The sequence below is a fragment of the Sminthopsis crassicaudata genome, chromosome 1, assembly GCF_048593235.1.
Source record: "Sminthopsis crassicaudata isolate SCR6 chromosome 1, ASM4859323v1, whole genome shotgun sequence".
In the NCBI taxonomy this organism is placed as follows: Eukaryota; Metazoa; Chordata; class Mammalia; order Dasyuromorphia; family Dasyuridae; genus Sminthopsis; species Sminthopsis crassicaudata.
In genome coordinates this window covers 282,204,552-282,330,356 of record NC_133617.1, presented here as the reverse complement: position 1 = coordinate 282,330,356, position 125,805 = coordinate 282,204,552, and the positions used below count along the sequence as shown (strand labels likewise).

General features: G+C 34.3%; 1 protein-coding gene across 1 annotated transcript; it reads left to right on the top strand.

Annotated features, from left to right (window-relative positions):
• Positions 1 to 41,175: 41,175 nt before the first annotated feature.
• On the top strand, positions 41,176 to 124,906 carry UBE2W (ubiquitin conjugating enzyme E2 W). Its single transcript, XM_074278890.1, has 6 exons — positions 41,176 to 41,478; positions 79,560 to 79,651; positions 82,534 to 82,636; positions 103,297 to 103,452; positions 113,942 to 114,017; positions 121,336 to 124,906. Exons 1-6 carry the CDS (start codon positions 41,464 to 41,466, stop codon positions 121,347 to 121,349), a joined length of 456 nt encoding a protein of 151 aa, XP_074134991.1. The 5' UTR covers positions 41,176 to 41,463; the 3' UTR covers positions 121,350 to 124,906.
• The last annotated feature ends 899 nt before the right edge of the window (positions 124,907 to 125,805 follow it).

The window sequence follows — 125,805 nt, the reverse complement described above, 5'->3', positions numbered from 1 at the left end:
TCTTCTCAGACCTTTAAAAAACAAACCTTTACAATCACTGCAAGCTATTACATACACATAAAGTTAACTACTTCCAATTACATTTTTAATTTAACTTTTTTTTTTTTTTAATTGTGAGTTCCATAAGCCCAAAGAGCTATAAGACCTTTGATCCAGCAGTGTCATTACAGGGTCTGTGTCCCAAAGAAATTATGAGAGAAAAAATGGCCCATATGTGCAAAAATGTAGTAGCAAGAAATTGGAAATTGGATGCTCATAATTGAGGAAAGCCTGAATAAATCATGGTATATAAATGTAATTGAATATTACTGTTCTACAAGAAATGAACAACTGACTGATTCTGAAGACACGAACTGATGCTGAGTGAAGTAAGCAGAACCAGGAGAAGATTGACACAGTAATAGCAAGATTATGTGATGATGGACTATGATAGACTTAGCCCTTCTCAGCAATGTAGTAATCCAAAACAATTTAAATAGACTTGAATGGAAAATGCCATCCAATGTATGGGATTGCCTGTCATCGTGGGGAGGGAATAGAGGGAGGGGGGGGATAATTTGGAAAAATGAATACAAGGGATAATAAAAAAAAAAAAAAAAAAAAAGAAAATGCCATCCACATCCAGACAAGGAACTATGGAGACTGAATGTGTATTGAAGCATAGTATTTTTGCTACCACACTTTGTTTGCTTTTTCTTTCACTTGGTGTTTTACTTTTTGATCTTATTTTTCTTGTACAACATAACAAATATGGAAATGTGTTTAAAATTATTGTGCTTCTCTAACCTATATCAAATTTCTTGGTGTCTTGAGAAGGGGGAAGTTGAGGGAGAGAGAAAAAAAATGGAGTGCAAAATCTTACAAAATGAATGTTGAAAACTATAATGTATTTGAAAAAACAAAATACTATACAGAAGAGAAAAAAAAATTGAATTCCAAATTCTCTCCCTCCCACTCCTCTCACTCTTTGAAAAAACATATTGATTATATACATATGAAGTTGTTATGCAAAACATTTCCATATTAGCCAGGTAGCAAACACATACACACAAAGGACTGGTGATAGGGACTTTTTAAAATTATTTAAGTGATGGTTTTTGAGTGCTATATATGGTGGTAATCACTAGAAAGCAGGATGGCTCATCAAGAACAAGCCATAACAAACTAACCTCATTTTTTTCTTTAATACAGTAACTAGATTGGCAAATCATTTTGTAAAGGAACATATATACAATTGTGTAGACATAATATTCCTAGAAGTCTGAAAAATATTTGACAAAGTAGTTCATGCAATTATTCTATTGGAAAAGATGGAAGGCTAAAATAATAGAGTGAATGATGGAACCCACAGAATAATCATTAATGAAAATCAACTTGAGAAGTCTGGGATAGAGTACTCTGGAAATCAGTCCTTAGCTCGGGGCTATTTAATTATTATCAATTGAATGAAGCCATAGAATCTGCCAATAACACCAAGTTAGTAGGGATGTCACATATTAAATGACAGGTCAAGTTCCAAAAATATAGCAACAGACTAGAACAGTTTGAACTCAATAAGATGAATTTCAATAGTGGTGAATGCAAATTCCAAACTGGAGTCCAATGAATCAATTGCATAATTATAAGGGGGATCTTGGCTAGATTAAAAGTTTCTGGGGAAAATACCTGAAGATCTTAGTGAATTTAAAGCTCAAAATGAGTCAGTGCCTATATGGCAGTCCAAGGTTACATTAGTATACAGAATAAAAGAAGTGAGAGTCTCACTACATGTAAGGGGCCTTTAAATGGGTGCCACAGCTCATCGGGAGATTGAGGCCTGGAAGTAATTTCTGTGGATATTAGGACTGCCCTTGGGCGGGATCCTGGCCATATTGAGATAGCTTCATAATGGGTGACTCTCTCACTGATTGGCTGTGTGTGTGACCTCACAGGCCCTATGTAAGCCCACTGCAGGCAGCAATCGCCCTCTTTAATCTGACGCTCTTCACCCTGGCTTCCTAGCCTGGGTGGCCAAGCCAAGATGGATAGCCAAAAGAGGTAAGGGTTTTGGTAGTGAACACGTGGGTCTTCTGACCAGGTGTTCACTCGGGAACCAACAAGTCAGGGCATCAGTTAGGGCATTATGTGAGTAGGTATAATAAAGGCTTTTAAGATTACACGTGGTTGTTCTTGAGTGCGCTACCAGTTATTAAGCTAGTAATTGTAACTGCCAGGAGAGCACATTACAACTACACTCTTGCTCTTGTCAGATAATGTCTGGAATAACATTTTCAATTCTGGGCATCACATTGCATGCAACACCTTTCTTTTACTGTCCCCTCCAACTATTGTCATCCCCTGAATCAGCCAGCATGAGGTGAAAGCAGTCAAGGCAAAGGGAGAAAAAGCTAAGGGAGAAATGAAGAACAAAGAGAAAGAATATCTAATATCAGAGATTAAAGTCATCAGACTAGTGCTAACTTTGATTAAAGTGAGAGGGGACACACAGAGAGAGAATCAATCATCAGGGATATCACTGGTTATGATTGGCTCTTAAGATAATTTCTTATTAGCAAGATCACCTTCCTCTTGGGACAAAAGTCAGATCATGGGTAAGCAGTGAATACAGCCAGGGATAAACTAAGCAGACATGGAAATGGAAACAGAGTTATTCTGAGGAAGACATTAGCCATTGATCCAGATTCCATATTGCCCATTGTCTAGAACCTAGAACTCAAAAGATATATTGACAACCTGAGTTTTTGAGCTGTCTCCACTGGCTTGGGGAACTTTTGATATATTTGCTATAAATCCCAGTGTTAATGCTGGCTAGTTCCCTGAAGGAGTATCTAGGAAGGAAATGAGCTCTTGAGTTTTGACTTGTCTATAGAGAACCTGGTTTTTTGATTTACTGGTCTGGAAAGGAAGTGTGGGCTCCCAGATGACAATTGCTTCATTGTATTTGACTTTTATCCTTGACCTTATTATTTCCATTAAAGAACTGTATACAGCCATTCCATGCTTTTGTGAATAAACTCTCCATTAAAAGAAAGGTGGAATAATTTTTCCCACTGTGGATGAAAATTGACAACCATGAAGGGACAAAGCCAGAATAGAGAGAGGTAGCCAGTTTTCTAAAGTGGGATTGGCATTATCCCCAGGAAGCGCTCTCTCTCTCTCTCTCTCTCTCTCTCTCTCTCTCTCCGGTCTCTCTACTCTCACTTCCTCACTCTCTCTCTCTCTCTCTCTCTTCTCTCTCTCTCTCTTTCTCTTTATTAAAGGTTCTTATTTTTCAAAACATATGCATGGACAATTCTTCAACATTAGCCCTTGCAAAACCCTGTGTTCTAATTCACCCCCTTTCCCCCTCCTCCTCTCCCTTAGATGGCAAGTCGTCCAATATGTTAAACCTGGTAGAGATATGTCAACTCCAATATATGTGTACATATTTATACAATGCTTTTATCTGATGTGGTTGAAAGAGTCACTCAAAAATCCTTGGAAATATCAATTTTTGCTAAACAAGAGGCACCCACAGCAGTCCTTCATCAAGGAGGCAATGTGATAGAATGGGTGACCCTCCCAGCACAACCAGACCAAAGCCTTATTCCTTACCTAGTGCTTGTGGCTAGAATTTTATTAAAGGTCATTAAGCAAGCAGTACAATTATCTGAGACAAAACCTGACAAGATATACACCTTTTATACTAATGCACAAATTAATGTTTGCTGTGAAACCATCCCAGAGTAGCAAATTTTATTAGACATGGCTCCAAAATTTACACATAGGTCTTCATTAAAGATAACCCAACTATTACATAATTGGTGATGGATTCTTGAAGAAAAGGTTTCTAAAATTCCTCTTAAAGGACCAACTATCTTTACAGATGCATCCAAACATAATATTTGCTCTGTATATTCTCATGACTTAACTATAGAGTAATCAGAATTCCTTTTCAGTCCACTCAGCAGAATGAATTGTATGCAATTATTCTAGCTCTTACTTATTATCCAGGAGATATAAATATAATATCTGATTTGGCCTATTCAGTAGGTGTGGTACAAAGAATTGCCACAGCCCAAATAAAATTTGTAGCCTCCAATATATATCAGCTCTTTAAGGAACTTCAAGAGCAAATGAGAAAGCATCCAGGTAAGATTTATATCTTGCATGTCCACTCTCATAGTGGACTTCCAGGTCCTATTTTTGATGATAATTCAAAGGCAGATAGCCTTCTATCTATGTTGGCCAATACTCCTTTATTTCAAGAAGCCCCAAAATCTCATTTTAAATATCATCAGGCTGCTCGAGCTTTACATTTATAATTTGGAATAAAAAGAGAGGAAGCTAGGAGCATAGTAAAAGTCTGTCCAGCTTGCCTTCCTTTCCACGCTCCTACACCCCCTCCAGGGAAGAACCCTCGTGGTTTGAGACCCAATGAAATTTGGCAAATGGATGTGACTCATTATAAATCTTTTGGTCGTCTGTCTTTTATCCATGTTGTGGTAGACACCTTTTCAGAATTCACTTTTGCAATACCTGCAGCAAAAGAGACAGCCTGAGTGGCCACTGAATTCCTTATACAAGCATTTGCAAATATGAGTATGCCACAAGCAATAAAAACAGACAATGGACCTGCATATACTTCTCAACATTTTGCACACTTTTGTGCACAGTATAAGATTTTACACACTACTGGCATATTCTTTAATCCTTAAGGACAGGCAATAGTAGAGAAACAGAGACATTAAGACACTCCTCCAAAAACAAAAGAAAGGGGGAGCCACAGGCAACCCTAGAAAACTTCTAAATTTAGCTCTTTATACTATTCTTGATTTTTGACAAAGATGCACTGGCTCCATCTGACAGTTTTTATAACCTACCAGAAGAGTAATGTCCAGTGTGAGCAGCTCCACTATCTTTAGATAATCGCCAAATGATATGGAGAGACCCAGAAAGTGGTGAATGGAAGGGACCAGATAGGTTAATTGCTTGAGGGAGAGGGTTTGCTTGTATCTCTATAGATGGAGAAGGAATCAGATGGGTGCCAACGAGCCATATTTGCCTTGTCCATTGAATAGAGATGGAGCAGATCCTTGAAATGAAGGAGAAGACCAAGAAACATTGGCTGGTTCCTTTGCTGACTGTGCCCACCACTGAAAGAGCCTGGCAGTTATGGGATTTGACTCACAGACATCAAAAATTGTTGCACTTCAAAACCCTCAGGAATCATTGGAATCCCTGAGACATGAAAAGATTGTTGTAGGACATGAAAACCCTCAGGAATCATTGGAATCCCTGAGATATGATAAGATTATTGTAGGACTTCAAAACCCTCAGGAATCATTGGATTCTCTGAGACATGATAAGACTGATTTGAAAACCCTTAGGAATCATTGGATTTTCTGAGAAATGATAAGATTATTGCAGGACTTCAAAATCTGCAGGAATCATTGGATTCCCTAACACATAAAAAGATTGTTGCAGGACTTCAGAAACTTGTGGGGATCATTGGATCCCCTGACACATGGTGCAATGGACAATAGATTGATTTTGGACTATCTCTTGACTGCTGAAGGAGGTGTATGTATCTTTCTAGGACTTCTGGAAATCTTTTACAACACCATCTTGATTTATACTGTTTGTTATATCACTACTTGCATGTACAATTCAGGTTTGTTGCACTACATTGAATCTGCACTGGCTGTGAGGGAGCCATCACTAATAGCCTTTGCTTTATTGCTATGTGTTTGTGTAATACCTCCCATGCTGATGGGTTTGTGCATACCTGTTTCTAGTAAGACCGTTTAGCCCAGAAACCCGCTAGCAATATCTGGCTTGACTCCTCACTTCCCTTTGGTGCTTTTCATCTCCCTTTCTGAGAAGTCAGGGAGGGTGTGATCATCTCCTTTTTAGTGCTTTTACCTCGTGATCACCTCCTTTTTGGGGTTCTCACCTCCTTTCCTGAGAAGTCAGGGATGGCATGACCACCTGTGTTCTAAAACAAACAAAAAAAAAGCAGGAGATATAAAGGGCTGAAATTCTGAGTTGATGCACTGGAATCAGACAACGGAGCACTTAAGGCTAATTACTGATTGGACAATATTAGCATATGCTTGGAAAATGGCCCTTCTCACTATTCTGTACTGGCTGGATCTTTTGGTGTATACAGATAATTTTAGGAGGGATTAGAGTGTGGAGTAAGACAAGCCAGGGTTACTTTGGCTGTGGATGAGGATAAGGGAGGTTGTGGAGATCCTGTGTCCATCCAATTCACTTTTACCCCTAAAGACCAAGAATAAAGACCAAGGACTTTTGCTTATCCTGACTCTGGTTGATTCTAAGGTATCCAGGATACTAACTGGGTATTCACATGACCTAGAAAAAGATCTAGCAAAGGAGCCTAAAAAGTGGTCAGACAAATAGAATGAGAATGAGAAATAAGCAGTATCACAAAAACTTAAAGAGAAAAGACTATCTAGGAAAAGCAGGTGATCGGCACTATCAAAAGCTATAGAAAAATCAAGAAAAGGCTATTAGATTTGGCAGTTAAGCAATTGCTGTGTAACCTTAAAGAAAGCCATTTCAGTTGAATGCAAAATTGGAAAATAGACTGCAAAATTTGGAGTCACGAAGTTATCATCCAATATTTAAAACTTTCTTTGCATGTATTTTGAAAATAAAAATCTATTATAAAAAAAAAGGGCAGTGAGTACTTTCAGAGTGAATAGTATAACAGCCCTTATATGTGTATCTCAGAATATATTCTTTGTGCTTATATGTCTATCTCAGGATGTATTCTTTGTGAATTATCAGGGCTGGAAAATTCATGGTCTCTTCCATCTTAGGACAACTCCTGTGAGTCAATTGTTAAGTATTTATTCCATCCTCCTTCATTAAATGGCAAATATTATAAATTTTGTTTATTATTTTGTTAATTTTGCGACAAGACCACAATGGAGAAAATGTCAATTAATAATGAAGAAAAAACTTTTAAAAATAGTTATCACCCAGAAAAACAGAAAAAGATTTGGGTTGCTGATGAATAAAAGTGCAAGTTAACAGAAAACATTAGTATTCACATAATGTTAAAGAAGTGTAGAGAAGGCCTAAAGTATTGCTGCCTGAAGTATCCCTCTTGAGGAATTATAAGAAAACATTGGCAAGAATTGCATGGAATGAGAAAGTATGGGTACATTTTAATATATTCTAATGGAGAAAGGACCAAAGGCAATGATATGGAAGATTGTAGAAGTATCTGTTTTATAGATCATCATAGCCAAGGAATTCATCACTTCATGGTTAATCTCCTAGTGTTTTAACTACTCAGGACTTTGTGATGTGGTTTGTGGATGAGTCCATAGATGATGCCTTTCCAGTTTGATAAGACTTACCTGATCCCGTGTTCTGATGGCAGAACCTTCATAGTCCCTTTTCCACAATGAGGCAGTGCAAAAGGATTGTTAAGAAAATGCATTATATAAACTTTAAAGATATATCAGACAAATTGTTGAGATCCAAATAGAAAGATAGGGAATCATGGAAGGCTTAATGGAGGAGAATAGGATATGAGATATGAGTTGGGTTTTTTTACTTTTATTTTTTAAATATTATTTTATTTTTCCAAATACATGCAAAATAGTTTTCAATATTCACCTTTGCAAAAACTTGTGTTCCAAATTTTTCTTCCTCCCTCACTTGCCTCACCCCTAGAGAGAAAGCAATCTTATATAGGTTAAACTTTGCAATTCTTCTAAACATATTTCTATATTCATCATGATATGCAAGAAGTATCAAGTCAAAAGGGGGAAAACCATTGGGAAAGAAAAAAAATCAAACAACAACCACCAAAAAAATGTGAAAATACTATGTTGTGATTTACATTTAATCCCCATAGTCCTCTTTCTGGTTTCAGATGACTCTCTCCATTACAAGTCTATTGGAATTGACCTGAATCCCTCCATTATTGAATAGAACGCCAAATGCATCAGAGTTGATTATCATCTAATCTTGTTGTTGCTATATATAAAATGTTCTCTTGATTCTACTCATTTCACTCAGCATCAGTAAGTTTCTCCAGGCCTCTCTGAAATCATTCTGCTGATCATTTCTTATAGAACAATACTATTCCATTTATATTCATATATCATAATTTATTCATTCATTCCCCAACTGATGGATATCTATTCAGTTTCCACTTCTTTGCCTCTACAAAAAGAGCTGCTATAAACATTTTTGCATTTGTGAGTCCTTTTCCTTCTCTTGTGATCTTTTTGGAATACAGACCCAGTACAGGCACTACTGGATCAAAGGATATGCACAATTTTATATTCTGTGGGCAAAATTCCAAATTGCTTTCCACTAACAATGCATCAGTATTCCAGTTCTCCTACTTCTTCAACACTTATCATTATCTTTTCCTGTCATTTTAGCTAATCTGATAGGTCTGAGGTGATACCTCAGAATTGTCTTAATTTGTATTTCTCTAATCAATAGTGATTTAAAACATTTTTTCATATGATTAGAAATGATTTTAATTTCTTTATCTAAAAATTGTCTTTTATATCCTTTGACCATTTATAAATTAGGGAATGGTTTGTATTCTTATAAATTTGAGCCAATTCTCTATACATTTTAGAAATGAGCCTTTTTTCAGAAACACTGGCTATAAAAAAATTCCTCAGCTTTCTGCTTCCCTTCTAATATTAGCTACCATGGTCTGTTTATACAAAACTTTTTGATTTAATGTAATCAAAATTATTAATTTCGCATTTCATAATGTTCTTTAGTTCTTCTTTGGTCATAAATTCCTCCCTTCTCCCTTGATCAGAGAGGTAAACTATGCCTTTGTTTATATTATCACCCTTTATGTCTACACTATGATCCCATTTTGACTTCATTTTTGTATGGGGTGTGAGATGTTGGTCTATGCTGAGTTTCTGCCATACTATTTTCAGTTTTCCCAGCAATTTTTGTCAAATAGTGACTTCTTGTCCCAGAAGCTAGAGCTTTTGAATTTATCAAACACTAGATTTCTATAGTCATTGACTATTGTGTCTTGTGAACCTAACCTATTCCACTGATTCACTACTCTGTTTTTTTAGCCAGTACCAAATGATTTGATGACCATCACTTTATAATATAGCTTTAGGTCTAATACAACTAGGTCACCTTCCTTTGCATTTTTTTTTCATTAATCCCCTTGAAATTCTTGACCTTTGTTCTCCCAGATGAATTTTGTTATTTTTTGTAGCTTTATAAAGTAATTTCTTATCTGTTTGATTGCATGGCACTAAAATAAATAGATTAATTTAGATAGAATTCTCATTTTTATTATATTAGCTTGGCCTATCCATAAGCACTTGATATTCTTTCATTTGTTTAAATCTAACTTTATTTGTGTGAAAAGCATTTTGTAATTCTATTCATATAGTTCTTGGGTTTGTCTTGGCAGGTAGATAAATATTTTAAATTATCTACAGTTATTTTTTTTTTCTGAGGCAATTGGGGTTAAGTGACTTGCCTCAGGTCCTCCTGACTTCAGGGCTGGTGCTTTATTCATTGATTGCACTACCTAGCTGTCCCTTCTACAGTTATCTTAAATGGGACCACTCTATTGCCCAATGCTGGATCTTACTGGCAACATACAGAAATGTGGGTTCACTCTATATCCTGCAACTTTACTCAAGTTGTTAATTATTTCCAATAGTTTTTTAAATGATTCTCTAGTATTCTCTAAATTTGTATCATTGTATCATTGTATCATCTTTAAAGAATGATAGTTTTGTTTCCTCATTATCTCCTTTAATTCCTTCAATTTCTTTTTCTTCTCTTATTGCTAAAGCTAACATTTCTAGTACAGTATTGAATAGTAGTGATAATAAGCAATCTTATTTCACCTCTGATTTTATTGGGAATCCTTCTAACTTCTCTCCATTATATATAATGTTTGCTGATAGTTTTAGATAAATGTTACTTATTTTAAGAAGACTCTACTTATTCCTATGCTCTATGAGTTGTGTTTTAAATGAGGATAGGAATTCAGTCAGCAAGAACGAGGATATACCAGATGTAGAAAATGGTGTAAGGAAAGATATAGAGGAAGGGATAATGATGATAATTGACTGACATTTATATAGTACTTTATATAGCACAATTATATAGAATTTTGAAATTTACCAAATACTTTCCTTTTCTTTCCTTTACACTATCTATTATACAACTGATAAAAGTACTTTGTCCCCATTTTATACAGAAGGTAATTGAGGCTCCTGGATTAAGTGACTTTCTTAAGATCATCCAGCTATTCAGTGTCTGTATACAAGTATTTATTAAGCACCTCTTTTGTGCATAGATAAGTACTAAGGAGATACATAGTTTAGACAAGATCTACAGATATCTAAAACACCTAAACAGCTATAATATACAATATTATACAATAATAATAAACTCTCCAAGGGTAACAATAAGATTTTAATTCCTAGATCTGTTTGTCTTTTCTCAATACTTTTTCTATTTGACCTCTCTGTGGCTTTTGATACATATGAATACCATCTCTTCCTGGACATTCTCCCTTATCTTGGCTTTTATAACACTGTTCTTTCCTGGCTTTCTTCCTATCGTTAGACTGATCTTTTCCAGCCTAGCTTCCTTTGCTAGATCATCATCTATATTCTACTTTTTGTATAAGTCACTCCCAGGGATCCTTCAAAGGCTCTCTTATATTTCCTCTTGAAATCTACTCCCCCTTTAGAGATCTTATCATATACTACTATGGGTTCAAATATTATCTCTATGCAGCAGACTCCCAAATCTACATATATAGCCTTAACCATTCTCCTCAACCCCATCCTGCATCACCAAACTGACTATTGAACATTTCCAACAATATATCCAACCAGATCTCAAATTCAACATGTCCAAAATTAAATGAATTCACCTTTCCCCTAAAACTACAATTCCTCCAAATTTTTATTTGCTCTTCTTCATTGGCTCTTCTTCACTCTATCTTTCATCCAATCATTTGCCAAGTCTTATGAAATCTATTTCTGCAAACAACTTCTCATGCCCATTCTCTTTTCTCCACATGGCCATCACCATCCTTGTTCAGATCCTCACCACCTTTTGCCCAGACAATTACAATAGTTTGCTCTTCTCTATGCTCAGTACTCCACAAAACTGCCAAAATCATCTCTAATGCAGAGGTTCAATTGTGTCATTCCACTGCTCCCTTTTTCATCTGTGTTAAAATACCAAACCCTTATCCTGGCATGTAAGTTATTCTCCAACATGACTCCAATCTGTCTATTCATTATCTCCTGAATGTGCCATCTGTCAATTTGTCCATGACAGTACTAATTATCTTCCCCTGTAAAACTTTCCACTCCCCAAATTTCCCTAATTCAATTGAAAACTTCCAACTAAATAGATATTTGAGGCTTTTTTGGGAGGGGGCTTTTATTATAGGTATTTTTCTTGGATTTTGTCTTCTGGGTGTCCTCGATAGTTTTTCTTCTATGTTTTATCTACTGTCTATAGTAATACCAGTGGTTTCCAAATTCTTTTTAATGATAGACTCCTATTAAGAAAAATGTTTGAGAATGTACTCCCATATTAATATTTTTAATTAAAGCTTTTTATTTTCAAAAAATATATTGGGATAATTTTCAACATTCATCTTTCCCTCCCTTACTCCCAACCCCTCTACAAGATGGCAAGTAATTCAATATATACATATTAAACATATACAATTCTTCTATAAATATTTCCACAAATATCATTCTGCACAAGAAAAATTAGATCAAAAAGGGAAAAAAATGAGAAAGAAAACAAAATACAAGTAAACAACTGTTAGGATTACAAGGTGAGAACTCAGGTTGTCCTTGTAATCCTAACAAACAACAATAAAAAGAGTGAAAATACTATGTTGTGGTCCATATTCAGTTCCCATTGTCCTCTCTCTGGGTGTAGATGATTTTCTTTATCACAAGGCTATTAGAATTGGTCTAAATCATCTGTTGTTGATAAGAGCCATGGCCATTAGAATTAATTGATCAACATATAATCTTCCTGTTGCCATGTATAATGATCTCCTAGTTCTGCTCATTTCACTTAGCATTAGTTCATGTAAGTCTCTTCAGGCCTCTCTGAAATCATCCTGCTGAACATTTATTATAGAATAATAATATTCCATAACATTCATATAACTTATAAGTATATATTTTTTAAAATAACAAATATGTTCTACTGAAATAACATATTATGGGCATTATAAAGCATATGCAAAATAAAAATTAAAATGAGATGAAATAAAATGAAATAAATATTTTAAAACTTTATTCACATGACAAACATATTTTGTTCTCTTTAACAAATATAATAAGTTACTGACAATCTTTATGTTGAGAGCAATATGATTGTATATAACTCATTATTTTCTTTGCACACATCCTTGATGACAGTCTTATGAATAATAATTATATATTTAATTATCTGATATTAATTCAATTCAGGTTGCAAACTTGAATGACTGGAAGAAAAATAATGTCCTTGGCAAAGATAGGGAAGTTTGAATGAAGGGTGAGTATGTCAAGGGAGAGAAGGAAACATACCAAATCCTAAACTTTCTCAGGGATAATGTTTCTAGAAAACTGGAGCTAAAGTCATAACAAATTCAAACGCTGATACATTGAATCTGTGAGAAGTAGGAGGTTTGATTTCCTCAACCACCAAAAACTGAGATGTTTTGCTAGAGATTGCTAAAACATACTTTTTCTGCATACAATTCTTTATAACAAAATATGCATTCTGATAATATGCACATAGTAACCATGAAATAATCTATAAAGAGCAGGAGAAAGGTGAGGAGAGGCAAAGCTGGATGTAATTGGAAGGAGTAGGGACAATGATGGCAGAAGATTCACTAATACTCATGAATTCTTTCCTTGTTTTTTTTTTTTTTTTTTTTTCCCCAGATATAACGAATAGTCTATTCATTAACTCCAAACTCACAGCCCCCCAAACTTTATCGAAAGTCTTTGTTTTCTCACAAAATAGCATAATTGGCTTTTCAGGTTTGGACTTGCATTAAGTGGCTTTCAGGGCATAATTGGAAGACAAAATTTGAGTTTTAAAAGCAAGCAATGAAAACTTGCAACGAATGCATGAGAGCTCTAATGAACAAGACCAGTGTGTGGAATAGGGAGATAAGGTGAAGAAATTACAGGAATATGTGAACTCTTTTTCTGTATTTTATTTTCACTATTTCTGTGTTTCCCCTATGACCTGTATAATATGTGCAGGCCCATATTTAATTTGAGCCTTGGCCAAGTATAAACATATTTACTTAACCTGAGCTGATAACATTTATCCATATTTAGTCTATTACCTTGACCAATGTCTGGTTAATTATCTGAAGCCTGAAGGCCTGATTTTCTGTTTCCTAGAAATCAGGTGATTTTAGGGAAACAGAAACCTTCCATTTCAATCTCTCTGAATAGCAACAACCAATTAGATGCCTTCCTCCCTCCTCACTGCTCTCTTACTTGTGATGTAATCTCTTGTATAAAAGCTGTGTATCTTTATTACTTCTTTAGTCCTCCTACCATGAGCTTTCTCTTTCCCTTATCTCATGATGGGATGGCTCATCCTCCAGAGGTTTAATAACCAACCTTTCTACTTTCTATTTTGAATGATCTCTGAGTAGTTATTTTGGGCAAGGGTCTTCTCCATCCCACACACCAGTAAAAGTATATAAGCAGGATACTAGCCACTCCACAAACTTGTGGCATCAAGTCTCTCATTTTTTTCCTCTACTGATCATAGCAGCAAAAATATTCCGGAGTTACCAACCTAAAAGTGAAAACAAGACTACTAATAAAAATCACAGAATATTTGAAGTTGCAAAGTTAAACACATGATACAAATTGCAACATATTCATATCTATTTATTCTATGCAATTTATTCTGATTCTTCCTTCCCCCAAATGAGGAGGAGTAGTTAGGGGTGGAAAGCTTATTCATTGATCAGCTCTTTGGAAGTGCAGGAACCCCCCCCTTTGAGGGGTGCCTGCCCCAGCCACTTTGGGTATTCCAATTATGTTAAAATTGTTCTGAGGGGCTGAAGCCCATTATCGGAAGTAGAGAGGGCAATGTTTTTATTTGTTATGGCCAAACTTTTATTTCTGTAATGGTCAAATGACTGTTTTCTATGTACAGAATGCAAGCTGTCCTTCCTCCTGAAAGAGAAGGAAAAGGGTCTTAGAAAACACCTTTTCACTTTCCCAGATTATTATGAAGAATAAAATAATTTCTTTAAATAATTTAAAGAAAGGCATCAAAGTGACAACCAAGAGGAAAGGAGAATAGTAGAGACAGGAGAATGGCTGAGCTATATCAATCGAGCTATATCAATCTCACACAAAGGAGAAAATGAAGGACAACTGAACTCTTGGAAATAAAACTAAGGTTAGGCTTTTTCTGAAGAGGAAGCAAAGTGCTCTGAAAAGGAAGCAGGTTGTTCTACAAGGAATGGTGATATCCATCTCCAGGTGCAAATATTGGAAGTGGGAGAAAGGTTAAAAGAAAAAAGATGAATAGGGTGATTGGTGACTGTCCTCTAAAGCAGCTATTTGTTGTCCTGCTAACAAGAATTGAAGGGTCTACTGTCTTCTAGTGACTGGTATCCAGTCATGAAGGAAAATCCTAGCTCTGTCAAAGATTCATGTAGCCATACAAAGAGTGCAAAACATGCTTAAAGATTCTCTAGGTCTGGGAAAAAAGATCTTTAGAAAGATGGGAATTTTTTTTAATCATTGGTGCTTATGGAAGGCAAGATCTGTAGATGCAAAAGGCAGATTTGGGAAATGAAGAACTGGTTAACAAGTTGGTAGGGCAGCCAGGTGGCACAGTGAATAGAGTATTGGGCCTGGAGATAAGAAGATTAATCTTTCTGAGTTCAAATATAGCCTCAAATGTTTACTAATTGTGTGACTCTGGGCAAGGCACTTAACTCTGTTTGCCTCAGTTTCCTCATTTGTCAAAAGAACTGGAAAAGAAAAAGGCAGATCACTTCAATATCTTTGCCCCTGAAAACCCCAAATGGGACTCACTAAGAGTTGGAAACAAGTGAACAATATGTGAATGGGATTTAGATTTCTGGATGATTAAAATATAAGAATGATAGGTTCTGGGCACTAGTTGGTACAGTGGATAGAGCACCAGCCCTGAAATCAGGAAGATCTGAGTTCAAATTTGACCTCAGACACTTAACACTTTCTAGCTGTATGACCCTGGGCAAATCACTTAATTCCTATTGCCTCAGCGAAGAAGAAGAAGAAGAAGAAGAAGAAGAAGAAGAAGAAGAAGAAGAAGAAGAAGAAGAAGAAGAAGAAGAAGAAGAAGAAGAAGAAGAAGAAGAAGAAGAAGAAGAAGAAGAAGAAGAAGAAGAAGAAGAAGAAGAAGAAGAAGAAGAAGAAGAAGAAGAAGGAAGAAGAAGAAAGAAGAAGAAAGAAGAAGAAGAAGAAGAAGAATCACAACTATCTTTCAGTTATGATCCATAATTTTCCCTCTTATTCCTCCTTTTTCTGTGAAAATTCCCCCTCCTCTTCCATACTATAGAATTTTGATATAGAAGGTAGGAGACATCCACATGTCCAGAATTCTGATATACTAGACTGGAAAGAATTTTATCTTGAAATTTCATATGACTGGTCATTCTCTTTTTGTGTCTGCTATCAATGAGAGTTAATAATAGCAACCAAATCACAGACTCAGAACCAGTAATAGTATGAATTCCTCATTTCACTGGCCTTTTCTATATATTTCCTAAAAGTTCTGCATTACTGAAGCTCTCAGCCATACTCATAATTGCTGAGGGACACTTCCTCTCCTCCAAGACAAATTTCAAACTTATTACTTTAGCTTCTAATCTTTTCACTCATCACCTATGCTGATTTTTTTTAACTCTCTATTCTCCCTGGAAATGCAGACTTCTCTGGCAGATATAGGGTTTCCCAAACCAACACAACATACACCAGTCCAGAAACTACTGCTTGACACTCCCATAAAACAGCAAGAACCCATATACACCAAATAGCAGCCAACACATCTGCTTGAAATTTTGAGGAAATGTTCCATGAAGGGCACACTAGTGTTTCTCCTTTCCATAAGTTTTCATGCTCCTAAGAAGCAGCGGCAGGAATAGAGGAAAAAGGGATAAACAAGCATTCATTAAGCACCTACCATGTGCTGGACTAAGCACTTTAGAAATAAATATCTCATTTAATTCATACAACCACCATGGGAAGTATGTACTATTATAATCTTCATTTAAAGTTGAGGAGACAGGTTATGTAACTTGCCCAGGGTCACATAGCTAAAAAAAGCCCCTGAGGCCAGTTGAACTCAGATTTTTAAACTCAGACTTTTTGACTCCAGAACAGTTGCTATTCCACCTACTTGAAATAGAGAGAGAGAGATTGTGTTTGTTTTTATATAGTAGAAAATGTTATATACAGAGCAGGCTACTGAATATAGTTGAAATAATTCTAGTTTGTTTTGGCAACATTAAATACTGGCCTTCTTCCCCTCCATCAGGCTAGCTCAGTGTGCTGACCTTGGTGACAATGATGTCATATACTTCTTTAAAACCTGCTTGGTCTGGTATTTGTTGATCTTCATATCCAAAATAAATATCAAGTTATCAGTTATCTCTATAGAAACTCAATGGTCAAAAAAAATTTGATCATGATAATGACTTCAAAATCAAGAATGTTCCTCCCAGGGATGCTTATAGCTTTCTTTGAAATTGAACATAGAGAACATAGGAGACATTTGGATTTTTACCCTTTTGTGACTAAGTATACCCTTGACTATTACTTTCTTGGCCTTCAAGGTTCTTAACTAAATGCTATCTTGTACAAAACACTTCTAAGGCTTCTAAGCAATTTAATATTTGATAAACCCCAAACTCCAGTTTCTGTAATAAGAACTCACTATTTGACAAAAATTTCTAGGAAAACTGGAAAACAATGTCAGAAACTCAGCATAGACCTACATCTCACACCCCATACCAAAATAAGGTCAAAATGAATACATGATTTGGGCATAAAGGATGATGCCGTAAACAAATTAGGAGAACAAGGGATAATTTACCTATCAGATCTTTTGAGAAGGGAGGAATTTATGACCAAAGAACTAGTGAACATTATGAAAGGTACATTGGACAACTTTAATTACATTAAATTAAAAAGATTTTGCACAAACAAAACCAACAGAAACAAGATTCAAAGGAAAGTACAAAGCTGGGGAAAAAAATCTTTGCAACTCGTATTTCTAATAAAGATCTCATTTCTAAAATATATAAAGAACTGTGTCAAATGCTTGTGTCAAATTTATAAGAATACAAGTCACTCCCCAATTGATAAATGGTCAAAGGATATAAACAGATAATTTTCAAATGATGGAATTAAGGCCATTTATAGTTATATTTAAAAAATCTCTAAATCACTATTAATTAGAGAAATGCAAATTAAAACAACTCTGAGGTACCACCTCATACCTTTCAGATTGACTAGGATGACAGGAAAAGATAATGATAAATGTTGGAGGGCATACATGAAAACTAGGACACTAATGCATTGTTGGTGGAGTGGTAAAATGATTCAACCATTCTGGAGAGCAATCTGGAACTGTGCTCAAAGGACTATAAAACTGTACATACCCTTTGATCTAACAGTGTCATTACTGGGTCTGTATCCAAAGGAAATCATAAAGGAGGGAAAAAGACCCACATGTGCAAAAAATGTTTATAGCAGTTCTTTTTGTGGTAACAAAGAAATGGAAAAGGATTGAATGCCCATCAATTGGGAAATGGCTGAACAAATTGTGCTACATGAAGATAATGGAATATTATTGTTCTATAAAAAATGATGAATAAGCTGATTTTAGAAAGGACTGGAAAAGATTTATATGGACTGATGCTGAATGAAACAAGCAGAACCAGGAATACATTGTACACAATAACAGCATGTGATGATCAACTATGAACAGCTTAGCTCTTCTCAGCAGTTCAGTGATTTTAAAGCAATCCCAATAGACTTTGGATAGAAAATGCCATCTGCATCCAGAAAAAAGAACTAAGAAGACTGAATGTAAATTAACATATCCTATGTTCACTTCTCTTTTTTATCTCGGGGTTTTTTCCTCTTTGCTCTGATTTTTCTCTCCCAACATGATTCATAACGCAATGTATATTAAAAAATGCTTACTACAATAAAAAAAACTATATAAAAAACTAAATGCTACTTGGAGGAACAACTTCCTTTTGAGCTTTGATACCATCTTAAAGGAATAGTTTTGATTAACTTCACAGATCTGAAACCAACAGGACATAGGAACTCATTAAGAAATGAGACCTACACGCCTCTCAGATTGACTAAAATAACAGGAAAAGATAATGACAAATGTTGGAGGGGATGTGGGAAAACAAGTACATTAATATCTTGTTAGTGGACATGTGAACTGATTCAGCTATTCTGGAGAACACTATGGAAGTGTGCCCAAAGGGCTATCAAAATGTGCATACTCTTTGACCCAGCAGTGTTTCTACTGGGCTTATAATCCAAAGAGATCTTGAAGGAGGGAAAGGGACCTACATGTGCAAAAATGTTTGTGGCAGCCATTTTTGTAGTGGCTAAAAACTGGAAACTGAGTGGACACCCATCAGTTGGAGAATGGCTGAATAAGTTAAGGTATATAAATGTTATGGAATATTATTGTTCTATAAGAAATGACCAACAGGATGATTTCAGAAAGGCCTGGAGAGATTTCCAAAAACTGATGCTAAGTGAAATGACAGAACCAGAAGGTCATTATACACGACAAGAAGATTGTCTGATGATTAATTCTGATGGACGTGGCTCTTTAATAACAACAATAAAATGATTGAGGCTAGTTCCAATGATCTTGTGATGAAGAGAGCCATCTACACCCAGAGAAAGGATTGTAAAAACTGAGTGTAAAACACAACATAGCATTTTCGCTCTTTTTTGTTGTTTGCTTGTATTTTGTTTTCTTTATCATTTTTCCCCTTTTTGATCTGTTTTTTCTTGTGCAGCAAGATAATTGTATAAATATATATACATATATTGTATTTAACATATTTAAAATGTTTAACATATATTGGATTGTTTGCCAGGGCGGGGAAGAAAAGGAGGAAATTTGGAACACAAGGTTTTGCAAGAATCAATGCTGAAAAATTATCCATACATATGTTTTGAAAATAAAAAAGCTTTAATAAAAATAAAAGAAAAAGAAATGAATGAGAGAAGAGAACCAAAGATATCTTCTAGATTACAAACTTGGAATACAGATAAAAATAATGAAGGCAGAGCAAGGGAAAGATAATATGCCATATAATAGCATGTAATGGAAGTGCTTTGGAGAAGCATTGAACATGTGTAGACCCTTTTAAGTGGTTCTAGCCTTCTAAACATGGTGATTAGGAGATGCCTTTTTGATTGACTGGGATGCTGAAATGCTATTGTCTTTTAAAATAGCTGAGTTGGACTCATCCATTTTTCTTTGCCATTTTGTAAGTTGTTTAATCTTTTTGTTTTTCTTTGAGTGTTTTGTTCCTGGCATTTGGTAAGAGATAGTTATAAAAGTAGAGGCTTTGAGCTTTTTTCTGTTTAAGTTAATGTACCTCTGTAAACATAGATTTTGATTCATTTCCTACTTGTCATTTGTCATTTTTTGTCTCAGATAATGAACAGAGACATCCCAACACCCAGGTTTTGCAGCCTGCTCAGAAATGATACCCCAATATGCAAGGAATGATATTTTAGAGTCAGCCAAGCAGTAAATGAATTTGTTGGGGTCAATGTTATTAAGGAACTAAGGTAAATTTGAGCCCATCTCTTCAGAGAATGAAGTAGATAGGGGAGATATGCCCTTAAAGTATTAGGAGAATTGTTTGTAATTTCATTATTATTATATCTTCAAAGTAAAATGGTTCATTTAGACATTTCAATCATGTCCAACTCTTCATGACCCCATTTGGATTTTTTGTGGCAAATATAGTGGAGTAGTTTGCCATTTTTTCCCCAGATGAAGAATGGAGAAAGACAAGGTTTAGCAACTTCCCTGGATCACAAAGCTAAGTGTCTGGGACCAGATTTGAACTCAGGAAGAGAAGTCTTCCCAACTCTGAGCCTGCCCCTCTGTATAGCTGATCCCAGAAGAAATATGCTCTTGTAAAATCTAATTGTTGCTAAATTATTGAATAGTACCCAGGAGCCAGTTACTGTAACATGGGATGGGGATAATACCATTCATCCCACAGGATTGTTGTGAGGATCAAATGAGATAATATTGGAAAGTGCTATATAGGAGCTATATAAATGCTTACTCCCCTCCCTTCTCTCCAGAAATGATAATAAAAATCATGGAAATAAAGGAGAATGACATAGATTATGGGGTTATATCACGGTGAAGAAAAGGGTCAAGGACAAGCTCTGGGAGTATATCTCATTAAAGGATCATGAAGAGAATATGAAGCCAGAAGAAACAGAGAAGGAGCAATTAGAAAGGTAAAAGGGGAGCCCAGAATTCAGTGTTCCAAATTTACAGGAAAAGAGACTTTTCAAAGAGGGCAGTGGCAAAAGGTACAGGAAAGTCAGGAATAATGACCGAAGAAAGGACACTGTATCTAAAAATTTAAAAAGAAATTAGAATGTAAGTCCAATGTCAAGTAAGGAGAGTGTAGATGGAAGCTCAGAGTAAAGATATTTTTTTAAAAATTTTTTGTTGTTTTCAAAACATATGCATAGATAGTTTTCAAAATTAATCCTTACAAAACCTGTGTTCCAAATTTTTTTCTCCCTCCCTGCCCCCTCTGCCCTCCCCTGGATGATAAATAATCCAACATATGTTAAACATGTAATTCTTTTATACATATTTCCATAATTATCATTCTGTATAAGAAAAATCAGATCTAAAAGAAAACAAAATGTAAGCAAATAACAAAAAAGTGAAAATACTATGTTGTGATCCACACTCGGTCCCCACAGTCCTTTCTCTGGATGCAGATGGCTCTCTCCATCACAAGACCTAGCCTGAATCACCTCGTTATTGAAAAGACCCATGTCCATCAGAATTGATCATCGTATAATAGTCTTGTTTCTGTGTTTAATGTTCTCTTGGTTCTTCTCACTTCACTTAGCACCAGTTCATATAAGTCTCTCCAGGCCTCTCTGAAATCATCCTGCTGATGTTTCTTATAGAACAATAATATTCCATAACATTCTTATACCATAACTTATATAGCCGTTCTCCAATTGATAAGCAACCACTTAGTTTCCAGTTTCTTGCCACTACAAAAAGGGCTGCTACAAACATTTTTGCACATGTGGCTCCTTTTCCCTTTTTTATGATCTCTTTGGGATACAGGCTCAGTAGAGACAGTGCAGAATCAAAGGGTGTGAACAGTTTGATAGACCATTGGGTATACTTCCATAGTTCTCTCCAGAATGGTTGGATCAGTTCACAACTCTACTAATAATGTATCAGTATCCCAATTTTCCCATATCACTTCCAACATTCATCATTATCTTTTCTTGTCATCTTAGCCAATCTGAGAGTCGTCTTAATTTGCATTTCTCTGATCAATAATGACAGAGCATTTTTTTGTATGACTAAAATTGGTTTTAATTTCTTTATATGAAAATTAGATGCAGTTTTTTCAAGGCTTTTTGAACAGTGCATGAATGGAGGAGAAAATAATAAAATACTGAAGGGAAGAGAATGAAGTAATAAAATAAATAATGAAAGGGTGTAATGAAGGAAGTAATGAAATAATGAATGAAGAAGAAAGAAGAGACATTTGTTATGAAATAGGATGAAAAGAAGGTATTTGGGGAGACCTGAGCATATTTTTGGACTGATGGGAAGTAACCAGAGGGTAGTAAAAAAAACAAAAACAAAAAAAAAAAAAAAAAAACTGAGGATATGTGAAAGGGAACAACTGCAAGAACCATGTCCAGGGGGAGAGAAAAAGGATAGGATCAAATTTGGGACTCTAGGAAAAAAAAGAGATCATAAATATGCTGAATTTTTTTTTTTTTTTAATGAGGCAGGGAACTGAACAAGGCTTCATATAATGGTCTCATTATATGAAACTAGATAATTTGCACTAGGTATGGGAAGGTAGAGTACCACTGGTGGCAAAAGGAGAAAAAGGTTTGAACACTTTATACAAATAGAATTTAAAAGTATTATCAGACCCCAGATGAAGTTAGGTACTATGGATTTTTAGTAAGTGAAAGCAGTTGGATTTAATTTCTCCTCCCAATAATGCTTAGCAGCTTGGGGAAAAACAGATGATAAGATATCAGCATTCAAAGATTAGGAAAGCAAAAAGTCTCAGGGGCAAGGGATTCTATAAAGACAGCTAGGAATATAGTCTCTCTTCATTCCAAGTCCAGACATGTTTCCACATTAAAAGTGCTAACTTCCTTAAGGGCACAGAGCATGTTTGGCTTGTATTCAGAAGGTAGTGCAGTTTGACTGGAATGTGGAATCCAGAGAAGAGAGTAATATATGATTAAGCTAGAAAGATAAGATAGTGCTAGTTTGGAGAGTTTGGGAGTAGGACTCAAAAGAGTTTAAATATCACACATGTAACACTTGTGTTAGAGGGCCTAATACATGAAAGATTTACATGAGGAGGAATTTCTTACTTCTTTGGCTTGGAATCCCCACCCAGAAAATTTATTAAAAAAATCACCATCTGATGTCATCTCAATATGCTAACACCAACTCCTTTTGTGAGTAAGCAATTTATATGTATTTTTATCTTATCTTCTCAAAATACATTTTATTTTAATTTACATGGATAAGTATAAATATTTAAATATCTAAATAATAGGAAATTCATCACATTCTTTGGACTGTCTTTTCACTTCCACTTAGATGATACTTAAAAGGTTTTTTTTTTTGTTTTGTTTTGTTTTTGTTTTTTGCTAAGGCAATTGGGTTTAAGTGACTTGCCCAGAGTCACACAGCTAGGAAGTATTAAGTGTCTAGGACCAGATTTGAACTCAGGTCCTCCTGACTTCAGGACTGGTGCTTTATCCACTGTGCCACCTAGCTGCCCCAAAAAGGGGCTTTTAAAACACTTTCTGTAAGATGCTTAGGAGGTAATGATAGCAGGGTGACAATGCTAGGTGGCGGATTAGAGGCTGAACCTGGAGTCAAATTTAACTTCAGATACTTATAAATATGAATTCCTGGGTAAATTAGTTAATCTCTTATAGCCTTAGTTTCATTATCTATAACAGTACCCACTTACTAGGGTGATTATAAAGATTAATTAAGTGAGATTAATAAAATTTGTAAAGTGTTTTGTATATCTTAAAGCACTTTGTAAATGTTAGTACTATTTATTATATTTTTTCTCTCCTCTCTACAGAGTAGAAATCTGACCAGCCTTGACTCCAATTTCTGTTAAGGAAAGTAAATTCTTACCTCTTAATCACTTTAGAGAATAAGCAGTGTCCCTACTGTCCCTAATTATACTATACCTGTAGCTGAATTTTTCTGAAATGGAAATGAAAAGATTTACCCTTTTGGTTGTTCTTTCTCTCTGTTTCTTTCTATTCTGTTTCTTTCTACTTTTTACTTAGCCCTGCCAAGCCAAAATTGTCCTGAAGTTTTGATTCGCTTCAAAGAGACAAAATACTATTAAAAAGAGGCAGAAGTAGTGAGCCACCTCTTGCATTCTTGCTGTCATAGCATATTTCTTGTCATGCTTATGCTACCTCCCCAGTTAAAATTTATAGTCTATATAAATTAGCAGATGTATAAGTATAATTTGTAGTTACATGTTAAGCCACGTACTAATTTGTACAGAGATATTACATAATATGTATGTAATATGAAATATCAAACAATATGGCAAATTACATACATGCAACTATGCATCACAAAATTGCAAACAGTGGACCAGAAAGGTTACATGAAAATTTATCACATATATTCTACTGATGTTGTCTATGTGAAGGGATGAATAGGAAAGCATTCACAAAATGCTATGTGCTGTGTGCTAGAAATACAGATACAAATGCAAAAACAGTTCCTGTCTGCAAGAAACTTATATTCTAATGGGGAAACAATACACATAGGGAAATGATGGCCAAGAAGGTGTTCTTTGGTCCAGAAATGCACAGGAATGGCGAATTGGGTAATTTAAAAATAAATTGTAATGTTTATTGTATATAATGCTTATTGACTTGACTTAATTGACATATCACATTCAGGAACAATGATTGACTTAATTTTGTTGTTTTTCATGATTCTAAAACTGGAGTGGGAATGGGAAGGGGAAAATATTTGCACTAGGTGAAACTATTGTGAATTTGTGGAAGAGGTAGCAGAAGAAAAGGTAAGGAAGGAAAATTCAGCCTAGTCTTTTTTGAAATAATGTTCTAGAGGAGAACAGAGCCCTAAGATGGACTTGCTGATGACATGGAACTTCTCTTACCCAAAAGCATTATATATGCCAGCCTGATCATAGACTGGATAAATCCTGAACTGCTTCATATGTTTGCTGTCAGTTCCATTCTATACACTTGGGATCCTCAAGCTCAGTGGCCTATTGCGTCCATCTTGAGCTCTTAGATGCCTTAGGCTAACTATCACTGTGTCCAGACTATAATGAAATTGGTTCTGCACATGGCTCCATGGCCCCTATGGCTGTAATATCAAGAAGGAAAGGGTCAGAATGAGTCGTCTGGGTCTTCCCAACTCCTGAAGAAACACCACCAGTTTCCCTTCAATCTGAAATTTCCCTTCTGGATTCCCCCTTATTTTGGCAATCACTTGGTGTTCTGTCCATTTGCATTTTCTAGATCAGATGAAATCATTTGTCTTGTCCTCCTTACTGTCAGAGAATGTGACTAATTCTTCTATAGGCAGGAGTAGTTTGTGTCTTTGCAAAGACCTTCTGCCAAACTCAGTGTCATCCTCTAGTGCTTTTTCTCAGGCTATATATTAGAATTCTCTTGTTCCCATTGCTTAAGAGCTTCATCTCTGTCTCGTCCTCACTACTGCACAGTCCACTTTCTATCCTGTGACTTGCTCTGTCACTCACTATCTCTCTGTCAGACAGTTCTGCTCTGACCAAGAGAGATCAGAAGTTTGTAGAGTATATAGAAGTTTCATACTCATATATCATGAATATTTCCTGGTTTTTTTTTTTTTTTCAGGAAGAGAGAAGAGGCCTTGGACATACTGGAGACCAAATAATAGTACAAAAAATAAAACCGACTATCAATTTCCTTATAGAGTGGAAAAAATTTGTTATCCACGTGTGAAACATTTCCAAGTCAATTGTCCATATAGTTATATCATTGACTTGTTAGAACAAAGATCAAAATTGATACCAAGAAAGGAATAAAACTGAGAAAATATGATATATAATAATAATTGTCATTTAAACAGTAACTTTGAAATTTCCAAAGAACTTTATCTGATCTGAGCTTCAAAATATTCCTGCGAGGTAGGTATTACTATCCTTATTTTACACATAAAGAAACTGGAACTCAAAGGTTTTAAGGGATTTTCTCTTAGTCACATGACTAGTGATATTGGAAAAAAGGATTTGAGATCATTTCCCAAAAATCCAAGACCAGCTTTCTCTCCACTATGCCATGCTTTTCTTCAATATGACATACTAAATGTGTTAATGCCAAAAAATGTGAGAAATAGATAAAATGATAATAATCTACACAGACTATTACTCTTTCCTAAGAAAATGAAAATGAATTACTACAGTGAGTAAACAAAAAACAACCTTGTCCCGGAGACCAATTCAGGTGATAAACACTCAGTTTCTTCAATAGGCAGATATTGAAGATAAGGAAAATATCATTTAACAATAATTTGTTAGAGAACACTTATAAAAGGAAAATAAAAGAAATCATCAGAGGTGTATAAGAGGAAGAGGAGATAGGTCAATCACATATCAAGAGTGAGATATTACTACTGGACAGTTGACACACCCCAATAATATCCATGCAATGTCAAGAGATATAAAAGTGTTCATCATGTTGGATGAATTTCCTGCAAAGGATTTAAGGTAAGAATGTGGATATGAACACAAGAAGATATGGATGGTTTGTAATCTTATCCAATAGAGGAGATATTCACATCCATGAATACAAAGATTTGTTACAGCAATAGAGTACAGAAATATTATTTGTTAATCCTACTATTTTGGTGAAGATTTTTATAGCAAAACAGTTTTGCATAACTTGCATAATTTAATTTAGAGTGAAAAAGTCCTAAATTTGTCAATTACTAGGTGTATGACCATACACAAGAAATATAATCTCTGTCTCCATTTTTAATCTATAAAGTGAAGAGAGTAATAATTGTAACTTCCTAGTTTTTTACAAGTTCAAAATATATATAAAGTAAGTTGAGGGTTATGTGATTATTAGTAATTATCTTGAATAAATTTGGTTCTCTCTTGCTGAATCAAATATTCTTCCTAAGATCTGACTGATATTGCTACAGAGGGAAGTTACACAAATATTTGAGAATATGAATTATTCTCCAATGGGTAAGTGATATAAATGCACAAAATCTCTATGTTCTATTCCCACCTCTATCCATCTAATTGGATTTCTTCCTTTTAGACCCTCCCCATTCTAGTTCATGCTTCATTAGCCTCCAAGGTAATAAACCAAAGGTCTGACAAGATCACTTCCACTCATGAAACTTCAGTTGTTTTCTATTGCCATTAGGTAAAAATAAAAACACCTGTTCAGTATTTTAAGTCCTTCATAATTTGACTGCTTTCTATCTTATTGCATGTTAGACTTAATGTTACTTTCCTTTTTGTATTCTGTAGTTCGGTCATCTGACCTGTTTACTTTTCCTCATGTACATTAAATCTCTAATCTCCTTGTACAAACTGTCACCCATTACTCTCTCTTTACTTCTACCTCTTATAATCCTTACCTACCTTTAAAATTAATCTCAAATGCCACATCTTTCAGAAGCTTATGCTGATCTCTTCATTGTTAGTTAATCTTTCTTTATACCCTAGAACCTAGCATAATGCCTGCCTTTTTGATTGGTTTTCTACAATTCCATTGCCACCAAAAGCTGAATAGATGAAAAAAAATTCTTACTCTTCCAATAATAATTTCATACTTCAAAGGTGAAAGAATCAACACGCATGCTTTTTTATTTTGAATTTAGAAAGAATTTGAGTATGGAGTTAGCAATGGAGGGACTTTTGGGGGGGGTGTTTTGTTTTGATTTTTGAGGAAAAACCTAACTAAGTTTTAAAGGTCTCATCACCAGACTGACTACAAGATGATGAATTTTGTAGTCACAACTCTGAGACTATTTATCAAAAGGTCAAAGGATTGTAATCTGTATTAAGAGAAGGTAATACCCACTGGACAATACCATAGATCCTTCAAAGTATTGAAGTAGAAAGTTGTTCTAGAAAGAGGGAGGTGATACTACATAGTGAGACTACATAGAAAATAGTGTTCAGATTGTGATAGAGCCATTCACTTCCAGAAAGAGAACTATGGAGGCTGAATGTGGATCAAAGCATAGTATTTTCACCTTTTTTCATTGTTATCATTGTTTACTTGCTTAGTTTTTTTCTTATGTTTATTTTTCCCTTTTGATCTGATTTTTCCTGCATAACATGATGAATATGGAAATATGTTTAGAAGAATTGCACATGTTCAACCTATATTATATTGCTTGCTGTCTCAGGTGGGGGGAGAGAAAAATTAGGAACACAAGGTTTTTCAAAGGTGAATGTTGAAAACTATCTTTGCATGTATTTGGAAAAATGAAATACTAATTAAAAAATACTGTGTTCATTTCTAGATAGCACATTTTAGGGAGGATAGTGATCAAGGCCTTTTCTACTCCTTTGGTATATCCCTATCCTTAAGATACACTGCATATCTATCTGTCATTGTTGGATCATCTCCAGCATGGATCTTCTTTTTTCCTACTGCATCCAAATCTAGCTGTTTTTCCCATTTTTATTCTAATTGGTGCTATTTCTACCTCTTTCAAAAGCCTCTTGAGGACTGTGAGTTAGGATCCAAATGTAGTGAGTTCATAATCCTTCATGAAGAAGACAGTTTGTCAAAATGCATTTTGCAATTTTTTCCACTTTTTCTTTCTGTTTTTAGTAATGCTATTTTCATTCTTGAATGACCCTGGGATGACTTGGCTTAGTTGGTTGTCTTACTATGCTTTCTTCAGACTGGTTTTACTTTCCTCTGCTCCCTTTTGTTTTATGATCTGTTACCATTTGCAATCATCATTCTTTCTTAAGATTTAACATGTGTCTATACTCTAGTTCAGTGTTGCCATCTCCTTTATTTTGGCAAATAAGTCATATGTGTGCTGATTGAGGTGTTTTTTGAGCTATTTTAATCTCCATATCAAGGTATTTAATTTATATAAGCTTTTAAAATGTGGTATAAGAATGATTAAAATGTTGTATAGCCTTCCTTTGAATAGTATGTTAATCTCAGGAAGCATAGCACTAAATGTTTTGGAGAGGAACTGTTGGAGGCTATGTATGAAGGATAAAGCTCTTCACCTATCCATATTAACAATTCTTTTGTAATTTATAGTCTTGAAGATTTTTTGAGGGCACTTTTGGTATCTAAGTCTTTCTCACTCCCAATGTCTATCCTCTTTGCCCTCCATTATGTTGCCTTTTAAATTAACCCTACAAATTTTTACTTTAACTAAGTTGTGCTACCAAGTTGAATTGCATTAGTTATTTATATTAAGATTAAAAATTAATATAATGCTTTAATCCAAAAATTATAGAAATCCAATTTAGCTAGCTATTCAATGAAGTAAGAATACTGTACTAGCTTTTAAGTGTAGTTGAACAGTACCATAAAAGAAAAGAAGTAATTGGAATCCATTCCTAAGCTCTTAGTCACCCTCCAACATTAACCTCCATATTTTCCAGTTACTACTTCTCATATCTCCCTCAGTCAAGTTTACTTCAGAGTAGTCAGGAATTTTCAAGTCCGAGAAGGTGTTTTTTAATTATATATAAAATAGATTTCAATTTGGATTTGCTTCTTGTTTGATTTTATTTTCAATACAATAAAAAATTATACTTGACATGATTTTTATCCAACTTATTAATTGTGCTTTTCTAAAATTAATTCTCTTACTCATTTTTTCCACATATAACATATTTGATCCATGTTTCCATACAAATCTCCAATTCTCTTCTAATATAAATTCTCTAATGGTTTTTTGTTTCATATTGGATATATTTTATCCAGGTTTCCATATGAATCCCTCCTTGTCTCCATTTTGAGGAGCTATAGTGTTAATAATGCATAAGTCACTTTGCTGAAAGTAGTCACTCTTAGATTTCCAAGTTGTCCTTGTCCAACCTGTTCTGATGTTATCAAGTTACAGTACCCATAACATTTAAGATTGCTTGATAGATTAGCTATTTCAAAAAGTCATTTTTTTCCCTTATTCTTAATAATACTTGGAGATTGACTTAACAGATATTTCTTTCAGAGGCCTTCGTGGTTTTGGATATCAATTTCCAAAAATTGCTCTATTGCTCATGAAAATTTGGAACAAACCAGGCAAAGATCAGTCTGCCATTCTGAAACATCTGTAGTAAGATTAACACATAGTTTTAATATTCTTAACCTGTTTCAGGTTACCTACTCTACAAAGCACTAGTCTAGGTTTCAGGGAGAAACTGGGGAAAAAAAGAGAATCATTATCAAAGATATCTTTAAAATACTATTGTTTAAATCCTAGGTCTAGCTGAAGCTCCAAATTAATTTAACAAGTGTTAATTAAATCCCTTCTAGCAGTGGATATGGTAGGTGCTGATATAATGACAAAAATGAAATAATTCCTGCCCTCAAGGAGCTTACATTTTATTGTGAGGAAACACATACAAACAAACATAAATTTAATGAAAACTTTTTTTTTTTGGACCAGGGAGGGCATTAAACATTTGTCTGAAACCTCACAAATGTAAGGTTTCTTGTTACTGAAACCCAGAGGAGTTTAATGAGATGCCTATTATCATGTACTTTTTGAAGAGGGGCAGAAATACTAGCTTACAATGTCGAATCCCATAATTTATCACTTTTAGCAGCCATTGCAGGGTAAAGGGACTTCTCAGGAAAAATACCTCAGCTGTTGATCATGAAAAACAGACTCACTACTCTGGCAGAGTTTTAAATATCATTTACATACTATTTGGTGGGCAGGGGATTCGTAGATGTTTCCTACCTGTCTAGAAAAGGCTGAAGGCATTGTCCAGTGCTGAAACTATCAGCCTAAACCTTACCCATTCCCCTAGTTGTCCATGAGCTAGTTTTCTCTTAATTCACAGAAACAAAAGACCTTAACTGGTACTCTGCAGACACTCTGATGAAGCCAGGAAAAGATTTTTATTCATAATCTTGCAAGAATGGGTATCCACAAATAAACACACCCTTAATACCAAAACATAACTTTTTATTCCCTGTCCTGAGACACAAGTCCCTCTCCTAATTCCCCATTGACTGGATACTACAGAAGTTACAGTCTCTCCTGAGTGCCTAATTCCCCTACATATGAGTCTCTAACCCTAAATGTAACTGTAGGCATAAATAAACATATTGGCAAAAACCAGTTACATGTTCTTTGTAACATTAGCATTTAGCAGTGTGTTGTCATGTAAGTATCCTCAACCTGATGCAGAGGCAACATCTTTAATCATATTTTCTATAATCCCTTCTTTTCTTTTTATTTATACTTTGTTGCACCTGTATCTTATTTCATTATGTCATAAGAAGATTTTGGTCTTGATAACATTATTTCATCAAACAGTTCATGTGGCAAACTCCTCTTGCTCTTTTGGAAATGGTTGTTCGATCCTCATTTTCTTTTTCAAATGCCAGAATAAAAGGAATAGACATTTGAACCAGGTTACAGGTGAGTGTGTCTCCTCTATAATACCACCAAAGGTCAACTCAAGGTATGTTTATCCCTGAGAAATTGCCAGAGTTATCCTCAGTTACATTCCAACTTTGAATGCATGACGACAAAGTCCCTAGGTTTTGGAATCCTTCACCCTTTTGTGAGAGACAAGTTGAGTGATTTCCCAAACCTAGATGAGAAGCTGGTATAACCTTAGTCCTTCATTTCTTTACAGAAGGGAATAGAAAGGACAAAGCACTGCAATTTTCTCCAAATGTATTGTTTTGGAACAGGATGACCATGTACTTGAATTCACTCTCATGTCTTTTCATGACTAAGGGGAAATGTACTATATGGGTGTTGAAATGAACAGTGGCACAGGCATTGCGATCATTTTTCTTCAAATTCTTTACAATATACTTTACCAATTCTAGCTAGGCATTGGTGGCTCCATAACCACCTATTGTAAGGCATAAGTTATATTCCTTTAAGAAAACTGGTTACACCAAAATTTTCTTCTTCAAACCACACTGAAGATGTTTTAGCTTTAGTTTCAGTAATTAATAAAATAACATCAGGGTCCCACAAACAACTGTATAAATTATTCTTAAATCGTTTTAAAACTTTCAAAGATTCTATTTCATACAAGTATATCTTTCTAGTAAGATATATATCTAATAGCAGGCATATGGCAAGGCCAAATATTCATTTACCTGATGATTACACATTTTTAGAATGAAAACAAGATCTTACATCCTTGAATCGTGTTGGCATCTACTGACCACTTGCTCTGAATATAGAAATTTGCTATAAGAAGAAAAATCAAGGTTATGATTATGATAGAAAGTGTCTTTACCTCTATTTGATTTTAGGTATGAATTCCAGATGACAACCAAACATGCAGTCATTCTTCTGGCATAGTGTGTTTACTGACTTCATTCATAGCTGAATTCAAACTTAAAACATTAACAGTTAGAATTCCAAAAGATTTTATCTTAAATAGTTTCATAAAGCACAAATAGTTTCACAAAGCAAAGTTTCACAAATAGCAAGTAATCATAGCTTTAGGTAGATTCAACTCTCAAAATTCACAAATCCTAAATAATAACTATTGCATTGATGTAGTAATATATTCATCACAGAAAATTCACAATTTATCTTGATATCTTAGAAAATTATTTTAAGTACATGATCTTACTTTTAATTGATCAATAACCAATAACAAAAGACTCAGAATGTAGAAATATTGTCTATAGTAAAACACGTTCTTTAAGGTGCCTTTAATATATCCAACTAAATTAGCTTTATCACAATAACAAAGTTCACCAAATCTCACATATATAAATCTCACTTAACATCTTTCAATTGTTTTTCTTTCTTTTCATTATTGAATTTAGCCCTATCTTGGTATAAATCATTTCTATGTAACATTAGAAATAATTTCTATGTAACAAGTTTATAGATTCCCAGTAAACCCATTCCTTGTTTGAAAACTATATAATCCAAATAAGCTTTTGCTCAAAGCTGTTGTGCTTGCTCACAAGATGGTTTTAAGAAACCTGGAAAGCTTATAAATTAAGGGGAGTCTACAGGGACCATAGAGAAGGGGCTGAGCCTGCTTCTCCTGTCTGTTCATCCCAGCTATCCTTGTGGGATTTGTTCTTTGACATCTCCCCCCACATTCTTTGAAGGGGGAAGGGAACTATAAACCCTCAGATCCCTAGGTAAACAACTCTAAAATGCAAAACTAATCCAGATAAAGTTTTCACTTCTTCCTCACCTTTCCATGTACAATAATTACCAATTTTAGGCTTTATCATTAATAATCTTTCAACTTTTATAAGTGATAGCCAAATTGTTTTAGTGAAACTTCTTTTCAATTCACAAGCAAAGGTAAAAATATTCAATTCTCTAAATGGTAGAGAGAAAACTTTATACAAAATAACATAGCTGGTTTTAAACATATTTTTCACAATATGGAAAAACATATTTTCCACGATACTGTCTAGAAGCCACATCCAATTCCAAGACATAGTTCACACAATTTTACAATTTACAAATTGCACAACATGTAATTTAGAAGGCAGCATAACACCTTAAATAAATTACATCTAATTAAAGGAGATACAAACATGTGACCTTGTTAGTGGTGAGTAAGTTACCAATAAAGATCTTTAAGTAAAGATTTAAATTTCTAGTAAAAATACTTCAATATTAAAGATTAATTAATATACTTTTCTAAAATCTTATGCACAGATAAATGACCAAGTTCATAATTTTAGTACACACTAATTAAAAGTGATTATATCTCATACAATTTAGAATCAGATTTCCAATTTAAATGCACACAAATTTAACGTCAAATTTTTGGAAGAAAACTCTTTCTTCCTTTTATGAATCAAGAGAAATATTAAATATGCCAGTTTTTATATTCAAAAAGTTCAGTTCTTCACCCCTTGAAACTCTCTGACATTCAAAATCCTTCTCTTGGGATTTTAAGGTGGCAAATTTTTAAGGTGGCAGTGAACTTTTTGAGACATGAGATGATACCTGGGAGCTGAGAGACACAGGCTTGCAGATTTTTCGAGGTGTTGCCTGAGGTCAAAATGGCAGTGGCTGGGATCTCCTCCAGAGTATATCTAAAATTAAAAAAAAAAATTTTGGGAAGAAAAGAGATCTTAACTGTATTCAGGGACTCAAGCACTCCTGCTAGATAAGCCACCCAGATCTTCTTAAATCATATAGAAGATAGTATCCCATCTATGGGGTGGTGATGTGGTGATGGAGACTGCTTAGATCTCTCTCTCTCTCTCTCTCTGGTCAACAGGATAGAAATTTGAGGCTTCTAACCCTACCCTGATGCAGAAGCAACCACATTTTCTATGTACAGGAAAAAAAATGAACAAGCATTTAATGAAGCAGCCAAAAAAATCTAAAGGGATCTTAAGCAGCATTAATACTAGTACACGCAAGAAAACAAGAAAGGTAATGGTCCTATTCTTTAGTACAGTCTTTTGGATGGAAAGCTCCATCAGGATAGGGATTTATCTTATCTTCACAGAATCTCTGAGCTAACAAAGGATCTAAGAGGTCATGTATTCTAATCTTTTTTTTTTTTCCTGTACAGGATCTACCCCAATGACTGTGAATTTGAGACATTCTAAGAAGTGATTTTTTTTTTAATTAAAGCTTTTTATTTTCAAAATATATGCATGGGTAATTTTTTGACATTAACCCTTGCAAAACCTTGTGTTCCAAATTTCTCCCACCTTCCTCTCACCCTCTCTCCTAGATGGCAAGTACTCTAATATATATTAAACATGTTAAAATATGTTAAATCCAATATATGTATTACATATTTATATAATTATGCTGCATAAGAAAAATCAGAACAAAAGGGGGAAAATGATAAAACAAAATGTAAGCAAACAACAATAAAAAGAATGAAAATACTATGTTGTGACCCACACTCAGTTCCCAAGTGGACTCTCTCTGGGTGTAGATGACTCTCTTCACAAGATCATTGGAAATGACCTGAATCATCTCATTGTGGAAAAGAGCCATGTCCATCAGAATTGATCATTGCATAATCTTGTTGTTGCTGTGTACAAGAATCTCTTAGTTCTGTTCATTTCACTTAGCATCAATTCATGTAAGTCTCTCCAGTTTTCTCTGAAATTATCCCACTGATAGTTTCTTAGAGAACAATAATATTCCATAACATTCAAATACCATAAGTTATTCAGCCATTCACCAACTAATAAGCATACCAATTTCCATTTTCTTGCCACTATAAAAATGTCTGCCACAAACATTTTTTGCACATGGGGGAGTCCCTTTTCCTCCTTTATGATCTCTTTGGAATATAAGCCCAGTAGAAACACTGCTGGATCAAAGGGTATGCACATTTTGATAGCCCTTTGGGTATAGTTCCAAATTGCTCCCCAGAATGGTTGGATCAATTCACAACTCCACCAACAATGTATTAGTGTGCCAGTTTTCCCACATTCCTTCCAACATTCATCATTATCTTTTCCTGTCATCTTAGCCACTCTAAGAGGTATGTGGTAATACCTAAGAGTTGTCTTAATTTGCATTTCTCTGATCAATAGTTACTTAGAGCATTTTTTTCACATGATGAAAAATGGTTTCAATTTCTTCATCTGCAAATTGTCTGTTCATATCCTTTGACCATTTATCAACTGGAGAATGGTTTGAATTGTTATAAACTTGAGTCAATTCTCTCTATATATTTATAAATGAGGCCTTTATCAGAACTCTAAGCAGAGTTTCTAACAAAAAGAAATCATTCCCAAAGCTATTTCCCAGTAAATCAGTGGCTGAAGGTCAGAATAAACAAGTCATAAAAGAAGAGTTGCAAACTATTACCATGTGAAAAAAATACCCTAAATCAGTAATGATGAGAGAAATGCAAATCAAAACAACGCTGAAGTTTTACTTCTCACATCACAAATAGGCAAGGACATAAAAATGGGAATAGACAATTTTAGAGGGAGAGTGCCAGGGGCAGAGCCAAGATGACCAAGTGAAGCCAGGAAGCTGTTTGATCTTTCCAAGTGTCTCCTAAAAACCACATGAAACCAAGCCTCAGAGTCTGATGGAATGAAACTACTCTCTAGCTTAAGATAGATTAGAAGGATTTCAAGAAAGTTCCGATGATGTCTAGGAAAGCTAATGAGAGGGTCTTCAGGAACAAAACTCAATCTCAAAAGTGACAAAGTAGGAAAAAAGGAAGAAAGAAAGAAAATGAGCAAGATATAGAAAGCTACTATTGTGACAGGGAAGACCAAAACGCCCACTCAGAAGAGGACAAAATTTCCATATGGGAATCTGAAAAATTGATTGGTCTCAAGTCCAAAGAGGCTTCTTTGAAACTTTCACAAACATTTTAAAAAGACAATTAAGAGAGGTCGAAGAAAAGTTGGAAAAAGAAACGAGTTATGCAAGAGAGAGCCAACAGTTTGGAAAAGAAAGATACATATATATATCTATATAAAGATGCCCATCAGTTGAATTATGATTAAACAAATCGTTTGCATGAATGTAATGAATATTACTGTGCTGTAAGAAATGATAACTATAATGAATTTATAAAAACATGTTAAGATTTATAGTCTGATACAGGGTAAGTAAACAAAGGCAAGAAAACAACATATACTATGACTACAACAATGGAAATGGAAATTAACAACCATAAAATAAATAAAAGATGAATGCTGCAAAATTACAAAGCATGGTTCCAAAAAAAAGTATATGAGAAATCTTCCCCCAACCCCAACTTCATTGAAAAGATAGAAGGTCTATAGATGTGGTATGTTATACATATTTTCAGATTTTTTTGGATGTTTTAATCAATTCTGTTCAGTCTTTCTCCTCTTTTTCTTTAAAAATATTATTTGTCACATAGGAGGGCTCTCTGGGATGAGGAGAAGGATACTGAGAGAAATACTGGTAATGTAAAATACAAGAGATATCAGCAAAAATTATTTTGTCTTTAGCAAAAGGGAGTCATGGAGTAGCAACTTGGTGGACTGGGGATTCTGGTTTTAATTCTCCCAGTCTCTCTCTGATTTTGGACAAGGCTTTTCTCTTTCTGGGCTATTTCCTCATTTGTAAAGTATGGCCAAGGGACCTTTAATTGTTTCTTCAATTTTACTTTGTCTAAGTTTTCTATCTCCTATGCTCCCCATATTTTTCAATAATTTCTATTTGTCTCCTGACTCTAGGACTGCATTTTTACTTAAAGATAACAACTCACCAAATTTCCCCCTGTGGAACTGATGGTCCTCTTGAACTCATGCTTCAGTTGCTATACATTTATATGCTTTCTGGAAGTCAGATGGTCTGACCTTTAGAAAAATATTTTCTACAACATTCAAACAAGTGGGCTATACAGTTGGGGACTTTAGCTGAGAGATAACCATTTACTTTTTAAGATAGCCTGTTCTATTTTTGGAAAATTCTGCTTTTTAGGATGTTTTCTCCATATGCATATTCACTTTCTTATGGTATAGTATTATGAAAGCTTCACTTCTCTTAAGCTTTATGGGACCCTAAAGGAGAATATCAGGAATTAAAGCTTTTTATTCAATGAGGTAGATCTTCAGTAAATCAGAAATCACAAACTGAAGCCTCATTCAGCTGACTACTCTGATGGCTGCTTCAGAGAGAGCTGAGAAAGTTCTTTGGTGACCTTTAGTTGTTTCTTCAATCTTACTTTGTCTAAGTTTTCTATCTCCTATGCCCCCCGTATTTTTCAATAATGTCTGTCTTCTGACTCTAGGACTGCATTTTTACTTAAAGGTAACAACTCACCAAATTTCCCCCTGTGGAATTGATGGTCCTCTTGAACTCATGCCTCAGTTGCTATACATTTATATGCTTTATGATTTTTTTTTTTCATTTTAAACTTATTGGTTGTTAAGTTCCATGGGAGTTAAAAAGCTATAATGCTCTACAACCTTATGTTCTTTACCCAATTTTCTAACTGATTTTGTATCCTTGAAACTTTTTCTTTTTATTATTTTTTGTTGTTTTTAACAAATAAAAAGTTATTTCTCTGTCCCTTTAAACTTTCAAACTGTTCATATATGATGTATCATAATCCACCGAGGTGGTACAATGAATAGGGTGCTGGATTTGGAGTAAGGAGGATTCCTTTTCCTGAGTTCAAATCTGACATCAGTTACTTATTACCTGTGAGACCCTGGTCACTTAACTCTGTTTACCTCAGTTTCCTTATCTATAAAAGACCTGGGGAAGGAAGTGCCAAACCATTCTAGTATCTTTGCCAAGAAAACCCAAAATGGAGTCACAAAGAACTGGATGTGACTGGAGAACAAGAAGTTAAACTTCTTTCCCTGCCCCTTCTTGTTTATTTTAGGAATCACAATGTTCACTGACAACAGTAATAGTATCTTACATCCTTTAACAGTTGATTAAAACTTTTTTTCTTATAAGAACTTAATAAATGTTTGTTGAATGATATTCAACAAGCATTTATTAAGTTCTTATAAGAAAAAAGTTTATAAGTCTTATAAGAAAAAAAGCATGTGAAACATGATAAAGGGAATGGCAGCAATCAGTCTCAAATGATTGATCAACAAGCATATGTTAAGCACTTAAAATGTCAGGCCTTGTGCTAACTACTGGGGATTTAGAGAAAGGCAAAAGCAAGGATACATACAAATCCATAACATGCTGATGAATACAATTCTCCAAGCACCTAAAGTTCCCCATGGGGATATACTCAGGTTGGTAACAACAATAGCCCTCTCTTGAATGAGGAATATTTCAGATCCAACAAATTATATTCTACTCTCATTATCTATTTAGGGGATTCTTCACATCACCAAAAAGAGGCCATAGTACAAGTTGAATTAATGAGTTAATCCAGGAGGAATTTATTTCTTAGTTTGGAATTTGAGTGGTCCAGTTGTCTCCAAGATATTGAAGATCCACTAGAGAAAATTCTCACCACTAAAATTGTTGGCACCAAAACAAAAAACATTAGAAATGGATATGGTTTATCAATTAAATGACACTAAAGAAGACACATTGCCATTTGCTTTACTACTTTAGATTTCTAACTGGACCATTTGGCCTCAACAGCTTCCTCACAGGGAAAACATGTGGCTGGCCTCTGCTATGTTATCATTCATCTATATTCATCTATAAGGAATTATATTTGTTGTTCATTTTTAGTTGTGTCCTACTCTTTGTGACACCATTTGGATTTTGGGTTTTTTTGTGTATTTTTGATAGAGATACTGAAGTAGTTTGCAATTCCTTCTTCAGATCCTTTTACAGATGGGGAAACTGAGGCAAATAGGATTAAATGACTTGTCCAGAGTCATACTGAAGAGGGAACCCCAAAACGGAAAATCTTTAAAGGAGAAAAACTCCTTCAACTCTGCCTCAGGGAGGGAACTCCACCCCAAGCACAAACAGTTTCATCTTTGTTATCTGGGTGGGGTCGACTCAGTCCTGAAACCCATTCAATTCAATTCATATTCTAATCCTGGCTGAAACCCATTAGAGGAGCCAACCTGGGACTCGACCTATGAGCCCCCTTCAGCTTGTAGCCAAAGCTCCCTATTATAGAAGAGCCAAACTAAAACCCTCTTTTTGCAGAGGTTTCAAACATGGCAGCCCTACGCTTGGCATGGCAAGGGTCTCTGCCCACTGGAATACTGTTTCCAGTGGCCTCCTCTCTTTATCCTCACCTATTTCCTTAATTAGACTTTAACCAGACTCTAACCTTACTTCCAATCCCTATAATAAACCCCTTTTATCAATCTAGATTTTTGGGTCTGTAAATTCCTTTACAGGGGACTCTTGTGGCCACTAGACCTCATTTAACTCCCTGACCACTAGAAACCCTAATTTCATTTGGGTACCCCAAATCTAAACCTCAGCAATACACTTAGTGTCTGAGGACAGATTTGAATTCAGAGAAATGAATCTTCCCGATTCCAGACCCAGAATTCTCACCACTGTGACACCTATGTGACCTAAAGAATTAAACAGATGAACTAAATTATCTCTGAGAATCTTTCCAGTTTTAAAATTCTGTGATTCTATTTTTGAAGTCTCCAAAGACCTCTCCATTGTATTTAACAATACTGCTAACAAATATATTGAGATTCATATGACCAATAACTTTTCATATGAGGATATTATGATTTTATCCTTATTCTCATAAAACTTTTTTTTTCTTGTTGATATCTATAATGGTTTTTGTGTGAACATATCAAAAATCACTTTAATGCCTTAAAAAGTGCTAGATCTTTATAGGTACTCACATTTGACAGTTCAACAGAACTTCTGTAAAAGCTTCTTTTCTGTAGTGAGTGGCTTAACTTTCCTTTCAAGGCTTATACTATGTTTCTTTTGGACTATATTGTTGATAGAATTGATTCATTTTTCTCAGAGAAAAACAACCGGTTTCTCTAATCTCTCCCATCAGGAAAGTTAGGAAGTAAAAGCAAGCGTTCCCATAGTCTAGTTGATAACATATACATATTTTGATAACATCATGTGGTTTCATTCAGAACTAGTACCCTTGAATATGAACAATCATAAATCTCTGTTCTAATGAATAATTCGATTATTTTCCAAACTTTTCTCCTTTAATGTCACTTTTGAAACTTAGTGGGAAGGGTTTTTTTGTTGGACAAAATAAAGGCAAATCTAAGAAATAAGAAACCGCTAATCTCCCTAGTATACTTTTAAATCTCAAATATTCATATCATTCTTTAAATCACCTAAGTGGTTATATAAATGAATTGCTTTCGAAATGAGATTCAAGAGCTTTTTACTGTGTGAAGGCAGCATTTAGAATAAGGTTTGTTCATTTATCAGAGCATTTTTCACTCTTGGGATCTGATTTTTTTTTTTTTTTTTTTTTTTTTTTTTTGATCTCTGCTATTTAGTTAGCTCTTGTGGACTAGACCTCAAGACCCACCTTCCCTCCTCCCCTCCCCCCCTTCAGAACTTGACAGGAGAGTATGTGTAATAGGAACTTTAGTAATATTTAAAAGTTATTCATATACTGCTCCCCAATAACAGTGCCAATACTTGGGAAGTCTAAACTTTAGGGCAAAGTCACGTGTGAAGGGAATCCCTTAATCTCCATCTCTCGGGAAGCCTCCTTTTGGAAAGCCGAGAAATTCTCTCAAGACAGGAGCGCGAGATGAGGGGGATCGGTTTGGGTTTTTTATTGTTTCCCTCACGCTTAGCGCCGCGCCTGGCGCACCACCAGCGCTTCCTAAGTGCTTGGTGAATAGGACCGATCGCGTCCTCGGTATCCTCAGCCTTGGACCGAGCTAACCACGTTTAAACAGGTTCTTGTCAATCAGAACTTGTCAAACTCCACCCGCAGGGATTTGGACTCTAAAGTGGGGTCTCGGGGAGCCGGGCAGCGAGACTGTTAAGATTAGACAGAATGAAAGGTCAAGAGAGAAAGACCGGTTGGAACCAAAGCCCTCTGGGACCAGAAGAAACTTATCCAGGGAGTGAAGCAAGAAGTTTCCCAGCATCCTAAACCCTCCGGGAGCCCCAGGATGAGACTCCCGAGCCCGCTTCCCCTTCCCTTCACTGTTCTGCGTCCTCCCTCCCTCCCCCAGAGTAGTTCTGGGCGGGGCCGACTAGAACACCGAGCAGGGAGGGCGGGGGGAGGACCGAGAGGAAGAAGGAATAGTTCGCACCTGCGGGGCTTCAACTCCCGCCCCCGCCCTAGCGCCTAGCCCCCAGGCCCGCCCTCTTTCCTGGGCTCGTCGGTCACTGGCCAATCCGGATCTCTGTCTCCCTTCTCCTTCCTTGGCTCCCCCTCCTGCAGTCTCTACCCCCCCGCCCCCAACCCCGGATACTGGGATCCCGCGGCGTGACGCGAGCACGGCGGCTCCTCCTCCTGCGTCTCTGGCTGCGCCGGGCAGGGGGGATGGTTCCATCATGGCGTCAATGCAGGTGAGAGGAGTTTGCGGCATCCGAGCTACCGGCTGAGGGGGGACGGGGGGCGGTGGATTCGGACCAGGACAGCGGCGGAGGCCGCGGGAACCGCAGGCTGAGAGTTGGGCAGGGTCTGGATCCGCTGGGCCGGCTCCGCCTCTTTTCGCCCCCCGCGGCCGCGGAGAAGGCGCGCCCTAGCCGACCTCGGAGCCGGAGAAGTTGGGGGGGGGGAGGGTTGCGGAGAAAAGGGGGCGATTAGGCCCTTCTTCCCCCCCAGCCGGGCTCCCCTACTGCGCCCGTCCCCCTTTACGGCCGGCCTTTCCCTTCCTTGTCCGGAAAGAAAACAGCTGTTTTCTGTGGATTTCGCGATCTCCCGAATGTCCAGAAAACAGTGAAAATGAGGGTGTAAGTGAGTGTGTAAGGGTGAGCGTGAAAGACAGGGACCCAAGAGACACAGAGGTCAATTCCTGAGGAACCGGCTCCCGGAGGACCTCGGATGCTCTTCCTTGGGCTGCCTTCCTTTTTCTTCCTCCTTCTCTCCTTACCACTTTCTCTTTTCCCCACCTTTCTGAATAAAATACTCTCCTAACCCTACGCCCTTGAATAAAATCCTTTTTCTAGTTAGTCACTCCCTTGACCGGTTGCCTTTGCCTCTTGCTCTTCCCTGCCTCCTACCTAGTACATCCTCCCACTATTTAAAGTCTCACCCAAACATTAATCTAAGAGCATCCAGTAATATTACAGTCTTGCTCTCTTAGTCCCCCAGAAACTTTGACTTAACCGGTTCCTCTGCTACTTATTTACCCTATAGTTAGTCCATGATACCCCCAAAGCTTTCCAGGATACCCTACTTTAAAAAAAAAACAACCTTCGTCACAGTATTACATTCTTCTGCTTTCGTTTCTCAAAACATTTTAGCGAAACACTTTCTAGTTGGCGTTTGTTAATGGGAAGTGTCGTTGGTTTTCCAACTTAAATACTCTTGTCGATATTGTACAGTCAGGCTAAAGACTGCCGGAAAGATGGCAGTGTTCTAGTTCGTTGAAATTGAATGCACATCAGTTCATTCAAAGGTGACTAAAATTACTAAAATTTTAGTTGTTTTGAAGAGAAAGTAAGTGCAGGGTATGAATATCACCTCAGGATTTTTGGAGGTTAAGGACTTAACTATTTAGTGAACAAAACTGCTTCATTTTGCTTCATGATATTAAAAATAGCTCTCTAGTTTTTTTGGCTTCTGAAAAATTTAAACTCCTCCCAGCTTTTTCCCTTTATAAGCTATGACAACATGATCTTTATTTTCTCTTCTTCCCTTTTCTGCATCCTTCCCCTTTTCTGCACACCATCTTTGTTCCCATTTACCTCATTCCCCTTTTATTATCCTCTATGCTTTTTCTTCTTTACTCTTTTGTGCAGCGCACAAAAGTTACGTACTTATTGTTGAAGAGATATAAAGAAAGATGTAATTAAATTAATTTGAGGGGAAAAGTGTCAGTTCAATATGTGGGAAAAAAATTTTGAGGAGTAAACATACTCTAGTCAGGAGTAAATTTGACCACAGAGTATAGATGGAAAGTTCATCTATCATTTAAGATTTAGAAGGAGAAATGTAGGAAGAAACTCCATGTTGAAAAAGTTTTTAGGCTTTATTGTGGGAGAGGAAAGAAACTACCTCTGATAGGATTATTTGATAGAGTATGTTACAGGGATAGTGGTCTGCTACTAAAATTAGACTTAGGATTCTGAAAGGTAAGACTTCTTTACAACTCTTGACTTTTTTTTTTTTCCAAAATGAGAAAGAAAAATTGAATTGTTAACAGAAACAAAGTTGGGACAGAACTATCAACTTTGTTTTTTAAACTTTGAATTTGTCAGGCATAGTTTAGTATGAAAAAGGTTAGCCCACACAGTGTGTATATGTATATGCACGTGTTCTGATCTAAGAGATTTTTGTGACTTTAGATTAGATGACTGGGGAAAAGAACAAACCTTATTTTGTTTTTGTTTAATTAGAAATATATTTGAAATTTTATTTTGGAATCTCTAATAAAGTTTTCCCCTACATAGGAATTTTAAAATGTTAATATATGTTCTCGAATGTGTAAGGCTTAACAGTTTCTTTTTTCATTAAGTTTCCAAGGCTATTCTTTTAAAAGATAATTTTATTCGTGCTTTTTTGTGTGTGTTTTGCATCAGTCATTTCTTAAAAGGGGAAGGGAGGATGCTTAGTATGTAGAAATCCTTCCAAATTTAGCTTTATAACAAAGAAAAGCAATTAGTAAACAGTATCTGATACAGTGACTATATCTAACAATTCAATATGCTGGTTTAGTGGTGTATCCCTGTTCTTTGGGTCCTTCATTGCTTTTTCAGTTATTGTACTCAGAATTTCCTGTAAGTGACCTTTTCATTTCCATAGTTGTAGTTAGTCATAGTGTATATTGTTTTTTTGGTTCTATTTATTTTATGCTCCAAGTTCACGTAAATCTTTTGTTTCTGAATTCTTTGAGGTTCGTTTCTTATGCATAATATTCATATAGTATAATTTTGGATTTCCTCCCCCAAATCGGTGGAATCCACATTGTTCCTCCCCCCACTTCCACAATGAGTGATATTATGAATGTTTTGCTATATGTCTTATTTCTGTCATTGTCTTCCTTAGGCTACATGCCCAATAGTGAGATTATTGGGTCAAAGAATATTGACACTTCTTTTTTCATAATTTCAAATTTGATAGATCTATTGAACTGTCTGATGGACAAGACACCTAGGTGGTACTGTAGAAAGAGCACTGGGCCTAGAGTCATGAAGATCTGAGGTCAAATTCAGCCTCAGAACTTAATAGCTGTGTGACCTTGGCCAAGTTGTTTACATCTCTTTGCCTCAATTTCCTCAACAGTAAAATGAGGATAATAATAGGACCTTGCTTTTGAGGGTATTGTGAAGATGAAATAAAATATTTGTCAAGTTCTTCAAACAGTGCCTGATATACTAGGTCCTTATATAAATACTTAATTCCTTTCTGCTTTCCTTTCCCTTCATCAATAGAGTATTAATGTGCATGTCTTTCTACAGCCCCATTAATATTTTTTTTTGCTAGTTTGCAAGGTTACATAATACTTCAGCTATTGTAATTTTATATTTCTCTTTCTATTAGTATTTTGGAAAATATTTTCAAATGATCATAAATAGCAATTCTTTTGAAAACTGTTCATCTTTGACCACTTACCTATTGGGAAATGGCTTAGAATTTGTCATTTCCTAATATATCTTGGATATTATGCAAGTCTATTCTTACGTTCTTCTTGGACCAGATTTTTTTTTCTGAAAGATTTATAAGTTTGTAATATATTATTTTAGCTGACTAAAATATCTACTGAAAAATAAGTAATGTCTTAAAGCATATTTTGTTTTCTGGTTTGTGAGAGATGGCCTTACTATTTAAGATATGTAATCAGGTTCTTTAGTTTTCTTAATCTAAAGATTATTATCTGGCCATACTGCTGCTACTGAAAATTAAGGGATTAAAGAACTCTACAGTTTTGTGAATTGTCATAAAATATATATTAAAGTAATAGGATATAAATACAAATAGATATGAAAAAATTTAGCTTCTAGAACCAGTGCAATAAAATCAAAGGTATTACCTAATGATTAAATTTGAATCTTTAAAAAAATTGTTTTGAGATCTCAAGTTGTATATTAAACTAATATTCATAGATTTAATTCAGTTGAAAAGCTGATAGGGAAGTTAGCAATTATCTAGTCTAAATTAGTTTTTCAGGTATAGGAATGAATGCCTGACTTTTCCAAGCACCCAAACTGATATGGACAGCCCCTGATCACAGCCTATTTTATGCTTTTTACTAAATAAGGCAATGGTTTTCAAACTTTTCCTTATTTATAATTTCTTTTGGAGCAATGCCTCCACTATTTTTTTGTCTTTAAAAAGTTTCATGAACTCAAGCATTAACATGAATATTTCAATTAATTCCTGCCTCTGTCATGTCCTGATTATGTGATCTCCCCCCCCCTCCCCAAGTTCCTCCAGCTTCTTAGGCAACTCTCTAGGATTATAAATTGCAGAAAAATAAACATTTTTGTAAGAATTTCTAACCTGGGAGTTTTTAGGATCAATAATTTAGAATTAGAAAGGCATCTTATAGGTTATAAAACTCAATCCCTTCACTTAATAGATAAAGAAACTGAGATTGATTTGTCTAGGGTCACATAGTGGCAGATAGGATTTGAATCTAGGTCTACTTGACATCAAGTCTTGTACCAATACCTTCATGATGAAATTGTCAGTACGGTTAAATTTTGTTTCATTGATACTTTTCTTAAGTTACTATTTTCATTAATTTAAGTAATTCAGTAATTTTAAATTACCAACTCACCTTCTCTTGAATGAAATCAATGAATTAAAAAGTATTTAGTAAGTGTTCATCATATGCAAGTCATTGCTTCTGGTAAAACCAAAAAAAAGGCCTCATTACCATGGAAAAATAATGGAAGGAGTGATATGGTTTGGGAAGTCATTGGAACCTCAGAGGAGTGTCCTTTCCAGGAGTGATAGTGATGATTTGGTTATTCTCAGAGCTGTGTAGGGGTTAGAAAGAGAAAGTGGTATTCAGGTATTTAAAGCCCTGGAAGCAAGCCACTTTGGGAGACTTCTCTGTTATTCTGAGCAAGGATGACCCCAGAGCAACTGTGGAGAGACCAACGGAGGAAGAGGTTTGGCTTCTGCTGGCTGCTTGGTGCTGTCTGATTAATTATGAAGAATTCTCACTTTGAAAGACCAAGAACTCTGATCAGTCGCTGCCAGTGTAGCATACTTTACTGCTTTCTTGGTAGAGTGATGTTGGACACATATCTACAGTTTTAGCTAATAAAAGATAGATGTATTAAGAGGGGAAAAAAAAAAAAAAAAAAAAAAAACCTTAAATATTTACTTTGCCAAGCACTGAGGCTACAGAGAAAAAGGTGACCCTATCCATACACCCAAGGAACTCAACTTTTTTTTTTTTTTTTAATAATAGCTTTTTATTTTCAAAATATATGCAAAGATAATTTTTAACATTCATCCTTGCAAAACCTTATGAGGAATTCACATTCGAACAAAAGATAACACATATATAGGAGATTTCAGTTATATAGATCTACTTGTTTTTAGGGTTTACTTTCAAGGCACCAGGTAATGTATCTTTAGTGTCATTTCTATTGATAAAACCATATCTGTTTCTGATGTTTACTCTATCAAGTATGTTGGTGGCAAGAACTTTCTATTTTGTGTCCTTAGTAATTAAAGATACTTGTAACCAACAAGTATATAATCAAGCATTTGCTATATCTGACAGCATTATATCTTATTCTGTTCCTCTTGTACACATCACGGTCAAGAGATGAGAAGCTTACTTTTTTATTCATTTTCTGACATGTTGAGTTGTTTTCCTTAACATTATTAGAATTATGTAAATAGTTCTTCTAGTTCTCCTATTTTACTCTGCATTAGTTTTTACAAGTCGTCTTAGGCTTTTCTGGCACTGTGATACTCCCATTACATTTATATACTGTAATTTTTTCCACTGTTGTAAAATTGGTGAACATCCATTTTTTCAGTTAAATTAACAGGGTCTTCCCATTATTCCCTCCCTAATTCTTCCCCTAAATGGTGGTCTATTTCTTTTTTGCAAATCTGTTAACTGTTTGCATTTTCTATTAGTCATTTAATGCTTTTTTTTCATATGGTTATTGATAACTTACATTTCTTTTGAAAACTACTGATGCATATCCTTTGACCAATTATCCTAGGAAATGGCTTTTGTTTTTGTGTATTTATATTTGTGTAGATTCCTTGTATGTCTTAGAAACCAGATCTTTGTAAGAAAAAATTTATTGCAAATTTTTTAAAAATTTTCTTTGCCGGGGGAGGGGGGGGGGCGGGGAGGGATTAGGAGAGAAGGGGAGGGCGCTATCTTGATTAGGAATTGACCATTCTCTTTGAATAGGAATTGGACTAATAATAATAAGCAGTGGTAGTTGATTTCTGAGTAGGGGAATTTCTGGTAAGAATCTGCCACAAAATTAAAATTCCATATCTATAAATTTTTAGTATGTGACTAAGTAAATAAACCTTTTGCAGCATCAAATTTCAAAAATCTTAAATATAAAGTGAGTTTTCCCCATTTAGTCTGTAGAACTATATTCCCTATATCTTTACTGTTTTTTCTTTTCCTTAATTATTTTGAGCCATTCTAATATTTTTCTTTCTGTTAACATTACTTTACATATATAATTTACTTCACTCTTCACATCAGTAAGGTAACCTCTGAAGTCATCTGCCTATTGTGACCTCAGGATGATTCTGGATTTTTCTGAGCATTGCCAGCAGCTGAATTATAATGGTTTTTAATATGGTCTCTGTGTGTGTCTCGGTTTTTTGAAACTTAGCCTGCCTAATTTTGAAGAGGCCCTTGACCGGGTTTTTTGCCTAATCAATTCTCAAAAGTATATGTAACTTGCATTTTGCATAAGGAGAGGGATTGGAATTACAGATCCTTAAAATGCTGAAATTTAATAATGAATAAATCTGATAAGTCAGAAATAAGCTTTCTCATTTTCCAAAAACAGAAAAGATTTGTTCTAGTCTCAGCTGTCACTAATTAGCAGTGTTTCTTTTAATTATTCACCTAACCTCTCTGTGTTTATCCTTGCCTATTAAAAGAAGGGAATTTGATTAGGTCATCTCTTAAAGGTATGTTACAGCTTCTTGGGTAGTCAGTCTTTTATATCTTTGTTCTCTAGCAATTATATATATGCATGGACTACCATTTACTAGCTGAAAAAGCAAGTTGAAAATCTGATCATATTGGTTATTCATTTTGTGATTATCTGTAAACTCTTCCTGTTAAGTGCTTAACTAAACTGTAGACTTTGACAATTAGCTAGAACAGGTTGAAGGTGGGCATGGGAAGGAGGTGTGTGTGGGTGGGTGTGTGGGTGTGTGTGTGCACATAAAAATAACATCAGTACACAGAGGATGAGATGGCCCAAGATCAATGAATTGGAAAGTCAAACTGAAGCATATGGAGAATCTGAAACAATTGATTAAACCTCATAACATTTCGAAATTAGGAATGTCCCCATGTTCTGGGGATATAAAGAAAGGCAAAAACAGCCTTTGCCCTGAAGGAATTTTAATGGGGGAGACAATATGCAATAGACTAAAGGGGGGGGGGGAACCAAGAAAGCCTCAGGCTAAAAGGTGGTATTTTACCTGAGTTTTGAAAGAAACTGGAGAAAGCTGAGAAAACATTTCAGTTATTGGGAACAGCCAGTGAAAAGGTAGAGTTAAAAGTATAGTGTGTGAGTGTATTGTGTTTGAGGAATAGCAAGGGAAGTCAGTATTTTTGAAGGGATGTGAAATGTAAGACTGAAAAGGAAAAGACTACATTGTGAAAGCCTTTAAAAGCCAGAGAATTTTCTTTTTGATCTTGGTGTTTATAAGGAGCCACTGCTGTTTATTAAATAGGGAAATGAACAAGATCTATACTTTATTAGTGATCACTTTGGCAGCTAAGTGAAAGATGAATTGGTGTGGGAAAAAACTTTTGAAACAGAGAGATCAATTGGTAATCTCTTGTAATAGTCCAGGCTTGAGTACCCAAGTAGTGTCAAAGAAGACGAAGGTACATGTAGGAATTGTAGGAATTGTTGTTATGGTGAAGGTAGAAGGATGAGACTTGGCAACAGATTTTTTGGGTTGAGTGTAACTGAGGAGATGAGGATGACACCTGGTTTTCAGCCTGGGAGTATGGTGATATCTTCAGCATCAGGGAAATGAAGAAAATAAGCATTTATATAGCACCTACTATGTGCCAAGCATCACACTAAACCTTAACAAAAAGCTCATTTGATTTTTACAATTCATTGAGGTAAGTGCTGCTATTCTCATTTTACAGTTGGAAGGAACTGAGACAAATATTTGTAATGCACTTAGCACATAGGTGTTGTATAAATGTTGTTATTGTTATTACTATTCTTGTTAGCATTTATATTGTGTCTACTGTGTGCCAACTAGCTGTGTTAAGTGCTTTACACATATTATCTCATTTTATCCTCATAACAGTTCTTGAAGGTAAGTGCTATTATCTCCCATTTTGTACATGACGCAGCTGAGGCAAATAATGGCTGGAGTCACATGTTTGAGGAATATTTGAGGCCTGATTTGAACTTGGGTCTTCTTAATACTGGCTGGTCCTAGGTAATATGCCCTGATTTAGCTTCATCTAGTATCCAGCCAGACCATCTCACCATTTGCCTGCTATTACTAACCTATTTAATTTATTTATCCCCACCTGGATCATCCTCTACACTACCAAGTCCATAACTGGGTCTCCCTGAATCCAAAGTTCCATGGAACTTGGATTTAGAAGCTTACGTAGCTTCGACTAGAATGAATTAGCAAGCCATGTTTTTCCTGACTCATTAAAACAAATAATAGGAAAATAAAGCTCAATTCAGGACCTTACCTTCAATCTTCTGCTGAATAAGAATCATTAAAACATTTATACCATCTTTCCTCCAAAGTTTTTATATTCATATTCTCATGTTATATTTCCAATAATAATGGCATCTCTCACTACTTCTATTCTCTTTTGGTAATATAATAACTTGAAGTGGGATTGAATCCCAAAAAAGGAACCTTGGGAACTTGTTTGAATGCCCTGGTTAAGGATGTGGATATGCTGACTCTTAAGATCAGAATCAGGATGAAGCTTAAATTCATACCTTAAGACTTCTTACCAATCACAATTGCTGCTGGAGAACTTAAACCATTTCCTTCCCCAAATGCCTGCTTGGGATCTCACTGTCTTGATAAATGGTTGACATACCCATTTCAGCTAGATATACTTAGTTTTCTAAATTTCTCACTTGTTCCCATACTTTCCTGAACTTGCACAGTCCCCTTTACCCCTTCCTTCCTACCACATCTAAAATTGTAATTAAACTCGGTTCTCCTTAGCCCTGGAAAGTATGTTTCAATCTATTCTTTCCAGAATTACTTTCTAAACCAAAATATCCTTCTCCGACTACTGTTCCTTCAGAAGCATTATATTCCACAGTGTAGACAAGACACCCTCTGATCTAAGGAAGCTAAGCAGGGTCAAAGTCTGGTTAGTGCTTAGATGAGAAACAGCTTGGGAATACCAAGGTGTTATTATAAGACCTTTTGGAGACGTAGTTCAATGGATAGAAATCTGGGCCTGGAGTCAGGAAGACCTGAATTCAAATCCAGCCTTAGAAACTTGTTAGCTGTGTGACCCAGGGTCCTTGGGCAAGTCACTTAACTTATTGCCTTAATCAGTTGGAGATAGAAAGGCAAACCATTCCATTATCTTTGCCAAGAAAACCCCATGAATAGTATGGTCTACGAGGTCATAAACAGTCTGACATGATTAAATGACTAAAAAAACAGCAAAACAGTTACCTGCTTTCATGTATACCTTACATGTTGAACTACTACTTAATCTTTTGTTCAGCTATATCCTTTGTTTTATCGGACTAAGTTAAAACTTCTTAAAGATTGGGAACGTGCATTATACTTTGTATCTCCCATGGTACTTTGCAACAGTGGCCTCAAGAAACATTTTTATTTGATCAGTACTCCATAGTAAAAGACCTGGTTGACTGGTTGATATGCTTGAGCACTAAATACTAGAGTAGTTCAGACTATAAAATGCAATACAAATTGATAGCAAGCACTAAGTTGCATTGTTGGTTGTCTTTTTTTTTTTTCCCCACTTATTTTTTTTTTTCTTTTCTTTTCATCTTCTCTTAAAAAAAAAAAATGTAAAATTTCAGTTAAAGTCCAGGAAGAAATACATAGGTTTTCGATGTTTTTAAACTTTGATTATATGCAATGTTAGAAGTACCTAAAATGAGAAAGGGGCAGCTAAGGAATTTAAGGGATAGAGTGCCAGAACTGGAGTCAGGAAGAGCTGAATTCAAATGCTGCCTCATAGAGATTTATTAGTTGTGTGATTCTGGGCAAATTATTTAACTGTCTTAATTTGTCATCTGTAAAATGAGCTAGAGAAGGAAAACTTTTCCAGAAAAACTCCAAATAGAAGTCATGAAGAGTTAGACATGACTGAAAATGATTAAACAATAGCAACAACAGATTATAGCAAAGTTATTTTTCATCTCTTAATATTCTGAAAAACTCTGGAATGTTATAATGGAAATTACATTGGGTTTGGAGTTAGGAGACTAGTTCAAATTCTAGTACCTCTTGTGTGATCTTATCTCACTGGGCCTCAATTTCCTTAAATGTAAAATGTTGGATGTGATCTCTAAAATATTCTAAAGATTCCAGCTCTGAATCACATGAGCTCCTCAGAAGTAGCAGTTCTAAACAAAGCTGTTGTATTTTGCTTACTTATATCAGTTTTACAGCTATATCTTTTGTGCAGTTTGGTACTGAATACAGGCATTTATTTATTTATTTTGAGTTTGATTGATTTTCTTTTTTTTTTTTTGGCTGAGGCAATTGTGGTTAAATGGCTTGTACACAGATAAGCAATGTTAAATGTCTGAGGTCACATTTGAACTCAGGTCTTCCTGAGTTCAGGGCTGGCATTCTATCCGCTGCACCAACTAGCTGCCCCTTAATATAGGCTTTTAATAGGCTTTCAAGATTTGAGATGAATTTTACATAGTGTTTGCATGTTTACCTCATGTTTATCTTCTCAACATTAATGCTTTAAAAATAAATGTCTTTTCGGTGTAAGACTGCAATGCAATCATTGTTTTGCATAAAGAAATATAAAAATTTTGGACTTTTAAGTAGTATCAACTTAAGTTGATAACCAGTGACAAGTCCAGGAAATAAATGTTATTAGGCTAAGGTATTCACTTTTTAATAAATCAGTAATTTATTAAATAAATAAATCAGCTTGTTGGAAAAGTTCTTTAAAATATACCATTCTGTAAAAATAGGTAATTTAAATATGTATAGGATATCTTGAAAGCCAAACTTAATTTCTTTTTTGCCCAAATATATTATAGTCTATGCTAATGTATTAGTTGTGTTCCATTTTATAGTCTGAACTTACCCTAAAAGGAAGCCATGAATGATTATTATCACTAGTAAAAGAAAGGAAACTAGGTCCAATAAAGAGCTTGACCAAATTCATCCTTGGAGTTGTGACTAGAACCCGTGTTTCCTTAGCTTCATTTTTGATCTTCTATAATTGTTGCTTATTGTGTTGATCCAGTTCTTAAGTTGCTTTTCTTTATGATGTTGTTATATAAATTGCTTACCTTTTTGTGCTTATTTCATTGCATCGGTTCATACAAGTTTAATAAGGTATCTCTGAAATTGTCACCTCATTTGTTATGGTACTGAGAGTATTCCATTATGTTCATATAACACAGCTTTATATTCATATAACATGATTTTTCCAGCATTTATGGGCATTCTCATAGTTTCTAGTCTTTTGCTACCATGAAAAAATAAAATTTTTCCTCTGCTCAAAATTAATCTAACACAATCAGTCTTTATTAGGGATAGTAATTACCTTTTTTAAAAAAATTTTAAACTTTTTTAAATTATAGCTTTTTATCGACAGAATATATTCATGGGTAATTTTTCCACATAGTCCCTTGTAATCACTTCTTTTCTGACTTTTTCCCTTCTTTCCCTCCACCCCCTCTCCTAGGTGGCAGGCAGTCTCATACATGTTAAACATGTTAAAGTATATCTTAAATACATGTGTACATATTTGTATAGTTCTCTTGTTGCACAAGAAAAATTCGATTCAGAAAAGTAAAAATAACCTGGAAAGAAAAACAAAAATGCAAGCAGTCCACATTCATTTTCTAGTGTTCTTTCTCTGGGTGTATTTGGTTCTGTTCATCATTGATCAATTGGAACTGAATTGGATCTTCTCATTGTTGAAGATATCCACTTCCATCAGAATTGATCATCATATAGTATTGTTGAAGTGTATAATGATCTCCTGGTTCCCAGTTCATGTAAGTCTCTCCAAGCCTCTCTGTATTCATCCTGCTGATCATTTCTTATAGGACAGTAATATTCCATAACATTCATATATCACAATTTACCCAGGTATTCTACAATTGATGGGCATCCATTCAATTTCCAGTTTCTAGCCACTACAAAAAGGGCTGCCACAAACATTTTTGCACAAAAAGGTCCCTTTCCCATCTTTAATATCTCTTTGGGATATAAGCGCAGTAGTAACACTGCTGGATCAAAGGGTATGCACAGTTTGATAACTTTTTGAGTATAGTTACAGATTGCTCTCCAGAATAGTTGGATCCATTCACAGTTCCACCAACAATGTATTAGTGTCCCAGTTTTCCCTGCATCCCCTCCAACATTTGTCATTATCTTTTCCTGTCATCTTAGGCATTCTGACAGGTGTGTAGTGGTATCTCAGAGTTGTCTTAATTTGCATTTCTCTGATCAATAGTGATTTGGAACACCTTTTCATGCGAGTAGAAATAGTTTCAATTTCTTCATCTGAAAATTGTTTATATCCTTTGACCATTTATCAATTGGAGAATGGCTTGATTTCTTATAAATTAGAGTCAATTCTCTATATATTTTGGAACTGAGGCCTTTATCAGAACCTTTAACTGTAAAAATGTTTTCCCAGTTTATTGCTTCACTTCTAATCTTGTTTGCATTTGATTTGTTTGTATAAAAACTTTAACTTGATATAATAAATTTTCTATTTTGTGATCAATAATGATCTCTAGTTCTTCTTTGGTCAGAAATTCCTTCCTTCTCCACAAGTCTGAGAGGTAAACTATCCTATGTTTTTCAAATTTATTTATAATCTCGTTCTTTCTGCCTAAGTCATGAGCCCATTTTGATCTTATCTTAGTGTACTGACGGTAATTATCTTAAGAAAACTACTGGCAGTTAGGTATCTGAGGCTCTGGGCCTGGAATCAGGGATACTTGAATTCGTATTTGACCTCACATACTTACTAGAAATGTGACCATGCACACTTAATCTCTTCATCTCTGACTGCTTCAGTTTTCTCAACTTTTTATAAAATGGAGATAACACTGCTAAAGTTGTGAGGATCAAATGAGATAACATGTAAAGCATTTAGTATAGTGCCTGGAATATTATAGATACTTAATAAATGCTTCTTCTTCTCTTAAGATCACATTTTGACATTTTTTCTTCATGTGCCTTAAGCTAAATGATACTGATATAATTGTATTATCTATCTTAAAAGTATTTTAATTATAATAAAAACTGATTTTGAAAATAGCACAGCTGGCTTTTTATGCTTTATCTGATAAACTAGTTTTCCTTGAATTTTTATGTGAGTTAAGTTGTGACTTTGTAGGCACATCTTGTTTGATGCAACATAATTGCTAAATATCATAATTACAAATTTTTACTCATTTTAAATGAAGTTATTTATAATACGCAGCTATTTCTACAACCTTGAAAGTAGTTATTGATCCATCATCTGTAGACCAAGTTGTCTTTTTCAAGAAGTGCTTTTTTGTTGATTGGACTTCTATCCCCCTTGTGACCATCCACATGTATTTGCAAGATAGCTGGCTAGGGCTTTGGAGTTAGAATCTGTATATGAAATACATGGAAGCTAATTGGGTCACATGAGGATCACACTTATGATCTTAGCCTCATTACCATGTTTTTTATTATAAAGAGAGCTAAAAATATGTATGAAGACAACTATACTTATTTTATTTGGTCACTGTTATGTCATCTTAAAAACTTTTTTTCTAGTTCATTGCATTTTGTGAGTAACTTTTTTACTATTCAGTAGTATTTTATTTTTCCAATTACATAATATAGTTTTCAACATTCATTTTTGTTAGATTTTGAGTTCTATATATTTTTCTTTCTTCCTCCCTAAGATAGCAAGCAATCTGATATAGGTTTTATGTATATAGTCATTTTAAACATTTCCATATTAGTGATGTTGTGAAAGAAAAATCAGAATGAAAGGGAAAAACCATAAGAAAAAAAAAGCAAACTTTTTAAAAAAGTAAAAATAGTATGCTTCAATCTGCATTCAATCCACAGTTCTCTCTCTACATGCAAATGGCATTTTCCATCCAAAGTCTATTGGAATTGTCTTGGATCAATGTATTGCTGAGAAGAGCTAAGTCTGTCACAGTTGATCATCATATAACCTTGTTGTTGATGTGTACAATATTATGGTTCTGCTCACTTCCGTCAGCATCAGTTCATGTAAATCTTTGCAGGTTTTTCTGAAATCATGATGACTAATTTTCAGTGTTAGTAAACAAGTATGTAGAACCTGACACTAAATTATTAACTGGAAAAATTATTCTGATAACATAGTTTGACAAGAAATAGTTTTATCTTTTTTTTTTTTTTTTGAAAATGGGAATGGAATCTATAGACTATAATGTAACCTTGATTTAAATTTCTTTTTGAAAGTATAATTAAAGGCTATAGCATCTACAATGAAAAGTAATGATCATAAAGATCATAGCTTCATCAAGAACAAGTCATGCTGAATTCAATTCCTTCTTTGACAGTGTTAGTATTAGATTTGTAAATAAGAATAATGTTGTAGATCTAATTTACCTAGCTAGATTTTAGCCAAATATTTAATAGATTCTTTCATACTATTTTTGTGGAAGAGATAGAGAGATGTGAAATAACAGCAAAAGTGTCAAATTTGACCCTTATAGCAAAATTTCAGAAGTACTTGACCAAAAAAAAAAAAAAAAAACAACCCAAAAACAAAAACAAACAAACAAAAAAAACCCACCCCCAAACAAAAAAACCCATAATATTAATTTGTTTCTAAGTCAATATGTGTTCTTCAGGGATCATGATCCTGTTTCAATTTGAGCTAGAACTTATTAGAGTTAGGGGGATTTTGAACTGGTTGAATAGTCAGACTCAGAATAATCATTTAATGGTTTGGTTTTATCTAGGAGGAGGGGCCTTAGTCTAGGAAGGCTGTATATGGATTAAAAAAAATTAATAAGGTTAAAATGGGGCAATGTGACTGCAGATAAAGATCTGAAATTTTTTAATGGATTGCAGGTTCATTATGAGTCATAGCATGAATCTGGGAGCCAAAAAACGTATTGCAACTTAAGAGAGGAATAGTGTTCAGGATTAGAGAGAAAATAGTTCAAATGTGGTTTGATGATGAAATTCTATGTTTAATTTTGGGTCATCACATTTTGGGAGTGACACTGAATCTGGAGGATACTAGGGTGTTATTGACATTATTCTCTGTGAGGATTGGTTGATGGCACCAAGAAAATTGGGGGAAATTAATCCGTGTTTGAAGAGCCCTCTTTTAAGAGAAGAATTGAACCCAGGAAGCAATACTAGGAGCTGTGGGTAGAATTGCAGGTGTAAATTAAAACTTGTGGTAAGGAAAAACTTAACAGTGGGAGTTCTCTGAGGCATCGTGTTTTGTGGTAGGGTAGAACTCTTCCTTGTCCAGGTTTGTTTTGGATTATGGACAGCACAGACTCTGTTCTGAGATTCTGTGAATTGTATTTATTTTTTTCCTTTTGTTACATGTTACTGAGTCCTAGAAGGAACTGCTTTTCTCTGTGTATACATGCATATATTTACAACAAAATTAAGTAAACATTTTTTTGGATCCTTTTGTGTTGGAAGAGATCCATAATGTCTTCAACGAACTTATCCAGTTAATGATTACCCACATAACTAGTAATATGCCATACTATAAGGCATTGGGGACATATATCAAATGCTCTGTGAAGTTTAAAAGGGGAATGTTATTGGCTAGGGGATTATAAGAGTGTTTTCTTCGAATCCTATAGAAGAGAGCATAGCTTGGGCTAGGTTGTAACTGGAAGCTTGTTATTATGTATTTTTATCCAAAAAGCTGATTCAAGTACTTTTTGTTGTTGTTGTCATTGGGGAAACATCTAAATCATGAGTATATCATGGTATATACATTTATAGTTGATAAATGAGAAAGCTATTTTGGCCATTTCTATGTACATAAAGAAATACTAGGCCATGGTTCCCACAGGTATCATATTAGAATAGTTTTCTCATCTGTGCATGTACCAGAAAGAAAATTAAGCCCAGTACACACTTGTTAAAAACATTTTTTTCAGTTTTGTGCTAGTCAACAATTCCAGTCAACAAGCATTTTAAAAATTGTCTACTCATGTGCAAAGTGCAAAGCACTAGTTGCTACAAATACAAAGACAAAATAAAAAATGGTCCTACCTCCAGGAAGTTTATATTCTGTTAACAAATGAACAGATAAAGATAATTTGAGAAGGAGGAGAGTACTGATAACTAGGGGAGATTAGGAAACACTGCCTTTTGAAGGTGGCATCAGAATTGAACCTTGAAATAAGGTAAGGATTCCAATTGGCAGAGGTAAAGAGGAAATAAAATCTGAGCATTTGGAATAGTCTGTGCAAAAGCAGGGAAATGGGAGAGAGAGCAGAGTAATGTTAAATAAGCCTGTCGAAAGAGACTGGAGCCAGATGGTGAAGGGCTTTAAATATCAAATTTAGGCATTTGTGTTTTCTCTTAGAGACAGTAGGGAGACATTGTAGTTTTTGAGCAAGGCAATGATACAATCTGCTCTGTATCTTAACATGTTTCTTTTTCAGTGATGTGAAAGCTTGGAATCAGTGAGTCCAGTTGGAAGGTGAAATATTATATGGTATGAGGAGGGAAAGGACTATATACTCTTTTGTTGTATAGTCTGGGGTATTCTTAGCTAAAATACTGGAGTTTGCCAGTATTTTCCTTCCCCAGTGGATTAAGGTTGAAGAAGGTTAAGTGACCTGCCCAAGGTCACACAGCTAATCAGTATTTGAGGCCAGATTTAAACTTCCTGATCCCAGGGCCCAGAACTCTTATTGAGCAAGCTGTCATCCTAAAGACTGTGCTTTAAGAACATTAATTAGCATTCTGTTTACATGTAATTGATATATGCTAATTACTATGACATTTTCATCAGAAGTTTTCACCTTAATTTACTTAATCCTCCCAAGAATTTGTAATTAATCATTTTCTTATAGAAGAAGAAGATATAGACTGCAGGGGCTTAATTAGGTATCACAGTAAATTAATGGTAGAATCTAAGTCAATAAACTTTTATCCATTGTACTTATTTTAAAAAAGGAAAAGAAAAACCATAAACTTGTTGTGGAAGTTTGTTTTTTAAAGCATATGTAAAATTTAGTAAGATAGTTATCAGTTGTTCCTTTTTTTTTTCTGGACTACATTTTCTTTTGTGTATTTTTTAGTGGGAGGATAACATTACCACACACAAATTCCAGCCCTTCCTCTAAAAGTTGGGGAAATATTTTTCATTGTTAAGTTTTCCAGAGTTGTGACTGGTCACTACATTCATTGATAAGAATTAAATCTTTCGAGATTATTTCCTCATACATTATTGTCATTATGTAAATTGTTTCAGGTTCCAACCAATTTTTTTTTTTTCTCTTCTGGAGTGAAATGCCAGTTTATAAAAGGAGCATTTTCTTTTAAGTAGAACAGAAGATTATACATGAAATGTTGTTTTCCCATCTAAGTTTATAATTAAATTGGGCATCTAATTTTCAAAGATGGTCTACTTTTTAAAAATTTTTTTCTAATGTGTATTTTTAAATGGTTTAATGACTTTTGTAATTAAAGCTCTTTATTTTCAAAATATATTCAAGGATAATTTTCAGTATTCACCCCTACAAAACCCTGTTTTAATTTTTTTCCCTTCCTTTTCCCTACTCTCTCTCCCAGTCTGCAAGTGATTAATATATGTTAAACATGTACAATTCCTCTATACATATTTCCACAAATATCATGCTGCACAAGAAAAATCAAGACCAAAAAGGGGGGGGGGGGAAATGAGAGAGAAAACAATGTAATTAAACAATAACAAAAAGTGAAAATACTAAGTTATGGTCCATATTCAGTTCCCACTGTCCTCTCTCTGTGTGCAAGATGGCTTTCTTCATCATAAGACCATTGGAACTGGTCTGAATCTGTGACCCAATTTGCCAGCTCTCCTTTCTGTTTCATTATCTTCTCCCATTTGAAAAAATTGCACATTTAAGCACACTATAGTTTCACATTGGTCTTGTCTGAAAATGTATGCCTTGTTCTGTACCTTGAGCCCATCACCTCACTTTTAAGAGGTATGCATAGTATGGTTCACTATCTGTCTTTTGGAATTATAGTTGGCTTTTGCATTGAATATAGTTATTAAATCTCTGAAAGTTATCTTTCTTTACAATGTTGTTATCATCACATGTATTCCACTTCCTCTGCAGGAATTTGTTTCCCAAGCAGATTTCTCTAAATCCTTAATTTTTGTCATTTCTTACAGTTCAATAATATTATATTATAATCATATGCCATCATCAGCCATGTTCCATTTGATGGCTGTTCATTTTTTTCCAGTTTTTTGCCATGACAAAAAGTATTATGATAAATATTTTTGTGCATACAGATCTTTTTACTCTGTCTTTGATCTCTGTGTTTTATATATATATATATATATATATATATATATATATATATATATATATATATATATATATATATATATATATATATATATATATATATATAGTTAATGGCATTACAGAGTGAAAAGGTATGAGCAATTTAGTTGACTTGGGGAGGGGGGTAGGACATAGTTCTTAATTGTTGTTGGGATCAGGTTGTGAAGGGCTTTAGAGAATATTTCTCTTTCCAGAGTATCAGTTTCCTTGTATGTAAAGTGTGTATAATCTCCACCTTAGAGTTGATAAATATGCAGTCTTGAAAGTACTTTCTAAAAAAAATTATCAGTATTATTAAATTTCTTTAGGTAGTATTACATTATCTAATACACCTAAAATATTTTATATAAACTTTTGAAAGAGCAATACTTGAGTGAGGATGAAAAAATAACATTTTATAACCATCAAATGTTCATTCTGTGGTTTGCAACACATCATATTTTTGTTAAGACAAATTCTGCTGCCACCTATCTGTCACATTTTTACTGATGTTAATTGTTTCTGTTGTTTAGGTTATAGAGTATACAATTATATCAAACTTTTACTAATTGGTGGCCAGTTTAATCTGTTCAGAATAGTAAAGTTCAGAACAATATTACTAAATCAGTAATCATAATTGCAATTTAATCAAGTCTTTCTTTTGACTTTGTATAGGAAATTAATATCTGATTTAGCAAATAATAAACTGTCCTTATAAATTACTGAAGGTGATCATTATGAATTAGAATTTGGCAACTCCTCCAAATAAAGATGGATTTATGTAACGAGCTGTCGTCTCCAGAAGCTGCTGGATCGCTCTCTGGGAAGAGATCTGCTGTGTCTACTCAAATCTCTCAGACAGATTCTTCTTCCTGTAACGAACCGTTGTCTCCAGGCAGTTGCTGTTAACTCTTGTCCAAAGAAGTGACTTCCCTTCCTGCAGAGAGCCCCGTCAAGCCTGATGCAATTCAGAGTCTTTCTTCTTGAATCCTGGCTCTGAATCTCCTCCAGCTCTTATCCTTCTCCAGGCCGATCTGCCCTCTGCGCCCAGTGCTGTCTCTTTTTATCCTCCCAGAGAATGGGCGTGGGATAATGCAAGGGCTTCTGGGAAGAACCACCCCAGCCAATGAGCTTGCCCCCTCTATCAAGTCAACCTGAGTTCTCACCTTGTAATTGTCCAGAAAACCTGAGTTCTCACTTAGTAATCCTAACATCTCCCCCTTTCTTTTGATTTAGAACATAGGACAGTCATGACCTTGAAACATAAATCCATCAATATGGGAAGTATTACAGATAATTACATAAATGACCTTGAAACATAAATCCATCAATATGGGAAGTATTACAGATAATTACATAAATTACATAAGCACATAGTAACATAGTAACATAACACATGCTAGAAGTATATAACATAATCATAAATTGAAAATTTATAAATGTCCATAAGTCCATTGTCCATTAGTCTCATCTTGTGTGAGGAAGTCCAATGATTCCTGCTGGTTTTTAAAGTTCTTTAACAGTCTTATTATTATCCATGCTCTTTCAGTGTCAGATGTTTCTTAGATCTTCTCCTTTATTTTGAGGTTTTTCTCTTTTTCTGTCTCTCTCTGATGGACAAGGCGAATATGACTCGTTGGCACCCATCTGATTCCTTCTCCTGCTGAAGAAATACAAGCAAACCCTCTCTCCCAGGCAGTTAACCTATCTAATTACATTCTATTTACCACTTTCTAAATCTCTTCTCATCATCTGGCAATTACATTGGAATTGTTTGCACTGGACACAGCCCTGTTGGTTTAAAAGGCCTGTATTCTCCCCAAGTGTAATCCATTTTTGCAATCTGATTGCCTTTTGGTTGACTGATTGGGTAATCCCTTTCTGCCATGTGATTGCTTCTCTGCTGATTGATTAAATCAGAGTCCTGGCCTTCTAAAGGTTCTTTGGGTGTAACATCAGCTGCCATCATGCCCCAAGTCTTTTTTTTGCCTGGGGCCCTGGACCTGGGCCCCTCATCCCATTTCCCTGAATTATTCTACATTCAGAGGCCCAGTGGAGGCCCTTGTGACATTTTGGACATGGAGTTTTAGGTCTTCTCTCACCCTGTCTTCTCACTGTATCTCCATATCTACACTGAGCTCTTAGATGCCCAATTTTTCCACATTGAAAACATTGCCGAGTTTCTCTAGAAGGCCCTTGCCATGAGGGACCCTGTCTTTCCACATTCATCATTGTCCGGGTGTAAAAAGCATTTGTTCCCACTGTAGCACAGCGTCTTATGATCTCCTCTAAAGGAGCATCTTTGTCTAATCCCCATATAATTCTTTTGCAAATCTCATTGGCATTTTCCTTAGCCAGATGTCTGGTCATTATTTCTGTAGCTGAATTTTCTCCAATAGTTCTTTTGACAGCAGTTTGCAAACGTCCCACAAAATCTGCAAAAGGTTCATTGGGACCTTGCTGTATTTTAGTGAAAGCCTCTCCACGATCTTTCTGTCCAGGAAGGACACCCCAAGCTTTTATTGCAGCCTTAGCAATTTGCTCATATATTGTCATGGTATAATTAATCTGTTCCGAATTCTCTCCATACTGACCTTCACCAGCTAAGTGCTCAAAAGTGAATTGTGTGTTAACTCCTATTTCCAAATTGCATCTGACTTGAATTTTACATAATTCATGAAATTCCGCAAGCCATAATAAATTTTCTCCAGGTTCCAGACATGTCCTTGCTATGGATTTCCAATCATTCGGGGTTAGGACTTCATAAGACAAACCATCTAGTAACATTTTGACATAAGCTGATGTAGCCCCATAAAGGGTACAACCTTTTTTCAAATCCTTAATTGTATTCAAATCTAAAGGTGCATATCTTCTCCTTTTTTTACCTACAGAGTCAGTATTTTCAATCACAGGATATGCATGTATAAAATCACTTATATCCTGTCCTTCTCTCTTAGCTTTAACCAATGCTTTTTCTAATCTTGTCATAGGCTTAGGCTTCTTCACAGGCAATTCTGTTTGTGTTTCTGCCTCTTCCCCTCTTTCTTCCTCCATCTCTGAAGGTGGGGTTGATGTGGGCCTGTCAATAATCTGTTCTCTAGGCAGGGTTGAAGCTTCTTCAAGAGAATCATACCATAATTCCTCATTTAAATCCTCTTGCTCTAGGGAAAGATCTTGATCTTTCCTTTTTTCCTCACACTTCCTCCTCTGTTCATTTTTAGAACTTTTCCTTCTCCTACAACTTGCTTGATAGTTTAAGGCTAATTGAACTATGTTGTAGATATAAAATACTTCTGCAGAAATTGAACGAGGCCCATTTTTTGCTTGAAATTCTTTCATTTCATATCCCACTAGCTTCCATTTATCTACATCTATCTTTTCTTCCTCTAAGAACCAAGGGGATGTGCGTCTTAATGCAGCCAAGAGTTTAGCAATCTGTACCCAGGTTACAAGTAAACTCTGCTCCTCAATTATCTTGATTATACTCTCTATAGTACCACTCCTGAATGGAGCTGAGGTTGCGTCTGGGGCTGAGGTTGAGTCGGCTGAGGTCCAGGGATTGAATATAGCTAACATCTGCCCCATTTCAGCTATAAGAGATTCCTGGTTTAGCCCTTAACAAGTTAAGTTCCTTATTTATCTATTAGCACGCTCACTTAATCTTTAACAAAGTTTCCTCGTTACTCACGGTTCTGGGTCAGAGAGATTGAGATCTAGATTGGAAGCTTTTCCACTGGAATCAGGACTGTGTCTGTCCCTGTTCGGGCGCCAAAATTGCAAAGGTCTGGTCTAGCTCCTCTTGTCAGGATAAGTAAAAGTCCTTGCCCCACGTGTGGACGCCAATTGTAACGAGCTGTCGTCTCCAGAAGCTGCTGGATCGCTCTCTGGGAAGAGATCTGCTGTGTCTACTCAAATCTCTCAGACAGATTCTTCTTCCTGTAACGAACCGTTGTCTCCAGGCAGTTGCTGTTAACTCTTGTCCAAAGAAGTGACTTCCCTTCCTGCAGAGAGCCCCGTCAAGCCTGATGCAATTCAGAGTCTTTCTTCTTGAATCCTGGCTCTGAATCTCCTCCAGCTCTTATCCTTCTCCAGGCCGATCTGCCCTCTGCGCCCAGTGCTGTCTCTTTTTATCCTCCCAGAGAATGGGCGTGGGATAATGCAAGGGCTTCTGGGAAGAACCACCCCAGCCAATGAGCTTGCCCCCTCTATCAAGTCAACCTGAGTTCTCACCTTGTAATTGTCCAGAAAACCTGAGTTCTCACTTAGTAATCCTAACAGATTTATTACACACTAACCATTTTAGAAATCCATTGCAAGTTAATACTTGACTATCCCTAAGTTATGCAGCTATCAAATATTTTAAAATGTTATTTAAAAATATAACTTATAATCTTAAGTATTAAAGATATGACCCCAAATGCCAAAGGTATATAGATATTTATTCTCTGGTAAATCTACAATAGACGGTTGGGAAAATGTATTTAATTGTATCCATTTAAGTAAAAGAAATATTAAGATGAATGGATGAATGAAAATAGCATTTATGAGCTACTTACCATGTGCAAAGCATTTTGGATATAAATAAAAAGCAAGGCAGTCCCCTGCTCTTAAGGAGCTCCCATTCCGATGGGGGAGATAGCACATATGAAAGTTTCAGCTCAAAAAGTGCCATAGTGCTTAAGGATACAGTGGCAAAACAGATGCTAATGATTCTTTTTTTTTTTTTTTTTTTTAATGTAATTTCTTCTGATAAAATGTAAGTTTCTGGGGTTGAATCAGACCAAGGGCTTTGGCAAGAATTTCTTTTGTGGATTTTCATTAAGTGTGGCTGGAGTTACTTGCAGGAGCACTTGCCAGGCTGCATTTCCACAGGGGCTGCTTCCCAGGGTGAGACCTGAGCTGGCAGTAGTTCTATTCCAATTGGTCTTAGGTTCATGGTGCTGGGGGGGGCTATTCCAGCATTTAAGGAAATATGATAGATAGTAAAGGTGGTGACTTGCATGATACATGCTGCCCTCTAGGCTTCTCAGGGTACCTTGCTATTTCACCTGTGCTAGATTGCCTGATTTGTGTTCAGCAGTTAATTGACAGTTGGTGAAGGTGGTTGTCCCCTTCATAGGATTTGCTCACCTGGATAATGGATGTGAAGACTAAGAGTGGAAGTAGGACTGGTGATCTTTACTGGGTGGGTTGGGGGAGTTACTGCCAATCACAGTGGTGATGATTATTAAATTTATGTAGTACTTACTATGGATTAGTCACTATGCTAGTTTATCTTTATTATCTTATTAGATCCTCACAACAGTCTTAGGAAGTGTAATTACAAATGAGAAAACTGAGCTGAGCAGAGCTTAAGTGACTTGCCCAGGGTCACACAGCCAGTAAATGTTTGAGACTGAATTTAACTCGGCCTTCGTTACTCTAGGTCTGGCACTCTTTCCACTGTCCCATTAAAATAATTCTCTCCTTCTTTGCTTTTACTTGGCAATTGGTCAGCATTTATTACTAATGATGAGAAAAGTTGGCCCCCTTTCCACACTGATTTCTCTCCTTAATGTCTGTGTGGACTGAACTGGAAGCAGGTCTAGTGTTTTGGAGGACAAAATTATTCCTGAGCTCTCAAGTTCAGGGTCTAAAAGATGTAGTCAGGATGATGGTGGTTTGACTTGCCTAAAACATTCTGCTTTAAGAATCTCAACTGGAGACTTATTAGTAAGGTAAGGAAAGTAGTACAAGTTAGATGTATGCCTGGAATTGATCCCTCCTCATCTGTACACCATGGAATCCCTAACTCTAGGCATAGTGTTGTTTAAGACCTTGTTTAAGGTCTTTTCAAAATATATGCAAAGATAGTTTTCAACATTCACCATTGTAAAACCTTGTGTGGGTCAAATTTTTCTTCCTCCCTCCACCCATCCTTCTCCCTTAGATAGCAAGTGATCTAATACAGGTTAAACATGTGCAGTTCTTCTACATATATTTCCACATTTTTCACGTTACACAAGAAAGATCAGATTAAAAGGGGAAAACAATTAGAAAAAAAAAAGCAAGCAAACGACAAAAAAGGAGAAAAGACTATGCTGTGATCCACTTTCAGCCCTATAGTACTTTTTCTGGGTACAGATGGTTTTCTCCATCACAAGACGATTGGAATTGGCCTGAATCACCTTATTTTTTTTTTTTCCCCTTTTTCTGAGGCTGGGGTTAAGTGACTTGCCCAGGGTCACACAGCTAGGAAGTGTTAAGTGTCTGAGACCAGATTTGAACTTGGGTCCTCCTGAATTCAAGGCTGGTGCTCTATCCACTGCGCCACCTAGCTGCCCCTCTGAATCACTTTATTGTTGGAAAAGCCAAGTCCATTACAGTTGGTCATCACATAATCTTGTTGCTGTATATGATGTTTTCTTGTCTCTACTCATTTCAGTTAGCATCAGTTCATGTAAGTCTCTCCAAGCCTTTCTGAAATCATCTGTTGATTATCTCTTATAGAACAGTAAATATTCTGTTACATTCATGTACCATAACTTATTCAGCCATTCTTCAACTGATGGTCATCCATTCAGTTTACAATTCCTTGCCACTACACAAAGTTGACTGCTACAAACATTTTTAGCACATGTGGGTCCGTTTCCCTTTTTTAATGATCTCTTTGGACAAGCTCAATGGAGATATTGCTGGATCAAAGGATATGGACGGTTTTATAGCCCTTTGGGCATAGTTCCAGATTGTCCTTCAGAATGGTTGGATTACTTCACATCTCCATTAAGAATACATTAGTGTCTCAGTATGCTACATCCCCTTCAGTATTTATCATTGTCTTTTGCTGTCATCTTAGCCAATCTGAGAGTTGTGAAGTAATATCTCAGAGTTATCTTAATTTGCATTTCTCTAATCAGTAGTGATTTAGAGCATTTTTTTCATATGACTAATAAATGGTTTTAATTTGTCTTGAAAATTATCTGTTTATATCCTTTGGCCATTTATCATTTGGAGAATGGCTAGCTACAATTATTATAACGTGAATTTATGCTGTTTTCTTTCCTGTTTCCCTCCTTTCCTTTCTTCCTTCCATCTAAAATAAGGTTTAGTGGTATTTTGGTTTTTATCAGTCATTTCCAGATATTCTCTCTCCCCATGCCCTCCAAATATTGAACTTTGTGCTTGTTAAAAAGAAAAACATTTATGTAACCAACAAAAGCAATGACCACCTTTAATGGTGCTCCCTCTCTTTAAAGAGAAGAGTAATTTAATTTTTTATTGATGCCTTTACATCACCAACATTTTTCTGAGTATTCCATATGATAAATATTTTTAAAGAAAAGGAAATAGAAGAGAAAAAACAAAACTGGTCAATACTTTTTTTTTTTTTTTTTTTTAAATCACAAAATATGTACAGTCCATGCCTGTGGACTTCTCATTCCAGCAAAAAAAGTGATATGGGAGTGTCTTCTCATTTCTCTCTTCTTTTCAGCTTTACTTGTTCTTAGTAATTTTTTAGCATTCACTTTCGATTGTTTTGTGGGTTTTTGTTTATATAGTGTGTTATTTTCCTTGCTCTATATTAACTCTTAGAAATCTTTTTATTCTCCATACTTAGAATATCTGTCATTTCTTACAGAATAGTTAATAGTATATTGCATTCAAGTACCACAGTTTGTTTAGCTGTTCCCTAATCAAGAGCATCTACTTTTTTTCCTTATATTTAGCTGTCATAAAAAGTGTTGCCATAAATATTTTGGTATATATGAGGCCTTTCATCAGTGAGAAGAGGTGTACTTTTTTATCTGTTCTATAGGAATAAGATTGATTATTAGTTTCTTAGATTTGGCTTTTAGCATTCATTTCATTTACATAATTGTGGGTTTTGTGAGTGTTGTTTTCCTGGTTATATTTTGATCTATCAGTTCAGATAAGTCTAATAAATTTTCTGAATTTCTCAGACATTTCTTACTACAAAATAATATTTCTTTGCACTATTTAACCACTTAGTGGGCATGTCCTCATGTCATTTTTACACACATAGCATAGAAGTCTTTGGCCTCCAAGGGATGTTTATCTTTTAATTGGATTAATAAGATTGATGGTTAAAACGGTATGAACATTCCATTTTCATAAGAAAAGGAAGGTGAATTAATTTGGTGCCTTTTGTTTGTAGAAGTCTTTTTATTGGCTTATGCTCCAGATATTAGCTATTTTTAAACTGTTGGGTTTATTGTAGGCTACAATGTATGAACCACCTATGCCTTTGACATAAAATTGGGATGAAAATACAATTGTTTTAAATTGACTGGTCAGTATTATCAAGTAACCAGATATTGTAGCAATATCCAAAACAATGCTTCTTAATACTATAATTTCCAAATAGCTCTTGAATAGCAGCACAAAAAAAAAAAAAATTACCCTTTTCCCCTTCATTATTTTTTCTACTTTCTCAGATGCTTCAGTTAAAATGAGCTCCTTTAGGTTAGGGGTTACTTTTCTATGTCTTTGTATCCCTAGTATCTTGTTGAATAACTGAGATGAGGAAGAAATAGCTTTTAATAGTTTTATAATTGTATTTTAACTATTTTTCAAGATAGGAAAAGAACATTTAGAATAAGAGACATGAATGATATATGGTAAGACTTGATGTGTGCTTTTTGAGAGCTAATTTGAGTCTTCACACTTAAGAGCTGATCTGTAAAATCACCTATTCCAACTTTCTTAATGTTAGAGAGATTACTTGTCTGAGTTGGTATGTTTAGTGGTAAAGTTGAGATTGTAACCTAGATCTGAGTCATAGCCCTGTGTTCTTTCTACTGCATTACTACCATTACTCATAAAAATCAGTGTAATTGATTTGAATGTTTCTTCTAATGAGGTAAGTTGTAACTCATCCATGTCTGCCTATCCTGTACAAATCTTGTTCATGTCTTCTCATAAATTCATTACAGCTCCACTTGATATCCTGAGGGTCTTCACTTTGCTTTGGCATCAAGATACTAGTAGAGTAGCCAGTCTCTCCACTTATCACCACTTGTCATGTGGCCAGCCTATATTTTAAAAATGTTTTTGATTTATTTGCCTAACACCCTGTATTCCAGTTTTTCAAAATTCCTTATTTGTTATGTGTGGCAGCCTACTTAACACTCACCTTGTGCCTTTCTGTGAACTTGTGTGATGCTCATTTTTGTTTTTTAAGAGAGTTCTCTCCCCCCTCCCCCCATGTATTAGTTTTAAAAAGAAGCCTTTGTTTTGGGAAGAAATTGGAACTCATTAAACAAATTGATCTAAAATAGATTTCAAAAAATGGTTGAAGATATTTTTAGGGTTGTCATATAGAACTTGTTGAATTTATAACTAGTTTCTTCAAAAGTCACAGCATGTGTAAGTTGTAGAGTGTCTTTTCAAAGAGTGCTTGCTAAATACCCCAAGTTCTCATTAGCTTTTTGGAGTAACAGTGATTCACTGAGATCCCTGATAACCCTTTATCTTTTTCACATGCTATTCAGTCTATCAGTAGCAGACGCAAAGAATTTTTGAGCAGGCACTGAGATACAGTGAAAAGCAAAAAAGCAATCAATTAAATCCTGAGCTCCGCAGATGATTTGTCCATTCTGTACTTGTACAGTTTGAATCATTCTGGTAGTCTTAAGAATCTTTGTATAAGAATTTCTGAAGTTGTGTTAAAACTGAGAAAAGTGGGGCAAGAAAAGAATTATTGTAGTTTCCCCCTGAAAAAGTGTGTGTATGTATCCTTGATCTAAAGTAGCTTTTTATATAGCAATAAAGGATATATTATGTATAATTTGTTTTGGGACATATTGATGTGTAGACTCAGAAAAATTCAGTAGTATGATTGTTTCTGTCAAAAATCTTGGGGTGGGAGGAAGGACAGGTTGTTTCTACTTTGTTCCCTATCCTATTAATTTTTCTGAGTTTTTTCTTCAGACTTTCTATATCCATAAACACAGACTGTATCAAGAAAAAAAAGTTTTATGATGTAATTAGAGAAATAAGCAATTTGGAGATGTTAGCTATTTGTGGACTTGAACAAATTATTTTTTCCCTTTTTTAAAATTAATTTTTATAATTATAACATTTTCTTTGACAGTACATATGCATAGGTAATTTTTTTTTTTTTACATTATTCCTTGTATACCCTTCTGTTCTGAGTTTTTCCCCTCCTTCCCTACATCCCTTCCCCTAGATGGCAGGCATTCCCATACATATTAAATATCTTATAGTATATCCTAGGTACAATATGTATGTGCAGAACCGAATTTTGTTGTTGTTGTTGCAAAGGAAGGGATTGTATTTGGAAGGTAAAAATAATCTGGGAAGAGAAACAAAACAAAACAAAACAAAACAAAAAAAACAATGCTCACAGTTTACACTCATTTCCCAGTGTTCCTTTTCTGGATGTAGCTGATTCTGTCCATGATTGATCAATTGGAATTGGATTAGCTCTTCTCTATGTTGAAGAAATCCACTTCCATCAGAATACATCCTCATACAGTATCATTGTTGAAGTGTATAATGATCTCTTGGTTCTGCTTGTTTCACTCAGCATCAGTTGATGTAAGTCTCTCCAAGCCTCTCTGTATTCTTCCTGTTGGTCATTTCTTACAGAACAATAATATTCCATAACATTCATATACCATAATTTACCCAACCATTCTCCAGTTGATGGACATCCATTCATTTTCCAGTTTCTAGCCACTATAAAAAGGGCTGCCACAAACATTTTGGCACATACAGGTCCCTTTCCCTTGTTTAGTATTTCCTTGGGATATAAGCCCAGTAATAGTACGGCTGGGTCAAAGGGTATGTATATTTTGATAACTTTTGGGGCATAATTTCAGATTGCTCTCCAGAATGGTTGGATTCTTTCACAACTCCACCAACCATCAGTGTCCCAGTTTTCCCACAGCCCCTCCAACATTCATTGTTATCTGTTCCTGTCATCTTAGCCAATCTGACAGGTGTGTAATGATATCTCAGAGTTGTCTTAATTTGCATTTCTCTGATCAATAGTGATTTGGAACACTCTTTCATATGAGTGGAAATAGTTTTAATTTCGTCATCTGAAAATTGTCTGTTGAACAAGTTATTTAATAGAACAATTAGAAAAGATTTCAGTTTACTCATCTCTCTAACATGAAAATGTTGAATTAGATCTCTAAGATTGCCTAGTCAACAGTCAATAAGCATTTAATATGTGTCAGGCACTGTGCCAAGCTCTGGTGATATATAGAGAGAAGGGAAAAAATAGTCTTGACTGTCAAGGAACTCACATTCTAATGGGAGAGATAACATGCAAATAACTATGTAACATAAAAGTTATATTCAGTGTAATTGGAAATAATCTCAGAGGGAAGTCTCTCCTTGTGTGGGATGGGAAGGAGGAGAAGAATAAAGTATAATGAGATTTTAAAAGGTAGGATGGAGCCAGGTTGTGAAGGGTTTTATAAAGAATTTTGTATTTGGTTTTTAAGATAATAGAGAGCCACTAGATTGGAGTAAGAAGTGACATGATTAGTTAGACCTGCATTTTAAGAAAGTCAGTCTGGCAGCTGAGTGGAGAATGAATTGGAATAAAGGAATTGAGGCATAGAAACCAATTAAAAGAATTTTTGGAATGATCTGACCTTGAGGTGATGATGTATATTTATGCAAAGTTAATAGCTGTTTGAGTGGAAAGAAAGGTGCATATATAAGAGGTGTTATAAAGGGTAGAAATGAACAAGATTTGGTATCAGGTTGGATATTTGGACTGAGTTAAAGTGAGAAGTTGAGTTCTGTCAAGATTTTGAGTCGGTGATTGGTACCTTAGCCCTTGATAGGAACAAGGAAAGGGATTGAGAAGCAAGGCTCTGAGTTCTGTGTTGGTCATGTTTAGCTTGACATGTGTAGGGGACATCCAGTTCAAGGTGTTCAATAGGTAGTAGTGATGGAAGACTAGTGCAGGAGAGAGAACAGGGCTGGCTATATAGATCTAGGAATCTTATGAATGGAGATAAATGAACCAGTGGGAGCTAATGAAATTGAGTAAGATAGTACAGGAATAAAAGAACACAGGAAAGTGGCTTGGTGGTGGAGAGAGTGAATAAAATAACAAGACGGCACAGTGAAGAGAGCTCTGAGCTTTAAATCTGGAAGAATTTGAGTTCAAATTGATCCTCAGGCATTTCCCAGTTGTGCATCCTTGGGCAAGTCACTTATTCTGCTTCATTTTCTTCAGCTGTAAAATGGGGATAACTACCTACTTCATAGAGTTGTTGTGAGAATCAAGAAAATATTTTTAAAGATTAGCACAGTATCTAGCACATAATACTTAATAAATGCTATTCCCTTCCCTCTCTGGATGTGACCTAGATGAAGATCCACCAGAAGAGACAGGATAAGTGATTAGGTGAGAGGAGAAGAATCAGGAGAAAGTAGTATGAGAAGCTGGATAGTGGTCAAGAATGATGGGATACCAAAGAGAGTGAAGAAGATGGAGCAGTCTTCTGGAGAACATGGGAAAGGATGGAATTAAAAGTGTAAAATAATAGGTTTGTCTTGGCAAGGAGACAGTCTCCCCTCCTTATCCCCCTCATGTTTTTTTTTTTGTTTGTTTGTTTTTGTTTTTTTGTTTGTTTTGTTTTGTTTTGTTTTAGATAAGTAATGGGAGAAATAATCAAGGAAAAATTCTTAAATGAGGAGAAAAGAAGGAAAGAGGGAACTATTTTGATATTTGGTAAAGTATAAAGTGAGGTCCTCAGTTGAGAGAATGGAGACAAGGAATATAATGGGAGGCTTGAGGAGGCAAGAAAGATTTAGAATAGCCATTGTAATTAATGGGATTGATAATATATTCTAACTTTAAAATTCCATGATTTTCATCATGATATAATTCATAGGTGGAAGAGATTAGTGTGAATTGTAATAGATGGAAGAGACATTCTTTAAAGGAATAGGATATAAATCATGGGAGAGAAATAAGGGGGACATTCTGGGTGGTTGGGATATATGGTCAGCAAAGGTAGGGAATGGACATTTGTTGTAGTAAGGGTATTAATATTAAAATTAGTATCACTGAAATACACAGTTTTTATTATAGTGTAGTAGAAAATAAATTTGAATTGAGGCCTTTCAAAGCAACCAGGTACTGGAATTTGAATTTGATGCATTAGTCAACAATAGATGTCTTTAGTATTATTTCTTTTTAAATTGAGTTCCAATTTTTTTCCTCCCTCTCAAGCCCACTGAAAAGGCAAGCAATATATCAGTTATAACATGAAATCATTCAAAACATTTCTTTATTAACCATATTTTTTTAAAAGCAAGAAAAATAAAGTGAGAAAATCAAAGAGAACTGAGTAAATTCATAATAATGAGTCATTCCCCAAATGATAAATGATCAAAAGATATGAACAGTCAGTTTTCAGAAGATGAAATAAAAATTATTTATAGTCATATGAATAAATGTTCTAAATTACTATGGATTAGAAAAAAGTAAATTAATATAGCTCCAAAGGAGCACTTCACCTCTATCAGATTGGTTAATTTGACAAAAAAGGAAAATGACAAAGGTGGAAGAGACATAGACAAATTGGTCCAATAATGCAGCATTGGTGGAATTGTGCAATTATCTAACCATTTTGGAGAGCAATTTGGAACTATTCCCAAAGGCTTATTATAAACTTATTCACCTTTTGACCCAGCAATATTGTTACTAGAATTATATCCCAAAGAGGTCAGAGAAAAGGGAAAAGATCATATATATACAAAAATATTTATAGCATCTCCTTTATAGAAACCAAGAGAATGGCGATCAAATTAGGGGATGGCTGAACAAATTATGGTATATGATTGTGATAGAATACTTTTGTGCTATAAGAAATGAGCAGGATGATTTTTTTCCCAGCTAAAATTTTTTTTATTAAAGCCTTTTATTTTCAAAACATACGCATATATAATTTTCAGCATTCACCTTTGCAAAACAGTGTTCCAAAATTTTTTGCCTCCCTTTCTCCCACCTATTCCCTGGACAGCAAGTAATTCAATATATGTTAAACTTGTATAATTTTTCTATACATGTTTCCACAATTATCATACTACACAAGAAAAATCCTATCAAAAAAGGGGAAAAAAATGAGAAAAAATGCAAATAAGCAAAAAAAAAAAAAAAAAAAAAAAAGAAAGAGAGAGAGAGTGAAAATACCATGTTGTAATCCACACTCAGTCTACACAGTCTTCTCTATGGATGCAGATCACAAGTCCATTGGAACTGATCTGAATCACCTCACCTCGATGTTGAAAAGAGCCACACCCACCAGAATTTATCATCTTCTAATCCTGCTGTTGTACACAATGTTCTCTTGGTTCTCACTTCACTCAGCATCAGTTCATGTAAGTTTCTTCAGGCCTCTTTGAAATCATCCTATGGGTCTTTTCTTACAGAACAATAATATTCCATAACATTCTTCATATAGCATAATTTATTCAGCCATTCTCCAACCGATGGGCATCCACTCAGCTTCCAATTCTTTGCCACTATAAAAAGGGCTGCCACAAACATTTTTGCACATTTACGTTCTTTTCCCTTTTTTATGATCTCTTTGGGATATAGGCCCAGTAGAGACAATGCTGGATCAAAGGTAGGCACAGTTTGATAGCTCTTTGGGCATGGTTCCCAAATTGCTCTCCAGAATGGTAGGGTCAGTTCACAACTCCACCAGCAATGTATAAGGGTCCCAGTTTTCCCACATCACCTCCAGCATTCAACATCTTTTTCCTGTCATCTTAGCCAATCTGAGTGTAGTAGTTCCTGAGAGTTGTTTTAATTTTAAGCAGGATGATTTCAGAAAAACCTGTGAAGACTTATATGAACGGATGCAAAATGAGCAGACTCTGGAGGACATAGTATTTGTATTGCACAATATAAATTGTACTACTGTATTGTACAAAAAGCAACTGTGGAAGACTTAGCTATTCTCAATACAGTGATCCTAGACAGTTCCAAAGAACTTGTGATGAAAAATGCTATCCACCTCTAGAGAACAAATTGATAAATTCTGAATGCAGATTGAAGTACTTTATTTTTCTTGTCTTTTTTTGGGGGGGTGGATCTGTGTACATATCTCCGTATTTGTCTTGCACAACCTAAAATTTTTTTCCAAATATTTTTAAAGGTTTTTTTTTTTTAACATATAATTGAGAAATATTTCATGAAGTAAAGATAAATTAGGGGAAAAAATAATGGTTAGGTTTCAGGAAAACGTTGGACACTTGTTTAAAGTGAAAGTGAAAAAGTGAAAACAGAACCAGGAGAACAATTTATTGGACAAAAATATTGTGAAGGCAAAAATTTTAATTAACACTTAGCAACATGATAAGTATAATAAATAAGTATAAGTATTAGCTCCTGAGAGCTAATAATGCAGTATTCTATCCATCTCCTTATAGAGAAGGAAGACTCCTTGCAGAATTTTTTTTTTTTTTTTGACTTGGCTAGTGAAGAAAATTTGTTTTCCTTTACTTTGCCTGTTTGTAACAGACTATTTCTCTCTCTTTTTCCTCCCTCCCTCCCTTCTTCCTTCCTTCCTTCCTTCCTCCCTCGCTCCCTCCTTCCCTCCCTTCCTTGTTTTTCTCCCTCCTTCCTTCCCTCCCTCTCTTCCTTGTTTCCCTCCTTCCTTCCCTCTCTTCCTTGTTTCCCTCTCTCCTTCCCTCTTTTCCTTGTTTCCCTCCCTCCCTTTTCTTTCTTTCCTTCCTCCTTCCTTCTCATTCTCCCTTCTTTCCTCTCTCCCTTCCTTTTTTCTTTCCTCCTAAGAAGACAAAGTTGATTTTTGATTAAAAAAAAAAAATTAATTAAAAATAAACTGGAGAGAAAGAATGATATAGGTCTAGTGGTATGTTAAAGCATGTGACGATTCAAACTTAAAAAGGAGGAACTACTGTGGAATTTATATTCTTTTTAGTTTCAGATTTCAGTTTTGCTTAGGCAATTACAAAATTACCAAAGAAGCAACTAAACTTGAATATTATTTAAGCTCCTCTGCCTAAATAATTCCTTTATTTCCATTTTTGTTAATAGCGTAGCCAAATCTAGAAGCTAAGAACCTTTTGGAATTTCTTCCACTTGACTCAGCTCTGTTTTCTCATTATTCTGCCTTATAGACTACTAAAACACATGTCATAATTAGATAGGGAGAAATTTCTCTTTAGGTTTGTGCTTCATTAATCTGACTGATGTTATTAATTCTTTGCATGAGTTAGAGGGAAGAAAATTGGTTACAGAAGCTGGATAACATTCTTATTCAGTCTGAATTAGGGTTGTCAGTTTTGTTTTCCTATTTTTTAACAGTAAAAAAAAGGAAGGAGATAGCTGAGGATTGGCTGCTCTTAAGCAAGAAAGAAAAGAAATTCAACTAGAAATGTCTATCAGAGTAGAGTTATTTTATTTGTTAAATAGATTGATATTTTCTTTTTTTAAATTATGATTAAAGCTTTTTTATTTACAAAACAAATGCATGGGTAATTTTTTAACATTGACCCTTGAAAAGCCTTCTATTCCAAATTATCCCCTCCTTCTCCCCACCCTTCCCCTAGATGGCAGGTTGTCCAATACATGTTAAATATGTTAAAATATATATTAAATCCAATATATGTATACATATTTATAGTATTACAGTGTCATAAGAATGTTGGGCTTCTGTCTTTATGTTATTATGGACAAGTCATTAATTTTTCTGTCTTATCCATAAAATGCTTATCTCACAGGATGTGAGCATCAAAATGAGAAATATAACATTTTGCAAGCCTTAAAATGCTATACAAATATCTGCTGTTGCTGTTTTCTATCTTTCTATCTAATATGAAGGATTGTAAATTCTCTCTAATGAGCTCCAGGTGAGACAGACACATTTTGGAATGGTCAGTCTGAGGTTTTGTTTTACTTGACTGTGTGTATGTGAAACAAGGCTTTTGCTTTTCTAGAAACCAGGGAGAATTTAGGGAATGTGAGATCAGGATTAGCCAATTACCAGTTTTGTTTTGTTTTGTTTTGTTTTTTAAGTAAATGGGGAGTGGTATTGAAACTTTTTTTTTAAGGGACAGAAAATAGCAGAAGGAAAGCCAGTAGATGAAACTTTTTTTGTTTCACTTTATAAGTTGAAATGTTAATATTTGATGCTCAAGTTCAGAATTCTAAAAATTTAAAATTACTTTCCTTTAAAGTATATATCTTGGTCTCATCCTTGGTCTCCTCCTTCATATTTCTGAGGATGTCTCTGTATTATAATACAATATAAATAGTTTGGAATCCATAAGAAAAAATTAATTATGTTTACTGTATTGTTTACCTAGGGTAGTGAATTATATATATTATATTTCAGGTTCATATAAAAAATAGTTAAGAAAAAGTCTTGAGTTTAGAGGGTTAGAAAATGCAAATTGGCCAGAACAATTCCTTCTACAATCTAGGTAACTTTTTATCAGAGTAAGATAAATGCTTGCTGGAGAGTGAGGTAGAAAAGGAAGGGGAATATAGATTTAGTGAAACTGAAGCTGTTGGAGTTCTTTATATTGCTTGTTGTAGTTTCTTGTATCATGGCCCCTATTCTCAAGGGTTCTTCTTCTGGTTAGCCTGAGAACAAATAAAAGATTGACACAGGTCATGTAGATAAATGAAACACTTTTTACTCACTCTTCTTCCTGCATGAGAGTACTGGCATTAAACTCTTGGGGAAAAAAAAATCTACATACTAAAGTTAATGTTTTACTTATATAGCAGAGCCCCATAGATGTTTTTTATTCAGAGATTATCTATAGTTAATTTTCTGAAGTTAAAAAAAAATTATTGATTTTTTAAAAATCAGCTAATTTTCCCAATTTATCCTTCCCCTAGAGTGACATCTCTTCTAACAGAAAGGAAAAAAGAAAAAACATTTGGCAAAACTAATATTAATTCAGATTAACTAAATCTGATTTTATATATAGTATTCCATATTCATAATTTTCTACTTCTACAAAGAAGAGGGAGTTATCACCCATTTTAATTAACATGATTAGCTAGTTTCTTAAACCCACTGATTAGAATCAATGAATTATACAAGTGAGGAGAGGCTGATAGAGGCAGATATTCTGACCATTGATAGAGTGATACCTGACAATAAGTGAAAAGATAGGAAAACTTTTAAAAGTATGGAACTCTTATAACAATCAGAGGCCATTTAATAGGATCAGTTAGTCTTATGGAATTTAGCAATGCCTTGAAGGCTTGGAAGAAAAAGTATTGGAAAATACTGAGGCAGTTATATGCCAGGCACTTTGCTACACATTGGGCATACAAAGGAAAAAAACACAGCTCCTCTTCTCAAGTAGCTTATAGCCTAATAGAAGAGACATGTAAACAATTCTGTGCGGATGATTTCAGAAGAGACTTAACATGAACTGATGCTGAGTGAAATGAGCAGGACCAAGAGATCATCATATACTTCAACAACAATACTATATGATGATCAATTCTGATGGATGTGGCCATTTTCAACAATGAGATGAACCAAATCAGTTCCAATAGAGCAGTAATGAATTGAACCAGCTACACCTAGTGAAAGAACTCTGGGAGATGACTATGAACCACTACATAGAATTCCCAATCCCTCTATTTTTGTCCACCTGCATTTCTTCACAGGCTAATTGTTCACTATTTCAAAGTCTGATTCTTTTTGTACAGCAAAACAAATGTTTGGACATGTATACATATATTGTATTTAATTTATACTTTAACATATTTAGCATGTATCTGTCAACCTGCCATGGGGGGGAGGGGGAATTAGAACAAAAGGTTTGGCAATTGTCAGTGTTGTAAAATTACTCATGCAAATATCTGTTAAATAAAAACTATTTTAAAAAAGAAAAGGAAAAAAACAATTCTGTGCAAACTATATATAGGATAAATTGTCAATAATCAACAGAGGGAAGGTAGTAGAAAGGGGATTGGAAAGGGCTTTCTTTAGATGATGGAATTTTAGCTGAGGTTTGATAGAAAGAAACCAGAGGCAGGAGATGAGAGCATTACAGGCCTGGGAGCTGGTTGCTGAAAATACGAAATGTAAGAAATTGGGAAGGGGGGCAGATGATTATGAATGATTGTAAATGCCAGAAGATGTTATATCTGTTCCGGGAGGTGTTGAGGAGCCATTAGAGTTTGAGTAGAAATGTGGCATGGTTAGACTTGCTCTTTACATTGTGTTGATACCTGAATGGAGGGTGGATTGTAGTGGAGTGGGGAGAAACCTGCGTCAGGTTAACCAATCAGCAAGCTATCAAAATAATCTAGTGGCAAGGGCCTGCACCAAGGTGGTAGCAGTGTTAAGAATGCAATAGAATTTTTAGCAATTGCATATAGCAGTATAGATTCAAGGGACATGAATGGGGGGAAAGTATGAATTAGGAGAAGCTTTTAAATAAGGGATTTCAGTATTCCATTCAGATCTTTTTCTGTAGGAAACATAATTTCTTTTGTAATACAACAAAAGATTATGCAGAACTTGAAATGCTATTGAATTTTTTTCTAGAAACGACTGCAAAAAGAATTATTGGCTTTGCAAAATGACCCTCCTCCAGGAATGACTTTGAATGAAAAGAGTGTTCAGAATTCAATTACACAGTAAGTACTTTATTTTTAAAACACTTATTTGATAATGCTATTTTTAGTAGCCAGGTTAATTGCAAGGCTATTTTTTTTAATAGAAGCATTTTAATATGTTCTTTATGTGTTGATATTAAATGATCTACATCTTGCATTGAATGTGCCAATTTGATTAATCTATATCAAATAAAATTATTTTTAAAGGAATGGTACCAATAATATATTAAGTTTTTGTCATACATAAAGTATAATCACCTGTTTACATAGCTCAGTAACATAAGTTAGGAGAAAAATTTTTAAACAAAACCAAGCCGTAAGAACAAATAGAACTATTTACAGCATTTCATGAGAATTTCACTTACTAGAATTAATTATACTTGATCAGCAAAATTCTGATAACATGAACCAAGGCAAGACACAAGTTGATTTGTTTCTGTAAGAATCAGACATTTGTTAAAATGGGATTTTATTTGTCAGAGATGATAATGAAGAAAATATAGCAGACACTTAATTGATCCTGGAGTATAACTCCTCAAATAATGAAAATTAAAAGAAGGAATACACTTTAAGTGTATATGTTGAGTAGAGATAAAAATTAACAAAAGCAATTTTGTACTTAGATAGCAGTGCTGTGACACAATACTGCACTAGAAGCAGAATATGTCTATTCTCCGATATTTCACCCTTAACATTGTGCTAATAACTTGTAGGCTCACATAATGTCTTGAGGTCTGTTTTAATTATAAGATACTAGAATTTTAGAGTTAGAAGAGACGTTTGAACACACCTAGTCTTTTTATAGATGAGAAAATTTATTTTATTTCTTCCCCTGTGTTAGATTGCTGACAAGTTAGTAGAGTAGGGACTATGATCCAATTTTTACTCTTTTCCTGGATACCATTTAGTTCACATGTCTTTTTTTTTTTTTTTTTTTTTTTTTTTTTTTTTTTTTAATCTTAAGGTTTTTACTTTAGATTCATTGAGTAACTACAGTTTGTACACTGGGTCTTCTCACAATAGCACACTTCAAGTGGGAAACATTCAAGGTTAAAAAACAGATGGTATGATTGTAGAAATGGGTGGATTATGAACTTTTCAAGCTTTGGTTTATAGGAGCCAGAGTAATTGTTTTTAACCACAGGTTTACTGAAGTTTTCCTCACATAGAAGTCATAGAACTAGAAGGGAATTAAGAGAAAATATTTATCTAGTCCATTCTCTGCATTTTACAGATGAGGAAACTTAAGGTTATAACTTGCTTGAGGTCATATAGTTAGTTATTTAGAAAACCAAGAATACAATATGAGTCTCCAAGCTTTTAATTTGTTGCTTTTTCTTTATATAATTCTTTTGCAAAGAAGTCATTGTTTAAAATGCATGTATGTTGATAATTGTTGTGCTCTCAGAAAAAAGAATAATGTGCTTAATACCACAGTGCCTTAGTTTGCTTTTAGAAAGAGAACATCTTCACTCAGGTGCTCTGTGATGTGTAGGATGGTATAGAGCACCTGTAATTTCTTTGCCATTTCTTGTACCCCTCACATTTAAAATTGTAGTGCTAAAAAGAACATTAAAGATTTTCCTTTAGTCTCCTGATTTTATGCTTGATAATACAATTTACTTGGAAGTTATAAAGTTTTTTCCTTAGAAACATGGTAAGTGAAAATGCTGGGGCACAGAGTAGTAATGTGCCCAATTTAGACATTAAATACTTACTGTATGCAAGGTACTATATAGGGTTTGGGAATGCAAAGACAAAACCACAACAGTTCTGACTTCTAAAAAAGGTTTCACTTTTAGTTTGTGGTAGATTTAGAACTGGAACCTAGCACTTAAGCTTTTCTTTTCAATTTTGCTTGTTACTGTTCTTCAAAACCTGGTGAGAAAAATTGTATGAAGGTGACCTTATTTCTTTAATGATTCTGGTACAATTTGTGCATCTTTAAAATAGAAATAACTATATATTTGCTTCAGAGTTGTAAAAATCAAGTGCAATTAAGTATAAAATGGGCTCTGTAAATTTTAAAGATCTATGTAAATGTTAGTGAATAAAATTCTTCTGCATGGAAAATGTCTAGACCTAACCTGCTGGGCTAATCCAGGTGTACATTGAAGGAGGCAGGGAGAGAGAACAGGAGAGGAGCTGGAGAGACAGAGCAGAAGTGCTAGCAGAAATAAACCTGATGATTTATATAGTGTCCCATCTATATAGTTATCTTTATAGTTGAGTGAAAATATGAAGTATTGATTGATTCTTCATGTGTTCATGAGGGAGTTTAGGTAGAACAATGTATTTTAGCAGCTGTAATGGACAAAGATGAAAATGAAGCTAGGAAGATGTGGGTTCAAATCATATTTCAAATACTGTAACCTTGGCTTAGTCACTTAAGTCATTCTTTCTAAGCCTCAGTTTCCTTCTTGTAAAATGAAGATACCTGTAGTACTGGACTATTGTGAGCTTCAGTGATATCACTTATGTAAAGTGCTTTGTAAACCTTAATATACAAAATAATGTATCCCTGCTTATTATGATTAGTCTTGGTTTGTTGCCCCAAACTGTAGTTTTCTTCTTTCATGACTTTAACAATAGCATTTATTTAAGGTTTTCAAAATGCTTTACACATACAATTATTTAATCACAACTATCTTGTGAGCTAGGCATTATAAAATTCTCTTTTACAAATGAGGAAACAAAAGCACAAAGAAATAAAGTGACTTGCCCAGGATCATAGAGCTAGTAAGTTCCTGACTCTTGACTCCTTTGCTCAATGCACTGAGTTACTTGGCGGCCTAAAAGTGCAAAGACTAGGACTACCTTGTTTTTTGAGTAGAACAGTAATACATGTAAGGGGAAATTAACAGGATTTTAATTATTTTTTTTTTTTTTTTTTTATATTCCAGGTGGATTGTAGACATGGAGGGTGCACCAGGTACTTTATATGAAGGGGAAAAATTTCAACTTCTATTTAAATTTAGTAGTCGATATCCTTTTGACTCCCCTCAGGTAATCACTTTCATTATTATTATTATTATCATTATCATTATTATTATTACTACTACTACTATTTAACATTTTAAAATTGTGTTCAAATTTTACATAATTTTAACTTCATTTTTATGCGTGTTTTTTTCCTATTTGATCTTAGCCAAAAGATTGAATAATGGTAATTTTAGTTCTGACTTTGGCAGTATGGCATAATGGATGAGGGACTGGACTTGGAATCAGAAAGACCTTCATTCCAATCCTGCATCAGACATTTACTAGCAGTGTGACTCTTGGCAACTTATTTATTTGAGTCTGTGCTTCATTTTCCTTATCTATAAAAATCCATGGACTTGGCTTCTGAATTCCCCTCTTGCTCTAAACATAGTCTTCTGTCAAGAGAATGGCTTTATTCCTTGTCGGTAATCATAGAACAGCTTATAGGAACTACTAAGGTTTTTCTCTTTTCCTTATTGTACTCTAAATCTCTATACTCATTGTTGTTTTCTGTATTTTTAGATACAGTTTTCATTTGTAAAGGCTAGGATTAAAAGGAGTGATACTCTGGTCTGAGCCTATGAAATGAATTCCTTAAAAATGTTAATTTTTTTAGTGAGAGGGTAATCCTAATTTTGACTAAATAGAACTCTCTTTTGGTGGAGAATGTTTTTGCTTCTGCTCTTCATGGTAATGAAAATAATGTAATGTCATTGTGTAGGCTTTTATGCATTATGAGATCAGGGATACATATATTACATATGCAAGTACATAAAAATATGTATGCTATTTTATATACTTATATATGTATATATATAATCATTTAGTAACTTAAACTGATTGAGTCAATCATTGAACTTAATGTTTATGTCCCCAAAATCTAGTCATCATTAAGATTTAATCTAGAAATAGAAAAGGATATCTTTCTGGAATATTAAAGAACACAAAATGTGGATCAAAAAAGCACCTGTGGGCAGACAAAATAAATGCCACAGGTCTATGAATTAAAGCTCCTATATTCAAGTCAAAGGAAACATACTCTTAACAGTCAGTCTGTTTTGCACATAGTTTGATTATTTGTTTTTCAAAACAAAATAGCAATAGACTGAGTTACAAAAGATGAATCCTCTTTAATGCTCACTAACTGTGATCATGAGCAAGACCTTTAATCTTTCTCAGCCTGTGGAAACTATCTTAACGCTTCTCTTTTATGTTATATAGGCTTAGTCTATATCAATAAAAATCATTTGCACATACTGACAAATCATAGAAACTTAGCATATTGTTGTACTGCATTTTAGGTATAAGTGTTAGGTGGGTGTAGTTCATAGCTACAGATGGAGATTTTGTAATTTGTCATAAAGATGGCTTTCTTGATAGTCCCGATTGTCTAACCGATTTTTACCCTTTATGTGTGTCATAAGGGAAAAAATATACTGCTACATAATACCCAGGTATATGGGCAAAATATATCTTCAGGTTAAAAATAAGATAGGATTTTAAAATAGTAGTAGCTATCTTCCAATTTTTTCATCTCCTATAAAGAAGTCACTGTTGCTGGTAGTCTTGACTTGTCAGAAGTATTCAGAACATATAGTTAACGATCATTATCCCCTTGGATTGTTGGTATCTCTTTTTGTCTTGCTTATAATTCCATCTTATTTCTCATATTTGGGAGGTATAAAATAATCTTCACTTTTTCAGAAATTTATGTTAAACTGTCTTGGGGAATTCTTGGTACAAAGTCTACAGAAGATATGACAATAGGCTATGGTTGTATCTAAATTCCTTGCAGTTTAATTTGACAGAATTGCAAGTACATGTTACATTGAAAATTGCTTGTATAATATTATCATAACTTTTGAAAATTATTTGTGAAACTTAGATGAAGAATTCATCTCATTATTTCATAGTCTAAATATTACTCCAGTGTTATAAGCTGAATCATTGAGCTAGAATCACTGGAAGGCAGATGGCTATGAAACTTCTTCTTTAAGATCTCTAGGGGGAAAATTTAGTACCCCTCAAGGTCTGTAACTTTTTTACATCTAAATCTAATCTGTTTTTCTTCACCTTGTACTTTTTGTTTTGGGGCCAGGCCAAAAAAAAAAAAAGTCTAAAATACCTGTTTTTGTTATGACAAGTCTTAAAATACTTGAAGAGAATATATCTTCCCCTCCTATCCTCTAGATGTTGTAGATTAAACATCCCTCAGTGCCTTCAACTGTTGTTCATATGAAATGGGTTTCAGAGTTTCCTTTATGAATCTTAGCTTTGTCAATGTGCTTTCTAAAAGGTGGCACCCCAAACTGATCATAGAATTCAAATATAGTTTCATCTAACATTAGACAATCATTTACAATTAGCCGTATTCTAGATACTGCTTTTGTTTCTGCAGTCTTAAGATCTCTAGGTTTTTTGTTTGCCATATCATTCTGCCTTACATTGAATTTTGAATCTGCCAAGACTCCTAAGTATTTTTTTTCATATAAATTAAGTAGCTATATCTTCCACTCCTTCTGTATTCTTACACAGCTGATTTTGGGAACCCAAGCATGAAATTACATATTTAATCCTATCATATTGCATTGTGTTGTAGTTAACTTCATTTAATTGTTAAATCCTTCTTATATGAATATAACTGAACTAGTAACTGCAAATTATATTAATCTTGAGGTGTTTGTAAAATGAAATGGGAAGAGAAAAGTCACATCTATGCTTTCCTTGGAGTTGCAAATAAAGGAGTTTGAGGAGCTGTTTTTTGTTGTTGTTGTTGTTTGTTTTTGTCATGTGCAAAAGGACGGCATGAAATGTCGTTCAATGAGATATAGGGTCCTTCGAAAATCCAGGGATTATGATAGGAATTTGGGATAAGAATGCCATGAAAATAATTGGAACTTTTGTAACACTGTTGGTGGGAATGAGGAAGTCGAAAAATTCTGTAAAACTTGATAAGCATTCTAAATTATATCAATTTTTTTTGATACTCAAAAGTATTTCAGTTCAAAAGTGAATATAGAGGATGATATAAAATGCTATAGCCAAAAAATGTGCCAAATGCAGCTTAGTGAAAGTTCAAAAAAGGCTTCTACAATATATCTAAGCCTTGCATATGCAGATCATGAATACTTAAACAGAGTTAGGAGGCACTGGTTGTGTGAGAAGCATATAACATGACAAAAAATGCAGCTGATTTTAATAAAAAATGATTACCAAGGTAAGTTTCCTTTAAATTAACTATATACAATTTGCTTTTTAGGACAGAGGTCAAAATCAATATCAAGCGAGAATAAGAATGAATACCATCATGCATATGTCAGATTAAGTTGATCCTTGAAAAGTTAAGATAACGTATTTCTTTGATCCTCCAATTATTAATGTCAAGAGATTAGAGATAGAGACTAGAATTTTAATTTCATTGGTATAGGGAGCTCCCAGATTAGAAAACATTCTCTGCCAATGTAAGTAAGCACTTTCTCTGTACTTTATAAATTTTAATAGAATTGTATAGGGCATTGAGTGGTTAAATGATTTTCTGATGGTCATATAATCAGTATGTATATATATAAAAAAATTATTTTTATATTGCTATTCATATGTGAAACGGCATTCTCAGCACTAATATACTTAGTATTGTTTTCTTGACTCCAAGACCAGTTCTTTATCTGTTATAATAAAGAAAAATCTATACTTGCTAAAAGTGTTACAACATGTCTATAACAACTCTGAATCAAGAGAGATTTTCTGTAAAGGGTGAGAAACTCCTGACATTTATTTTTATTTTTATTTTTTTGCTGAGGCAGTTGGGGTTAAGTGACTTGCCCAGGGTCACACAGCTAGGAAGTGTTTAGTGTCTTTGGCTAGATTTGAACTCAGGTCCTCTTGACTTCAGGGCTGGTGATCTATCCACTGCGCATCTAGCTGCCCTGATACTCTTCTTTATATTTGACATTGTACAAATTGCATTAAGTCTAGAACATTATAGGGCTCTCTTAGTGAGAATTTGGAAGTGATACAAATCACAACTTCTAGCCATCCCTGACCTCCTTGTCCTTTTCCTTCCATAGGTTCACCATGGGGGGGAGGGGGGAGATGAAGGGACCTACCAGACATGCTAGAGGCCTTCCTCACTTTCTATTGACATCATGAAGGTATCCACTGGACCATTTAAACTCATTCATCTTTTCTTCCTATATGCCATTCTATATGCTCCAATTCTTTGTTATTAGTAACATGTTATAGCCTCCTCATATCTAGAATGAGCCTTTCCTTTGTCTTGTATATAATATTGTTTTCCACAGTCCTACATTACTGCCTTCTCATGGCATGGAGATATCTCTGAATTCTTAAAGACTGTACCAGTAGAATTTAAGAACTTTCAGGTATGGCTTTAACAACAAACTGTTTTCTGAGGCCAAGTCCAATACATAATCAGGAATTGTCCTAAGAGTCAAATCTGCCTCCCCTCTTTTCCTTTGTTTCCCTCTCTATTTTTCTCTTTTCCTTCCTCCCCTTTTCTGTTCTCTGTCTTTCCCTCCTCTCCTTCTTCCTTTTCTTTTCCTTTTTATTCTTCCTCATTTTCTCTTTTTCCTCCCTCTTTCCCTCTCCCCTTTTCCTTCCCCCCCATCATCTTTCCTTCCCTTTCCATCCCTTTCTTTCTTCTCTTTACTTCTTCCTCTTATCCTTCCTGTCCTCCCTCTTTCCATTTTTCTCTCCCTGTCTTTCTCATCTGTTTCTCACTCCTCTCTCTCTCCCTATATGGTAATAAACTGGGCCTAAAATTGAGCAAGAAGATAGCAAAATAAATTGCCTTTGGAAAACTGGGCAAGGATTATTTTTAATAATCCTAGCCTTCTTTACTAACAAAAGTGCATCTTGTTAATACTAATATATTTCCATTGTTGCTTTGTGGCTACAAGTTATAGAATATCAGTCTCAGAAGGATTAAAATAGAGGATTCCCCAAAAAGCAGCAGAACAGTGCATATTGCTTGTGTGGTTGAAAAAACATCAGTCAAAAATTGTAGAGCAAAGAAGATATATTTCCAGACATTAGGATGAACATTATTATTTTATAAGAGCAAAGATGGAATGGTATGTATGTTCCATTGAGTATCCATGCAATGCCAAGTAAACATTTCATACAGAACTAAGGAGAACATGGATATGCGTTTCCTAAGATGAGATGTCATGAATAAATTGTGAACACTATCATTGAAGGGAGTGTTCACATTCATAGAAGTCTGAGTAGGCAAGTGTTATAATTTTTACTTCTAAGTGATTGATTGTCATCTGATAATAGCTTTTGTTATCTACATACTTGATAAACCTGTCATATCTATCTTTAAATCATTGATAATGTACTAATGCCTTTTAGTTATGATAAATCCACCAAAGAGAAACTATACACTAGACTCAGTCACTTGTATGCTATCAACTTTCTGCCTTTTCATTTAATTTTTATCAAATCTAAGAATGTATTCTCTGATCATAGTTTCTTTTGATGTATTTACTGTAGAGGATGGAAAATGGTTTTTCTTTAAACTTGTATTTTCAAGGAAGGCAGGCCTCTAGCATACTTATGAAATAACCCCTCAGTTTCTGTGTTGTCATTAGTCCTCTTTTCAGATTTTCCCTTCCAGTGGCCGTCAAGGTTGTGAATTGTTAGAAATGCCTGAGTACTTGAGATTGACTTAATCTGCATTTTCTTATTCTCCTTCTGCTTAAGACATTATATATGACTATCTGGATCTCAGTCATATAACTTCTCTTATGTATCATGTTGACTGTAATGGTATAGTCAGCACCTTCAAAAATTCACATACCATAAGGGACCCCATAGTCTTTGCTGCCTCAAACACGTTAGTACCTTGATAAGTTATAGAATAATAGATTAAGAGGGAACAGAGGTCCATCAAGTCCAGTCTCCTCATTTTATAGTTGAGGAAACAAAGACTCGGAGAGTGGCTCACTCAAGGTCACAGCTAGTAAAATGTCTGAGATGGAATTCAAACTCAGGTTTTCCTGACTCTCTCTAGCTCTCTAGTCACTATACTGTATAGGAAATTATTGATTACTTTTCAGAAGAGGGAAGAGCACATTAGCAAATCACAGGAATTTCACCCTTAAAACATCAAGGTTATTCACAGGGAAGGAAAGTCCAGTGATTACACATTTAGTCTTAGGTTATGAGTATCCATGGGCTCAGATAGACTGATGGGCCTGGGATCAGGAAGAACTAAGTTAAAATCCAGCCTCAGAAACTCACTAGCTGGGGAGCCCCTGGCAAGATATTTAACATTTAACTGCTTCAGTTCTTTATGTGTAAAATGAACTGGAGAAGGAAATGACAGATGACTGCAGTAAAGAAAACCTTAGACAGGGCTTTGGAGAGTCAGTTATGAATGAACAACAAAAAACTTTTTGAGTTTTTAATGTATATATGATTAATGTCTATGACAAAATTCTTTAAATTTCCTCATAGATCTACCTACTAGCTTTTCATATTCTATTTATGTAGTACCTCCATTTATCTAATCTTTCATATTTGTAACCTTGGGATTTTCTGACTTTTCTTTTTCCCTCGTCTCTTTATTTAGTTGATAATTTCCTCTCTATTACATCTTAATCCCGTCTTTCCATTTTCATTGCCAATATTCTAGCTTAGAGCAAATCCTTGCTAATGTCTACCTCAATTGCTGTTAGTTTCCTGCCTTTATTCCATCATCTTGACTCCATCTGTTAGTTTCCTCATTCCTCTCAAATTCATACCATATAGTCTTGTTATATATGTGTGTATGTATGTGTGTATATAATGTGATAAATTGTATTATGTATATATTTTATGTTACGTATGTGTATATATGCATATACATAACTTGTATGTGTGTGTGCGCGCGCATGTGTAAAGCCAGACTAAATTTCCACATAAACGTAAAACTGCATGATTTCATAATCAAAAGGAACTTCAAAGGCCATCTTGTCCAGTCTATTCTCAGACAAGAGTCCACTTCAGAGCAAATATTTTAGAACAAGTATTAATGCAATCTTTGCTTGAAAACCTTCAATAAGGAAAGAAACCACTACTTCTTGAGGCAATCCGTTCTGCTTTTAGATATATCTTTTTGTAACAAAGTAGTTTCTTCAAACCTAAATGTTCATTTTTGTTACTTCTCTTTTTTTTGCTACTCATTTTTCCTTTGGGGGGCTAAGTATAATTAGTCTAATTATTTCCCCACGTGGTGGCGTTTCAGATTCATATAAACTAATCGTATCCCTTCTAGGTGGTTTTGTCCTTTCACCAGTCTGTGGCAGGAATTTGAGTCTAACTTTTACTTCTTTTGATATGCTTACAACATTCATCCTAAAACATGTCTAGAATTGAATATAGTGTTTCAGAAATAGATCAAGACTAAATTCAGCAAGACTTTCACTTCCATAGTCCTGGAAACTGTTTCTTTTAGGTATTCTCATTTACCAAATACCATTGACTTGTTGAAGTTATAGAACCCTAAATAAAGGAGAGAATAGAAGAAGCTTAAGGGAAACACAAGCAGAATAGCTTTGTCTAATGTTGGGTTTATTATAAAAGGAAAAGCAAGTTGAATATGATAGAGATTTGCAGTTTTATGTACTGTCCTTTTTTTATCTATTTTATATATAGATATATATATAGTTTACATTAGCTGTGCTCTAGAGATTTAAATCCCATTATCATATATCATCTTAACCATTTGCCTATTTCTCAATGCATCTATATCCACTGATGGATTTAAGTTTCAATTTTAAAACAAAACAAAACTTTAAAAAATATATTTTTCATATGAATCATTGTTTAGCATATCTCCCATCTTAAACTTGCAAAATTGGTATTTTGAATTATAGCATAAATCTACATATTTATTCCTATTACTATTATCTTCATAGATTGAGCCCAGTATTCTAGTTAGAGAGATCTTTTAAAATTGACTGTCATTCAGTTGTTAGCTCTCTTAGTGCTGGGATTTTTAAACTTGATAATGAACAAGATTTCTCTGTCCAGTTAAGATATTAACTAGTTCCATCCCATCAGAGAACTCTGGTTATTGAAAATCTTCATCCAGATTAACATCAAATTATTAATATGTTAAAAGCTCTGAAGAAAGATTTCAGAATAAAAGCAAAGAAGAAAAAGGAATATGAAGGCAAGAATATTGACCTGTACCAGAAAGTTGGGGGGGGGGGGTCAATTAGAAGACCTTCTGCGCATGAGTGAAGAAAGAGATGTGAGGATCTTCCCAAATTGGAGAGAGAAGGAAAGTAGATAGTTATTAGGTGAGGAGTGATGATTACATGTATATACATGTCCTGTGGGGGTGAAAAATTAAAGGTCAAAGGGAAAATATGAGTAGTAGAGCTTAGTATCTCTTGCTGGCAGTCTAACTGAAGCAACTGTTCTTGAGCATTTATTTAACATGTCAGAAATTTCAAACTGGATATTTACTGTACTTTTGGGATTTTTCATGGATATGTAATAACTTCAAGAAGAAACTTAGAAAACTTTACTAAAGATTGAAAAACCTTACTCTGAACTGAAGCTCATAGGACAGAAAGTACATTTGCATCACAACATTGGCAGGAAATACAGCATAGAAAATTTGATATGAGAAGTGAACAGGTAGCTAATATATTTGAGAATAGGATTTGGATTTCTGTATTATAGCTAAAAATATAAAAATTAAAATATCCTGGTCAAAGTATGGAAAGTATCCAACAAGGTATATAGTAAGAACATATTTTCTAGAAATCCTGTAAATATAATCAAGGAGTGCTTAAATTTAAAATTAAAGGGAATAGGGAGTTTAAAAAAAAAAAAAGATCTGGATATTCACAAAGTAGACAATCTGGAGAATATCTATATAGTGTAAAAAGAATACAATATTCAAAATCCAAGAAAGAATCCAATAATAATGCCTGGCTTCAGATGCCCTATACATTAATTTACTGCAAGTATTAAGTGACAAACTAGGAAAACTAGAAATTCTAAGTCAAAAATAACAAACCTCATTGGTTTCACTGAGACTTGGATGAGACATAACTGGAAATTAACTACAGAAAGATATATGTTAGTCTATTGAAAGAGCAAAACCAAAAGAGGTATTTTAGGTATTAGGAGAGAGAAAGTAGGGGCAGAATAGCATTATGTGTTCTCAATACTTATGTGGAAAGTTAGAAACAGAGAAATAATTTTAAGTTAAAATTTATGGTGGGGTGATTACAGTATGCCCCATATGAACTAAAAAGATGGTGGAAATTGTCAAGGAGTTCAGGAAATAAATCTCAAGCCTAGCAAAAGGCATTTTCATGTGGAGGATGGAGAAAGCTTCAGGCATCTAAATGTCTGCTGGAACTCTATCAAAAATAGTTCAGAAAATGAATAATTTCTTGTCTTTATTGATTAATGTTTCTAAAAGTAGAGGGATCAACAAGGAGGATTACCTTCTGGAAGATCTAATTCTCTTGAAAAATGAACTGGTAGCAAGATGGTTATTGATGGAATCTTGAAAGTGAATATTTATCTTAGAATTTGTTAATTAGACCAGTTAAAATACAGAGAACTTGCCAAACAACTTAGATTTTAAAAAGATATGTGAAATTATAGACAGAATGAGGCTGGAAGAAAAGACAGAGGATGAGCAAAAAAGCTTGAAAGAATCTCAGGGATGCTAATGCTCAAAAGGAGTTGGGAATAGCAAGGTTAAGGATTAAAAAAATGATTTGGTGAGGGTGTTTTGGGGCTTTTGTTTTAGTTTGGTTTTGTTTCTAATAAAACATTGAGTTAAAAGTTACTTAATATAGATAGGTGATAAGTAATAGAAGATGAACCTTCTCAACTCTTTATTTGCTTCTGCCTTCTCTATAAAAAAAGAATGATCTCTGGACTGGAAAGAATAAAACCACCAAAGCTAATAGTATGCTGTAACCCAAAATAAGTAAAGAAATTATATAGCAAAGCACTTATTTGTCCTTGGGTCTAAATCGCCTGTCCCAGATGAACAACAACTTAAGGTCCTGGGAATTATGTGTATTTGATATATCAGCAAATAATCTATAAAGGATCATATAGAATTGGATCAGTAGTGGAGAAGAGCAGTGTTGGCTCAACTTTGCCCTCCAAAGTTGAATGGAGATGGGTGATTGGGAAGTTATTTCTTAAATCTTACTGGTTATTTTTGTTGTTGGTTGGTTTGGGGGAGGGGTTACTTTGGTGTTGTTTTGTTTTGTTTTTTATTTTTTACATTGTTTAGTTTTAATGCAGACAAGATTAAAAAGGAAGCAATAAATTGGGAAAACAGTTTCACATTTAAAGGTTCAGATAAGGGCCTCATTGCTTAAATATATAGAGAATTGACTCAAATTTATAAGAATTCAAACCATTCACCAATTGATAAATGGTTAAAGGATATGAACAGAAAATTTTCAGATGAAGAAATTGAAACTAGATGGCACAGTGGACAGAACACCAGCTCTGAAGTCAGGAGGACCTGAGTTCAAATCTGGTTTCAGACACTTAATACTTCCTAACTGTGTGACCCTGGGCAAGTCACTTAACACCTCAGCCCCCCCCCAAAAAAAAAAAATTGAAACTATTTCTAGTCATATGAAAAGGTGCTCTAAATCACTATTGATCAGAGAAATGCAAATTAAGACGACTCTGAGATATCACTATACACCTCTCATATTGGCTAAGATGATAGGAAAAGATAATGATGAATGTTGGAGGGGATGTGGGAAACCTGGGATATTGATATATTGTTGGTGGAACTGTGAACAGATCCAACCATTCTGGAGAGCAATTTGGAACTATGTTCAAAAAGTTATGAAATTGTACATAACCGTTGACCTAGCAGTGTTATTACTGGGCTTATATCTCAAAAAGATCTTAAAGGAGGGAAAGGGACCCATATGTGCAAAAATATTTGTGGCAGACATTTTTGTAGTGGCTAGGAATTGGAAACTGAATGGATTTCCATCAGTTGGAGAATGGCTGAATAAATTATGATATATGAATGTTATGGAATATTATTGTTCTGTAAGAAATGACCAGCAGGAGGAATACAGAGAGGCTTGGAGAGACTTACATGAACTGCTGCTGAGTGAAATGAGCAGAACCAGAAGATCATTATACACTGCAACAAGAAGATTATGTGATGATCAATTCTGATGGACATGGTTCTCTTCAACAATGAGATGATTCAAATTAATTCCAATTATTCAGTGATGAAGAGAGACATCTATACCCAGAGAGGAGTCTGGGAACTGAATGTGGTTCACAACATAGCATTTTCACTCTTCTTGTTATTGTTTGCTTGCATTTTATTGTGCTTCTCTTTTTTCTTGTGCAGTACGATAATTGTATGAATATGTATGCATATATTAGATTTAACATATATTTCCACCATATTTAACATATAATGGACTATTTGATATCTAAGGGAGGGCATGGAGGAAAAGAGGGAAAATTGGAACACAGGCTTTTTGCAAAGGCTAATGTTGAAGAATTGTCCACGCATCTTGAAAAATAAAAAGTTTTAATAAAACAATTCCTCCTCTAATTTTCTTCACCAAGAGCCATTCCTTATAACTAACTCTCAGGTATTGTAGAGAGAACAAAAAGGATAAATATTGAAGGAAAGCCATCAGACTTAACAACTAAGACAGCATTGGTAACTCAAAGTTGAATATTAGTCTTTCACTTGTGTTTTAAAAAATCAACTTCACTTACATTCAGAAAGATGATAGAAATATGACTGGACATTTTATTTGGGGCAGTAGGGCATTATGAGAGTTTTAGTAGACAAGTTCTTTGAGTCAACAGTGTGATATACAAGCCAAGAAAACTTAGTGCTGCTTTAAGGAATGTGGGGTACAGAAATAAGGTGATATTGGTCTTTTTTTATAGTTTGGTCTAGTCAGACCACACAATCTGAGATATATTCACTTCATGGTATCCCATTTTAGAAAAGATGATGATGCATTAGAATCTCCAGGGCAAAAGCACTGAGAAAGTGAAAAGTTTCAAGTTCATTATCTAATGAAGCTTTTTTGAAGGGACTGTCATGTTTAACTTGGAGAGAATTATTAGAGAGGTAAGGGGAGATATAAGAAGTACCTTTTTAGATATCCTTAAGCTGCAATTTGGAAGAGGAAAAAGACTTTGACTTTGAAGAGTGGAAGTTGGTAGGAACAATCTATGTTCAGAAATTGGCAAAAGTAGAGTTTAGATTTTTGTAAGGAATTCTTGAATTTTTAAAGGATTTTGTAAGAAAATGAGCTATCTCCATAAACCTCACTGGACACCTTCAAGCAAGGTCTAGTTGCAAACAAAATTGTTTTAAGTTTCAACTTGATGATCTCTGATAACCTTTCTGGTTCTGTCATTCTTTGTCTGTTCTTTGGGTTCTAACTCCACTTAACTATTGTCTTGTCTAAGGTAGTGGTCTTATATCTGGTCACCCAGTTAGAAAATAGAACATCAGTTGTATCCCACTTGCCCTACAAGATAATGGCAATCATGGGCTTCTTGAATATAACCATATCACTTTTTATCTCTTCACATACATTTTTTTCTTCCTTTCTACTGCTCACTCCTGGGGCTTTACCCAAGCCATTAGGGCCATTATAACCTGGCCAGCCAGGTCCATATAGGTACAGGTCAGCAGCTATGCAAGCAAAATTTGTCCCTGTTCTGAAGCTCACATCTTTTATATGGCAAGTTCTAAAACTCTTTGCTCCAGTGTAGTCTGATTTATTGCTGGTAACATCTCTCTATTTACCACTCCCTTCCCCCGAACTTTCTCCTTATTTGCCTTGGAGAAGAATGAGTTTTCTAAGTGCTGAGCAAGCCAGGATCAATTGTTATAATTTTCATTCCAGATCTCAAGCTACCCAATTACTGTCACGTTTACCATCATCCTCTTTTTTTTTTTTTTTTTTTTTTTTTTTTTTTTTTTTTAATTAAGGCAATCGGGCAAAATAATTTGCCCAGGATTAGACAGCTAATAAGTGTCTCAGGTCAGATTTGAACTTAAATCCTTCTGATTCCAGAGTCAGTGCTCCATCTACTGTACCACCTAGCTGTCCCACTACAATCCTCCTTGTTGTTCAGTTACGTTGAGTTCGTGACCTGTAGACCACTGCTTACCAGCATTGTCCATGGAATTTCTTGGCAAAGATACTGGAATGATTTGCCATTTCCTTGTTCGTTGAATTATGGCCAAGATTAAGTGACTTGCTCAGAGTCATATAGCTAATAAATGTCTGAGTCCAGATTTGAACTCAGATCTTCCCGACTACAGAATCAGTTTTCTATTCTCAGAACCATCTAACTGCCCAAAAGAGGCTCAGATTCATAACTTTGGTTATTTTAAATTCATTAGCCAAATCTTGTGATTTCTATCTCCACAATATTTTTCATGTGTACTTCCTCTCTAGTCACATAATCACTACCCTTGTTCAAACCTTCACACTTCATGCCTGATCTATTGCTATAGCTACTAACCAGTCACTCTTCCTTAAAAATTTTATCAGTTTCTCTGAATTCATCCTTCACATAGCTGCCAAAGTGATGTTTCCTAAACACCACTTTATGTTGACCATATTATCACCCTACTTCATTAAGCTTCAGTAGTCTCTTAGTGACTTTTAAGTTAAAATGTTATTTGATTTTTTTTTCATGTTTTTTATTTCTATTTTTTGTAAGTTGTATGATGTATGTAATTTAAAATGATTGGGTGCAAGATTAAAAACATGGATTAGTAGGTCCATGTCTTAGCTCCATCTTTTCTACAAAAATAGGATGAGAACTATTAAGTACACTTTAATCTATACTTTAAGTATATACTTCTGCTCTGTTTTCTTTAATAACATCTATTCATGAGATTTTTTGAGGGGTAGGGAAAGGAGATTAACTGTTTCAACTCTCTGTCCTGGTGTTCAAAGCCTTTAGCTTTTCTATTTAGCTTTCTCTCTCTACTTTTCAAGTCAATTAAATGGAACTACTACCTGCTTTCTGAATAGTACTGCTTCCCTCTGTTTTTGATGAAATTGTATACTAAATCACTTTACTTTACTCTAAACCCCTATCAAATTCCATCTTTTCCCATTTGGAAATAATCTGGTACTTCTCTTGACATTTGTGGAACAACACTTAAAGATGCTTATGTCATGTTGTATGTCGTAATCTATATTTGCCTTTTTATTCACCTGTAAGGCTCTATGACAGCAGTGTCTGTGTGTTTTTTTAAAATAAGTTTTGTGTCTTCCCAGAACCAAACATAACTCCCTGTAAGGATTTTTAAAATGTTTGTTGAAGGAATAAATTGATACATGTATTATCTCTTGATACTGATGCTGCTTTTATGAATTCCTTTTCTTTTTGTGAAGTATAATGACTATTTATGACATTAAAAGTGTCCCTGCTTATGAGCAAACTGTAACATGCATTACTTAATAATTTAATTATTCATATAGTTTGGAAAGTTGTGGGGGGTTTTTTTTTGTTTGTTTTTAACTGAGATTCTGGTAGGAGCTGCCATGATGCATCTTTGTAGCATTTTCCTTACAGCTACTCTGATATAAATATTATCCCCAGCTTATAGACAAGGAAATTGTGTTGAGAGATTAAGTTGACTTTGACAATTGATTGTATTTTCATGTATTCGCTTCCCCTATTAGAATGCTTGAAGGCAGAGACTGATCCTAGTGTACCTTGTCTGTAGTAAGGTATTAATAAATACTTGATTTGCCTCCCCATCTCTAAATCTTTTATGGTATGAAGAAATTGAGTTCTGAGATATGACAAGGCCCACATGGAAATAACTCAGTGAGATTCTGAGGGATTGGCTTGCTGGGATAGTGGAAAGGTCTTGTATTTGAGGCTTACGTATGATAAGTGGGACACTGTGGCAGACTCATTTCACCTCTGGTCTTGAAACCTGGAAAGAATCTTGGAACAGAGGCTTTCAGAACTAGAATATAATTTGGTGTTTATATAGTCCAGTCCCACATTTTTAAAGCAGAGAGGAGAGATGTGCCCAAGGTTACACAGTTCACTTCAATGACTATTAAAACCCCTTTGCAGTGTATTGTGGTAGACCCCAGGGTACACAGACAAAAATGACAGTCCTTCCAGGTTTGTCTATGGTTTCAGTAGCATAAGATTCAGCCCAAGTCCTCTGACAATTATTTCTTTTAGTGGCTTCGGTGAAAGAGTTGTAATTATAAATAATTCCCATACCTATACTGGTTTGACTTACAATAGTTCAGTGTCTTCTCTAATAAATAAAGGAGTTAGAATATAGTGGAAATGGGAGGGGATACTCGCATTTTATATAGAAGGTAATAAAAAAAGACAACATAGACAAAAATTGTCAGTATATGTGATATGAACATAGGTTTTCTGATAACCATCCTAAAGTTTTGAAGGCTCTGGTGTGATAGATTAGAAGATACTTTGGCAAATTTCTTTCGCTCTCAAGACATATTTCATCATATCCAAAATGATGATGAGCCATTCTGATTCTAAATCCTATAATCTGTAAATAGTATGGAATTGTGATCATTGTGGATTTTTAAAGCTCTGAGTTTCTATGGTTAATCATTCTAGGTTAAAACTTTTCCATGTAGAAGTGATACTAAGTGAAATAAGCAGAACCAGGAGATCATTGTACATGGCAACAAGAAGATTATATGTTGATCAATTCTGATGGACGTAGCTCTCTTCAACAGTGAGATGATTCAGACAGGTTCCAATGATCTTGTGATAAAAAGAACCAATTACACCCAGAGAGAGTATTGTGAGAACTAAATATGGTTCACAACATAGCATTCTCACTCTTTTTGTTGTTGTTTGCTTGCATTTTATTTTCTTTATTTGTTTTTTCGGTCTGATTTGATTTTTCTTGTGCAACAACATAATTGTATAAATATGTATGCATGTATTGGATTTGACATGTATTTCTACCGTGTTTAACATATATTGGACTACTTATCCAGGGAAGGAGGGGGGGAGGAAATTGGAGCACAAGGTTGTAAGGGTTGATGTTAAAGAATTATTTTGAAAAATAAAAAGTTTTAATTTTTTTTTTTAATCCATGTAAAGTAGGGTGCTAACACTTAATTTATCTCTAATGCCCCTTTTAACTCTAAATACCTGAAAGCAACTTACCATTATTTTTAAAAGGGCAATGCTCAGGAAGTTGGCCATGAGCATGGATTTCATTTTCAACCCTGCTCATCTGTGTCTCATATGATTTTGGGGAGGAAAGGAAGGAAACGGCCTTAAGGCATAAGTAGCTTGGCACTTATAAATTGATATATATATCAATTATAAATTGATAAGGAGAGGCACTTTACCTGCCATATCTTTAATAAGGGAACTTTTGGGAAGCTAATAGAAAGGTAATTGCATTGAAAAAATGACCACCTGAAATCAGCCTCCCTGAGAGCACTTATATTTCTGTGCTCTTGAAACTGAACCCTCCCATCTCTGTAGAACAGAATGTATGTAGAATTGCTAAATTTGAAGATTGGTTGTACAATTAAAATTTCTGGGTTTGGTTCAATAGAGAGAATAAAGGAGGAGTTTAACCAAATTATATGCTCAGATTGTTTCCTAGTATGGTGCAGTATTTTAGGAAGGACTTTAGCAAATCAGAATGTCCAGAAGAATGTAATTATGGTCAGTTGAAAAGACTAAAAATGTTTTTTAAAGTATTTTATTTTTCTAAATACATGCAAAGATAGTTTTCAACATTCACCTTTGCAAAGCCTTGTGTTATAAAATTTTCTCCTCCTGCAGTCTCACCCCTCTCCAAGACCAATACACAAATATGCCATTCTTCTAAACATATTTCCATATTTGTTGTGCAAAAAAAAAAAAATTGATCAATAGGGGAAAAAACATGAGATGGAAAAAAAGAACAAAAAAAAGCTGAAAATACTATGCTTTGATCCACTTTGAATCTCCATACATAGCTATTTCTCTGGATGTGGATGGCACTTTCCATCACAAGTCCATTGGAATTAAAAGAAAATAAAACAACAACAACAACAAAAACCAAGTCTAATGGAATTGCCTTGGAATCAACTCATTGTTGAGAAGGGCTAAAGAAACTAAAAATGTTTAACCTGGAAATGAGAACTTTGAGGTTTAACATCATCAGTATTTTTAGATATCTTAAAGGCTACCCTGGGCAAATTTAAGGGAAGCAGATTTGGATTTGGTGGCTATTTTTCTAATTCTTAGTGTCCTAAAAGTGGCATGGGAATAAAATATGAAGAAGATCTAACTCAAATAGAGTTTAGACTAGTAGCCCTCTGCGGTCCATTTTCTCTCTGATACTGGGATAAGACATTTGTACTTTCAGCAATTTAGTTATTTTAGACCTTAAATTACAGGAGAGAGTATGATCTTTTTATTAAAGTTTTAGAATCTGTATCAATCTATGACTTCTATAATATGTGGTAGCTTGTTTCTGCTTGTGTCAATATTAGGTGTATAAATTGCATTATTCTGTGGTTTCATTTGCTGCTGTCCAAGTATTTTACCTTTAACAGATGAACTGTATGTGTTGTTAGACCTTCCCCTTTGACATAGCCTGAAGAAAGTGATGCCCTTAGTCTTCTGAGATCTAAATAATGCTTGATAGTTTAATAACTAAAGGAATGTCCTATGAATGGTGCCTTTAAAAAGGTATGATTGTTACTTGCCAAGTCTAATGAGACCTAAGTGGCTTTATGCCATTTTTTTCCTTTTTTGTGATTGCCTTTCTGCTAACAAGTTGTCAGCCACTTTTGTGTTTGGGCTTTGCTGTTTTGCTACTCTTACTTCACTATTTACTTTTTTCTTCTCTCCTATCTCCTTTCCCCATTGCTTTTTTCATGCTTCTCAATTTTTTATATGCCAAGTGGCTTGAATTTTTTTTTTTTAGTCATTATCAGCCAGTCTTTGACCAGAAGTACACATAGTATAATATTTTGAATTTTCAGCTTTCCTGAGTTGTTTTTATTGGTGATGGGATTCCTTTTTTTTTTTTTTTTTAATGCTTCTTTGAAGCCAGAGGTGCTTTTTTTTTTCATCTTCTCTATTTGACACTATTATCAAATACTAATGTGTTTGAGTTGGCCAGAAATATAATATACATATTGAAAAAAATTTCCAAGTTGATAATTGATCATTTACATAGCACGGAAAGTTTGCAGAACATTTTTAAATACATATTGAAAAAAATTTCCAAGTTGATAATTGATCATTTACATAGCACGGAAAGTTTGCAGAACATTTTTATATACATTTCTCATTTGATCCACATATAGTCATGTGAAGGAAGAACTATAACTATTATTCCCATTTTTCTGATGAGGAAACTAAGACACAAAAAGGCTTAAGTGATTTTTTTTTCCTATGTTCCTATTTTAAATCTCAGGGGTGGGATTTTAACCCCTCTAGCCTCCCAACATAAGACTTTTTATCATCTGTCTTAGGCATACCATTACTCTTTCCTTTCCCTCCTAAACCTAACTGTTCAGAGTATGCTTGTCCTCTCTACTTTGGAGGCTAAGGTTGTACTTAGGGATTCTGAAATACAATGAGAAAAGCTGACAGTATATCCAAACTAAGTTGTGTACCAATATGGTGAAATATCTTACGATATTTCTGATATTTGATCCTTCTGATCAAAGTGTTAAGTAATGGAAAAATACAGGATTTGGAATTATTTCTGGGTTTTATTTCTAGCTCTGATAGTTATTAGTTGTATGACCCTAAATTTACCTCTAATTTAATTCTCTCATTTGAAATAGTTCATGATTTACAGATATAAATGTGAACTGCTATTAATCCTCTTCTCTCTTCCAATTTCTATTCAATAAGTAATCTATAATAAATCTGTTCCATTTGTAAGCCAAGAAATGTAAATGTGGTGGTTGGTAAACAAATTGTAATGGGAATGCCATAAAGTTTAAAAATGAGATTAGATTTCATGAAGAATTTGTGTGTCATCAGTCTCATAAAATCAAGCCTCAAAGGTTCTTTTTAGAACATAGTGGAAAGAATTTTGGACTTAGAAGTCTTAGAATCCTATCTCAGACAAACTCTGAGATCTAAAGTATGTCACTTAGCCTGGGAACCTATTTTCTCATCCAAAATAGGAATAATAATATGTCATGAAAGTGCTTGTAAATCTTTAAACATTATGTAAATGTGAAGTTGGCTATTTAACAATAATAATAATAATGTTCTATCTATAATAATATTTCATTGTATCATAGATTTAGACCTTGGAGCTCCAACTCCTTCATTTTATAAATGAGAAAATTGAGACTTGGTTAAAACCATTTTTTCTCATTACTAGCATTTTAATGTTGCTTGTCCTCATTTAATTTTAAGAATTGTACTTTATATTTCAAATATGTGTTATTTCAGCTTTATTGAGTATGTTGTAATGGATTTTAAAATTAGTCTTTTAACTTCAAATAATGGTTTGGGGGGTTGGTCATTTAATATCTCTGAGCTTTAGTTTCATCTTAAATGAGGACATTAATTTTTATAATGGTATCTAAGGACTTTTCCTCTAAATCCTTTGGTTTTTATGATTATTGTCAATTATCCTATAACTTTCCTTACTACTTAATTATGAGGGAATGTCATTGTTTTCACTAATTCCATAACACAAACTAATAAAAATTCCTATTATAAAATAAGACTAGTCAGGTTGAAAATAAAAAGTTTCAAAATAAATTTTAAGAGATGTGGAGGGCAGACAGGAAGAAAGATTCAGGAATTAGAAGAAAAGTTCAGAAAAAGGAAGGACTTAAAAGAAAAAGTTAACATTTGAGATATAACCAAATAGAGAACTCAAAAACACCATTTAAAAGTTACATGTGGTTTCTGCCTTTTTTTTTTTTCTCAGCCTATTTCTTATCAATTCTAGCCACATAAATATTTGCTGATTTAATAAAATTCACTTTTTCTGAGTTGGCATGTGACGGGAAAAGAAGTGGGTGTAAAGATAGGGAGAATAAGGATACTGTTTCCAAATGGAGAATTTTCTTTTGGAATTTTAGTGGATTCCGCTTAGTATAGAGAATAATGATTAGAATTTGAAAAATTCTCTTTGGAAGTTGTCTTCAAAGAAATACTTTTTTTATGTGAATATAAAAATAGCTGTATCATAACAGTGGGTAGAGAGCTAGCCTAGAAGCTAGGAAAATATGTATTCAAATCTGTCCTCTGCCACATAAAGTTTTTGTGGTCCTGGATAAGTCAAATAACCTTCTCTAAGCAGTTCTCTCAGACTTTAAGTTGGCAGAGAAGGTGCTATCCTGTATTGGTAAAGGGAGTTGTCATTTGGAAGTTCCTTAAGCTAATGAAACTACAAGTCCAGTCCCTATTCTCTTATGAAAATGTTTGAGATTTTTTTTGAAAACAGTTTATGATTTAAAAAAAAAAAGCATAGATCCAATTATATATTGCATTTTGTATGGTTGTAATACCTAACTTGGCCCTGACTTACTGAAAGGTTTAAAGTCTACTATTTGCCATTATGTTACAAGTCAATATTTCTAGGCATAAATGGGAAATTTGATTTGGATTTTGGTGTCCTTTAGAATCCTAAGTGTTAATGGAATTTTATTCTTTCTTAGGTCATGTTTACTGGTGACAATATTCCTGTACATCCTCATGTTTATAGCAATGGTCATATCTGTTTATCCATTCTAACAGAAGATTGGTCCCCAGCGCTCTCAGTGCAATCAGTTTGTCTTAGCATTATTAGCATGCTTTCCAGCTGCAAAGAAAAGGTAGGACTTTTCAGTATTATTCAAGATAATACCTCTGCTTTCAGATTAGGTAAATAAAATATTTTAATATATAATTAGTTTTTTAAAGAAGGAAATATATTTTTGATTATAAACTATAGGGAATGTTATTTTTCTATAGAGAAATAAATTGAAATTTCTTTATTTTTTACTTTGCCAAACTTTTTGCTCCAAGTCAGAAGTTAAATGGATTAGAATGTTTTGTTTTAAAAGCCTTTTTACTGGTGCTCTAGAATCATGATATTGAATTAATTTCCTTAAAATTTTCATAGAAGAGCAAAGTGTACAGAAAGTTTCCAAAAAGTCATGCCATATAGCTCCTCTCTCTCACCACATTTTCCTTCTTTCTACTACCCCAAATCCCTAGCTTCAATTCAGTTTTCCCAACTTCTTTCCACAATTCTTTATGGCTACAGAGGGAGAAAAACTCCTTTTATCCTGAACTTTTTTTCCCCCCCCTCAGGGAGAAAGGGGAAGGGTGGTTAAAGGAAAGGTTAGAAAGATATGGAGAAGTTAGAGCCCCTTTGGCCAGCAGCAACTACACATTATTTGAAACCTCCTTTTCTCTTCTCAGTCTCCCATTTGACTCATTAAGAGAAAATAACAAAAAAAAAATGCTAAAAGAAGAATCAGTGGGCTAATTAAGAAATTACATCTTGAAGACTTTCATAGTCAGAATGTCTCCCATCTCAATTTTTTGTGTTTCTAACTTATTTCTGCTTGAAGATAAGGGAACAATAGAATGTTCATAGATTTTTTTTTTCCATGTGTCCCACACAAATGGGGAGACTTACTTTACTTACAAACACACACACACACACACACACACACACTCACACACTTTTGTTTATATGAAAAAACAAGTTTTAGTCTTGTTAAAAAATTACGAATAGGTTTTTGTAGATTCTTTAAATTGTTCCACACTGCCTTTGTCTTTAAGATTTCTTTCTCCTTAAATTTTCAGATCACTCACTATGGTCTTTAAGACTAATAGCTTTCTCTTGCCTCTTCTAGAACTTTGCTCACATTTCTTATAATTTATTTTTTCCTTTACCAGTTAATAGAAATTGTTTTTTGAAAGATTAACAATGATCTTTTTTTTTTCTTCCAGTTTTCAACTTTAATTTCTCTTCAGCATATTACTATTGGCTACAACTTCTTTTTTGGGCTACAGAGATATGTCTTCCGTGTATAGCCATTCTTTAAGGGTGGCTATTTCCCATAATTCTGGCATTGGTCTTCTTTTCTTTCTTCTTTGAAGTCATTCATTCTCATGGATTCATCTTTCACTTGTATATTAATGACTTTAGAACTCTTCTCTCTAGTATGAAGTCTCTTAGGAGCACAGGTCCTCATCTTCTATGTCTCTAAGGCTTATCTATTTGGAGATTTCAGTAACTCAGCAGGTCCAAAACCAATTTAATGTTTCTTTGTTTTCCTCTTCATTATTTTTGTGAGTTCCATCACCATGCACTTAGTTCCTTACATTTAAAACCTTGCTTTGTTTGGGCTCTTTCTTCTTTCTTACCTCTTAAATATAATCAGTTTTGGTTAGAGTCCTGCATTTCTTGCTCATTCTGTTTATAGCTACCACTTTGATAAAGGCCATTGTGCTTAAGTATCCTTACTCTAGCAATACTACTATATGGTACAGTGCATCATGATATAGTCAATAGATCACTGACCTGTGAGTCAGAGACTTTGATTTAAATCTCACCTCTTATGCTTGCTATCTATGTAATCTGAGATATGAGATTTTTACCTCATTGGACCTCATTTTTCTCAGCTGCAAAATGGAGGTAAGGTGAGGGTTAGACTAGATAACTTCTGAGATCCCTTTCATTTCTAGATAAATATGCTCCTTATAATTTCTCTCTTCCATGTGAACTTATCATACATTCAAATCAGATGGGAATACTCTCTATTCTCTGGCCATATTCTGTAATCTCTTGCCTTGGTCCTTTTGTTCAGTGTTCTTTTTTCCAAAATATCTTCCATTCTTCTATTTACATATTGAATTGCCAACTCACATTTTAAATTCTAGCACAAAAGCCATTTCTTCCACAAAAACTTTCCTGATTTCCTCTTCTCTCTTATTCCCAGTTCTCTGCACCTTGGATGGTATCTTAACTTCATTGTCATTAACGTCAAGAAAAAATTATTTGTTTATTTATTTGTTTGTTTATTTTATAATTATAATATTTTTTGACATTACATATACTTAGGTAATTTTTTACAACATTATCCCGTGTACTCCCTTCTGTTCCGAATTTTTCCCCTCTTTCCCTCCCCCTCCCCTAGATGGCAGGCATTCCCATACATATTAAATATGTTATAGTATGTCCTAGGTACAATATATATGTGCAAAACCTAATTTTGTTCTTTTTGTTGTTGTTGCAAAAGAGAACCTGGGGAGAAAAACAAAAAATGTTAACAGTTTACACTCATTTCCCAGTGTTCCTTGTCTGGGTGTAGCTGATTCTGTCCATCATTGATCAATTGGAATTGGATTAGCTCTTCTCTGTTGAAGATATCCACGTCAAGAAATATTTAAAAGCTTATTTAGTATGTAAAATGAGAAGAGGCTACTAGATTTGGCAATTAAAAGATCTCTGGTAAAATTTAAAGACTGTTGGGAATGTGATTACAGAGATTTTAGAAGAGAATGATAGGAAAGGAAATGGAGATACTTATTGTAGATGGCTTTCTTTAAGGAGTTTAGCATAAGAAAGATAAGCTGTATAATTTATATGTAGCTAGTGGGAATGATCTCTGCTCAAATGAAGGTTGTTGTTTGTTTTAAAGAAAAATAAGGATAAGACAATATGTTTGTAGAAAGTATAAAAATAGCTAATACATAGGAAGAAATTAAAGATTGAGTGATAAATTCTCTGATGGAGATATGGGATCATAGGTACATGTATCATAGGTACATATTAGGGATATGTAAAAGTCTTGCTTTGCTGCAATGAAGGTCCCATTGAAATTGTGACATAAATTTGTAGTGTTTCAGGTAGCCTGGTTTCATGATTTCTCCAGCATTATTCAGGAGCATCAGTATATGATTGAAGACAGCCAATTGTAGGAATAATCTGAGGTTGGGATTTGACAAGGCATAGTGGGTGATAGGTTAAAGGGTACAGTGGATACTAGTTGAGATTATGTTTGTACCTCTCCATCATACTCATAGGTTTTGTAATTAATTTATTTGTATAATGTACTATGTGATCTCCTAGACAAGTTCATTTAGAGCTTATATCTTATCTTGCACTTCAGCACCTCAAAACAATACTTTACACATAGCACCCCAAGAGAATCACAGGATTTAAGTGTAGGGGCTTAAAGACTATGTAGAATACCAATATAGAATACCTGGCAGCGTTCAATGGAAAAACCTCTAATGAGAAGAGGACTATTATCTTTTGAGGCATGACCTTCCATTTTTGAATAGTACTAATTAACAGGAAGTTTTTCTCTTACATCAAACTGCTTTTGCAACTTCCATGTATTGCCCCTAGTTCTGTCCTCAGGAACGAAATAAAATAAATCTAATTCCTCTTGCATGTGATACTTCTAATATTTGAAAAAAGTTACCATGTCTTTTCCCACCAAACTCTTTTGCCCCTACAGCAAAAAAATAAAAAATAAATTCTTTCCCAGGCTAAACATCCCCATTTCCTTCAGCTGGCCCTGATATAGCAAGAACTTGAGGTTCTTTATCCGCCTGGTAATCCTCTTTATTAATTTTATTCTGAACCTGTGCTGCCCAAAATTGAGCACTGTACTTCAAATTCTATCACAAAATTGACTAGTTCAGATCAGTACTATCATCTTCATATCTGACAATTGTGTCCCTCTTGATGCAGACTTATCACATTGTCTGCTCTGTTGCAGCTTTTGAGTTTGCTACTCCCTAAAATCATCTAATCTTTTTCTGACAAATTTTGGTCTGAATTTACCTCCTTCATCTTATACTTGCCAAGTTGAAAGTTTGTTGTTTGTTTGTTTTTTCAAAACCCAGGCAAATAATTTTTAGTAGTTCCTTTTGGATATATTCCATTTCTGGTCAGGATCTTGTCATTTTTGTTTTGGATCAGAGCTTGGATATCCAATCTCTTGATACCATTTTTATAGTATTATTCTGTACTTTGATATCCATCTTTAGTTACCTGCCCTTTTTTCCAATTTTTTTATGTCATTTGAAAAATCTAATTGGTAAGTTTCTATGCTTCCATATCTATTTTTTTTTTTAGACCTTTTATCATTTCATTACTTTTTGTATCTTCAGAATCATAGTCTTAAGAAATTCCCAATCTTTTTGAATTGGATTCCCATTCCTCTTAGACTGAATTTTCATTTATGAGATCCAACATATTCTTTCTCCAAATTCTTTGAAATCTACCTCTTTGGCATAAGTTAAACTGCAGCTTTGTTACAAATACTAAGATTAGTCCTCCTTTCCCTCCACGATTTCTATCATCTCTGCCCTACCATTCATTTTCTTCTTTTGGTAACAATAAAATCCAGAATAGATTTTATTTTTTATTTGTTTATTTATTTTTAGTTTTTCTACCTTTCAAAGGATGCAATTATAATTAAGGCAAGTCTCAAAATTATCTGCTTTGCTTTTGGCATATATTTAAATAATTGAAGTCCCCCATCATGTCTCTTTGCAAAGCTTATGATCTGTGATCTATTTGTTGAACTCCCCAATTGTAATTCTTGACTAAATACCTTCATTTTCTACCTCTTAATCCAAATCTTAACCCTCTACAATGTTTCCCTCTGCAGTTCCTGGATTTCTTAATGTGGGTATATCTTCTAAAGAATACTCCACATTTCCCTTTACTCTTTTTTTTTTTTTTTTTTTTTTTTTTAAAGAAGTATATCCTCCCAGAGCTAAATTCCAGGTATAAATCTTCATTACTTATTAAACCACACTTGTACATTTCTATATAGACATTTGAAATCATGATTTATTAATAACTCTCCCCTTAGATTTTTATTTGCTGGAGCTTTGGGATATGTAAAAAGCTATTTACAGCTCTTTTCTATGTGAAGCTATTTACAGCTCTTTTCTATGTGATCTAGCCTTCTTGTTATACATGTGCAATTATTTGCCCCCCTGTTATGTTTCCAATGAAAAGTATTTTGATTTTATATCCAAAATTCTAGACAAATACATTATTTCTAGACTTTGTTAGATGCACTTGGTCATTCTTTTGCTTTAGGCTGTTCTTAACCAGCTTCTCCCTTCTCAAATCTCCCTTTCTTCTTCTGCTTTTCTTGGTTCTAGTGAGCAGCAGTGAAGAAAATATTATTTATATCCTCCTATGATCTTCAAGGTTTTCTTTTGTTTTGTCAAAGACTTTGTAATCTTTGGCATTTGTTTTTTTAGCTTCTGTCATCTCAATTGTGCTCAGGTGAAGCATCAGATACAACAGAAACTTCAGTGATATATTGGCTGTGTATTCCAGCAAAACTGTCATTACTTAGAGGTGATTGTGGCCTATAGTCAAAAAAACCTAAGTTCAAATGTGGCTTCAGACACTTATTGACACTAATCTTGGACACTTCAGTTTCCTCAATTGTAAAATAAGGATGATGCTAGCATATGATAGCATCTCTCTTGCAGAGTTATTATGAATATTATATAAGATATTTATAAAGTGCTTAATACAGACCTGGTACATATTAAGTACATAATAAACCAATCCTCTCTTTTCTTTTCTCACCTTTATATTATAATTTCTCACCTGAGAGCACTAGTAGATTGGCATCATAGTTATCTTAAGCACTTGCTTCTTCTAGAAGAATCTTCTCAATCATTCAATCTTTAAAATAGCCTTTAATTTGTTGATTAGTTCCAAGTGTTCACTGGTGGATCTTCTGATTCTCCTCTGCTTTTTCATATTGTTTTCAATCTCCTTTTTTTTTTTTTTTTTTTAAGGGAGTACCCCATTCTTTCTAATAGATAGAGAGTAGAGGATTCCTTGAATTCTTTTATTTTATTACTTCCCAAATTCCTTTTTACTTAAAGAGTTTTGCTTTTGAAGTTAACATATCCTTGGATGTAATACATATATTTCTACTATATTTAGTATATTTTGGACTATTTGCCATCCAGAAGAGGGCATGGGGGAAAGGAGGAAAAATTGGACCACAAGGTTTTGCAAGGGCTAATGTAAAAGAATTGTCCATGCATATGTTTTGAAAATTAAAAAGCTTTAATAAAAAAAAAGAAGAAAAAGAAATGAATATATTTTATGTGAGATAGCTGTCTGGCCAGTAGGAAATAATCAGCATATGCTGACGTGGTAGTTAATTACAAATACTTACCATCTAGTGTAAGGTTTTGAATAATAGAGGAAAGAGCAAGGAACAAAAACATCCTAATGAAAAAAACAAATGCTTTTGAGTCATCATTAAAATAAGGGATTAGACTAGCTATTTTCTAGGATTCCTTGCAGTTCTAATTTTCATGACATGGGAAATAGTGGTATATAAAGTTAAAAGAAATAATTGTGGGACCATTTGAATGAAGGTCTTTTGGGTTAAAGTCATTATTAGCTTGATAACTCAATGAACAATAGGGAGTCATAGTAAGCATTTAATAAGCTGATGTTGAAAAGCAAATTGTGGTAACATTTTATCTTCAAGAGGGAGCAGCCTGAGTATGGAAAGTGAAAAAAGAACAGGAAATCAAGTGAAATTTTAAGGGAAGACTAATATTTTGGTGACTATTTGGAATTATCTTTGAATTTTGCTTTCTTCTACCACTTTTACGGCTTTAAAATTTGGGGGGGTCAAGTTCATAAACCTGCCTGCTTTGTGCAAGTTACAATGCTAAATGTTGGGAGTGATGAAAAAATAAATAGTATAGTCCATTCCCTATAGTATAAGAAGGGAGATGGTTATGTGTACAAGAACATAGTAAGTACTGTACAAATAGCAATGAATTTGGAGTCAGAGCTAAACAACACCATATAAGCATGGGCAAGTTATTTTAACTTCTTTTATCCTTAAATTTCCACACATGTAAAATGAAATGATTGTACTATATGGACAAAGGACCCTTCCAGCTCTACATCTCTGATCCTATGATTCTCCAAAATATTTAATAATCACAAGTATTGGAGGAGGGGGAAAAGAGTACATGCTACTGGTTATGAAGAATCAAAGAAGGTTTCATAACAAATGAACTGGGCTTGACACATGAACTGGGCTTTCAGGATTTCAAAAGGCAGAAATGGGAGGAGGGAAAAGAGCATTCTGGGTACATAAGGGAGATGGAGTGTCAGCAAAGTCACAGAATTGGGAAAAGTTAAGCTGTATTTCCTAGTATTTCCTGAGCTAGCTTGACATTGAGGGAATAAAATAGGTACACAATATAAGCAAATATGAAAGATTTATAAAGCAATTTAGCATGACAGTTGTAGCTAGGAGGATCAGAAAAGGACTCTGTTAAGAAGGGGCACTGGAGCCAAGCTTTTAAGAAAGCAGGCATTCTAAGAGGAAAGGATGAATTCTATGATATAGTCATAGTGTTTGGAAGGTTTTGGAAGGTTGTTATATACCTGGAACAGCAAGTGGCTCAGTGTGGCTAACATGTGGAGTGCATGAAGGAGAGAATAGCATAAATATTAAAGACCAAATAGAAGAATTTCTGTTTTGTTCCAAAGAGCAATAAGGAGCCACTGGAGTTTTTTTTTTTTTGAGCAAGGAAGTGGCATGGAAAGACCTTTGCTGCCAAAACATAACTGGTAGCTGTGTGCAAGATGGATTCAAAAAGGGAGAGATTTAAGCAGGGAGGTCTATTGGAGTGGTCTAGGCAAGAGATGATGAAGATCTGAATTTGAACATTAGTCTTGCAAATAGAAAGAGAAAAATAATTGAATGGGAGAGATATTGGGAAGATAGAATTTAAAAGGTTTGGCTGTCAATTTGGCTAAAAGGGATGAGGCAGAAGGAAAAGTCAGAAGTGACTGCAAGATTTTAAACTTAGTTTCTCTGGGAGAATAGTAAATTGCTCTCACTAGAAAAAGGGTAGTTAGTAAGAGGAATGGCTTTGGGGGGAAAGATAATGAGTTCTATTTCAGATATGTTGAATTTGAGGTGCCAGCAAAACAACTCTTTAGAAGTGTCTAATAGGCAACAGGTTACATCTGCTCAGAAATGTTCCTGGGACTTCTAAGTTAGGGACATTTATTAACTGTTCAGAACTCAGGTGAGAGATCATCATTGCCATTAAAAACTAGAAAATAATGACCTATAGTTCATCCATCTTTGTCTAATCCGTGTTGTCTTCCTCAGCATTCATTTTACTCAATCATTTTACACACCATAATTAATCTTTCCTACTTGATTCTTTGGTATGACTTATACCAATAAGTTTATTTATTTATTTATTTTGGCCAAAATAATCTTTTCATGTCCTAGCTTGGACAGCTGATTAAGAATACAGTAACACACAGCTTAGTTGTAAATCATATTTCTGACATCATCAGATTTCTGGATGGTAGCCTCAAACTAAATAAAGCAAGATTTTTCAATATTCAAATACTTCTGCAGGTTCTGGGACCAAAACATTTTGCTCCTTAGGAGACACAATTGACCTCTTGCTCAGTCTTATTTACTTTCATTTAATACAGGCTTGTTAAGAAGATTGATTTTTCTGATACCTGTCTTCTTAGCAAATTGAAAGCACTAGGAAGAGTTTGGGCAGAAGGAAGGAAGAGAACTATTAGAGGAAGGCATCATAATAACAGATAGTGAAAGAAGGAAGAATAACTAAAGAGTAGGTAGAACTGATGTGTTTCAGGCCCAGGACATGATATTCATTATGGCTTCTCTACTAAGTCTAGGAAATGTGTATCATGGAATTATCAATAACAGTGAGCAAAATGTTGATATAGACTCAGTTTTGTTCTGAAATATTTTCAGGTTCCTACTTTCATTCCTATTTTTTCTATAATTATCTTGAATGGTAACCAATTACACATTCAACTTAGTATAATTGAGTGACTCATTTAACCTTTACTTTAGAATTTTCAAAGTTAGGGCAGATATTCTTCCTGTTTATGTTTTCACAATCCTACCCTTTAAAATCATCTTAAGTATCAAAGGAGATAAATATGACAATACTTTAAAAGTAAAACCATGCTGTGCTAATTCAAAAAGTGAGGTTATTTCTCATCTTTACTATTTTCTTCCTTATACTTACTTGTAAATGCACCATATTCTCCAAGTATGTTTTCCCATTTCTGATTGATGTCATGCAGAGCTATCATCTTTAACTTCATATAACAAGGGAAGACCTTGATTACCTGTTTCTCAAAATTTATAAGTATGTATACACATATATACATGCATATATGTATATAATATGTATATAGTTCCCTTATTAGCTTAGAAAAATTGATTTGACAGTGTGTCAAAATACGCAGTTTTTAACAGAAAATTATAGGTATACTATAGTATACTCAGTGATTACTCAGTGATTAATACTCTGTGATTAAATTGAAGCGATGAGGTGGTTGCTGTGAAAGAAGGGAGAAGAGCAGGAAGAACATTTTCCCATACTGGTTTTATTGCCCATAAATGTAATTTCCTCGAGTCTTGTAATTGTGGCTTTGAACTTGGACGGAATTCTTCTGATCAGTGTTAGTTAGGTTTTTCATGTTCATTTCTTCTTGAATTGCTCTTAGATTCACTATATCTCTTGTGACTTTTTTGCCTTTGCTAATTTCCCCCCAAATCCCAGGAGCATATGGCAGTTGCCACATGCCCTTGGTCTACCATATGGGGTTTTTTCTATATGGAAATCCCAGCATGGTCATTTTTTCCCTTTTCTTTTTATCATGAGCAACTTACTTCCCACTTACATATTAGAATAACACATTATGGAAGCTTTCCTGTCCTGTGACATATTCTTGTAAACATTACATTGTAGGACCACATGGATTTCAGTGCTTCTCAAATTTCTCAAATTCTTTGGATGGTTGAGTGCTTACTAAATTGTATTTTTGAAGGCATTAAGTATATTAAAAGGTTTTTTTTTTTTAAGAAAGATAAAATGATATCAGTTTTTTTACAAAAAGGCCATAAGAAATTCTTTGATTTCCTCCTTCATAGATGAATATGTGTATACACAACCATGTATGTGGTTGAAATCTGATTTTCCCTTTCATATTGACTCTTCTCTAGTGAATCTCTATCTCCATTCTAACCACAGAATACATGTAATCACATGTGACATTTAAACAATTTAGTTACCAATAGTATAATTTCCCAAAATAAAAAACTTTCTGTTCTTTTTGCTGTCCATTGATAAGATTTATAGACACATATTGATTTCATGTCCATTTCCTAAGCATTACATACATAGATTTTATATTTCTAAGGATTATTCAGAATATTTCACTTTTTTTTCTAGCTATTTATTTTATTCATTTAAACTTTCTGTTTTCAGAGGCGACCACCAGATAATTCTTTCTATGTAAGAACATGTAACAAGAATCCAAAGAAAACAAAGTGGTGGTATCATGGTAAGCATTCAATTTGAAATGACTTTTAGATATCTAAAATGCTGAAAGAAGAAGAATTATATTAAAGAAGGAAGTTAGTGGGAGGGGAACATATGCTAGCTTTTATGAACAAATAAAACACAAATAAAATGATGTGAGCATTTACCATATATACAAAAATAGAAGAAATCCCTCTAAATTTTTAATTCATATTAGAAGTAATGTTGGTGGGGAAAAAATTTTTGCTTTTATAAACAATACTAATTCCTTTTAGTATAAGTATTGATGTTATGTGTTTTCATTTGGTTAGAGATAGATTATTTCAGTAGGAAAAAAGTTATTTAAAATGATTAAATATAAGCTTTCTTTATCCAACTGCTTCCCTCAAGAATGATGCTTAGGTGTAGTATCTTCTAAATTATTTCTAATGTCCATAGCTCATAAGTATTTCCTGATTCTCTTTCTCTTTCAAGTTGATAGGATTGTGTTAATGTTTGAGTTGTTTTCTGTCTTACTTGTAGAAACTTATTTGCATTTAATATATGATAATCTATTTAAAATCTAGTATATGACTTTGTATTGTACTAGTTTTTTTATAACTTTTCTTTGTAGTACTATCCTTAATAAGCTAAAAAAGATTGAGAGTCTAGAATGAAAGTATTGAGAATTGTTTTATGTAAAAAATTGTTAAATCTTGATGTGCTTAGATGAATGAGACATTTTGTCAGAAGTAATAATATACTTAGATTTGTATCATACTATAAAGATTTACTAAGCATTTTCTTCCCATCTCTTTGAAGTAAAAAATTGTTTATTCCCATTTTGTGGGTGAGAAAACAGTTGCTGAGGGACAAGATAAGTATCCCAAAGAAGAGCCCCATGGCCTTTTCTCTTTCATTACATTTTGGGAAAAAACAAAAAAACAAAAAACAAAAAAAAAAAACTTTCCACGATGGTCTTCGTGTCTGTGCTTATTGGTTCTCACAGTTCTGTTTCACATTACATAAATGTCTCTTAGCTGGGCAGTGCTATCCATTGATTTTGGAAGAGAGAGAACTAATGACATTATTTTAAGCTTGTATCTTTTTTTGAGAGACAGTACAGTTTTCGTAGAGCCAGCCTATCCCATTTAAATAGTTAGACCAGAGACTCTTCAGGATGACATATTTGCCTCAAAAGGAGGATCTCATCATTTGGGATTAGACTATTATTGGTGTAAGTCGTTTTCAGTTGTGTCTGATTCTTTGTTGATCTCCCTTTCCTAGAAAACCACTGAAGTAGTTTGCCATTTATTTCTTCAGCTTATTTTGCAGATTAGGAAATTGAGGCTAATAGTTACCTTATATCATTTGCCTGGGGTGTAACAGCTAAAAAATGTCTGAGGCCAATTTTGTACTATTTCAGTACTAAGCCTTTATTGTGCATTAGTTAACCACAATTAGTGCTAAAATGTGTTGAGATTTTGTTGTAAAAATTATCTATAGATAATTACAAGGATATCAAAGTGGTGTGAAAGTTATGCCTGCTTTCCTGGACTTTATTGTCTTTCCTGTTTAGAAAGTAATTGTTGGGACAGCCTGATGGTACAATAGATGGAGTACCCACCCTGGAATTTGGAGGACCCAAGTTCAGATAGGTCCTCAGACACTAGCTATGTGACCCTGGGCAAGTCATTTCATCCCAAATACTTCCCCTCCCCCCCCAAAAAGAAAGTAATTGTTGATGTTTACCTAAAAGCTCTTTATATTTTACTTTTAGCCAATCATATTTAGTTTTTCATCTGCTTATGGTCACAGAACTACAGAATTGAAAGGGAGCAAAAAAAAGTTAGCTGTAATTAAGTTCTGATATCCCTGAGAACAATTTGTCCAGTGTCTGAAAATTTTCAGTGGCAAAAAAAATTATTCTTTTTAAGGTCACTTATAAGACTTTTGCATATCTCTAATGTCAACAAGTTCTTGAATTAAGTCAAAAATTTGCCTCCCATAACTTCTATCTATTGATACTACTTATTTCCTCTGGAGGCAAGTATCTTTCTTAAAACCTTCTCTTTAGGCTAAACAGTCATGATAACTGCAATAGATTTTTTTTTTTAATGCCATAATACACTGCTCTTTACTTGCTGCAGGTTATTAATGCCTCTTATTAAATATAGTGTCAAGAATTGTATACTTTATTCCAGATGTGATCTGACCAGGGCAGAGTACAGTGAGGCTGTTATAAGTTTATTTAACATTTATATAACAGTTTAAACTTTTATAAATCATCTCTTAATAATCTTTCCTCTGGGCATTATAATTTTAACGCAGAGGAATTAGCTGCTTTGACTGTTATATCACTCTCATTGAGCTTTCAGTTTGGCAAACCCCTTAGATTTTTTTTCTCATGTAACTTTCTTTTTCAGGCACATTTTTCCTAGAATCTTTGAAGCCAATATATAGGACTTAATTTTTATGCCAGTAATTTCATCTTTCAGTCTATCATTCCAACCAGTCCATCTGTTAGATCCTGATTATGTCAGACAGTCATGTATTAGCTAACATTTCAGCCCCATGTCATTTTTTCAAATTTTATAATCATGTCATTGATGTCTTCAAATTATTGTTTTTAAAAATATTGATGAAAACAGGGCCTTATACCTTATAACTTGTCTAAAAGACTCTGACATGTAGATACAAATCCATTAATCAGCACTCATTGGCTCTTTCAGTCTGTTTAGTTCCCAACTTGAGTTTTATGCAGTTTGTTTCTCTGTGCTTTTCAAAACAATTTCATAAGAAAATTAATAAATACTTTGCTGAAATCCAAATATATTGTGTCATTCTCACCCCACTCCCAACATTCTCCTGTCTTACAGGAAATGAGCCTTCTATAGTATGATTTGTTGTGGTTTTTGAATTTTTTTGTTGATGTCTTTTTTTTTTTTTTTAAATGTATTAGTCTGTTAATTGTATGTGGATAATTTTAAGTTTTATTGTGAAAAGTCATCAATACTAACATTCTGTTATTCAGAAGACAAAAAAGAGGTATATAGAAATTAATATTATGTATTTTAAAGTCTATATTAAATTGAACAGAGAAGAAATAAAATTTTCCTATTGGTCATGACTGAATGAATAAATCATAAGACATTTGTTTAGGGATTACTGTGTGCCAGGTACTATGCTAAGCAGCAGGAATAAAAAAGTATTTTTTTTTTTTAAAGAAATATTCTCATTTCCAGAAACTAACCCTAGGGATAGACAGTATTTGTTAGGGGGATGGTCACCAGAAAAGAGAGTTTTGTTTTTGTAACACACAAGAGAGGTTGGGAAGTGGGGTGAATTGGGAGCAGGGAGGAAGGTTCCCCAGCAAGAATAGGCAGAGAGAATAGATGGGGTGTGAAACTGAAACATGGGCCTATGTTCACGATAAACAAGTAGTTGTGCTGGGTCAATAGCATAGTTAGATAAATTGAATACATTCAGTTAATATTCAACAAAATTGAACCATAGAATAGGACTAAGCTCTATGCTAAGTACTGAAAATCAAAACAAAGACAAAAATAGTTTTTTTTTCCTCTCCTCAGAAAGTTTACAATCTAATTTGGTGGGAGAATGGGGATAGAGAATAAGCAAACAGCTATGTCCAACAAAGAATAGCATAAATTTGGTGGAAAAGGTGTTGAGTACTGGAAAATGCTCCTTGCAGAAGGTGTGGTTTTAATTAGAGATTTCAGGAAGCTGAGGAGGTCAGGAGATTTAAAAAAAAAAAAAAAAAGAGGAAGAACATTCCAGGCATGGAAGATAGCCATTGACAAAGTACAAAATTGTATTTTTAAATGATGAAATGTGTGTAAGGAAGAGAAAGAAGGCCAGAGTCACTGAAACATAGAGAGTAGGTATCAAAGAGTAAGACTAGAAAAGTAGAAAGGAACCAGTTTATAAAGGGCCTAAAAAGCCAAACAGAAGCATTTTATATTTCATCTTGGAGGTAATAGGGACCACTGGAGTTTACAAGAATAGCCTAAGACTTTGTTGGGTATTTTGCTAAAATCTAGGTAAACTGTATCTAAGCATACACTTTTGATCTCCTAGTCTTTAATAACTTTAGTTTAAAAAGAGAGAGAGAATATTAGCATTACTTAGATTATCTTTTGTTTTCTACTTCATTTTCAAATGTATTCCTACCATAATCCTTCCTCGGAAAGCTATCTTTTTCTTCTCTTCTCTTCTCTTCTCTTCTCTTCTCTTCTCTTCTCTTCTCTTCTCTTCTCTTCTCTTCTCTTCTCTTCTCTTCTCTTCTCTTCTCTTCTCTTCTCTTCTCTTCTCTTCTCTTCTCTTCTCTTCTCTTCTCTTCTCTTCTCTTCTCTTCTCTCTCTAAACAATAGCAACAAAATCTTAAAATATAGGGTGGGGAAAAGTGTGGAGTGGAAAGTAGCTCTGCAAAATTAATCAAATTCATAGTTCCTTTTTCCAAGTGGGACATTATTTTTTCTTTAGGCCCAAGCTTGGTCAGATGTTTACACAATTTTTTATTGTGGTATTACAGTTGCTTACTTGTACATTGTAGATACAATGTATAATTATCTTTTTCTGGATGATTCAATTACCATTATACCTTGAATATAATAATAATGCATTTGAAAATTTCTCCCAGAATCAGTCAGATTCACTATAGTACTCAAATAGTCATTCTTTTTTTAAGTTAATATTTTTCTAATTGCATGTAAAAACAATTTTAAACATTTATTTTTGAAAATTTTGAGTTCCAAATTTTTCCCCTCTTTTTTTTTTTCTTTTCCTAAAATGGTAAGCAATTTGATATAGGTTATATATGAGATATTCATCTTTTCACTTTTTTTGAAAACTCCAGGCATTTGTTCTTTTCTAATCCTGACATTATCCCTTCCTCTTGTTCTTTTTGTTTATTTTTTTAATAAGCAATAATAGTCTCAATGATATCTTTGAAATTAAATTTTGTCTTTTTTGCTGAGACTCTCTAGTTCACCTTGATTTGCTTTCATCATATATTATAAATTTTTTTGTTTGTTCCTAAGGACTCTCTACTGAATTTTGTTTTCTATTGCTATTCTTCTTACTTTATCTAGCTTGGTGAATATAGTAAGGCAGGTTTTTTCCCTCCTTTCCCCAGACTTTTTCCAAAATTGTGTTTTCATTAGATTTGCAAAATTACAAGTAAATTCTTTTCAGCCTTATAAGATGGATTCTTTCTTTGGCACAAAGATCATCATTCTTGTTTTTTTTTTTAATCATGATACAGATATCTCCTTAGGGGGATATCTAATTTTTTAAAGCTACAAATCTTTAATTATTTTTTGTTGTAAGCTAAAGTTGTATCTCTTTGAAGCTTTTCTCTCTTTTTTTTTTTTTTAAACCAAATAGTCCTGAATCCTAACACTAGCTTTTAGGCAGTAAATCAAGATGATAGAAGCTACCATTACACTTCTTACACAAAATGCTAATCTGCTGATATGTTGCATCACTTTCTGTCTTCTCACTATTCACCCTTACTACAAAAAAGGAAAAGAAAAAAGAATGACCAGTTTCTTTGTCTCATTCTTATTATCTGACCAAAAGATTAGGTCTGTTTCTTAGGTTCTTTCGATATATTTCTAGCCATCCATGATAACTTTAATTTGATGTTGAAAGCTAATGGGGACGATATCTTTGTGCTATACAATATATGTTCATTGAGCCAACAGATAATTGAAATTAGATTTGCCTTCAAATATAAAGGTAGAGTTCACCTATTATTTTATAGACTATTTTTTAAAGGAAGAATGTCCCCCTCTCAAGAGGTCTGTAGGGTATATTCCATCCAGCCCCTTACTCAAAAACTCATGTCTTAGATCTATTTTACTCTACAAAATCTCATTTTAATCTTATAATTAATATTCCCTGCTTGACCTCTCATTTCTTATCTACTAGTATTCCAATTCCAGACATCAAAGATAATTCAGTTTTATTCTTGAAGGAACCTTTGTTAAATGTAAATTCTGTCCTTCAAATATGTATTCTTCCTCAGCTGATAATGATTTCCCTTCTCAATTTAATTTGTTAAATGTTTTAAGTACCTTTGTGCAAGACACTATTAAATACTTCAACTTATTTTAAAAAAAGTCTGATTTCAAAGAGCTTACAAACTTCAAGGAGAGAGATAAAATGTATGTATATACACTTTAATACAATATACATATTAAAACAAGAACATGGATATATACTCTCAATACTTTGCTTTGAGTCAAGAAGGAATAAGGGAAAAGCATTTATAAAAGAGGTAGGGAACTGAATGCTTTCTAGGAGGTTGGTATGCAAATGCTAGGAGATTAGAAAGTATAACTCAAGTGTAGAGTATGAGTAGTTCATTTGTAGAGATCATGGGCATAAGTGAAGGAGGAGGATAGGGCTAGATTGGTCTTAATGCTCTTTACAAACTTGATGAAGAAAACAAGTTAGTTTCCTTCTAACAGTTAAACTCCAATTGATCAGCAGGCTCAGAATTTAGAAAACTGATTCACAGGGCTTTCTGGAAGGTTGGTGCAAATTCACTGATCAAAGCTTTGGTCCCCATTAAGCCATTTTTCCGCAGATGTGCTGTTATCTTCAATTCATCAACTCTGACAATCCTGGTGACAACAGATTTTGTTTAGGATAATAGTTTCACAATTTGTACCCATGAGTTCTTTGAATTTCTTTAGTGGTATACCCTCTTCTAATTATTTTATTTTTTCTTTAGTAGGTAGCCGAAAGGATTTCTCTGGCCTCTGAACTCTTTAAGAACTTTTGTGTTTTGTTCATATCTTTTTAATGTACATAAACAATTTTTCATATTAAAAAAGGGAGGGGGAAAAAGCAGTTTGGCAAAACTAACTCTTTGTAAATTTTAATGACATTAAATTTCTGAACTTATGCATTCCATAAGAGACCTTTCTAAAGAAAGGTTAGTAAATTCTAAATTTGGGTAACTTCCACTTTCTGTTCTCTGCATATACATATTTGTATTTTATAGAAAAGGAATATATATCATTTGAATTTTTATTTCACTAAATTGTTTAGAGGGAGTTTTGATGGTATTGATGATTGGGCATATGCTATCATTTCTCAGGACACAAAACAAGTTTCCTTTTTAATTTCTGTGTAACTGATTTGTCAGATTAATATTATCAAGGTTTAAGACTAAAGACTGTTGCAAAATCATTGATTGGAGAGGCAGGGTCAAAATGGGGGACAGGTTTTTAAAATATATTTTTGCCTTACGAAAGTGACTTTTTATGCTGAAATATTTTGTACATTTGTGCATGCTTTTAAAGTATATTCTCCTTTTTTTTTTCTTTAAGATGATACATGTTGATGCCACCATCATGAACCTCCTAGCAGAAGATAGCCCTACTGAGAAAATGAGCACTTTGATCATTCAGTCTTTGAACTTTAACTTTTGACTGGAAGTGACCTATAGGCAATGAAGACTACTTCCTTTTTCTGCATTTTTACTCGTGTGCATTCTGGGCACGTGTTGATCGCTGGTTCAGTCCAGGCAACTGACATGCTTTATTAGTCATACAAGTATTAATGCAGGTGTCAGGAAATGTCAGAATAATTCCATTTTTTTATTTTTATTTTTTAAAGCTTTTGGAAAATGTCCAGGGCCTCCATGTATTGTGCAATAACAGTGACTTCTTGGCAGTTTTGAAACGTTCATTGCTGGCAATGGATGTTGTTAACAGGAAATGTTTTACTCCTGCCACCAAATGATAAATGCATGAAAGGGCCTATGAAATGAGCTTATCAGTTATAATGGGATTATAAATAAAGTGAAGGATCCATCATAACTTCGAAAGTCACCCCAACCATTTAATTTTTGGATTCTATGCACTGTGATCCTAAGGTTAGCAGCATGAATTCACATGCGTGTCTATAAAGGACTGTAATGAAAGATCATTGCATATTTATTGAATTGTTTATATGCCGTCAAACTGTTTTGACATGAAAGGTTTTCGAGTAACATTGGCAGAGAGGTACAATATGTTATCCCTATGGTGAAAATAAATACATTGTATATAGTTACTCAATCTCTGAAGTAAAGGTATGAGTAATATAAGGTATGAATGGTTTAATCAAGGGTTTATTTTGGAAGTATGAAAAAATGGCAGTGATCATTGAATTGCTGCAGTCCATGATTGGGCTTATAATTTGTACATTAAAAGCTTTTTCCAAGTAGATTACACTCTTGTTACTTCCTGCTAAGCCATCAGCATGAGCCCTGCTGCCTTCACAATATTTCATTTATTTATGTGTTTCAAAAATCCATGCCCATTTTGTTGGCGGTCTCATTTCTTTGTTATATTGTAAGTCAAGTTTGAATGTTGCAATATTTTAATTGAAAAACTTTGTCAAAATATTTTCTTGTAAATTTTCTTTATGTGTAAGCATCATCTTGTCTTTTAATCCTGTACTATAAAAATACATTTTTGACAGAGGCTTAATGTTTTGACAAAAAAGTGTGGACATTTTTATTTAAGTTTAAACAACTAGAGTATATGGTCTTTTTTTTTTTTTTTTAAATTTTAATTTTTATAATTTTTTTTTTTTTTTTTGGTCTGTCTCACACAGCTCTAGTTTTTCCTTTTTTTTCTTTTTTTTGGTGGTGGGTCTTTAGAAGTTTTTGCATTTAGATGACTTTTCTACAAAAAAAAAATATTGAAAGATAGGTTCAGTTATTGTCACCAATATTGTAATTTAATAATATTGCAACTAGGTTCTCTTTTAAGAAAACACTTAATGTATTTTATAAACTACCTTTAACATTTATGCAAAATCAGTTTCTACTACAATGTTTTTACTAATGCCTTATTGTTGCACTCTGAAAAAATAAATCTTATGGTGAATATTTGCTTTAATTTGGACCTTTTAAAAAAAAAGTAATTGGATAAAAGTATTGAAATATGACCCCCAAAAAACTAAATTTAGAATTGGCAAAAAGTATTCTAAGTACTGTTTTTAATCTGTGTATAGTAATGATATTTTGTAGCATTGTACATACTGTTAATTACATAAAACCTTACACTTTTAAAAAGTGTAATTGCTGAACTCAGGGGTGGGTAGACATATTTTTGCTGTAGAAGTGTTGGATTTAAAAAAAAATATGGCCACCAAATTTTGGCTATTAATTTAGCAACACTGCTAGTTTTGCAACTCTTACCTTTTCTATTAAAAGTTTGCTTTAGGTCTCATTTAACATTTAAAATTGTGTGGTGAAGCTAGATGTACACAAGTTCTCAATGATCTTTATAATACTTCAAGCAGTTGGCCTGTTTAGAGCCAATTATTTTTAATGCTTTGGAGCTACTATAATTTAGTTTTTAACTACTTTTAATATAAAATTTTGCAGCTGTAAATTAGTTAAATTATGTATTTTCATATTTTATCTGACTGCTTTATAGTACTGGGTGACTTGACCCATCATTTTCCCCAAAATCTTTCCATTCTGCTGGATTCTTTCTTCAATATTAGAGATATTTCTTGTGAAAATTATTCACCAGAGGACTTAGCCTTGCTATATTGTAGATTGAGAGGTAATATATGGGCTTTATAGTAGTCTTTTGGTATTAGCAAACTTAACAGTCTATCTACAGTCACCATGAAATGGTTTAAAGTGCAAATGGAAAAAAAGTTTTAAATTAACTAATCACAATTGAAAACAATGATTTAAAGAAAGAAGAATGTGGTAAAGTATTAAAAGAACAGTCGTAAGCCAGTTATCCATAAAATAACATAGCGATTTAGTTTAGAATTTTATTATTCCCCAGAATTTAAAAAAATTGTAAAGAGCAAAAACATTAATTTCTTTACATCTTGTTTGCAAATTTGATTGTTGACAAGTTGACTTCACAAATATTTTGTATTTACTGTATTATGAAATGAACTGGTTTATTCACATCACTGTCCTAAACTAGGGCTAAATAATTGATTGTTTTGTGGTGGAAAATAATAGTTACTAATGTTAGTAATTTGCCCATTATTGGAAACTTCGTGTCCAAATGCTGTAACCAGAATACCAAGAAAATGTATATAATATTAAAGAATGTGCTTCCTCCCTTTTCCACATCTACTTCAAGATAAAGGCACTATTTGTTGCACAATTCTGTAGAAATAATACTTTTTTTTAGCATACGTATTTTTTGGGATATTCTTCTAGATTGCCAAATACTTAACTAGTGCTGCTTTCAGCTTATACATTATTTATGCATGCTTAAGTCATGAGCATGATGCCCTTTCAAAAAGCATTTTAAACATGTCAAATAGGCATTATTGCTGTTAGTCAGTAAAGGGTGAGGTTGCATTCATCTTCCTGGGAAAGAATTTTTTTTACTACATTTTGGGACTGTTCTTTAAGGATCTAATTTTTGCAACTAAATGACCTTTTATAATATATCAAAGAATATAGAAAGCTGCTACTTTTCTCCTAGAAGAAAAGTTGAGATCTTAACTATGATGTAAAAATTCATTTGGGGTAGGGGAATGTCTTCCCATTGTCTTGATCAATATTTGGCACAAAGAATAACTAGAATATTTCCTGAGTAATTCTTTGGGTTTTTTATACCTATAAAATATCTCCAAAGGTCGGGTGCCTATATTGGGCACATACTCTTCAGATTCTAAAATAGGGACCTAATGGCTGCATAATTGCTCCCAAACCACACCAAAGATAATGGAATCATTGAAGTTATTTGGAAGCAGACTGTCACTGTTCATGTACACTTTTATTACAACTTGTTGCTGATATCAACTTTAAACACCTGTTTCCAAGAATTAAGAGAAAAATTGTTGGAATTTCTTGCTAGAAATAGAAGAGCTAAGGAGAGGTAATGTTTGTTTAATCTGTTTTAAATAAAGAATTCGGTGTCACTAGTCCTAAGTTTTTATGATTCCTGCTGCTTATATTTCTTGACTTTAATTATGGATTTTAGTTTACTTTCTCCACCTTCACTAAATGCTACAAATTGAATATTATATTGCTTGGATTTCTTTTACACAGTATTTATCTGGTATTACAGAATTAAGAATGTCACTTAAATGATTTTTCCTGACAAATGAAACCCATCCACAATTTAACTTTATCTTATTCATATTTCATGTTTAGCCCAATTTATTACTAAATTTTAATTCCTGTAATCCCCTTAATTTTATAGGTTTGTTTGACCCTATATTAACTGGCTTCAGGCTGCTTTATTGTTTTAAGTTCATATCCTCTTTCTGTAGGTGTTATGTGTCCTCCCAAACTGTCACAACTTGGTACATACTATATGCCTTATTTCCCCCTTCAAATGTGGTTCAGATAATCAAACCTGATAGAATCATGTCTAAAATGTCATGAGCTTAGTCTTAGTTTCTCATGAATAGATTGCACAAAGTTTATGCAGAATGCTGGACTTAAGAGTTAAGAAGAGTTGTGTTCAAATTCTGATTCAGCCTTTTACTGGCTTTATGACCCTGGGGAAAAGTCATTTAAGCTCTCCGTGTCATCTTTCACGTAAGGATTTGGACTTTATGAGCTTCAATTTTCCTTCTGTCTCAAAATTTATGATCCTATGAAACTCAACCAATCCTATTAACATGTTTACTCAAAAAATATCATAATGATTTGACATTTGGAATGTATTTTAAGATATGTTCCAAACTTCTCATTTTACAGATTAGAAAATATTCCTAAATGTGTAAATGGATAAGAAATTATTTCTATATATTCCAAACCCTTAAATTATTTGTATTTCTTATGGTCTTTTTTTTTTTTTTTAATTTGGATCATA

Bases quoted from the DNA above. Each gene is read 5' to 3' on its own strand.
- UBE2W (XM_074278890.1), top strand. The intron at 82,637-103,296 runs GTAATCACTTTC...ATTCTTTCTTAG, and splicing joins ATCCTTTTGACTCCCCTCAG to GTCATGTTTACTGGTGACAA. The intron at 103,453-113,941 runs GTAGGACTTTTC...TTCTGTTTTCAG, and splicing joins TTTCCAGCTGCAAAGAAAAG to AGGCGACCACCAGATAATTC.